The sequence below is a fragment of the Corvus moneduloides genome, chromosome 3 (assembly GCF_009650955.1).
Source record: "Corvus moneduloides isolate bCorMon1 chromosome 3, bCorMon1.pri, whole genome shotgun sequence".
Taxonomy (NCBI): Eukaryota; Metazoa; Chordata; class Aves; order Passeriformes; family Corvidae; genus Corvus; species Corvus moneduloides.
The window spans coordinates 15,465,399-15,609,577 of NC_045478.1; the positions used below are offsets into that span (position 1 = coordinate 15,465,399).

Sequence of the window (144,179 nt, forward strand, 5' to 3'; positions counted from 1 at the left end):
TATCCAGCCAGCTTGATGCTTTTTCTCGTAACTAGTGCTTGCCTGGACTTACTCGCTGCAGCTCCCCTTGCACAGTGCAGATCCTAATACCTCCCTTCAAAAGCACTTTCCAAGTTAGTTTTACACTGTTTACATAAAAAGGACAAGGAGTCCCTATTTTTTTCCCCAGCATGGGTAAATCCTTACATCAGCCTTGGGTGTGCACTTCCCCTTCAGGATGTTAAGAGATGCAAGAAGATGACTAATGTGAAATAAACTCAGGTTCCAGTTCGGGGCTGCAGGTCTTCTGGGTGCATAGCTGCGCTCTTTTCCCTTCCTGAGTACAGGTAACACTGTTTACCCTCAATTTCTTTCCCCTTGGTTATCCTTCCACGGTGCCAGCAGAGCAGAGAACTGAGCTGGCACCATGTCTTGTGGTGCGTTTGCAAGGGGTGGATGTTGTCCAGGGATGCCCCCAGCTGCATGCCCCCCTCTGGGCTGCTGCATCTCTTCCCCATGGCTGCAGCTCACCTGAAGCAGCCATCACCACTTCATCTCTGATCTCTTGGTATTATTTCCTCCAGGAGACCCAGCACATACCTTCACAAGACAAAAGGCACAAACAAGGAGGAGTTTCAGAACATCAGGAAATACTTCTCTGTGAGGGTGATCCAGAACTGGGATGCCCACAAAGACTGTGGTGTCTCTGTTTCTAGGGATATACAAAAACCCTCTGGACAGGGTGCTGGGCAGCAGGCTGGGGGTGGCTGCTTGAGCAAAGGAGGAGGACCATGTGCCAGACAGCCCTTCCAACTCCAACCATGCAGTGACCTGTGAAGAGCAGTCTGAGGCTGAACATTCACAGTTCGCAGTTCTGCTGGATGGGAAAGGCTCTGGACTGGGGAGAAACATTGCTTTTATCCCAAAACCTTCCCCACACACCCAGTAATTTCCAGCCTTATGGTCAAACTGAGCCCTTGCCACAGCTCCTTCTGCTCCACAAGCACCACCCCTCCTTTTCTCCTGAGCAATTGACCGAAGTAAGCTGAGCTATGAATAACCTGCCTGAATATCTTAACCTGATGGTTTGGACTTCCAGTCAGTGCCAAACACAGACTTGCCCAGCTGGCAGCTTATTTTGTTCCCCAGCTCAGGTCAAGTCCTTTTCCCTTTATCAGGGCATGAAATCCCAGTGCTGCTGCAGCAGCCAGGTCCCTGCTGGCCAGACTTCCACCTGCTATCCCTGCACTTTATGGCATTCACACGCTCTGTCACGCTGGATTACATCCACCCGAGCGCTGTCGTCAGGGAGCTCAAATATAAAAGCCTCAAGATGTACCTTTAGAGCAAAATAACAGCAGGGTAATGGGTAGATGTAATGCAGCGTGAAGAAAACCTTGAGGATCAGAGAGAGAGGGTTTTCAAAGAAGGGTGATGGGGCAAAATTCCACCAAGAAATTAAATATGGCATGATTTGATGGCGTTGAAGAGCATAATTAACCCCCAGCACTTAGGAATTGAAAGACGGACCTGAAGGAATAAAAAAAGCGAAGGAGAGTGATTTAGGGTGAAAATCATCATCTTCATTTTTCTTCCTCGTGAGGTATCTTTCAAATTTTCTTTTCAGTCCTGGAGGAGGGCTCAAAATTTTCTTTTGAAAAAAAACAATGGAAGTCAGAATGGAGTCTTAGGGGTGCTGCTGGCCATGAATGGGGCAGCACTGTGGTCCCTTGCCCTGCAGCATGTACAGAGAAGAGCAGGGACAAGCTGCGCCTCTAAGGAGATAAGGTGGATTTGGGCCTTTCTCTCATCAAAACCCTCACCCCTGTTGGGGCTGGGCAGCCCAAGGCATTGCAGCATCCCCATGGGCAGAGCTTAGCTGGCCCCCAAGGCTGGGCTGTGGGTCACCTGCAGGCAATGCTCTGGACGGGACTGCCATGAAGTGCCAGCTCACTTGGGAATGGCCACATAGCACAGCAGGGGGTGATTCAGGCAGCAATGGATGTTCTTTTAGATTGCCATCGCTGATTTTATAACTGTCTCCTTTTGTCTCCGGCATTACCCTGACCTGGGGCTTTGTAGGCAGCAAGTCTCGACCAGCCTCTTGCCTGCAGCCTGGGCTCTTTTTTAAGCACACAGAGCAGAGGCAAGTGGGAGAGCAAGGGGTGGTTTAGGGCCCTTTAGGATATCCACAAGGTGGGGGACCCAGCACTGCTGCTCCCCAAAAGCCCTTGGTCAGCACTGGCTGAAAGGCTCAAAGCATTTCAAGCGAGAAGCAGCAAAGACTGTGGGCACACGACCTGCAAAGCTGACCATTGTGTGATCCCTTTTCCTTTATTTACTTATTAATAGCTCACGTAACTATTTAAGAAAAAAAAACCAAACAAGCAAACCTTATCATGACAAGATTAGAAGCATCACCAAACCAAGCACTGGCAACAACCCCTATGCCACTGGCACAGCTGCTGAGCAGAGCCAGCACCAGTCCCTGCACTCCTGTGCCCTTATCCCAGACACCCCCTGAGCAGGGCTGAGCATTGCTCCCAGAGTGGTCCCTGCAGACAGCTGCTGCTCCAGCCATGTCTCTTCAAGCCAGGGACTGGGCTCCATGGCTGGAGCAGGCAGGTTGGTTCAATCTGAACTCCGGGGCAGTGGCCATAGGACAGCGCCCCACTCATCCCAAATCACCAAGCTCAGAAGCTGGAAGAGCAAATTCAACAGGTTGGCAGGGCCAGCGCTGCCAGCTGGGGCTGCACCCACCCAGCTCTCCTCACCTGCTGGGCACTGAGGAGTCAAGGGACTTGATTTCCCTGGTGCTGGGGAACCACAGGACTCCATTCACCTTTCCCCATGTCACTTCACCCTCTCCAAATTTCCCTCCAGTTTACACTGTTGTTTTCAGCCTGGTGGCAGCAGCCACACGCACAGCATGCTCCATCATCCCTCACTGCTATCAATCCCTGAGCCCAGGGCTGTCTCTCCTCCCCGTGACAAATCCCCAAGAGATCTAAACACTTTCCCACCATGTTCCCACTTGTCAGAGCTGCTGCCAGGCTCAGCCACATACCTTTCCTCTGCCTGGTGCGTGGTTCCCAAACTGCAGTGGTGGTGACTAACCTGCAGGCCAGCTCTAGGCTCAGGATGCCACCTGAGGTGACCAGCGCTGCAGCAGGGACACACAGATTCGGTGCTGTTGACACTGGTCACCAGCTGGTATTGGGACATGCATGTGCAGCCTGCCCACGCTGGAGATGTGACAAAATAAATCCTGCTTGAGCCAGAGGGCACACCAGCCATCCACAAGCTGCATGCAGAGGCATGTACGGATGGATGGGGCAGGGGAGCACTGCCCTGCAGGACGTGCCAAAACCCCTGCTACCACCCCAGCCACAGCAGCTACTGACACTAGCCAAGGGAGGAAAAAAGCCAAATATCCCTTCTGCAGTACTGTTAACTATGCAAAGCTACCCAGTGGTATGGCAGGTTAGTCCAAGGACAAGCAGTTAAACAAGTTCTGAGAACTCATATATTAGATCAGTTAATCTAGTTGAGGCATCATCTAAATATTGTCTAATATTTCATAATTTAATTGTAATAATAGATCCAGTGATCTAAAATACAAACCAACCAAATAGAGGAGCATGTAAGCTCCATGCTCTTGCAAACCCTGGTTAGACAAAAGTTCTGAAGAACTTTTTTCAAGAAGCTGGAGACTGATGCAGAATTCAGCTTTCCCATACAAAAAAAGGTCAGACCTTAAAAGCTTAACTAAATGTTTTCAATATTAGAACCTCAAGTCATGCCCCAGGAAGAAGCACGGAGCTCCATGTAAGGCTGCCTGCCTGGGGAGCTCAGAGCTGCACCTTTGGGGGTTCACCTTCACTTCCTTTAAACTCACTTGAATAGAAAAGGGCTGAGAGGTGTCAGGAGGAGGGACTGCTGGTGCAGACATACACAGACACACCAGGTGAAGGCTGAGGAAAATGGTATCACACTGCCAGGGAAGAGGGGGTAGCAGCTGTTTCTCAGACAGCCCTGCAGCAGATTCTGTCTCATGCTGAGGTTTGCTGATGGCCACACACCAACTGTATGGGGCAAAACTCTGCCCAGTCTTCCAGCAAGCACAAACTCAGGTGGAGATGGGACAGGGCATCCCCCAGCACTGGTGCACCACCCAGTCACAACACACTGCAGCATCTTCCTGCATCTGGGACAAACTCTGCCACCCTGCACAAGAACTACAAATAAGTAAGGAAATAAACTGAAGTTTTCCTGGCCTTTTCCTATCCCACAAATCTTCTGCCACCCACGCTGCTCCCCACCCAGCCCCCAGCATGTTGATGCAAGCCTGGAGGTTGGGAAAATGCCAGCACAGGAGCTGCTCCAGGACAGCAACTGCTGCAGGGGCTAGGAGCCAGTTACAGCAAAAGCTTGTTGAGACATTTTCTGACAGTGAAAAAGAGGAGGTGAACACCACTCCAGACACCATGGCATTAGGATTATCCTGGAGATGTTAGCATGAATTTTGTTTTCAGCTTAGGAAAGTCAATGCCTGCAGCTTCACTGGTGGTCCTGCTACACACCTGATCTTACCCACGGATGTTCTGCTCTCCTGCCAAAGGAAAGGGTCCTATGGAAGCAAATGCTGTACAGCTTCCCCATGCACTGAACTGAACGAGGTCAGCTGGAATAAAGCAGCTGAGAATAGGGTGGCCATTTCTTATGTGGGAATAACAACAGCAAGGCTGGCACAAGGATTGTTTTCTTTTGCAAGGAAAAACTAGGAAACAATCACCAGGGTTTTATAGATACCCTGTCAAAGGAAAATTGAAGGGGTAAGAGCAGATGCATTTGTTATATAAATGACTCATCATTAGAAATGAACATATAAAATTTAATAGCTTGGTTTAAAATACATTTTCAATTAAAAAACAGCAGGCAAAACAAAAAAAATCAGTTTGGTAAAACATACATGACATTGCTGCTACTGTTATAAGACCCGTGTCCCAGAATATCTTATAGTGGAAAACAATCGTCAGATTTAGTTCACATACTTCATTAAGCAGTAAAAAGAAATAACATTCATGTCAATCTTACCTCTATGGAGACTCTAAATCTACTTCCCTGACCCTAGACCAAGTTTCTGCAATAAAACCTCCATTTTCAATAAAAATGTGTAAATATATAGATATGTATTCAATATATCAGGTTTTTTTAAAAAAATTCCCTTGCCATAGTAAAATTATTCCCGTGACAGCTGAAGGGAAGCCCAGGCAGGAGGCTGGTGCTGGCTGGGTACGAGTCCTGTGGCTGCTGTGCTGGCAGTGGATTCCTGTATGGGGTGGCAGGCGTTGGCCAAGTCTCCCCAGCATCGTGCTGCACATCAGCCTCTCTCCTTTGGCCTCCAGCCCACGTGTTCTGGCCGCAAGCCCACAGTCAGAGATGCATCCATGTGGAGTTTGCTCGACTCCAGCCACAGAGCAAAGAGGGGAGCACGCAGTGCCCAGAGCATCGCCAACCCTCTCTTGGGGCTCATCAATGGACGAGAAGAAGAAAGGAGGAGGGAAGAGAATGGGTAATGGAATGAACCAGCTCAGGAGTGATCCAAATACAAATTCCAAAATACTGTATTTCATATAAACCATTAAAAAAGAAGGTGGGGAGGGACTTCAAGTGGTCACCTGGACTCACCACCAAGGGAGAATCAATTACACCTGTGACAGTCCAGAGATACCTTTGCCCAGCCTGGCTCTGAAGACCTTTGGTGCCAAACCACTGCCTCCATGGGCAACCTCCTCTTCTCACTAGAGAAAACTGCCTCGACACCCAGCCTGAACTTCTGCAATTCACAACCACTACTGCTTGTGCTTGCCATGAATAGGGATGACACTTCCATGGGTTGGGAGGCTGCTCCTCTCAACCACTGCATCTGAACATGACCCCTCACCAGCTAAACCATGCAGGCCATCCTCCTCAGAAGCCACAAGCTCTGGCTGAAGGACCACATGGTCTGACCTGTCTGAGACATCTGCAAGGACTCAGCTCTGCTGACAGGGCACCGTGCTCCAGTGGAGGCCTCAGCGATGCCAAGCAGAGCCAAGGCAGGGGGGTGTCTCCTATTTCTTGCAAGTCATGCTCCTGCTGATCAACTCAACATGGCATTTGCCTTCCTCTTCCAAACAACACCATGATGGAGCTGAACAATAGTAGGTTACGATTTGTTAACCATCAAGTAGAATCGTTAATTATTAAGTAAAATCATGTGCTACTTTTCCAGACTATTTCTCCAGTCTTTGCAGGTTGACCTTCATGTCCTAGGTGAGGTATGAGCAGCTTTGTAGTGTCTGAAAACATTATAAACCTCTTTCATTACCCAGATCCCTAACTAAAGCTCTGACACTGGACCTGGCACTCACGTTCATCTGCTCACTATGTAATGGAGGTTTTTGCCTTAGAGCCAAGTGCTGCCCTTTAAATGCTCCTCTCTCACTTGCTGTTAACCAAAGGGTGCCTTTCCTTCATAAGCACATGCACACAAGCAAACAGCACAGAGCAGTACTTTTTGGAGGTGTCTGGCACTCCCAGCTGGGGCTCAGGATGCCTGCTGTGCCCATTGGGTCTCTCCAGCTCAGCAGCTGGTCCATGGTATGCACAGACACCAAGAATGCATAATCTACTTGCAGGCCCTATGCGCTGCTAACACTTGGCCTGCTGAGCCATTTTGCCCCCTTCCTCTCTCAAAAGCCTTGTCTGTGCATTTCCAGTTGTTGACATTCTAGGCCTTGCAAGCTGGCTCCAGCCCATGGGTTCATCCAGCCTGAGCTGCTGGTGTGGGTAGCATCCAGCTGAGCCTTAAGTACACTGCTACAGAAAAAAACCACCCTCCAGGAGACCTTCTTCTTGACCCCCAAAAGCAAGACTTCAAGAGAACTGCATTGCTCAGCTCCTCTTGTGACCCAACTCTCAGACTTGGCCCAAATTACCTCCCAGGACAGCAGTACACAGCTGTTTCAGGACTTAGTGGCAGTTCATGAGAGAAACCAGGACTTCCATTGCCTGCCTGTGCATGAGGATTTAGGAGAGAGCCGGTATCTTTTTCCTTCCACATAGGAAGATCCATGTTTAACAAGCAGGTCTCTTGTGCCTTCTATGAATGTACAAACGTGTGCTCACCTTTGGTGTATGATAAGGGTTTGTCCATTTTTAAATATCTACGTTAAATACGTTTTCTCTGTATATGGCATCCTTTTAGATGGGCTTCATTGCATATATTCACGGTATATACAGAACACCATATTTTATATATATTATATATCGCTTATATGTACACATTTACAAACCTTCAAAAATATATTGCACTTATATACAATATAGCTTCATCTGATGAGAGTTCACACAGTTACTAAGGCGAGTTCTTCATAAGCAAGGCAGTTTTACATTCCCCCCAAACAACACGAGTGATTTCAACAGTCTGCCCTGGTCACAAGTAAACATTATAAAGACTTTTCTCCAACCTGCATGCAACTCCTACTAGTATCAATTAGTAGTTTTGCAGCTCTCCCTAGCAGAAAACAGTCCAGTAAAATGGTATTAGCTGATAACGGGCTCAAACATGGTTACTGAATAGATAAATAAGACATCACCAGGCTAAAAGGCCACCTTCCAGGAGATTTCCCCTCCCGTACCTACTAGTGGTTTATACACTAGTAAAAATATATACATGCTCTCCATTTAATTGCCAATCTTTGCTTGCCCTTTTCAAGTGCAAATAAGGTCATGAGCAAGAAGACAAACACAAATGCATTAAGCAAAACCACTGCTCTGCTCCCCAGAACAAGTCAAACACTTGGCTTTCTTCTGGAGGTGATTAGTGTTTTGCCCAACATACTGAACTATGGGAAAATGCTCACTTGAGACCTTTGTTTAAAATCCACAGAGGATCTGTGATCTTAGATCTCAGTCAGAGTGAGCTTGTAAGATCCTCCAACCTCTTCAATCTGCAGCTGGAAGGTATCTTCATTAGAATAGTGTTTCACAATGTTATCATCCATGTTGACCAGAATTCTGGAAAAACAAAATAGATCAGATATTTTACAGTTCTAAATGCCAAAGAGAGCAAAGGCATCCTCAAACCTAAGAAAGCCTGGACTGCCCAAGGGTAACATAAGATCCCTGCTCATCTCTCTCTGACTCTTTGTTTCCCATAGCAGATCTGGCCGTCCTTACCCAAATGTGCCATCAAGGCTGGCAGCCACACTTCTCAGAGTCTGAATGAAAGAGTTAAATCTGGCTCCTGGACCAGGGAGGGAGAGAGATCTTGGAACTGGCAGAATCCTTCTGAAGCTGCATGCACTTGGGGCTCTGATTGGGTTTGCTTGTCAGTTATGACCTATCAGCACAAAACCCTACAGAGCTCGCAGGGAAGAAAGTACCCATGCTTGGCCACTTCTTCCACTTGCCAGAAAGGTCACATACACACACACAAAAAGCTGTGCTTAGCAGTGGTTTAGATATCAAAAATTCTAAACTTTTGCAGCTGTTCTGGTGGGGTAATTCTGCTATGAAAGCACAACCCTGGAAGGGTGTAATTTTCTGGCAAGAAGGGCTTTGGAGAAGGGGCTAAGACCAAAGTGACTTACAGACAACCCAAGAAAATTATTGAGAAATTAAAAGATAAAACAAAATCAGACAATGTTCAGAAACTCAGTTATTTATGCTACAAAATAAAAAGATGGTGAAGTATGGCCTCTGGGAGAAACAGACACTTCACAACAAAGTTCTCTCCAATTTAGCCCACAGAAAGACAACCAGGGTCTAGTAATTGTAGCCAAATGCAGATATAGTGAGCCCAGTCAACCACTGGAACTAATTTAACATGGGTTGAAGAAGGTTCTTCATCACTGGGAGTCTTTTAACAAACTGAACTCATCTTCCTCTGACATGGTCAACTCTGGTTCAAATAACAATTAGCTCAGAGAGGTTCCATGACTTGTATTTACCCAGAAGTCAGACTACGTATTTCTATAGGACCCTTCCTATAGTCTTCCAGTTTTCAGCTGTGGATGATGTTGGAATGTGTGTACATTGTGTGCACACACACATAACTGCAAATGGCATTTGCACACCTGCAGTGCATGGAAGAATTATACAGCAGATCTGCCCACAGGTCTGAAAAAGGTGTTCATGTTCTTAGGCAGTTGTTGCACAGGTACATACTCACCCTTTTTTACATTTTTTGAAGATTTTTCCTATTTTATCAAAAGGAACATCATACTTGTCAGATATCTAGAACAAAAGAAAGCAATGATTGGTGAAGCAAGGAGACTGCTGTTATTGTCTTTCACTTCCTGTTTTACAGAAAAGAACAACAACAAAAAAAAAGCCTGCAAATGAAGACAACTGCTCTGCCTTATAAAGGCAACACTAAATCCCAAACTATAGTTTAAGTCTACAGATGAGAACTTCTTCTCTGCATTTAGCCAACTTCTGTGCAAAAAATCTAATAATGTTTAAAACCTGTCTACTTACTTCTCATACAGCAACCTCTTCCCCTACACTCAAAAGCCCATCCATTAAAAGCCACTCTACACCCTGACTCTCATTCTCTCATGCTTCTCTGTTCTCTTAGCATACTGAAAACCATTTTTAAATTCAGTGTCAGACAGATCAAGTGAAAACTAGTCATGAGAGTGGCTGAAAGAACAAAATACCAACAGAGAGAAGACCTCTGCTGCTAAAGGCATGAGGCGATCAGAAACATTCCCCTTCTCCAGAAGGTTGACATCAATGTGGAGCCCCAGACACTTACCATGGCACTTCAGTACAACCTCCAGAAAGTCAGGAGGTCAGTAAGCCTGGTTTACTTTGGCAAACTGCTCTATCCCACCGACAGCAAGTACCAAACCAATATACTGCTTTGACATGCAAATGTACAGGGAGGTTCCCCCAAGCTACAGCTCTTGGTTCCTTGCTTTTAGAAATCCAAGTGAAACAACAAAGGTGCAGCTTCACTTCAGGACCACCGGGTAAGGGAGGACTTCACAGCCTTCAATCCCTCTCTCCATTAGCCCTCACCCTCCAGCTGGCAAAGCCTCACAGCCAGGATAAGATAAAAATTCTGGTTTCAGAACTATCTCTAAAATCAACAGTTAGTGGCCAGACCTGCCTGTACACCCCCAAAGCCCCTGTTCCCTGAGCAGAGGCATTAGTCACAGAAAGAGACAGACAGAAACGTCAATTTTGAGCTCATGCCAAACATTACACCATTCCTTGGACTTAAGCTCTGTACTTCCCTTGCTCTGCGCAGCAGCAGGGATAGTGGAAGGCTATTTTGGAAGTCAAGCACCAGAGAACAATTTCACACGTGTGCACAGATATATAAAAGCCTTCAGCAACACACAGAAGCTGGGACTTGGAGCCCTGCATTACTGGCTTGTGAAAGGGCAGTGGAGGCCCCCAAACATGGCTTTGAAACAAACCCAAGCCACTGGACACATTCTGAAAATCACTCCATCTTCTAACTAAAGTACCCTCTCTGACAAGAGGAACATCCAATCATCAAGTTTGACACACCTGAATTTTCAGGAAGGCTTCTTACACTCAGACCCCACAGAAGTGAGGTAAGGTACTTAAAAGAGAAGCTTCCTGAATTCCCTTAATAATAAATTAAAGCATTATTTGCATTAATTTCCACGTTATTGAAAGGAAATCTTCCTTATTCTCCTTATCCAGAAGAGCAGAAATATGTGGACACAAGCTGTGACTGAAAGTCTGACTCCTGTGACTGGCCAGTGTGTAAGGACTGGGTAGCCAGGGTTTTTTCTCAAGGACTATAAACCAACCTTGTTACTTACCGCTTCCATTAGGCCTTTCAGAGATGGTGTCTTTAACATTAGTGCATCAAAGACTTCCTCTGATTCTTTTCGGACATAGAGCAACACTGGAAAGCAATTTGGAGAGGAATTAACTGTGCAATTGCTTCTCAGGAAAGATCTGTGTCCCACAGTGACTAAGCACATGGGTACATCCACTGAGAATCTTAGGAAGAAATATACATACATACATTCAATATCGACTTAAAACTGTAGCACAAACATGCACAACTAGGTTAGCTCAAAACTTACTCCTTCCACATAAAGCCACTGTATGCTCAAGCATCTTTCCTGTCAAAATACTTTCACATTTTATTTTCTCTATTATTAGAAAAAAAAAAAAAGGTTGTATTTGAAACAAAGAAAGGAGGAACAAAAACCACAAATCTTGGAGACTCTTGGGTTCCTCCTTATCTCACAGTCATTTGCCATGAGACTTCTCACAATCAAATGATTTGACAGATGCTATCACAGCAGGTGAAGCCATCCTGGCCACCTCCTCATTTTTAAATAATTTATTTGTACAGTTCTCTGCTCCTCCTACGCTGTCTCATCTTTCCTCCTACCCCTTGCTGTGTTCCAGTAATACTCATACCACCACAGCTGAAATACAATGCAGGCTTGGTCTCCTGCGAGGAGGGGAACCAAAGAGCAAGAACCCCAATTAGGTGAGCATCCCTAGCGTTCTCAAGCTAGCATAGACTCCCTGTATGTAACATCAGCCTCATTAAAAACTGCATTAAGGCTGAGGAATAAGCCAGGAGAGCAAGAAAGCTTGGACTTTAACAGCTTTGCTGTCTTTAATCCATCTTCTAATGACTAGGTATTGCAGCCTGGATTGTTTGCAAGGGTTCATCAGCCACAGCTTTGACACACCTGCAACATGGAACAATTACTGGCATTTCTAATTGAACAAGGTGAACTCAGGACAGCACAGCACCTTGATGCATTTCCCAATTTTCCTGCTAAAGGCAGGTTTAACAAGGGAGGACTGTAGATTTGAGAAAGGAAGACAGGACACATACTCTCAGTTACAGCACAGATGAGAGTCAGCCAAAGAAGAGAGAATCCCATGGGCCTTGTTTTATGGCATACAGCAACATGGAAAAACAAAAAGTCTGATTTCCTTCTATAAAATTCATCCTTCCTTACTAGTTTATCCAGACTGCAGAAGTGCAGCCCCACTGTGGTCAGACTTGCTAGACTTAGCATTTTCTGCTTCACAGGTTTAATACTTTGTTGTGGTCTTTCCACACACAACTGTCATCAAGCAGGCACACCACCTCCAACATCCCAAAGGGACCTCTGACCTCCATCCACAACACCACAGCAACATTAAATTGCAACGACTGAAACTCAGTTAAAAATTAGCAGAATATTCTCTTATCTTAGCTTTCAGAGGTGAACATACCATTTCCTGGCACCATGAAAGATGCAACAGTGTTATATCCAGAACCAGTTCTGGTGTTCATTGCTCCTGGAGGAGATTTCCAGAGCATTTTGTAGCAGACTACATGATGAATTCTCTCCCCCAGTCCATTAGGAATACTGGTAAGCTGCTCACCTCCTCTTGACTCTCTTTTCTTATAGGTTCAGAGCCAATTACTGTCTGAGTTGGCAGAAATCCCCAGAAATTCTCACAACGTACAAGATTTGCACAGCTGAACCACATCCTGATACATGAACTGTCATACTCAAAGCCAGAAAAATCAAGCTCAAGTATACATCAATATGAATTAAAAAATTCATTAATGCATTTCTCTATCATGATGGACAAATACTCCAAACATTCAGTTTCTGAAAGAAGAAAATACCTCTTTTTGGCTCTTCTATTCTGGACATCTTATTTGGAGTAGCAATAAAGTCCTCTTCACCAATATAAGCTCCTCTCTTCAGGTTGGAGCTGTCATTGACAGGGCAAAAAGTCAGCAGTGGTACAATTACAGGGACTTATCCCTCTGTCTGAGGGCAAGGTGTCAGGAGGTCGAAGGGCAGCTCTTACCTTTCACCCTCTAGTTCTTCTGAAGCAACAGGAAGGACCTTTAAAAACAAAGGGGAGATTTTGTGAATATTTCATCCAGAACTAGAATTCATTTTCTCTTATAATCTTTTGATGCTCAATCTTCCAAAAGCCAGTAAGCATCTTCTTTACCTTTTTTCATAAAAAATATTAAAGGATCTCAAATGAGAGACAGGAACAAAGAGGAGCTAACCATCTTTCTACCTGGACTGGTGTAGAGTCTTCTGACAAAACTCAGCACTAGGGCCTTTGTAGGAAAACATGCAGGACTGTCGGCCTTAGGGATACAAGTTTATTCTCCATCCCTGTCAGGAGCTCAGACAATGCTCTTAGAAAGTAGAGTTTAGATGCTGTGAGAGCATGGCAGAACTCTCAGCACAGGAAAGTTCAAGATTTTGAAACCTGGTTGCATGCTAATTTTTTCCCTTCCAGTTTCTTGTAAGCTGGAACTTTCCAGGAATGCTGAGGCAGGGCGCTCTGGCAGGGGATCACAGAGCTGACATGTGCCAGTTCCACAGGATAGATTTTCACCCTGCAGCAGGCATCTGGAGGAGCCTGTGCTGCACAACAGCACACCAGGATCCCAAGGGATGTTACAAGAGAAAACCAGCCTGCAGTTCATGCAATGGAAATGCTGTGGAAAAATTTTTTCAGGTTCACAGAAACTGGACTTGATAGGAAAACAATTTGATGATAAAACATCCCCAGTTAACTCCAGCCAATATACCTTGGAGCAACACCTCTTGCCCACATGAGACTCAGCCTGCATTTGATTACAGCACTGCTGCAGTCTGACATTCTGTATGTACATATGCACACACAGCATCCCAGGCCTTTTGCAAATATATGCCAGAGCCTCCTCATCCCCACACCCATGAGCTTTACTCACATGAGCCCCACGCTGCAGGTTTGCAAAGTGAACATCAGGAATGAAGAGTACAGGCTGAGTGTCTAGGTCCATGAAGGGCTTGAAGATGGTGATGTCAGTACGTTTGTGTGAGGGAAGCATGGGCACTTTGACATCAGAAACTGAGGAGACAAAGATCGGGATAGAGGATACTGAAGGCCCTGATGGGGCCCTACGTCATTTAAAAGGTACACACGCTACTGAACAAGGGTACTCTGCAGTGAGGGTTAAAGCAAAAAGCTCCTGTGGTAAAGGAGTTTGAACTTTGGTTGTCTACCTCTCAACTGAGGGCCTGGGCCCTGAGGAAACAGCTTGTTTCACAGAGTAGTCAAAGCTTTCTCCATCTCTCCAACTGAGCTGCTCAGTTTTGTTCAAATATTAATTAGGATGGACAACAATCTAGCACTCATCCCAACAGAGGAACCAAGGTCTTCCATCTACCAAGTAAGCCATCCAAACAGAGGGCAAACACTAGTCCCTGCCCCACCTTCTCCCTATCCATTCCCTCAAAAGCTTGCTGGTGTTCCTATATCAGGAAGGTAGAAAGAAGACAAAGGGAGAACTTGCGTGCTCCCAATTGGGAGCATCTATCTCAAAGAGACAGCACCACAGGAGCACTATACTACAGAGACAGTACAAATACTGGTTTGTGCAAGTCGTTGAAGTTACATTTTGATTCCACACTTTCAAGTTTCCCATTTTGGTTCCTCTCGTTGTTCATCCTGGTCACCTCAGGGTAACAGCCCCTAGTCCATTCCCCCTGGGATCAACACTATCTCCCACACAGCACTCTGGCTCCCACAAGGCACCAGCTGATGTGACACAACCCACCAAGAGGACAGATTTCATCCACAAAGACTCTCTGAGGAGAAAGTGAGGCAGGAGGTGCCTTAAACTGCACCTCAGATATAGTCATGTAGTCATGTCAAACTACCACAGCTGAAGACTTTATTTTACCAAGTGGAAACATATCCATCTGAGGTCAAACCAAGTGCAAACAAAACAAATGTTTTTCAAACAAAACCATTTCTCATGTCCTCAGCAGAAAATACACTATTATCTCCTTGCAAAACCGATTTTTTTGAAGATCGCTCAATTCCTGTAAAAATAACTTTGACCAAAGGCCACCAACTGTTTCTGCTGTTGAAGAGTTCATGTACGTGTGGCATTTGCAATCCTGGAGGTGAGCATAACTGCTTATGGCTTAAAAGAATCAAAAACTTCCCACATAAGAGCTAAAAAGCAAAGGATCGCACTTTCCAGGAAAATAGGGGGCTCATCAGGCTAAGCCCAAGCCTAGAAAATTAACATTGGAAAGCAGCTCTTGTAAAATCATCAAATCCTGGAAATGTGTACTGAAACTGTCTTCCCTTTCCAGCCATTATGCAAAGGGCTGCATACAGTAATCTTTTGGGAGCTGCTGGGGCTACTACGTTTGTGAAACACAAACAGTGTGCTAAACTGCCTCTCATGATGTATTTCAAAAAAAACCAAAACCCCAGCCCTTTCCACAACTGCCCTTGAGCAAACAGGTTCCCTTCAGCATTATCTTCTGAAGCTGCTCCAGCAGCCTGTACCTGCTGTGTCAGGAAAATCCTGCCCAGCGAGCTGAGAGGTGCATGCTGGCTCAACCAGTTGGGCTGGTAACAGCACATGGAGCAGAGCAAGTGAGAGCACGCGCCTGCCCCGTGCCAACGAAGAACAGGGAGATACAGCTTCCACTAAGCAGCTCTGCTGGTGAATAACCAGTCATCCAAAGACAGGATCTGTCATCTGCAGCAGCTAAAGGAAGATGCTCAGCAGGAAGAAACTCTTCATCCTTTACATACCACAGTGCTGAGGTCTCCACATGCTTCACATGTGCAGAAACTTTGAAATTACTTGCTAAGGACCACTTCGCTCTAGAAGAGTGAGCATAGGGCTGAGAGGCTAGAGGCTCAGCCCCAAGGCTGCCATGGCCTTGCTGAGGAGCTGTAAACACATTTTTAATGTAAGTTAAAGCCTAAGTTTAGGATAAAGCTGAAAATACCTGGAACAGATTGTTCTCACTGCCACCTGGATTGTGAGGGGCTCCAGCACTGCCCAAAATCCCACCCTCACCCCACCACTTCAACTACTACAACCCATACTTGATTGGATACACAGAAGGACCCTGTCTCGGACAGAAACAACTATACAGAATGAAGCCCTAAATGACCCAGTGTGTTGCAAAACACAGTGTCTGTTCCATAAGGAACTGCTTATAACAAGCACTAGTCCACACAGGATAAAAATTGACTTGAGAGTTCTACTGCACAAGCTATTTCTAGCCAAAATGAAATCCAGTATTAAAATACTGACGGAATAAGTTCTACTTACAGGCATTCAACTGAGAGCTGGGATCAGTGCACTTGCCTTTTCTTTTGCTTTGCTTTCGCTCTTCATCCCTGATCTTCCTCTCTGCTCCCTGTCAGACAAGAGAGGGAAAGGAATGGGGGAGTGAAGAAGAGAGGAGGGGGTGAGAGAGAAAGAGAGGTATTTTTATTTTTTTGAGGTTTTTTCAGCTGCAGAGGCAGGAACACCAATTCTTCCAGAGCTGTGTTTGCGGAGGTCAGTTCCACAGCACCCGAGCTGCAGGTTTGCCAGTGTGCCAACTCTGAGATCTGCTTACTTTTGAGTCCTATCATCTAATGAAATCCAACAACCATATCCAAGATGTAAACACTTGCTTTTCTTTCAAGTCAGATGCACATACGATGACAAAAGATACCCACATCTTACAATTGTGTAACAATTGTACAAAGCATTAGATAAAAATATAGTTGAAGTGTTTAAAACAATAAAGATTTGCAGGTTCCCCCAGTTTAGGAGTTCACTCAATTGTCATTAAAATCTACAGAAGTCACACCACACTTGGATCACCAAGCGCAAGATACCTCCTGCACATTTCACACAGAGCCTGCAGCAGTTGCACCAGCCTTCACTGAGCTCAAGCTGCAGATGTGTATTGCTTTAAAGCAGGGACTATTTCTTCTCTTTTTATCAGGGCCAGGCCATGGTGGAACCCACAGATCCCTAGCTGGGTTCACGCCTGCACTGTTCCTGGCCTTCCAAACCAAGCAGTAGAAGGTACAGTGCCATATTGCCATACTTTCTGCAAGATGCAGACAGCCATGATGGAGAGAGAGAAGGAAGGAAGAAGCTTTGGAATAGTGGTCATTCCTCCAGCTCTGCCCAGATCTCACATGTGACTGTGAGTTAAGTCAGGGATGTTACGTTTCCAGCTGCACGAAGCGATAAGCCCACAGGAGATCCCCAACACTCAATCCTGGTGCTACCACCAGATCACCAAAACTGGTATACACAAGTTCTACCTGTCTCCCAACACCCTCCTGCAAAGCAGGGCAAAAGGTAACAGTTATCTGGCCACACCAAGCCCTTATTTCTCATTCCCTCCCCTTCAAAGCTGCCAAAACACATCCACGTCCTTGTATGGTGCTGGAGGAAGACTCGATTAGCTATGGCAAATAAGGTGTTAAAACTCCTGTGGCATGGGGTGGGAATCCATGCCTAATGGTGCACATGAGAAGGGGAGCAGCCCTCCTTACTTCCCAGTAAATCAACACTCTATAGATGCCAGGCTGCCTATGTCTGCTGGTAGCACTGGGCTCATCTGCACAAGCAATAAAAAGGAAAACTAGCCAAGATATTTGATACACGTTAATATGTATCATCTTTTCTCCCACCCAATGAGAAGGAAAAAAGCAGCTTCAGGCAGCTGTGGTAAAAAAGAGAAAAAAATTACACACGAAGACACAGGCATTGCCAGGTTTGCTTGACCCCATAAAGCTGATATGGTGCGCTACAGTGAAGACATCCCACCTAAACCTCAGCACAGCTGGACGTGAACTCCTCTGTGTCATCCCTTACCAGAGCAGTCACAACATCTCAGCTTGACAACAGAAAGATCAGATTTGGCTCCAGATCTGATTTTTACCTTTCATGCGGAAGTAATAAAGTTGTGCTACTCAAACACTGTGCTACAGAACAACATCTGCTTCCTTCTGGAGAGCATGCTGATTCAGCAAGAGCACACATTTTGAGAAAACCTCTGCCTTCCCATTCCCTGCTTGAAAGTCAACTTGATACAGGCTACTGGGGCCCAGGTAAATACATGTCAAATCCCACATTAAAAAAAAAAAAAAAAGTAAGTTATGTCTTGATAACACGCTTTTCTGCCCTGCCAGCAGAGCTCAGGGAGCAGTGGTTTCAAACTGAAAGAGGGTAGTTTTATATTGGACATAAGGAGAACATTTTTTATGGTGAAGGTGGTGAGGTGCTGGAACAGGTTGACCAGAGAAGCTGTGTATACCCCATCCCTGGAAGTGTTCAAGGCCAGGTTGGATGGGGCCTTTGAGTAACCTGGTCTAGTGGAAGTTGTCCCCAGCCATGGCGGAGATCTAGACTAGACGACCTTTAAAGGTGCTTTGCAACCCAAACCATTCTGTAATCATGCAACTGAAGGAACAGTCTCCACGTTGCTGCCCATTCACATCAATGCTCCAGCAGCCTTGCACCCACTATTTCCTTCCAACAGCATCTCACTCATTTGTTCCTACCATCCCATGAAAGCCTTCCCACAGCACTGCCCATCGCTGCCAGAGTAAACAGCAGATCCCAGAGGGAAACACGAGCTGTAGTCTGTGAAACCCCGGATTTAATTTTCCTCATGTGGATGCACAGCTAAGGTACCATTCAGAGCAGAGGTCTTCCTCCTCTGGGACAGGTCAGCCCTATCCCTGCTCAGCCCAAATATTGCTGGGCCAAGCCTGAAGGAAGCTTGTGCCATAAAATTCTACAGGATGATACCATTATGCCCATACTGCTTTACTCAGGTCCTGAAATGACACAAGAGTAGATGAAAACCAAACATCCTGGGCACTGCAAGCACAGCCTTGACAAAGGAATAGAGGAGACATCTGTGTTAGGTGGCCACAATATCATAATTTTCTGTTGGTTTGGGGTTTTTTTCCAACAGACCTCCACACCATAGACTTGGCCCTCCATGAAGAAAATATGGGTAACAGAACTTCTACAGGTATGAATGATCACATGGGGACGAACACATTCTGGGCTGTAACAGGTGTGGATATCATAGTAACAATGGTCCTATAAACATTCTAAAGCAGCTGGCTGATTACACAAGATTCAATACATGGCAGAAAATACGTGCTTTTTCTGAAATGCCAATGCTCTTATAGGAGCCTGGAGCAACCAGCCAGCATTAGGGTCCGTAAGTACATGGGGTTGTGTATGGTATGATAGCATGCAGGGGCTACAGGCATGGCTTCTCTGAGAGGGTGTTTATTCCAAGAAGCAGGCTCCCTCATGCCCAACAGAGCCAATGCCAGTCAGCTCAAGATGGCCACTTGGCTACCCAATGGGGGTAGTGCCTCTGGGCTTATGTACTTAAAAAAGGGAAAAAATGTTCTGCAGCAACAGTCAGAAGTGAAGCGAGAATACGTGAAAGAAAAAGCTCTGCAGATATCAAGGTCAGTGCAGAAGGGGGAAGCCAGGCACTGGAGCAGAGATTCCCCTGCAGCCTGTGGTACAGCCCACGGCGACACAGCTGTGCCCCTGCAGCCCATGGAGGCACATGGTGCAGCAGAGATCCACCTGCAGCCTGTGGAAGGCCCCACACCAGAGCAGGTGGATACCCAAAGGAAGCTGTGATTCTGTGGGAAGTCTGTGCTGGAGCAGGGTTCTGGCAGGACTTGTGGCCCTGTGGGGCACCAACACTGGAGCAGCCTGTTCCTGAAGGACTGCACCCCACGGAAGGGACCCCCAACTGAAGCAGTTTGTGAAGAAACATAGCCTGTGGGAAGGATTCATGTTGAAGAAGTTTGTGGGAACTGTCTTCCATGGGAGGGACCCCATGCTGAAGCCTGGAAAGGGTGTGAGGAGCCCTCCCCCTGAGGAGAAAGGAGCATCAGAGATGTGTAGTGAACTGACCACAGCCCCCATTCCCCATCTCCCTCTTCCCTTGCAGCAGTGCAGGGGGATAATTAGGGAGTGAAGTTGAACCTGGAAAGAAGAGAAGGGTGAAAGGAAAGTACTTTGAGATTCAGTTTTATTTTTTATTATCCTGTTCTGATTTTGCTTTACATTTCTCCTTCCTTTCTTCCCTCCTCTTTTAATTCAGGTACAATTTGCAAAGTATCTGGAAGAATAAAGCAGGAGAGTAAGTCAAAATCCCAAATGGAAATAAAAAATGCACTGGCATTACTGTATTACTAGATTTGCTGAAATTTCTGCCATAGCTTGAAGGAAGCCATTGGAGTCTATGTGCTGACTACACATCTGCCTTTTTATTAACCAACTTGTCTTACTAGCAGTGGCACAAGCCTGTCAGTCATTTTAGTATTGTGTCAGTAATTGACTGGACAATTTAGGAGTAAAAGATTCCCCTCTACCCTGCAGCAAGTCTGTGCTCTCTGTATTGCAGAGAATACAGGTTGATAGCACACAAGACTCCCAGATTACTTTGGTGAAAAAACTTCAGATGATACACTTGCCTCAATCTCATCTTGAAGCAGGAAAAAGAATAGAGAAAAAGAAGGAAAAATAAAGGCCTGAAGAAAGCTCATGAGACCCCAGCCTCTTAGGCTTACTGGCAAGTCTTAGCAAAGGCTCTCCAGAGCCATCTTAAAGTCCCTGTAAATTCTTTGCAGAAAGCATCTCAACAGCAGCAGCTACAGGCAGCTCTCCCAGGCATGCAGGAAGGCACAGGGACCTATTTAAAAGCCTATAGATGGACAACAGAATGTGGCAGGGTGAGTTAATGGAATGCTACAGCAGGGGCACAGTGCAGAGGGCACCATGTATTTTGGGGGTAAGCAGAGACAGAACAATGGTGCACAAGAATCCTTGTGTTGGTGTCCTGGGGAACACCAGGCAAGACTACACAGTGTGTGACCGGGGCAAAGCCAGCACAGGACTGGAGAGGGGGGTTACAGGCCTGCCTCAGCCCTGCGGCTGCACAGACAGGCATTTGAGGTATCACCTGTAAGAGTCCGCCCTATGAAGATGGAGTCAGGATTCAAAGAATGAGAGGTCCAAATCAAGCAGGGTATCAGCAAATAGGAAGTCAACATGGTTCACAAAAATCAAAAGGACTGGGGAAGTCCAGGAAGCATTTATCATAGCCTACAACAATCTTGGTCTCTCTGGAAATAACATTACACATTACTTGCCCTGGACTTTCAAAAGACTGCTCAGACAGGAACAGGTTATGAAGACTGGGAAATTTCCTTTCTTTGCAAACTCAGTTAAACTTTTACAGCTGCTTTCAGCGCAGCTTCTGCTGTTTCTTTCACAGCTTCTGTTGAACAGTGGCTTTGGGAAAGGCATTAATTCTGTGTGCTAAATGCATTAGGCAGAGCAGTCAAATTACAGCACCCATCCAGCTTGTAAATAGGCTTTTTCTTTGCTGCTGTATCTCACAGCAGTACATCTTTTGTTCACAAGGTCTGCAAATTACTAGTTCGGGGTTTTTTTATAACAAATGCAGCATGAACACATGAAGAAATTTAAAAGGAACAACACAACAGAGCTTGGGCAAAAAGACAAGCCTGCACTTGCTCCAGTCAATGGCAATGATTTCTCCTGCTGAAGGCTCTTCCCACTGTCAGTCTGCCACTGACTGACCTTTCTCTAAAGTCAATGCTTAGGAACACTTAGCACTCCAGCATTTTGAGAGCAGCAAATCTATTTGAGGTCATCATTACATCTATGAGCCAAATAGAAGGGGTTGAAATTTTTTCCTTGCAAAGGCTAAACACAGGACTTTCCAGTGAGCCAAAATAGCAAGTGACACAATTTGGGAAAAAAACCCAAAATAACCTGCTAAGCCATGGAGCAGACTTTCCAAAACAGTCACTGGCACATTGACCCAACCTTACCTTGTCGCAGAAGACTTTAATTTGGCAGTAGGCTCTGTGGACAGGTTTGTTACTCCTGTTATTGTAGCTGTAAGTGTCAATCTGAAGATTCAGGGGCAGGCCTTTAACTCCCTTCTGAGAGGAAAAATCTGTGCTGAGGCAGTTCACAGAAATGAAAACCTGCAGAAGAGGAAAGCAGCAGCTGTCAGTAGTGACACACAGAATCCTGGCTGACCACTGAGCAAGTGATACTCAGGGAGTGCTAAGGCCCAAATGCTGGCCCTTGCCACTACAAGCAGCACCTTGTTTCTTCTGAGACATCAGGTAAAATCCCCAGGAAGCAATATAACATTTTTACGTCTTTATATAAGCCATTAGAGGGGACAAAGCCACTTTGTCCAAAATAGATTTCAACAAACTCTCCAAACTTTAGTAAGACTCCACCCATTTTTCCACCCAAGAACTCTCAAATGTCGCCATCAAACTCTTAGCAAAAATACACTCAATCCTCACTGCTCAGTGTTTATTATCATCTTGGTAAGAACACGACCATGTTTCCAAAAATTCATGTTACTTCGGGCATGTTAAAACAAATCTTTCCATGAATTTTACATGAGCACAGCTTATGCTTGAAACTACTTGGTTGAGGGTTTTTTGGTTGTTTTTTTCTTAAGGTTATTAAAAGCTTCTAAAAAATTATTAGGCAACATGTAATCTTTAAACACAGAAATAGCACCATTATTCCAGTGAAGGTTTCTGGGCTTTACACTAAGTTGAACACTACTGTGAATATTCCTTAGGAAGACCTGCAATATCCTGTTAACATTCAGATGGTAGGAGCAAGAGAAACATTTCTATTATTCTTATAAAAAATTAATTACAGGGAAAATTAATTGCATTTCTGAACATATCTAATTTCATTTCCATAACTGCCTGAAAAAACAACAAAAAAACTCTCTCAAAACCACAAATTACAGACAACCAGAGAACAAGTCCAATGCTGCTTAACAGAAAGAAGAACTGTCCTTAAGTGGATATGAGCAGATAGACCAGAGTACTTTGTATCTAGATAATGGGCTTGCAGTGTGCTAGGCTTTTCTACAGACACATTACTGGCACATCTCAGAAGCTGTAAGAATTAATTACAAGGAATTTACGAGCCACCAAGACCTGCAACAGCTCCTCTCCTCTCTGCCTGAAGAATAAAGGCTGGGAACTCACTGCTTAAAAAAAAAAAAATCAAAGCCTTGGGAGCCAGAAGCACCTTCGCAGCGATTTTGCAGGAGGACCGTCCCAGGACCCGATCGCTCACTTACTGCGGTGCTTCCACCAGCACCACTCGAGTCTCAGCTGTGAGCTGGTGCCACCTCCCGGAGCTGCAGGGGCTCACACAGACTAAAGAAAGGTTACAGGCTTTGGCTTTGCTAAGTGCTCGAGGTCCTCTTCACACAGGTTCTGCAGCATCCTTCACCAGTTTTAACAACGATGGGAAATGGAAATGTAAAACCCTGATCTGGTGATAGTTTATAACCACTGTTTGTTCCCAGCCATGCATAACACAGCTGTATAAAAACTCGGGGCAGGGAGGAAGAATAGTGCAGGTGAGGGACTCCTGTTGTAATGACTTGTCTGAATATTGAAGGTTCACATGCAGCTTCCTGCAGCCTCTGTGCCCCGGGAGGGCAGCGCAGTAGCTCGGCGTGCACACACCATCCCAGAGATTCCAATGTCCCCAGCAAGTCCTGCTGTGCCAAGGGACACGGAACGTGTGAAACACCACCCAACCCAGGCCAGCACAGCACATCAGCAGAGCCCCAGCCCCCGACCTGCGCTGCTGCCTCTGCGGGGCCTCAAGCCAGGAAGACACGCAGGACGCAAGGTGTGCTGGTGCTCAATGTCTGCTCACCCTCCAGCCTGTGTCCCAGCATCCCAAACCTGTGTTGTTCCACAACAACTTCTTCTGAAAGCATTAAATACATGTCAAATCACAGTCAGGAAAATTATTTTAAAATAAGCTGTTCGCAGTCTTCCCCAGACTAACCCAAAGGATGGCTTTGAATGCTTTTATCCACCCCGCTTCCCTTTTTGCTTGCTACCTTTGGCTTTACAAGGGCATTTTGCCTGCAGCGCTGGCACACCCCGGGGGAAAGCTTCAAGGAGTTTGAAGAGCTGCTCTCACCAGTTTGGGAGCTTGGTAATCAGATGTATGCACAGCCTGAATAATTGCATTCCCTGAGCAGGGGTTTTGTTTTTTAAAAGACCCTCAACTCTGCTGTTTGCATATTTTTACAGTTTAAATTTTAATTTGAAATATACCTACACTGAATATTCACACAACTCATTTCTGTATGAAAAAATGACTGCATTCCTTAAGAAAAATATGCCCAAGCAGCCACCTCAGCAGGTCCACCGCCACCTCGAAATTTCTGTGAAATCCCTCAAATGAGTTTCACACCACTGGACACCAGAAGATTCAATGTGCAGCATCAGTCACCAGTTCTCTAGCACTTGGTGTCACTTCTCTTCTGAGACTTCAGGTCAATGTTTTCAGTTTTTATGGCTTATCAGCCACACAAAGCCCACTGGGCTGAAGGTAGAAGAGCTGGTCTCAGCACAACAGACATGTTACTACAGCAGAGCTGCACAGGTATCCCATGGGAATTTAGCATTGCCTGTCAGATGACAAAGATTATCCCCCTACTTTAGAGTCTCCTCATTTGATTAGCTTTGGCTTTAAGCAGCTGACTTCATTCTCATGCCATTTAAATCTTCAGGACTCTAGGCAGGAGATGACAACTAAAACCTAATCACATCTCTGAAGCAACAGAGAGCCAGCCTGTCTTCTCCTGCTTGCACTAAACCATTTCAGTTCAAAAAGAGATCTACTTCTCCCTACCCATCCTGTAACTCCTCTTTTTGAGCAACTTCAGGTTGCCTCAAGTTTCACAAACCAGAATCTAACAAACAGCTTTTCCAGTTTGGGCTAAAACAGTTTCAGCCAGGTTCTTTATGTACAGGAATATCTGACTTACATTAGAAATTAAATGTAAGGCCAAGTGACTGCGTCAGCTACATCCCCACCCCAGAATTGCCAGAAGAAAGAAAAACGAACCACAGAAGTTGCTCTGCGTCTTTAGCCTGCTGAGCAAGATTCCTTTTCATGTGTCCAACCTATTTTTCTAAGGGCAGTTCCGCATTCTCAGCTATATTAAGATTTGTTGTTACTTTAAAAAAAAACATTTTCATCTCACCTCCCAAGATTCAACATAAAGACAGCACTTAAAAATAGAGCACTGTCAAGCCTGGGCACTTACAAACGTGAGCCAAGCCCTCAAAAGTTACGGAGATTTTCTTTAAAACTGAGATTTCTAAAGGGATTAGAAACCTGTTCTCAAGTTATTTTGCTTGCTTGGCAGTTGAGCCTTTAGTCTATATTTGACTACATACGTCCAGGCTATTTGACTACATATGTATCTAGGCTATCATATATCTAGGCTTTTCTCTCCAACCAAAGACAGGCTTTATTTTCCTTTTTTTTTTCCTGTTGATTTTTTCCATGCTTTTTCTAACTCTTGTTAACAAAAGCTGAGATACGCATCGAGGCAAATGGCTCCACAATAGTGGCATCTCAGACAAAATCAAACTGCATGAAAACTGTGAGCTGCTACAAACTGCTAACCCCCACACTTGGCATTCGCCCCAGCACTCTAGAGCCTCCTTTCCCCAACACCATGCTGGGTTTCTTACAGCCTTCTGGGGCAGCCCAGCTGCACACAACAAAAGACTGAAGGTAGAAGGATTAAAGCACCTCCTCTGGGATCCTGCTGGAAAGTTAGCGTGGGAAGAAGTCAGACCTCATGACTTCTCAGTCTGCTTTAACCATCCAAGCCCTCATGCCCCTCCTCACCTAAGGTGGGAGGAACACATCGTGCCTACATTCAAATCCACGAGAAACAATCTTCCATTTTAATAACACAGAAAAAAAAAATTAATCCGACAGCTCTGCCATGTGCCCTCAAGGAAGGGCAGCAGAAACAGCCAAGTTCTTTCCACACAGCACCTTTTTCTAACAAGATCTGCCTTTCAAACAAACCAGGAAAAACAGACATAATTAAAGGGCAATCAAAGTGCTGCAGGAACCTCTCTGTCAGCAAGATGAAAGATGCCTTTTTTAAATGAAGGCTTGCATACCCAGATCTCTTCTCCGCAGTTTATCTTGGACGCTGTACTCTTTTGTCACACAAAAGCACTGGCAATTCTGATGAGTCCAAAGGCTACATATGCAGCAGCTTTAGATGAAATGTCACCTTGTGCAGGCTCATCTGCCCTAGTGCAAAGCCCAGTTGGAAAGGAGCAGTGTAGGTACTCACCCATGGCACCCAGGGCTGCCACAAGAAACAGGGAGCAACTCATGTTAGCCCACCATGAACTCCGACCAGTCACAGCAAACACAGGCATGGGTAACACTACCGGGCTACCTTGTACATCCTTCTGGATAAGGCCCTACACAGGCAGACGTGGACTTTTCCAGGCTGATCACCTTGCTTCATATTTATTTCATTTCAAGAGAAGGCAGGTAAATGGTATTATCTCCTCCTATTTATGCTCCTTTATATTTCTGTGCCCAAAGGATTAAGACCTTACTCAACAATCCAAGTCCATTGGATATTTCATTCTATATTGAGAATTCAGATAAAAACTTCAGCTCTTTTCTCACACTAGGAGGCAAAAGCCTCTCATTTTAACCACAGAATAGTTCGGGTTGGAAAGGACCTTGAAGATCATCTATTTAAACACCTCCAGAGATGAGGCATCCACAGCTTCCCTGGGCAGCCTGTTACACTGCCTCAGCACCCTCACAGTGAAGAATTCCCTCCTAATACCTAATCGAAATCTGTCAGTTTGAAGCCATTCACCCTTCTTCTATATCATTATAAGCCCTTGAAAATGTCCCACTGCAGCTTTTTTTTAGGGCTCCTTTAGGTACTGGAAGGTGTTCTAAGGTCTCTCCAGAGCCCTCTCTTCTCCAGGCTGTACAACCCCAACTCTTCAGCCTGTCTTCACAGGAGAAGTTCCAGGCTGTGTTATATTCAGTCTATGTTATACTCAACAAATTGTCAGGATGTTTTTGATGTTGGATTACTGCGTTTGTACAGAATACAGAGTTTGGAGCCTACAACACAACAACCAGACACAGGTTAAACTGCAATGAGCTTCTTTCCAGGGAATGCAGCTGGATACTACTTTTCTTGACCTTCGCTAAATAGTTCCAATGTTATGCCCAACATACAGTAGGCAAAGGGATTCTAGTGGGTCTAGAGACCATTTTCCTGACACAAAGGCAGTATCTTCCCCTCCTGTAATGAAAAATTAACCAGAAGCTCAAAGCTGGCAATTTCAATGCTGATAGCTGAAATCATATGGTTTCTTTAAAGGCTTGGACAAATACAAACATCAAAGAGAAACATAAAAATGAGTCTTTTCTAACAATTTGTCCCCATGTCTCTCATCTATGCTGCAAGCTGGCTGGATGCAAAACATCTCCAGTCCAAAAGCATTATGAAGTACACCAGCAGAGTTCCAAGCCGTTTCGAGAGGCAGAGCTGTCAGCCTGGGCACTACCTTGTGCCAATGTAGCTATGTGGCTTCCAGGATCGGCTCTGGGCGAGAGCCAGGCAGCTTGGAGTGCAGGCAGGGCAAGCACAGGTCTGCCTGCACACATCCACGAAGGCATGTCCTAAGAAAGCAGTGCTGGGAAGACTCTTCTGTGTTTAAAAGAAAAAAAAACCCAAACCCACACTTTGGTAAGATCACCTGAGAGGTGGCTAATCTTACTGCTCTCACATTCGTTTCTTCACCTCCCACATGCACCACAGGTTTTGCATCAGCAGAAGGTGAGCCAGGAAAGAGATAAAAAAATTGGGCAATTCATGCACCTGTGGGCTCTCTCAGCCGCCTCCTGCCTTTGGGGTCGGATACGCCAAAAAAGGCTTGTCTGGCAGATGGGTGATAGGGCTGCATCCGCTCCAGCTCCACTCAGGCAGACGCAGCACCATCCTGCTAGCAGCCCAGGGGAATTAGTTTGCATTCAAACCTACCAATCCCAATTTGGGTGACTGACACAGAAGCCATCATGGGTCCCACACCACGTCAAGGAATGACAAGTGGGAAACACGATCCACCTCCAGATAAAGAACATCCTCCTAGCAAGTTTACTGCATCAACAAAACAAAAAGGGATGGTAATGAAAGGAAAATACATATTCTTTCTCACAAAGAGCAATGCTGATTGTTATTCCAACCTGTTCTGAGGCAAGGAGATATAGCAATGTCTCTGCTCGCAACATGTGGGAAACCTGGGGATAATGGTTCCCAGTTGTACTGATGCTTCCTCCCACCCCACACTTTGATAAGATAAAGCTGCTGGGCCAGGTTTTGTTAGATAGGTTGGAAAGAAAGTAAAAACAACAGTTTAGCAAGAACAGTGACAATACGTTGAAAAAAACCCCAAACAAACAAACCCCACCAAAAAAACCCCAATACACCCCCTGACATCAACAAGAACATCACAAGTCTCCAAAAACAATGACAAAACACGAAACCTGACAAAACAACACAGAGAATTAAGTCTGCAAAGGCATAAAAATGGCTGAAAAGAAAGAGCTGCCATCAGGTAAAAAAGGAATAGAGAAAAGGGAAAAGGAAAAAAAAAACAAACCCTCCTACTTTTCTCTGTAGAAGAGCTATGTCAAGAGATTTTTCTTTCAGCTTTAGGAAACACCCTGTGAGCTCGTACGAGACCAGACAATGGCAGAGGCTTGGGACACCAAGTTCAGAAAAAATACTGAGTTGAAAACTTGCTTCTAGTGGGTAATGCTTAAAATCAAGGGCAGCAGATGCTTGTTTTTCAGAAAACCCAGGACAGAGTAGGGAGAGGTCAGTGTTAAGAGGCAGGGTAAGCAGTACTTGCTATGACTTTCCTATGTCACTGCTCCAAAGGCTGTGTGTACTTGTGCCTCAAAGTATTTGTGGTCTGCAGCCTTGGCTTCATACCAATCTCTTTCCTTCAAGTATGTTTGACTCATCACATTTCATAGTTTCATTTCCAACTAGCCAAACCTGTACCTACTCAATGCTGCTGAAGGTGGCAACACCTTCTTTAATGAGGCATATGACTGCTGCTTCATTACAATGGCATCCATATAAATGTATGCAATATTCATCAATCAAAAAAGTTGAAATTCTTCCTGCAGTGAACACCAAGGGAGGATTATGCTAGAATAAACTCTTAAAATAAATCAGTAGTGTACCGCCCAGCCTCACTTCAAGCGGTAGCAAGAGATCCACCCTCTCCAAAAACTGAACTCCTCTAAAGAAAATAATCCAGCCAACATGTGGGAGGATCTGCCGAGACGACCACCCTCATTGCGTAAGGTTCTATTTTGACAGGCTATCCCAAATTAAATGCAAATTACCATAATATAGGACCATTCCACTCTTCCTGGACAAAAAGTAAAAGCAATAAAAAAAGCACTGTTTAATTGCTCCATCATTCAGGGCATCACTTAAGAGATACCACATCATCTTCCCTTTGGTGAAAAGGCAGCAAAAAGCTCTGTCACGATAGTCTCTAGCTCAAAATGCCTGTTACATTCACCATGTATTCCTTTTTAGTAGAAAGGGTCTTTTCACACAGAGTATCTGGCTTACAATACTTTTTTTTTTTTGGAGGAAAGGAAAGAGTAGGAGGACAATAGAACCCTTAATGTGCAGTGACATCATTTTTGGCTACAGTCCCATTACCCAGCCTAAAGCAAGCCAGACCAAAGACCTCCATAGGGGCCCTTCTCTGGGAGCTGCTGGAAGCAATGCAACTTTTCAGAAGGGACCCATTGGGAAGCACAGATCCTTGCCCTGTTAGAGCTACAGAAATGGGCAGGGAGGCTCTTGCAGTCACTGTGCAGACAACAACTCGCCCTTTTCAAACAAGAGGCCCCAATACTCCTGCTCCACAGGGCAAGAGCTCAGACAGGATTTGAGCAAAGCAGGATCCAGGCAAAGCCAGTTAACCCTGGGGAAACCAATCTGTCCACATTGTTCAAGTGCCACTGACCTAGAGCAGGCCATGTCCCCAGGCCAGACTTATGGGACAGAATTTGCTTCACAGACTAACGGGTAACACAGCAGAGATAACAGAACAACAGCCAACATTATGAAGAGCAGTATGAAATGTGCATTTAACCACACACATAGCGGCAATTTTCATTAAAAGGCCCCTAATGGGTACCAACCAAGAAAAGGAGAGCCTGGCATGTTGTACAGACCTGGGAAGAGATGGCTCCCAGCCTCAAAAACTCATGACCTGAACCTACAAACACTTCTCCTGACTGAGATATGGAGGACAAAGACACAAAAAGGGCTGCAAGGATTCCTATTCCCTACTTCTAACATTCCCACACCTCAAAGACAGCCAAGCCTGCTCAGTCAACAAGAAGAAGCAGACAACTCCAGAGAAAGCTGCATCCCACCTCTAGACACCCTGTCCCTAATGAAGTCATAGACACAGAAGATGACGAGCTTGTGTTCAGACATCTAAAAGCTTCTTTGCAGGGGAAGAGCCCCACCTCGACTGTCTGCCCAACACGGCAGACATCCAGCATGGGGTGGGAAACTGTTTGAAGTCTCCACAAGCCTCAGGCTAACTCCAGCATTACCTGTTGCATGAAAGTGAGTATCAGCTACACATCTTGTCAGACTCATTGGATCATGCTTCCACTCAAGCAGGATGCTGACTGAATAGCTACACTGGCTTTCTTAAATATCCCATTCAACAACTCACCAGTTCATCAACTAATTTTCCAGTTCACCCTCTTTCCTTTTCTTCTCACAAAGCATGATTGTCTCCTCATTCAATTATTCCCCTCCCCTGCTCTGTCAGGTGATGGGATCAGACCTCACCTCTAATACAGACACCTGAAAACCCACCTGAATCACTGCTTCCCTACTCTGCAGTGTCTCCTGACAATCTTTTTAACCCTGACCTCACTCTCCTTCAAATCTCAACAGCATCGCTTCAGGGCAGCTTGCCTCTTTCGAAGCCTGGCCCTCCTCCCCACCCTCAGCTCCCTTCACTGTCTCAGAGCAAGAAGGCTTTGAATCCTGGGCCCTTTTCCAGCTTGAACACACACTTGCAAAGATCAGAGAATACTTAAACCAGCCTCTGCTATGAAGCAGCTGCTTCCAGCAGCTCCTGTGATGTCCCAAAACAACAGAAGAGGGCAGAGGGGAGCTGCCAGAGAGGAGCACATTTGCTCTGAAATCCGTGGACACAGTCTGGTCCCAGAGTGGGAAGTGTCTGTCATGCATGAAATACTCCTGGTTTCTACACCCAAGGGCTCATGAGCAGCACACCAACGCAGGCAGCTGTGGGACAACTGCAGCCGTGCAGAGCCAGGCTTGTTCGATGTGTCCAGTGACCAGAGCCCTGGCCTTGCTCTTGGCTCTCCCAGCACAGTGCAACTGGGAAATGGGAAATACTTGTTACTGAGGCCATCTCAAACATCCATTGTGGATTCCACAAATCCACAGCTGCAAAATCCACACAATTTTTCTTGCAACAGTAGGAGCACATGACTTGTATTGTATGAAAAGAACATTTCTTCACCAGAAAGGTGCAGTTTACTAAACCACCCTAGTGGCCCAAGGGCACTGGCAAAGTGCTCTCAGGCAGGTGACACCCTCCTGAACAGACAAAGTGGCAGAGGTGCAATATTCCTGTATATCCCCCCAAGAAAGCAAGCACCTGGTCCCAGAGCTGCTAGGGGCAACTCCTTGGGATAATATGCTATTTCTGCCTTCAATCTGACACACACCCTGCGTGCCCAAATGAGTACCTACATCAGAAATCCCAGACACAGAGCCTCATCACCTCCCATTTGACATGGCTGCACATGATAAATCATTTCCACAGCAAACTGGAAGCAAAAGCAAGAGGGAGAAACAGCAAGCCCAGAAGAATCACCTGGCTCTGATCCAGGTAACTCCAGGGCTCAGGAAGCAAATTTCTAATAATCAAGGCTTGCTAGCTGGTTAAACATACTGTCCGTGCAGCACTTCTGCTGTTATTAGATATTAAACACTGTATTTATTACTGTGAAGGAATTTCTGTAACATCAGAAACTCAGCTCTATCTATGCCCTGCTCTCTTCATATACTTTAAGACTGCTATCAGGGGGTGGGGGACAGGGAGGGAAGAAAAAAGAGAGAGCAAGAGCATACAAGGTAAATGAACCATGCAATAAAAATTGTTGAAATTGGCTCAGACATCTCCTGATAAGATCACAGAAGTTGAGAAAGAACTGCTGAATTTCTACTGGTGAGAAATTCAGTCATTGACAAAACACATCTACTCAGGGAAAAATTGAAGTTAAACAGACAAACACACAGAGCACTTGCTAAAAATGCCATTTTTTAAAGTACTGAAGTTGAGAGTATTTTTGTCTTAATATGATTCTGATCCCAGGAGTCAAGACTTGCACATTTGGTATCAATAGTCCACTCTGAAAGTTCCTACAAACCAGGACTCACAGTATATGAATCTCACACACTAAGATTGTGAATCTGGAAGCAAATTTGCCTCTGTAGCTACAAAACCAGTCTTTCTTACACCTCCCCACATCACTTCGTCCCATCAAGTTCAGCCCCGTGATGAATTGTCACCATGAGGGTCCTTAGATCTTTTCAAGATGCTACTGGCAATTTCTGAATTTCTGGCAACAGACTGAAACTACTCATTCAGGGATCTGTAGAGTAACTCAGCAACAGCCACCTGGTAGGAAGGGACGGCTTTCCTTGGGGCAGCCACAAAGTTCTCAGCACCAGGTGTGAGCCCTGCTCCTGGGTTAGTGGCCCATCCCTGCTGCTGCAGAGTGGCTCAGCCAGCAGAGAGGCAGCTGCAGAAAGTGCTTCCAGCTCCTTGAGGACTTGCATTGTTCTGTCTGCATGATCCACTCTGTGTGCAAATCCTAAGTCTTTGCATACCTCGTGGACACCAACTTCCTGGGTTTGTCAAATGTTTGACTCACTATGGCAGCAGGATAATACTTACTAACTCCTTCTGACAGCTCTTCTGAAGCATCATCTGTTTGTTCACATAGTGAAGTGCTTCATGTTTTAGAAATCAAGCCAGCTTTTTAGCATCCTCCAGCAGGTAAGGCCCTCCCTGCCAGCCCTCTCAACCTGACTGAAGTCAATCTGGTGAAAAAGGAATCCTGGCACCCAACATCAGCCTCACAAGTAGTCCCCCACACGCTGCAAAGCAGCACTTTCAGCAGCAGCATACACACAACTCCTCACTGCTGTCTACCAAGCATCCCAAACGTCTCCCACAGAGCTGAACTCTTAACAGCAGTCCCCATACAACATTTTCTCCACAGCCCTTGTACAGGACAGAGCACAGTTTGTGGTGACAGCAAGCTCCGTGCAGTGACACCAGCCCTTGCTCCTCCTGCAAAGCATGGCATGCACAGCTCCAAAGAAGGACCTGTGTTCTTTGTTGAGAGTTCCCATGTCCCCCCAAGCCAAGCTCTCCCCAGACATGGCACTCTGCAGCCATCAGTACTTTTCCCCATGATGCTGGTCACTACTGGTACTGCTTGCTGATACCAGTTACTAGTACTAGCAAGGGCACAGGCAGTCTCCAAAAACAGAAGGACACCATTCCCAATTTTTACAGAAAACCCAGGCAGTAATGAAACTCTCCAAAGAAAACTCCTTCACTTTGACTCCAGCAACAAACCAGTGAGAAATGCCTTTAGAACTGAGTTGGTTCCATGCTCTGACCTGCTTTCTGTGAACCTAGAAGATGCCCAAGCCTTTTCCAGAAGCCAGAGTGGCTCAATCTGCTGCAGTTAGCTACTAGCTAGCGAAGCTCCCTGTACTTACACACCTACCAAAGCGCCCACAGTTCTGCGCAAAGATCAACACAGAGTTCACCAGGAGGCTGCTCTAGTTTGAAATAGGTCACTGGGTGTTGGGATCTGCGGTTTAAGCAACACACGCTTTGGGAGCTCAGAGGCAGCAGCTGTTCCCTCTTCGGTGGAAGACAAGCCCATTGCAAGAGCCTCAACTCCCCAGCAGCTGCCCCCTGCCTCCCGCAGGGATCCTCAGGGAGGCTGCGCAGTGCCAAGCCCAGCTCTGCTCCATCACACCTCCCGCGCCACTCCATCTGCTCGGGAAACGCTCAGTGCTTCCTTCTGCCAGTACTTGTCTCTCAGGCAGGCGCTTCTGCCAAGAACCCTAAAGCAGTTGCAAAGCTCTCCCAGTTGCACATGCAAACCCTCTTAAGAAATAGCCAGAAGGTTTTGCCTAATGTAAGAGTGTAAACAAACTTGTTACATGCTAATCACCAGGTAGGCCACACACCCTTCCCTTCCCCCAGCCCCTGAATCGGCTGAAAGGACAGGAAATATAATCGTGGTCACATACCTTCGCTTCCTCGTTGATGTCCCAGGTGAAGGATATGGCGTTGTATGCAATCTCCTCAATGTTACTGATGGTGTTGAAGCTCTCCTTGTAGTCAGCTGTTAGAAAGAAGGATTCATGAGGGAGACAAAGAGGAGATATCACCTGAGTCCTTAATCACATGAAGCAGCCAGAAACTGTAACTCTTCAGCAGCCCCTTGAGGGCAAGAAAAGCTGAACTGTACTTAGGAATGGATCATTAAAGAGGCTAGAAATGGTTCTCACACACAAAAAAAATCCTCAACAAACAGGACAAAGGAGCAAAATGGGACTTGCAAAAATTTTAAACTAGAAACTTCAGCAAAAAAGCCAGACATCCTAAATATCAGGTGTTCTATGCCTTAACCTGCTATGTAGGGGAAACTCTACCCTGCATGGCAAGGACATAAGCTCTCAATAAACCTCCTTCAATAACAAACAAAGATTTGCATGCGCGTCTGCTTTAAGTGCCAGGTGATTAATCCCTGCTTTGATTCACAGAAGGAAGGGACGAGGAGTACAACCCAGCCTTCAGCCAGAGAGGGCTGGAACCCAGCCAGCCTCAGCCTTGTCTGGAGGCAAGTGGAAATTTGCAGTGTTTTCTTTTTTTCACATGTACCAAAGACCAGTTGTGAGCAAAGCTGTGGGAAGGTGGATCATTAGTCTTGAGGTATTTCTATGAGGATCTTGTCCTTTGAAGAAACACAATATTTAGGACAGCCACTGGGACTACAAGCTGTGATTTAGCTACAAGCACCAGGATATTAAAAAAAACCCTGTTGTTTGGAGGGGGCTGTTGATCTCCCAATACAAAACCCTAAACCCCACCAATCAAAATCCTCCCAAAAATCAGCTTCTTTAAGGTGTCCTAAAAACTATAGCATTAGCTCCAAGCAATCACAAACTGTCTCTGGGCTTTCAGCAAAGCTGTGAATAACAGAGAGTGATCCAGAAGTTCCTTAAAATAACAAAGCTTTAGGAGGAAACCAAAGCTTGCCAAGGAATTAGGTCTGAAGTTTGACATCAGCAATGAGAGTGTTCTTTACCTATATCAATGCATCTTTGTTTGGCTGTGTGCTGTCTTGAGTGCCAGTATTTCCAGTGCCTGAGCTGATCTTCCCTTGTTTTGTCTTCAGCAAACACAACCATAATGACACTCTGAAAGGAGAGAGGAAAAGACTAAGAAAAAAAACAAAACAAAACAAAACCAACAAAAAGGTGAAAGAGAAAAAGAGAAAAGGCCAGAGAGTACATTTGTTTTGGAGCTTTAGGCTTTTCTACTTGAGGCACTACAGTATACCAGCACACCGCTGCCAAACAGGAAGGCAGACAACAGCACTTTCTGGATCATAAACAGAGATGAGCAGAACTCCTAACTAGAATTCAAGGATCTCATTCCAGGTGTTGCATCATCTTTACACAAGTGCTGACACCACTTCTTAACAGTCTGAGCCAGGATGGGTTGGTCTGGCAGTAGGTGGACAGCAAAGGAACGAACACTGACGTAAGAGCGCGGGTAAGCTGGCCTTTGTGCTGATGCTCTGGTCTAGATTACTGCACTTCGGGAGAGTTTAAGGTTACCATTGTACACACCCTCCTCCCAAGAAACCACAAGTGCTGCCACTCACTCGGACTTTACTGATGGGGTGATGGATTCCTTCACTGCTGCTGACTTCCTTCAGCGTGATTGGGTAAAATTGACCTTTATTCAGGTAAGTCATTGTGCTGTCCCCAGGCTTCTGTCGGAGGGACTTGGAGGCTTCCAGAGTGTATTCAAAGTTATTCCTATAGAGTGAAAAGGGTAGTGATTGCTAAGGCATTTTCCTGGAAAGCTGATTAAATGTTCCACATTTAATTTGGAGAAATTCCAAAGTCGTTAGTTGACTCATTAAGCCATCAACAGGCAAGGAAGTTGGAAAACAGGATGAGCCCCTTTTTCAACCATTTCCTTCATGAATGAACATTTAAGAGAAGTTCTTGGCAAGCTAAATCCTAAAATACATCAGCAGGCAACACTGGAAGGTCCCTGTTCAGGCTGAGAGCAGCAACCTGCTCTCAGGGAACAGAAAAGTATCTTTAGAGATTTAATTAAATTCACAAGCTAATAAGCTACTCAGTGGCCATCACCCTCTTGGTCAACTGCAACTATCAAACAATGAATTCACTCCCCTCCTCTGGAGTACAGATGAGTTTTATTTCTCCTATTTCTGCTGTAGATTTCCAGCAGATTGAGAGCAAGACAAGCAGATGAGGGAGGGGGCACAGCTGGAAGCAAACTCCCAGACCACTCACAGACAGCACTGCACATTCCCATGGGACACGGATTTGGTGCAAGGACAGTAACTGAAGCTGGGTGGTATTTCCAACCCCGCAGGTAGTTTTCCTTAAAGTATTTGTTTTCTTTAAAGATACAGTTTTCAACTGTGAAATTCAAATGAGAAGACATAATTGTATGTTTGAGATCCAGAGCCTCCCCTTCTCCAAAATTCAACTGTGACTCAGTGCAAAATGGTGTGAGTTGTACTGCTTGCTCATGGCCAACTTAAAGAGAGTAGGAGGATATGGGCAAATGGGGGCCTTAAAGCATTACCCAGAAATGCTGTCAAAAACATAATCTTCTGAATTCATGTTGGCCATTCGGAGATTGAGTTCAGTAGGAAAGAAAACCTGGGGTAGACAAAACAACAATTAACACTGCAGCAACAAGGAAAGTCAGTATTAAATAGATACTTCTTACCACGGAACTTCTGTCAGGCAAATTGTTCACCAGATAACAACTGATTTTTGATTTGAACAAACAGGACACTTGAACAGTGTTTTAATCCAAAACTTTTGGGTATCAACTATGCACAATATCTTGTAAACCTTCCAAGTCAGCTTAAGGCAAAATTTTAATGCTTTCCCAAATCTCAAAGGGCATAGCTACACAGCTCCTTGAGGTTTGGCTTAAAAATCAAAACGTGGTTAGGCTATTTTCAGTTGGTATCGTAAAACAAAATCCACATATTTTCTCACTCAAGGGCCCTACATAATCCAACTGTTCTCCACTGAAACACCACACCTAGAAACTGGCAGTAAGGAAGCTTACAGACAGTCACCTCAGTTTGGTACCTGCAAAGGCACCACAGAGTGCTGAACTCTTGCAAAACCCGGCTCTGTGGATCAAGAGAACTATTTCCACACTCTGCAAGCCAAAGCCTCTGTCACTAGTAAGATTAGTCATTTGCTTTTGATAATGATTTCATGTTGTGAAGGTTTTATTTACCAAGTTTTAATTATGCACCTTTCTGAGAAAGTCTTCTGTTTCTAAGCCACTGAACAGATTTCTGGCTCATGTAACAAGAACAGTTAAAGATGGAACCGGATCTCTCCATCCAGATCAAGACACACACACACACACACACACACACACACAGAGCAACTGCCTCTCTTGGTACCTCTTGCACACCCTCCTTGAAAGTCTCCGAGAAGGTGGAGTCTGGCGTTCGCCTCTGGGAGTTTTGGGGCTGGGTGTTGGAACTGAACTGGTCGGGATTGAGGTTCCTGTCGAAGACCACCACCCGCTCGGGGGGCTCGGGGTGGTACACAGTTGGCGGGATGCCCACGGCAAAGCCATGGGGCTGTGTCTCCGTTTTGATGGAATGGGTGGGCATCGTGGCAATTGAAACGGTGACCGTTGTGTCAGGGGTTGTGAGGTGGCCTCGCTTGTCCATGCCCATCTGGGGGGTGTGTGGAAGGACAATATTGAAAGGCACATTTTTCAGAACCTGGACTCTGTTTTCTCCGGCAGAAATGAGTGACTGTTCCGTCACATTTGGGATGCTGTTCCTTAAAGGGGCAAAAAGAAGCCATGCATAAATCACACATTTTATTTTACCATTAAACAAGAGTTAGAAAAACTTTTCAGCCTTTTGGACAAGGACAACTGACACCAACTCTCCTCCTTGTGCAGAATAGCTCAATCCTAACCTGAAAAGCTGAGAAACTCATTTAAAAAACTCCCAAAACTCCTCACCCACTGCTAACCATGCCACCTTGGAGATGAATTACCCTGGAGCAAGGGGTGAGGGTTCGCAGCCCAGATCCTCACTGCTTGGAAAACAGCAGTCCAAAACTAAGCACTTCCCACCACACATTGGCACACTCAGGCTCCACAAAGTTGCTCTTTGGCAGAGGGAGAAGGACTGACAGCAAGGTTGCTGCTCCTCTGCCCTAGGACTGTGCACCACCCGGGAAGCACTAATAAGGAAATTACACCCCTCTTTTCATTCACAACCCTCCAAGAAAATACACACCACGACTCCTGGGAGTGGTTTGCATAACTTGCCGCTCTCCACTCCACCACACTAATTTCTGCCAGGACAACACTGAGATCTGTGGCTGAGCTGACCTCAATAGCTAGTAGCCACTAAGTCAGCCTGCCCTCCCTTTCTCCCTCCCCACTAAGTGGTCCTGCCCTCTCCTTTGCACCAATTCTGATGCTCCCCTGTCTCCTTGGTGAGCAAGTTCAGCTTGCTTGGCTGGCAGAAAACTAGCCACCTTTTCTTTCCCTGTTTGGTGATGGGTCAGTGTGAGACCCAATCTGGTTCAAGAGGAGCAGCGGGAATACACGGCTGGGAAGCAGCCTGCTCTTCTCAACAACAAGTCATTCAATCAGCTCAGCCAGATGACAAACCTCACCTCAGGTCCTTAAAGCACTCTAGTCTGTCCAAAGGAAGAGGATGGTAGGAGTGGAAGCCTGACTTGAGTGAACCTCACATTTGCAACATTCACTTAATCAGTATCATCTGCTTGCGAGGCACAAGAGAGGGAAGGCAGGAAGGGGAAGAAAGATAGAAGTTCCAAAGGATACAAAGAAAGTCCCCAAACAATACAAAACCCAATCACAAACACTTTGAAGTCCTCCCCAACCGGCCCATGCATGAAACAGCAATGCTGCTGGTACCTGAAAACAAAAATCAGCAGAGAGCAACTGAAGCAACTGCATGAAAAATGAAAAGGGTCACCAGTGACCTCTGCAGCCTGGAGAAGGGGTGCCTGTGCTACCAGGCCATGCCTAATGTTAGAGAGCAGCTTTTGCTAGGCTGGCTGTATGACATTAGCACACTAAAAGTAGACGGACAGCAAAGAGCAGCAGTTTGAGCCTCAACTCTCCACACTATGGTCCAATCTCCATCCTGTTCCTGGGGCAACGCAGGAATCTGAGGCATAGAGTAAAAGCTAACAATTTCTCTCTTCCAGCACATCACCACAGTGCAGCAAGTTACTTTCTTTCAGCAGCTTTGATAGTCTAGGAGGGAAAGGAGGAAACAGAGAAGCAATAATGAAAAAGAATACCTTTTGCTATGGTCTTGGTCAGCATGTTCTACCTCCGGTTTAGCTGTTGAAGATCTCCTCTCCCTTGGAACCTGGGAAATTTAAAACATACTATAATTCAATTCTTCCTCCTATACAAAAAAAATAGCTTCTTAAAATCTGGTCAAATTAAGGAAGCATTGCTTTTGATGCCAGTCATTATTTGCATTACAGCTTAACCCATGTTCACATGGCTTTGGGATGCCAGGCTGACCCCAGGAGATGCCTTGTGGATCCCCATGGAGCCAACTCAGCCACCTGTGCTAGCCCTGGGCTCCTGCTAGCAACAGGTGGCGAGAAAACCAGTGCAGAAAACGATCCATCCCTGGCTGGAGCACCAGTACTGGGGTGAGCAGGACCAAGAGGAGATTTCCCAAGGTTTGCTGGCAGCGCAGGTTCTCTCCTCTGCAGGCTGGCAGAGTTCAGCTTGCTGGATGAACTCAAAGCTTGAGAAAGGATGCTGCTCCACAGCCACTTCCCCAAGTACACGTGCTCTCTAGGCCATTACCTCTAAGACCACTTGAGGCTCTCCTTCCTCCTCAGTAACCAGGGGATTTGGGGAGGCCCAGATCCAATCAGCACATTGAGAGACTACAGCTCATATTTGTGCGTGGCCACATGCAACACACTGGCCCAGACCATACTAAACCTTTTACCAATAGAATGTAACCAGCACTCTGGATTTAAGACAGCTCAGTATTGTTCCTTGTACTTTATGCCACAGACAGGATTTGCCCTGAAAACACAGCATCGATCCAACGAGTCACCTTGCCCACACAAATGCCATTTTCCTGGCTGTACTGCAAGGCCAAGGCACACAGGAGAAGGTGAACTCTGGGAGCTATAGTGGCTCAGCTTCTTGCATGGAGCACATAATCAACACCCCAGCAACCCAAATCACTCTCGCAGTTGCTGGCACAAGCCTGTGGTGCTCAGGTCCCCTCAGCCACGCAGCAAGGCCACACAAGCTCTCCTGCCAACCCACATGTGGGGCTCAGGACTTTTGTAACCCTCATCACACCTCCTGAATGAGCAAAGCAAACACCTTCTGGTGTATGTATGGAGGAGTGAACTCCTACCACTTTCCTGCATCAAAACCTGTTCAGATCCTGCCTCCATTTGCCAGCCTGGATCCAAGGTAGGGAACTGCCACTTCAGCACGAACATGAAGGGTGAGGGCACCCCTGCACAAACAGAGTTCTTCTCTACAGCCCCAACTGAAAACTATGTCCTTGTTCTTACACATAACCTGGAATCCCCAGAAACACTGGAATTGTTAGACTTCCCACAGTAACCAGCAAAATCTGGAGAACCTCTACTTGGAGACTGCTGGGAGGCCAACACTGACTAGTCACTGAAAAACAAGGGTTTTCCAAGCTGCATTTGGTCAACACTCCCAAACAAATTTTTATCAGTTTTGTTTCTTATAAGGCCTTATTAACCACAGTTGAGCAAGCCCAGTAGTCAAATGGAAGGAAACAAAAGCTGTTTGGTTTTACCATTTTGGCTTTTTTTATAGGAAGGCGATCTCATCAGCTGCCTTTAATATGCAGAGGGGGTGTATTAGAAATGCCTTGACATCATTGCTCTATAACATTACTCCATAACAGCCCTCAATAAATCTTTCAACTTCCAGTCATTTTGCTTTACACAAGTGTGCAGCATACCTGTTCTTCCACCGATTTTTTCCGTACACCCACTGATACTCAAACATAAGAGGAAACCTTGAATTAGGCATTAATGTACAGCAAATCCCTTCTGCTTTGCCAAGCATGAAGGATCAACATCAACGTTCTTTTTGTAATCTACAGGTTTAGAAATCAAAATTGATTTTGTGGATTAAAATTGTTCTGGTGAAAGTATGTTGTTGTTTCCTTTTTTTTCCCAAAAGCATAGCAAGCACAAGAACAAAGCAAGTTTTCTCACAAAACTAGCTGAATAACATCCACATCAGTGAGTCTGTGGCATTTTGTCGTGTGTGTGGAGTGTTAATCTCCATACTAAGCATTACAAGAACATTTTGATGTGTAAGACCTGTTCAACTCTTAAAAGGGCAGACAAGGATTTTGTCTGCACCATGCAATCTCTCCTCGTGCTTGAAGAACATAACTGAGGTTGTCAACTGCACTCACTACTGTTAAAAGACACAAGCCAAAGTGCCAGGCAGGAGAGCCAAGTCAGCCTCCTGGCCTTCCTGCATGCTCAGCAAAGCAAAAACAGGCATCTCCACCCGGTGAGCCAGGCCACCATAACACAGGCATCTCAGCACAAGCAGGACCCCTCCCTGCCTGGAAATGCCTGCTGGTCTCCACTGACCTGGCTGGAGATAACTACCCTGGCTTATACTTTTGGTATTTGGGAAACAAAGCTCAGCAAAATGCACCCCATGCACCCCAGAATGTTCTCTGACTGCTCAGTTCAGCTGTGAGGATCTAGGAAGGCACATGTCTCTGAACAGACCATGAACGCTGGGGAAGAAAATCACTGCTGTCAAAGGATTAACAGATTACAGCAGTTGAAACTCACTGAGGGTTAGAGGGATACAGACAGCAACTCTTTCAGGTGGACACTTCTGTCCCACATACCAACAAAAACCTGTAATTATACCTTAATATTAGCTGAGACTGAAGTAACACAACAAAGCCCCAGCAAAAGCCAATGGTCCACCAGAATAGGGATCATGTGAGCAAAAGAAGAGGAGTTTCTTTCTCCATGTAGATTCATATTCAGACAGGGATGTGGTCCTAAAGCGTCATTCTTTATGACTATGTCTATAACATACTGCCTCTTGCAAAAACTGGGGTCAACAGAAAAAGTGCTACTCAAGTTGCAAAGTAGAAAAGTGATACTTAACTTTTACATCAAGATCTAGGGGATCTTATTTTACTGAGCTAAAAATAAATTTTCAGAAAGAGAGATATAGGGTTTTTTCCATTTAAAACCCACATAGCTTAAAGTCCTTGTGATCTGTTCACAGCTTCTGTAAAATCCTCTAGCAAATGACACCTTTTCAACAGGTGGAACATGAGCTCTGCTGGCTGCCAGAGCAAACCCACGCCAATCTACCTTGTAATAATCATAGAGCAGTCCGAGGGCAGCTGCACTGTCTTCATCCCCATTGATGCTCATCATAGCTTTGGTAGCTGCTGTGAGGGGATTTTCAAGAAAAGTTTTCCAGGCCTCATCTTCATTGGTGTAAGGACGTCTCTGAGAGTAGAGAGAGTCATTCTGAAGAACCAACACGGGTCTTTTACTTGAATCATAAAAAAAGAAGAAATAAAAAAAAGCCACCTGTTAGAATACATGAGAAACATTCCTAAAGTTTTTCAAAATTAGCTGCCCGGGTTTCATGGGGTTCATATTCTGATTCAGTGTACTGCAAGGATTAGTCAACACAGAAAGCCCAGAAACTTAGTTCTGATCTCACTCATGCTCAGTGTAAGTCAGGATTAATTTGACCAAACTCAGACGGATTACACCAGCCTATACAAAAAGGCAAAGCCATGTAAGAGCACAACCGACCTGCTCATGCTCTGAGTCCAACCCAAAAAGAGTTACACACTTACTAGCCAAACCACCTAGGAAGCCTCCAGCACATCCTAGGAAATAATGCCAAGCTACAACATGATCCAGTTCCTATGTGGAACTAGAAAATGTGCATTAATGAAACATCTCTTTTCTCCCGTGCTTTCAAGTGTCTTCACTCTCAGAATACACCTAAAAACACCACCTAGAAGCTACTGATAGTTACAGATGACATAGGGAAATTGGTAAAGGGGAATTCAAATCAATTTGGCACTGTTTTTTTCTGACAAGGGAAAAAAACCACTTACTGCCTAGTTACTTTTGAAATAATCCACCACACTAGTTTGAAACACACTCAGATGAGCGAAGAAAAAGGAAAAATCTGAGTTATTCCCTTTATGTTATAGTATACATAAAAAATTATATTTACCCTGAACATTTGGAGATTGCTGGGAACAAACAAACTCCAAAATGACTTGGACATTCTGTCCACAGACAAAAGCAAGACATGTAGAAAATGTTGTCCTGCCAGACTAGACAACTTAATATTTTTTTGGTTCTATTGGTAAAACATATGCTTCATTTTTTAAGTCAGCTCAAGCTAATGCTTAAATCTGACTTTTAAACCAGTTCAGTTTTATTTCCAGGGAAGTTTAACATTAGTTTACTGCAGATGGGCTGGGGGAGAAGGGGAGGCCTTTTTATTTCCCTTAATAATCCCAAACTTGACATTTTTAGTGAATTTGCAATTGTTTAAAATAAAAAAGTAACTATTTAAAACTGATAACCCCACAAAAAGCAGTTGCCCACCACCTTCACACCCTTTTCCTAGTAGGGAATTACTCTTTTCATCTATTTACCCAGATACATTCAGAGACTGAAATAAACCACAAATACAAAAAGTTGTGAAATAGAAAGTTGTGAAATACTTTAATCACTATAATCAGCTTAGCAGTATCCTACATTTATCACCACCTTCTACCAAAAAGATTGCAAAGCAAATTACGCATTTGATGCTTTATCAATTACACAAGTCACCCCACTGAGCTGCCATCGGACAGCTCTGCTGAGCTGAAGGCACTGAAAGCAAGTGGGAGTTTCCAGGACTTGTAAGAGCACTTCGTGGCTATAAATCAGTATTATGTAGCTGGAAGAAGAGCAAACAAAAACGACAAGAGACAAGTTCTTGCACCAAGCCCTCTCCTTAGGTCTTTATACGTATTTGTGTACACACTGACACAGATGCCCAAACGCAGATACCTCTGGTATTGAGGACAACTACTTTCTAATCAAAGTGAAGGGACCCACAGAAGACAAAGCAGAATTTTCTTTAGGAACATGGTACAAGCTCTTGTTCTTATACAATGTGATAAAAGAAACCTCAAATATCCATAGCAAATGGGAAAATCCTCCAGTTAAACTCAGTCATTAAAAAAAATGCAACTGAAGTAACCTGGGTGCAATTCCCTCGATCCATCTCTGCCAAGCTGAAGGGCTAAGTCAGCCTTGCTGGAACTCACAAGACCACTAAGCTGATTCCCTCCACCAACACAATACTCACAAGGGAAGAGAAAATCATCAGAGAACCAAAAATACTGAGAACAAAAGCAGCAACTAACCAAAAGCCTAGCAAATGCAAAACCTACCTATTTTTGTGTTATTTCTTTGTCTTTGAAACACCCAAATTCAATGCATATTGCCCTACAGGTAACCCACCCACCTAAAACAGCACAGAAAAAGTTATCTGCAAAATTATCAAGAAAAGTGCAGTGTTTGGCAGGAACTCACTCCTTTCGGAGAACTACAGCTTCTTTCAGGAAAATGAGACTATATTAATAAGAGAAGGCTAACATATGTTTTTTCCTGCGTTTTAGAAGATAACTGGAATGCTGATCTGCTCATAGAGTAGTAGACATCCAGCAGAGGCAGAAAATAAGTTTCATACAGCAGTTCTAACAATTTCCCAATTTTACTTTCTTCGTGACCACAGTGGAAGCAGAGGAATACTACAAAAAGCAGAAACTCTATCTTTGCCTGCGAGGCTTCCTCAGCCTAAGACGTTCTGTGCTCAGACCACAGAATCTATTCCTCTGTAATTCGCTGATCCAGCACCAGCCGTCCTGTCCCTCACCCTGCAATTTACCTGGCGACGTTCAGAGCTGCCCAGCCGTGCTGTGCCTGCTCCTGCACAGAGCACACCTCTAATGCTGAGGCAGCACGGAGGATTTCTGTCACTGGCATCTCCGTGCCAGAAAAGCAAAGTGCATGTACCCAAATTGCTACGGCCTCATCCACTAAGTGTCATTGGAAATAAACACGCCTATGAAAAATCCTAAACATAGGCATGAGTTGGTGAGCTGCTGCATTGGAGTCCTCTTCCTAGAAAGTGGCACATTGAAACAAGAACTCGGGTTTAAAATCCTACGCATTCCCTAGAAAATGAGTGCATTTGAGTCACCGATCATTCAAAATACAGAAATTTTATAATCGGTTCTTGAAATTAAATCACTTCAGAGTTACCGCCTTTTCTGACACTTAAGTGTCCTCGGCCGCCGTCAGCCGTGACAAGTGACACAGTGACAAGAGCAGCAACAGAGCCGAGTCCTCAAACACAGCCTGGCATCCACTTGAAGGCGAAGTCTCGTATTCAACACCACGAAGATACAAAATACATACGAGTTCAGTTTAACTCTTTCAGCACGCAGTTTCGGCTACTCCGGGGTCACCGCAGCCGAGCTCGCCGGCAGCCGCCCTTACCTGCCGAAATCCACCTTGCCGGAGGGATGCGCCTCGTAGAAATCCATGGGGGCCGCTGCGGCCGCCGGGCAGCGGCGCGGGGGCTCAGCCCGGCTCCCTCGGCCCGGCAGCTCCTCCCGACGGCGCGGCCGCCGCCGCTGCCGCCCGCATTTAAGGCGCGGCCCGGTGGGGCGGGGGGCGGCCCCACGCCTCGCTGCGGGTGTCGGGTTTCAAAGCCGGCCCAGCCCCGGCGCTCGCCCCGCGGGGCGGGGTGGCCACCGGGGTCGCCCCGCTGCGCCGCCGGGCCCCCCCGCCGGGGCTCAGCCCTCGTTCCCCCCGCCATTCCGCACCGCCCCGCCGAAGCCTCCTGGTACTCCTCCGAGAGAGGAGCGATGGGGGCGGACCGCACGAGAGCGGCTTCCCCGGCCCGGCCCCCGGGCGGCGAGCCCCTCTCGCCACAGCCCCCCGGCGGGGCGGCAGCACCGGTCGGACCGGACGCGGTAGTTCTTCCCCCGCCCGGCTCACTCACTTGTCGTAGTCCTGTGTCATGTCTGGCGGAGGCAGCGGGCGGCAGGACTGGCCGGGCGGGTCGGGAGGAGCAGCGCAGCGCACCCGCCGCTCCGACGGGTTTTGTCGGCTCCTCTCGCCCGCTCAGGTGCTCCCGCAGCCGCAGGTGGACGCGCGCCGCGCCGCGCCTCCCATTGGCTGCCGCGAGCCGAGGGGCGGGGCCGCCGCCCCGCCATTGGTCGGGCGGGCTCGGGGGCGGGGCCGGCGCCGTGAGGGCTCCGCGGGCCGGGCGGCGGCGGGACAGAGCCCCCGGGCGAGCGAGGGAACGGCCCGGGAGCTGCTGTGCGCGGGGAGCGCACTGGAACCCTCTTCGCGCTACAAATGGCATTCCCTTCTCCCTCTCTGCCATCCCATATGACTTTATTTCTTTTTCATGTACTACACTCACTTTTAGGAAAATCTAAACTCACCACAATCACATGAATTGTCTTTATTATAGTTTTCAGCTGCGCCGCGGAAGGTTTAGGTTGGGCATTAGAAGGAATTCCTTCGCAGAAAGAGCGATTAGACATTGAAATGGGATACCCAGTCACGCAGTGGACTCCTTGTCCTGGCGGTTTTTAGGAAAAGGCGGGATGTGGCACTCAGTGCTCTGGTCTAGTTGACACGGTGTTCGGTCATAGGTTAGACTCGATGATCTCAGAGGTCTTTTCCAACCTAATTGGTTCTGTGAATTTGCACAAGCACTGCACCAGCTGCTGAAGAGCAGCAGATCCATGTGTCATTCAGTGCCTCGTAGACGAACCCAGGTTTGGAGAGCAGGGGACATTTACAATGCAGTTAGTGCTGAAACTGCATCAAAATGCTCCAGGGTAACAGCAGCAGCAACATCACAAACACATCAGATTTATCCAAAGTGGCATGCATGAAGTTAAATCAGAAAGATCTTCAGTTTCTCCTTGAGAAATAAGGGTGGGAGGTTGCTTGTCTAAGTAACAAGTTGAATCAAACCCATATAGCAACAGTGCTATCTATCATATGTCAAGATCTGTCAGATAGCTACTGTAATTTAAAAGTATGCTCACTAATAAGAGGTCTCTCCTTCTAGGTCAAAATCTCTTCCCTATTTGTACAGGATATACTCCAATGCAAAATTATAGAAGGACAATTCAACCAGCCAACCGAAGGAAATATGAAACTGAAGAAGACAAACTTTAACTAAGGGTCTAATCCTGGAAGTTGCTTAATATCCTCTGACTGGATTACAATTAGTGTTCTAGAAACAAAATGCTCTGTTTGGATCTGCAAACATTACCATTAGGATGGCAAAAGATAAATACCAATACTGAAGTAGGATCTTGCTCTACAAACTGAAATTAACTGATGTAAATTGTTCTTTATGACATGCAGTAAAAAATATTCTGTATGTCGAACCCATCTTTAAATTCTAATTCAAGATTACATAGAAGAAATTTCTTATCTGATCTCACATATGAAAAAAATACTGTCATCTGATTAAGATATTGGAAAGTTACATTTTTCCAAACAAGTATAACTTGCTTTGTTTCCGATACAAATTACAAAACCAGCTCAAAATCACAAGTACTGGGAAGGACTTCTAACTTCCTGGGGTGTCATTCCCTCCTCATGCTCCCTGCTTCTCTTCATAGAATCCTGGGATGTGCAGATGCGATCGCTGCTTTTCGGCACAGGTGCACACTTTTCATTAACAATAAAATATAATACTGCCCTGTAGCCATAGGTGACCCAGATGCGAGATGTGCTGGAGGAGTTAAGTCACATGTTTATATTGAACCCAATTGCTAAAATCTTGGTGTTGTGCCACGCTTGGTATTTCCACTTAATTTGAGTTTACCATTATTTCATTCCAAATAACTCAAAGCTGTTTGTCTCTGCAAAGGGGATGCCTTTTCTTAACAGCCTGATACACTGATGAAAACTTGGTTATCGCCATAGCAATCGCTTCCACATTCAGGGGACAATGATATAAACACCGGATTGTGACACCGCCGACTAATCTGCCGGTCACAATCTAGACTCTGCAACACCACCTGTAGGTGTATTTATGTGATGTCACTAACTGGGTTGCATCACCACCAAGTAAAATCAAGCAAGAAGCACAAAGGGATTTAACAGAGCTTTGGCTGGGGCATAAAGCCACGCCAGCCTGGTGGGGCAGTGCTCTGGCAGGACTTCCCTTGCCCTGTGCTGACTGGCCTTCCCTTCAACTTCTTCCCTCACTCAGCCCTTTCACCTCGAACTCACTGCTCTCCTCCACCTCTCATGCCCTTCCCTTAACCTTTCCCTCTGCCTCAGTCCTTCTTTCAGCATTCTCCTTCCCCTCTTCACGCATTTGTTTCCTTTCAAATGAATCCCACTCAAAACATGCAAGGAACCCCACCACACATATACACCATTGGCACCCATTGAGCAGAGCAATGTCCCGTCATGCTTGCCCCTCTTTCCAGTCTGTCTTTTAACATCACTGTCTAGGGAAACTGGGATTTATTCTGGACAAGAATTAGCTACTGTTATGACTTACCTAACAAATATGGGTTTAAAATCTCATACCTGATAATTATCAGCTACATGCTCTGGTCATTCACACTTGTGTAATAAACAAACAAGTTGCATCAGGTTTGTGGCAGTACTTTTGATTTCACAAAACACGACAGGGAGTCAAAACAAGATACTTTTTGCTTAATTGGAGCCCCTAAGATACAACACCTAGGCTGCAGAGTTGAATGTAAAGAGCAATGAAGCTCCTATGCTCTTCATTACACAGCAGACCAGGCGAGCTTTCCTTCTCTGCCAATAGGCCTGTGGTTGCTACGGATAGACCTGGAAAAGTGAGCCCAAAGCTGATCAGTGACCCCTGCAGAACAAGCCTGAAGGCATCAAAGAACTAAAAAAAGAAAAAAAAAAAAGAAAAGCCCAGAGTTTTCACAAACTCAGTGGAAACTGAGGTGAAAGAAGGCACAGTGGAAAGAAATAGACAAGTGACATTGGAAAAAGAAGCTGGAAATGCCTTCAAAGAAAGAGATGGAAAAAGCTGGGGGGAAAAGGTAAAGTAATAAATGAAAACACAACGTCCGAAATATAGAACAAAGAAACAGTTTGCTTTCCACTTCAGCCGTATCCCTATATGCAATATTGCAAACATTCTTTAAAGATTCCCCTTTTGATTCTTTATTTATCCCTAAAGATAATGCAGATACTGTTGAAAGGACACAAGACTATTCAGGGTCAAGAGATGCAGTTCCATCAGCCTGACTGAGGACACTCTGAATTTACTACAATATAAATTCACCAATTTTGCAGTAGCCTATATATCAAAAAAAAGCCTGAAACCTAAAATTTTATTGATGAAAAAATCTTTATCATGTCATCCAGTTTCACTGAGCATTTATCATCTCTGCTCAATTTTGTGCTTCCTCTGGGACTGACTGCTGTGTCCATAGGTCCTGCCACGCAGGCCCACACTGGTGTAATCAGAAAACAGCATGTGCAGGTCCTTTACTGCCCATGGTTCCCTGCTCAACCCACTCTGCTCCACAGCATGGAAGCCATGCAGCTGCTCGGTCGGGAGTTATGAATGCCCCGGGTCTCAGTTCAGGAAACAATGGTTTGCAACAATTTTGTATCAACACAGCAGGACGGAAGCACTCCAGGATCACAACATAGGCACTGAACATGCTTGGTGGCACTGTCACGAGGCAATGGCAGGGTCTGCAGCCAGTGAGCAAAGCCACTGCTGAGACAATGGGGTGGTCTACAAGCAGACACAGAATACTTCTACAACAGAGAGCAGCTGTATGAGATTACCGCAAGAAAGTGCTTGTATTTTCTTCTAAAACCACCTGATGTACTGCTGGAGGCAAAGTGTAGATGCCAAGGATGAGGGAGGCGTGTTCTGGCTCTGGAAATGCTGCAGTTGTACAAGGGCAGCAATCACTTCATGTGAGGACACCAGCTTCCTTCTCTGTTCTGGTAATCCTTACTCACTCTTGCTCACCATTTCAGCAGCATCCTAGCAAAAGGAGCAGTGAGAGATCTTTCACATATGCCTGTTTCCACGTCTTGGCATGCCCTTTATGCTCCCCCTCATCTAACCTGGCCATGAACAAAGAGCTTCACACATGAGGAGCAACAGGACCAGTAACTGTGGAGGAGATGCTGGAAAGCAAGCATCCTGCATTTAGCACAAGGACAAGTGCAGTGAGAGACACTGCTGTAACCAACCCACACACTAACATGCTCAGCCAGGAAAAATGTACAACCATATGTGCTGGGAAGCCCATTCCATTTTGGATCAAAGGAGAAGATTAATTACACAGAGTTATCCCGACTTTTCTCTGCCTGTGAAGAATAAAACTTACTCAAGCTGAGCTGACATGGGGAAAGGACAGTGAGCTAAGGGACAGATACTTTATTTGGGGATTTAACATTTTCAGACTTCACCTGTCCCAAAAGCCCCGTGGATCCTGGCTCTTTTGCTCCCAGCACTGCAAGAACATCCTCTTGACAACTTACTACAATATCCTGAATTAATGTTTTATTCAGAACAAGCAGAAGTCTTATTTGTCCAAAACGGGAGAAAAATCATTTGAGGAAGGGATTTTTGAGATTTCAAGAAGTTATGAGAAAGTAAGATACTCACTGCCTTGCCTACAATACTCCATGAAGCTTTCCTAAATCTTCTACACCCAATTGTTTCAGCGGTTGTGCTAAAAATGGGTTAAAAAAGATGTAATTGTAGTGAAGCCCATGCAATACACTATGGCAAATAAATTAGATTAGCATTTGTTACAGGCATTGGGCTTTGCTGATTCTCATTGTCTGGTTAAATCACGTTCACGGCCTTAACTCTATGTAAGTCAAACACCTCTCCTTCATGTCTGGACAACAGTAAAACTTTTGAAAAGAAAAATGTGTTTGACTGAGACTAAGTTGATACTCAGAACACAGACACACTGAGGTAGTGAAAAACTAGTAAAGGTGAAATACCAATTCTGCTGAACGCTGTGCCTTTCAAAAGAAAATGAGACATCTGTCGTATTTCTCCACCAAAACAACAGAAAGGCTGCATTTAGGAGAATTCATAAAGCAAGGTTACTTTTGCCCATTTAAACACACTTTTATCCTAACACATAGACTAGGAAAAAGACTAAATTCACTTTAGAAGGCAAAAGGTCTTAGAATAACTGATTCGCTATTGTCTAAGTTAATAATTAATTAAGTTTTCTCAGTATATACTGTTTTAAAAGTTTATTCTTAAAACCCCCACTTGCCTTTATCTATATACTTAAGAACTGTCATTCAAATTTTAGAGTAAGAAACTAAACAAGGAGAGCCTCTTTTACTCGAAATTTCCACAGGAGTAAGTAAAAAAAAGTCGCTGAGCTTTACCTGGACGCTTTCAGCAAATAGTTACATAAAGGAGCTGTAATTTCCAAGCCGAGAGAGGAGGTGATTGGAAGTGCTGGGCTGCGCAGACACCCTGCCCTTCAGCTACGCCGGCAGCTGTCTGTTCCGCGGCGCGCCTCCGCCTCCGGGCTGTACTAACTGCATTCGGAGCAGCTGTCCCAGCAGAGCTCAACTACAACTTCACTGCAGATAAAGCACTCCTGCGGCTCGTCAGCTTCTTAAACACCATTACTCCAACACAAGTGGCGATTGATTAAACTGGATAGAACTAACATAAAGCATTTTTGGGGCACACCCTTTATTTTAAATCTGACTCTTAGCCTGTGTGTCCAGAAGGCACATGGCTCTTGATGATTAACTGCAAGCTTTATACCAGTTTATTAAAGTACAGCCTTAATTTAGTCTAACATCTAAGTGAGCTTTCTTACGTTTGTAACAATGTAACAATGAACACAGTATTTTTAATTTATGAAGCTCAGATTTTACTACTACAGTAGTTTTAAAAGAAAGCTGTACCTATAATTAAGTGCGTAAGTCTTTCAAATAAAGGCTTCTGAATTAAATTAATCCTTTATGTATACCAAGGTGTCTTTTAAATAGTTAATTCAAAACTCTGACAGATATTGCAGTAAAAAGAATGAGACGCTTTCAGTCGTTTGAGCCAGTGGTGTTGAAAAGAGTGACAATGTCTATTACATTTCTGTGGATTTTTAACTGATACAAATACTCATCTAGAAAAGTACAAAGAATAATTTTATCAAATACTTACAAATATTAGTAATTCATTCAGGTGAGGTCAAACATAGTAGGTAATGGCTAATTTTAAAACACAAACACTAGACACAAGAGATTTAAACTGGTATGTTCCAAGTCCATTAATGTAAACATCAGCTCAGACACACCTCACCAGAAGTCTGAGGTATCTAGCACAGCGTGGCAATAGATTTAGACATACTAAACTGTGCCCACTTACAAAATCTCTTAACACATACACCAAGTAATAATGCAGTCTACTCTTTCCTCTTCCCACATCAAGCACAGTTTAGCTCTGTATGGCTAAAACTATACCTTCTCATCTGTTTGATAGTCACATTATAGGACCACTGCTCTAAATCCCTGTGCTACAATAACTAATTAAAATACCTGAAAAAGTAAAAACTTTCACCCCGTGTCTTTTGTGTCACCCAAAATCAGGACACTGACCAAAATCAGACCTCCTGCCTCTACTGAGCCAGCAAAGCCTCCTGGTTTGCCAGTATTGCCATGTAACTATTAAAACTCACCTTTAATAGTCCTGCCTGCCCTACCTGTATTTGAAATACCCCTTTATCACTTGCTCCAGACAGGCAGGGCAGTGCATCACCTCTACTATCATTTACCTGTTCCCAATTTTTAAACAATTTCATGGATTGAACTGCAATGGATTTTAAACCCTTTATAATCTACTTGCTGAACTGATTACCCTCCCAGATTACATCTCACCAAAGCCCTTGCTCAGGGAGGAAGTCATTACTCTTTGTCAAGTCTGCAGGCACCATTTTTCTTAGTTATAATAATGCTTAGAATAGCTGTTGGTTTTAGTTTTGATCAAACAGATTTGGCAAGTTCTGTACTCGGTACTGATGGTTGGAAATGATGAATTTCTTTCAGCTGAAAGCAGCACTATTTATCTGGATATCTACACAGCATCTCAGTTCAACATATGTATGTATATGTTATGGTGTCTTTCATGTAGTGGCAGCACCCTACCACACTTCATTTACATGTTGTCTGGGACAGTATATAAACATGGTGCATAAATAAGATTGAGCATGAGAAACTCATGCAACGGCCAGGGCACCAACTGCTGAAGATGCTGGGTTATAAAGTGGTCAGAAGAAATTCAAGGCTTTAACAGCAGCCTTGCAAAAGAAGAACAACAGGAGGACCTGGCAGTTACTGCTGCACAAGAAATAGGATCAGATTTTGCACGAGGTACAAAAGTATGCAAGTAAGTTCCTGAAGTGGAACGTGGACCTGAAAGGTGTCAACCTGAATGAGAGGTCTAGGCATAACAAGAGACTGGGAAACATACAGGATGCAAGGAAATGTAGAAAACAGTGCCGGAATTCTTCCAGAACAACTGGAATGTCTGTTTAGAAATAATAAAGAAAAACTCACTGCAATGTAAACATCAACCAACTGCTTCTTTTATTTAACGTCGTATTTAAAAATAAACATTATTTTCTCAAAATATATTTACTGTCATACAATGGTAGGTAAAAAAAAATAGGCATTTTAATTGCAAAATCTCACAATGTAATTAGATGCTAATGTCATGTCCAGTACACTCAAAGTATGTACAATTATGCTCTAAAAAAAAGGTAATTTCACAGCTTCCTGTTGGCTCTGATGCAAATTAATGAAATAAATGGTGATTAACAGTTTCCTTGGTAGTTTCCTTTCCCAGTATCAGTGACCTAAATTATAGATAAAATGACACTGAAACTGTAGTACAGTAGTAGATCTCAGCACTACTATCTTAATAAAAAATGTTCATGAGACAAAAGAATCAGTATAAGTTTACATGTAATACCATGGTTTGGGATCCAACCCATGGGTTTAATACTGGGGTTTTTAGGCCTTTTTTACTTCCTTAGGACTGTGTTGTATTTTAGTTTTTTATAGAGTTTTTTATTAAAAAGTTTATGTTCTATCATACACACCTCATCATGGATATAAGAGGGCTGAATCCTCAGAAGAAAGGCGAATAACCCTAGTACAAAATGGTAACTCTGGGGAAACTCCACTTCTCTGTAATGAGCCAGATGACCACACAATCTGAAAAGAAATGGGGAGAAAATAAAAGCCCTAAATTACAAGTGCATTTAGTATTTAGCTGGCATTTATATTTTTAACTGTAGTCAAACTACATTTTTCCAACAGCATAAATCATGATTCTAGTTTACAGTGTTGATTCTGTGAAGTGATCCACTCCTGCAAAACCCTGAAGTAGAGGACTGGACCAAGACATCTTCAGAGCTGGTGCAAACGCACTAAGAAGGAAAAGCCACTATAGCTTCTTGCACTATGAACCAGGATCTTACTCAAACAGGCAAAGAATACGTTCTTTGCCTTTCAGGACTAAATGGAATCACTGTTTGTTCTTCCAGCTTTTAGCAAATGTCGCAATGTATTAAAATGACTACCTCATCCTATTTTTAAAATTTCTAAGACTATCCAATTCAGACACCTCAGGCTCTTTACTCCATTCTTCTCTCTCCATAGGGTTCCCCTCTCATCTTCCTGACTCTATGTCATGGGATAACAACCCATTCATTTATTGTCCATTGCCTTTGTGTGCTAAATACAAATTACATGTCTAGAGACAAGAGAGAAAAGCTAAGTTAAGTCAATGGAGTAACACAGGAAACATTGGGGCAAACACTGACAAGGTCAACAGAAAGTAATTAGTGCTGTAGCAGCCTTCTGCTTAATTATTTTGTAGCTTTCATGGTGAAAATGTTAATGAAAATGATGAGGTGATTTTATTGATGAAGTATATAATGAAAATAGCAGACTACACTTGCTGGTAACAAGTGTCAGACCAAACAAAAGATGACACAGAGGACGAGCTGCAGAGATAGCTGTGTAAACATTAAGTTCAGCAAGTTAGGTTGGAAAAATACCCTGTTCTGGATAAGCCTCAAATTCGGTTTAAAATACTATAAAGTTTCAATTTTTAAATAAAAACACTCTACATTGATATGAGGGTTCAGGTGCTATTCACCTATAAATCCTATACTTCTAACTTACTAGGTATTGCCTTGGGATGTGGAGAAGCAGTTTAAAATGTTCCCTGTATCTGATTCAGAGCAGCTCTCTTAAATATTCACCAGAACAACGACTGGGATCTGTCTGTCCCAATTTATGGGTGAGTGTGCTAATTACTAGACTATAAAGTCATTTGCTCACTCCCTCTGGCCCAGCAAACATTTACATTTTACCTCAAACTGGAGGAACAGCCAGACCCATCCTGAGTGCCAGGCAAGCTGCACTTCAGGGAGCACAGTCTGCTCAAAGCCTCCCGAAGTCTGGCACATTGGAATCTGGAACTAGGTCTCTCATGCCATACATCCCATCCTCTGCTCTACCTCACATCCCCCAAAAGCATTACAAAATTTTTCACACACCTCATCACGTATAGAATCCTACAGTCCTTTAGGCTGGAAAAGACATTTACAAACACTGAATACAACTCCTGTCATATACATACTTCCACAGCAAATCAGTTTAGAATCCAGTTTAAAACAGTTTTACAATAAAATGCAAAAGCATTTCACCAACCATTTGACTTATCTCAGCTCTGCTGACATTGTAATCACACTTTAGTCCCAGGATTAAAGCATTTCAGCAGTCCAGTTAGACCACGCTGATTTTTAGAGAAAGAATTTGTAAGATTGTTTTTAGTTCTATTCTACATACACAGACGATAAATCCTCATATCTGCGGGAGTAGATGTTGTTTTCCAATGTTAAGTAAGTGCCAGTTGTATAATTAATTACTTGCATTGCAAATGATATAATGGGAAATTTAACTGGTAAGAATTTAAATTCAAATCTTGTTTCATGAAGACTATGACAGTTCGCCATTAACATTTTAATACATTACATATGAAAATGTAGGCTTAAAAACAGCTTTGCATGGAAGATTATTCGCACAAACATACACCAAAATATCCACTCATTCAATGTGCACATAAGATTTACGCAAATCTGTGGTAAAAGGATTATTACCTTTACTCCCTTAAAAAAAAGAAAAAAAAAAGGTTCTTATTCATACAAAAGAATGAATCCAAAGAACCAAAGCTCTTGTAATGTAACACTGTGCTTACATTATTCCAACCCATTTCTGTCACGGTGGGTATGTGAAAAATAATGTGAAAAGGAAAATAAAGATAAGCAAATAAATCCACAGAAAGACAGAAAAGACTGCATACTTGTAAAACCCAGTTATTTTCAAGGGGAATTTAATGTTTGAAAAATCAGGACAGTATTGGGGCTACTGATCTCTGAATGCCATTTCAAATTATATACCAGATGAAGACTTCACATGTTGTTCAACAGACAAATGAAATCTCAATTCACATGAATGTAACCCAACCTCCTTTCCAAAAAAATCACCTTCCAATTGCCCACATGAGAAATTCAAGAGAATCCAAGCCAGCTACAGAGTTGATCTTTTTCACTGATATTCACCAGTACATTCCTCTTCTGGATTAGGGTTTCCTAATACAACCAGTGGCAGAACCAAAGTCTGGCATATGATCCAGAAGCCATTGTGATTAAGGCCATCACAAAGTCAGTACAGTGATTTAGAAAATTAATTTTCTGTGCTTTTTTAGAGGCCAGGGAGGAGAGGCCAGGGACTGTTTTCCCATTCTCTGGAGTTGCATCACAACAAAAACAAAGCTTTTTTATAAAACACTATGAAGCGGAGTATTTGTATCTACTCTAGCCATGTTGATTTTGTTGTTGATTTTGTCTCATCTCCTCTTGTCTCATAAACTCACTTTGATCACTTTCCATGTTACAATTTGTCTACTCACAGTCTGAGCCTATCCATTCCTCACACGCCCCTTTCTATAAATGACTGTAACTGTATGTGAACACATAGCTGTGCCCACACACTGTATTTATCATTTGCAAAAATATATGTACGAGACTTTACTTTCAGGAGAACTTTCCAAAATGTATTTAGCAAAAATGTGAACACTTACTTCTCATTACATAGTTTAACTGTACACAGCCAATAGTCAGGGTTCATGGCTGTCAGTAAACCACATTTTTCTTGCAAAACTCCCTTCAGGCTATGCCCGTGAAAACAACTCCCATCTGTGTTTTCTTCAGACCAATTTAACTGAAAACTTGAAGGATTTGGCTTTTCAGCACGTCGCACTGAACCAGACAGCTTGCCAAACTGATTTTGTAAGTTCACAACCATTTCTGTGCAAAGAGAAACAAAACAAACATACGCAAAAGTATTAAGTATCAAAATCCTGAGGTTTAGAGGTGATTAAAACGAAGAAAATGGGGTATTTGTGCTTTTAAAATTTCTTTTGTTTTTTCTTTAAACATCTGTGTGAAAAACTGAGAAATCTTGGAACTCTCTGTGTTCTCTCTGCCACCCTCTTTACAGGTTTTAGTGAAACATTTTGAAACATAATTCAAAATTCCATGTCTTTCATACCTAGTGATATTAGTAGTGGGGCACTCTAAAACAATCCTGCCAGTAAAACCTGTAAAACCCATTTGATACTGCTGGGATTTTTATGCTGATAGAAAGCACATTCATACACACATGGATTCAAGGTTAAGCTTTTCACGGTGCAGATTTCAACTGGAAAAGAAAAAAACAACAAAAAATCCTCACTCCATGTTTGCCCACTGCTAGTGAATGAACAACAAACTTCCCTAAGTTACCGAGGCTGAGAAGGGAAAGAAGGTATCATGATAAACCAGCACACACTCTATTGACTGCCTATGCCTTGTTTCCATAGGATAAAATGCAGGTTAAAAAACACTGTTGGAGCTTTAACTTCCTTTTATGACCTCTATTTAAATAAACTCATTCATATATCGAAAAAAAAAAAAGCCAGAAAAAAAACCCCCTCCTAAAGTAATCCAAGGACTGCAAAGTCTCTTTCAAGAGGACACTAAAATCTGTGATGAAAACCAAAGGTTTAGGAAGGTTTCTGAAAATCTGCACCTAGCACATAAGCGTTCTAGAGCACTGTCTCTACTATGGTAGATTTGTTTTAAGAAAAATCCTGCCCAGTTACAATTATGTGGTATTCCTGCTCACAACACAATGATAAAGTTCTGTAATCTAAGTGGTCCTCTTCTAGCTACAAGAGAAGCAGAGCCAGAAGAGGAAACTCTTTTCCTATAAATGCAGGAATTAAAGGGCATCTGAGTAAATAATCAGCTTGAAATAAATAAATCTAAACATGGTTTTCCATGGGACATGACTTGACTGCAGGATCACCCCAACCAAATTTTGAAGAGTAAGTACTTAAAAAAACCCTCACCGCATTCCTGAAGGAGAAATCCAACATGCGTAATTCAAACCAAATAGGATTATACAACTTATTTAGAAGTCCCTGAACCAGTCACTTCCAGAAACTGAAAGAGCATATAAAAGGAAAAATACCACTTGCCACATTTAATATCCCTCTCCAAATACCTGTTGTTTTCTGGATAGTATAAAATGTAGAATGAAGAACTCCAGATCTAATTTGGCCAAATAAAATTCTGGTTTTCTTTATTTCTATGGACAAGTGGGGTTTTGTTCTTTTGTTTCTGTACTTTTATGTCAACATAAACCCCAGAAACTTCTCACAAGTACTTCCAGAGCTACTAAAATAGAGCTGTACCTGCATTCTGACTTGAGCTGGCTGCTCAAGTAAAGCCTTCCTTGCTTTCTGTAGTAGGCTGCAAGAAGGAGTGGGAGAGAAAAGGGACATGCAAGATCTACCAAAGGACATACTGGGATATTCATACCAAAGCATACGGAAAGTAAACAAGGAAACAGACAGGAAAGCTATGGAAGACCAACAACAACTCAAAAGGAACAGTGATATAAAGGCAGCTGGTAAATTAGACAAGATGAGGACAGAGCACTCATTCTGAAATGTGGTTCATTGTGGTTCATAGATTGTTAAGAAGACTGGTAAAGGCAGTTTCAGTTGTGAGTGTTTGAAAAATTCCAGCCACAGGTTGTAAAATCGTACTACATTAATTGTACCCAGAGATGAAAGAGAAGAGACAAAATATTTTAAGATGTAAATGTTATCAGCCAGGGCTGAAGACTTTCTATGATGGGAAAAGTTGGAGCAGATTTCTGTATTGCTGGGAAGAAGCAAAGTTTACTCACGTCTTCTCTTTAGCACTTTAGGTTTATTCTTGACTGAATAAAACAATGGCTTTTCACATCTCCACAGATACCTACCAGTAAGAGACATAAGAATTATTAACAAATAGAAAGCTGGAGCAAATGAATAAAAGAATAATAATTTATTACAAATACTGATAGAGTTTTAAATCAAAATCAAAATAATCTAATGGTTAGTGCTATTAAAAGCCACTGCCCCTCCAACATATCTACGGGATCTTTTTCTGAGTAGGCAAACCAAGGCACGTTAGCCTAGATCTACTGTAATCAGTTAATTGTTCAGCTGTATAAGCTATTCTTCACAGAAAGTGAGCATTTAATTAATAACCTGGATAAACATTATGAGTGTAAATAGAAAATTAAGACAGTGATTTAATCATTCTATTCACTCAAGCTTGGTGGATGGATATGTGGAGCAAATTTCTAACTTTTTTTTATTTCTGTAGGGATCAGGAGTTCACACAGAACTGTCTACCTTAAAAAAGAAGTACTTAAAAACCTCTTACTTGGCTCTTTCTTCATCCAATTTCTTTTGCTCCACATCCAAGGACTGTTTTACCACCTCATACCACTTCTTGAACTCAAAATATGGACCACCTGAATAAAATATGCACATTTTAGTTTGGGAAGAAATGAAAGAAATGACAGAAAAGGTGGTCTCCAAGCAGTTAGACCCTGCATCTTGCACCTGCATACAAACTACCCTGAATGCTATGTGCCTAAAGAATATACACTTGATCTAATAACTCTGTAAGAAAGAGAAATGCACAAATGGAATGAAAGAACAACACATGCCATGTGAAGTGCAAAGAAGCCCTGTATCTTAGGTTTCATAGATTTAGCACAATTCGAACCTTTTCCCTCTTTTCTGGAAAGGTAAGTCTAGAAACTACTTCCTCTCTACCAAATGAACTAGCTCTCCACTGTGTGAAGTGGCCTTCAACTGTTTGAAAGTTGAATTCAAGGGATTAATGAAACTATACATCAAGCTTAGATTTAAACAAATAAAACCTAAAGAAGCTCAGATATAAAATTTCACACAGTTTCATCAGCTCCCCACTGTCTATCAAACTAGCCACGACACCTTACAGGGTTGGAAAGATAAACTAGACAATGGTCTTCACTTTGTATCAGCCTCCCATGGTTTTGAGCACAGGAACTTCACTGATATGTGAACAAGTATTTACCAGCACATGCAAAAACATGAAGGCATAGGACATAGAGCAGCACCTTTATCACTGATCCTCCAAAGAGGCACAAGACTGAAGCAGACCAACTGGGTACAGTAAGGGTAAGAATTCCAAACAGAACTATGATGTAGATTTATATATTTAGAAAATAACCAACTCCTGTTCCTCGTGGGTGGAATATCTGCATTGTGAATTAACCAGACTTGCATTTCCCCATTGCCCCAGCTGCACTGCATGCGATGCTTGCGTCATGCTTAGCTTTGCCAGCCAGCTGTTTAAACTCTCCTGAAGGTGAATATACTGTTCTTACAATCAAACTTACATACCTTTTGTATTATCTGCATTTCTGCTATTTGCACTATCCTGCCTCAGAATGTCTAGATGCTAAAAACATAGATGGTCTCAAAAAGCAAGAGACACATGAAAGGAACAAAGACCCCTCAGTAGTCCTTGAGATTCAAAGGTCTGGATATAACTTCTTTTATCAGCTCCTCAAACCCAGAGATTTAAGTAAATACTCCTAAACTGCTGGGAGAGCAGTGTGGGAGGTGGTAGAAATTTGTGTTAAACTTCATATGAATTATTAAGCATCTGTCACACTCAAACCCATTGTCAGATACATGATGCTACACTGTAGTAGTGCTTTACCCGGCCAGTACTGCTGCTCTGACATTCATATAGCTGAGCAGAAAATACACAGCTCTGTGATACACACACACATACACACATACATATACACCTATATATATCTCAATCATGTTTTATTTGAACAAAACCTGTATTGTGGATGTGTGCAGTTCACAGAACACACAGAGTAGGTAACTACAACTATATATTGTATTGCTTCCAGTGTGACTTGAAGAAATGTAGGAGCTGAAATACTATTTTTAATTTAAAAAAAAAAAAAAAAGGACTAGAGAATGGATAGTTAAGTTGAAAATGGAGTCAACATAAATTGAATCTTTAAAACTCAGAATTAACCATTATCCATTTCAGCACTCTAACTTTGGGAAAATGCCAGAGGCAGTTTTGAACTCTGGCACTAATCAGTGCTCTAACAGAAATTCTCACATCAGCTCCTCTGCACAGCTGCTCACCATCACTCCAACATTCTATGCACAGGGACAACACAGCAGAGCATATGGATCATTTTCACCATCAGATTTTAAAGCAAAAAAGTGGGCAAAAAATGAGCTGTTAATTCCCAAGGACAATGAGACTGGTTAATAACGGAGAAACTCCATTAAGACATTAATGGCTTTGAGCCTCAGCTTGTAAAGCAGTTGCACAACTCCCCACTCTTGTCACTATCATGTACTTCAAGTTCTCAAGGGAAGTAAAAAGGAAAAAAAATCCACCTTAGTTTGTGTATCTACTTGAATGTGAAAATTACCAGTTTTAGTTAACAGTGATGACTGTCTCTAGTTACAGCAGTAATTGGGCTCACACATGACTAACACCATAATTTTATTATGGACCTAAATTTTAAACAAAGCAACAGAAGGGTCAAAATGACCCAAAACTGGATACAAGACCTAACAGATAAACCACTGTAACACATCTTGGATCTTATCTTTAACTGTGATTTGGATCGGGCCATGGAACATCTTCCTGAACATTTCTAATCTTTTATTTGGTCTTTCTGCCCTCAAAGAACCATGTTCACACCATTATCTTCTCTATCTTAATTGCTGCTAGCTTTTCCACACTCTCTCAGGATTATTTGGACTAAAACTAGATTACATCTGAAATATGTTACACACTAAGACATTTTATTTAACAAGACTAAACAAGTTTGGATTTTATCATGAATGTGGTTTGATGCCCCTAGTAAGTATCTGCTATTTATGATCAAAGTGTGCTCCTTCTTCACGGCATACCCATTTATCTCCACCTACCAAGCATAAAACTCTAAACCAGGGGGTAAACATGCACAAGCAGAAGCAGAGAGGCACCCAGCAAAATGTGTCCAAATTCCCCTATGCAGAACAGTAAGAATTATGCAGGTACACTGAGGCCATTTTACATGAACAGGATCTACTCTTTTCTCCAAATAAAATTTCCCCTAAAGAATGACAAAAACACATTCTAATGATCAATAAGAAAAGTCTTTCTAAGCCTGATTACAAAAATGTTTCATTTACAAAATCATAACACCGCTTCTACTAGAATATTTATGTACCTTCTGTGTTATTTTTATTTCTTTCTTCAGCAAACTCTGAAAGTAACCTGTAAAAAAATTGTTAAAATCAGGCTGTTTTGTAGATCCAAATACTGCACTTTTCACATGAAGTTCAAATACAACTGACAAAAGTGACACCCTAATTTTATTTCAAGTTTCAGATAAAACCCAACAAATTTTAAAAGTAAGTAATATTTCATGTCTAAAATACTTTCAGGTGTATGGTTAAAGCTAATGAACTTAATTGAAATTCCAATAGTATAAATTTAACTCTAAAGAAAGAACAATCCAAGATAAGCATTTGCAGTATTTGAAATTTGGGGGTTGCTACATATTTGTCTGTACACTTACCATTCATAGTGATCATCTAATAAAAACAGTAATTTGAGCACAACTACAATAATTGCTGCAGCAAGAACATCATATTTCACTTTTCTTGTTGACTTATTTCCAGGCATAAGAGTCAGGAAATCCACTTCTCCAATACCAATCTTTTTCACCACTCGGCAAGTCCAATTATGCAATTCATCTGATTAATATAAATAAAAATATAAAATGTTAAGACAAGCTTGAAATATTTTTACGGTGCAAATATGTTGGCCATTTGAGGAAAATGATGCTTAGGTCTTTTAGGACCATTTGACAGCCTTATCTTCCAGGCTGAGGAGTATTTTTGGATACTTTTAAAAATACAAGGCGACCTTCACTGTGCTTACATGGAAAACACTTGTGACTTATTATATATTCATATGGAGAATAAAAAAAATCACATATTTAATACTGCTTTGATGTTACTTGAATAATGTAGTGAGATCGTCGTGAATTCTTGTGGGAAAGCCTATTGCAAATCCACATAAATATATTTTCAAAAAAATCCCCAAAAGCAAAAAACTTGTCACAAACTTTTTTCCTGCGTGTTGACTAAACACCCATGGCAGGAATCAGCACTGCACAGAGGAGGAGCAGGGCTGGTTGTAAAGAAGCTGGTTGGGTAAGGAGAGCAGTTTGATCGTGGCAGGGCAGCACCTGCTGCTCCCCCAGCAAAAGCTGCCGAGGTCACACCTGGCTTTCCCTGCGCAGCCCAATCGCACCCGCCAGGGAGATCCAGATGCAGCTCCACAAGATATACAGCAGTCTATCTACACAGTCTCTTATTACTCTGCTTATTTTTCACAGATACAAATCCCCCAAATTCCTCACCTTTCCAGTTCAGCAAGAAATACAGGAGTTGATTACATCACCATCAGATTCCACAAAGGTTAGCAATGTATGACTAAGTACAACCTTAATCCAGCTGTACTTATACTCTTGCTGCTTACAAAGTGCTCAGTAGGAACTTGTTTTTAATCCTTTCTCACATAACAGTAAAAGTTAAAAAAAGTGGAAATGAAATTTTCTTATAAATACTAGCAAGATACTTTGTTTTATTCTAGATACATAAAATAGTCTCTGCATTGGTATTTAGTGTCCTTTAACACTGCCAATTCATTGCTCTTCTTTTAGGAGTTGTTAAGACAACAGCAGCAGTCCTTTTTCAATTTTTAAAAAAATGCTTATACATATTAAAATCTTAATTGCAGAGGAAAGGACAACATATTCTCTTCTGCAGTATTTTCAAAGAATACTTAGCTTTGCATTTCTCTGTAAAAGATCTGAAAATGACAAATTTGTAGCCTTTTTTTTTATTCAATTGATACTTCACAATCTGTAAAATAATGTAATCCTCTATGGGATCACAACACTGGCATAAAACTACAAAGTCAGAATTACTACTCTGGAATTTTAGCCCTAAACCTGCTGGTTATCTTCTATTCATTCAATTGTGAATGAACAGAAAAACCAAACACTTTTATTCACCATAACTAATTGCAAAATAAGACAGTAACTCCCTCCCCTACTATGAACTGTTGGAATGTTTTGAGAAAAAAAAATTTACAGGCCATCTGTCTGTGTAATTCATCTTCAGTGACAGTGGTATTTTACAGAAAGTACGGTAACCCAACAGACAGTTCACATACTAGGACATATTGGTCTTTCTTTGACAAGTCAATATTCAAGACTTAATTTTAGGATAGACAAAAAGAGTCAATACTTATGCAATATATGATTTCAGAACTAAATAATAAATCAAGTGAGACGGCAGCCGATCTATCACACGCCATCAATTAATATTAAAATAAATGGTAATATACAATATTATGTAACACACAAAAGGTATTCTTTGTTAAAGAATATACAGTCACATATGAAAATTCCAGAGCTAAGCAATCGGGTCCCAAATTCATGAATCATTTAGCTAAAGTTAACATATCACATCAATTCAACAGGTGCCTCTTAGTTCACATGGATACTGAAAGATTTAAAATGAAGTATCCACTCCACAGCCTTAGAGAGCCAACATCAGAGCGCCCCTGCATATCTGGGCCCATAATACATACTCTAAATGTTTGATGAAGGTGCTTTCTATAGAAAGAATATCTTTCAGTTCAAGCTTAAATGGGAATAAATTAGAAGGAAAAGAGCAGGCACTTTTGAAGTAGTAATTTAAGCCTTTTTGCTAGAGTTTAATAAACCACAGAAAAATTTTATCAGTTCGGGCTAGGGAAAATATTTACCAGGTAAATTGGCTTCCATCAAATACTTCATGCACAGCATGTCTGGATGAAGAAAGCAGCTGTCTGTTATATCTGGAAAACGAGGCAGGTCTAAAAACGCTGCAAGCTCATGCATTTTGTTGAATACTTCTTCATATACAGGCCACGACTGAAAGACAAGGTTAGAGGGGGTTATATATTTGCTCTATTACTCTATTTGTTAATTATTTAAAATTAGTTATTGACACTAAATTCTGAATTGTTTAATTACAGGATTATTTATACAGATTCTTTTAGCACTCTATGACTAAACACATATGCAAGAACGGAGCCAGATTGCAGTACTGCAAAGAGAAACGTGCACTAGTTTTAAATTCCATTAAATATATAAGGAACAAATAGAAAATTGCTTCAGATCTCCCACCACCTCTCCTCTGAAATGCTCATTATGTGTCCAAATGCTCCAAAACGGAGAGCTTTTGGAAAAAACCCATACAGATGCAACTGCAGGTGAACTGTCTAAAGAGCTAAGAGGTCAGAGAAGCACAGAAGGTGGAGGCTGGAAGGGACTACTTAGACCATTGGGTCCAAGCCCCTGCTTGGGTCTGCTTGAGCAGGCTGCCCAGGACCACCTGTCAGATACTGAACATCTCCATGGATGGCAGCTTCCAAGGTTTGTGGGAAATCTGCTCAAGTGTTTCACCAACCCCTAAGTACAAAGGAAAAAAGATTTTGTTTTCCCTTACGCTTAAATGGAATTTCTTGTATTTCAATTTGTGCCCATTTCTTCTCATCCAGTCACTGGATACCACCAAGGAGGATCTGGTTTTCCTCCTTTGCACCCTTGTGCAGGTACCACATCACACCCACCTTGAGTATCCTCCAGCTCCAGGATGAACAGTCACAGCTCTCTCTGCCTCCCCTCATTTGTCAGGCTCCACTCCATCATCTCCATAGCCCTTTACTGAACTCACTCCACTTGTTCACATCTCCCTGTACTGGCTAGCCCAGAACAGCACCCAGCACTCCTGATGTGTATCACCACTGCCTAACAGAGAGGAAGGATCCCCTGCCTCCCTTGAGGACCTGTGCAGTCACCACAACTGCTCAAAAATTGACAGTGACCTTGCAGTGGCACCAGCTGGCTGCCTCAACACTTGTGCAGCATCTCATCACAGCCCATGAACCTTCATACGTCCACTTTGTTCACATTTTCTCTAACCTGCTTCTCAAAAACTGAAGCAAAAAACCCAATCATCACTTTAGTCTTCTCCTTGGTCTTTGTGACCATATTCCCATTCAGCACCAGGCCCACATTCTCTAGAACCCTTCCACAGAATCTTTCTGGTAATTTAGTTTAAAAAAAAAAATCAATTGCATATTTGCATATTTATTAGTGACTATAAATCTGAAATTCTCTTTTTGAAACCACTGACTGCATGAAGAAAGTTCTCCCAATTTGTACTGAGGTTTGCTGCTGTAGGAGAATATAACTTACGGAACAACTTTGACATGTTTATTCATAATGAACTCAGCAGGACCTGAAGTTTGTGTAAGTATGGATGTAAGGTTTGACCCTCATTTCACAATACCTGAACTGTTTCATTCAACATTCCTAATTCTCTATAGTTTAAATGATTACTTGAACTTACCTCTAAAAGCAACAATTTCAGTTGACCAGGCAACTTTACCATTCTAAATGTATAAAAAGCAATGATTTTCCTGCTTCAGCCATTAGTTCTAATTCAGCAGAGCACTTTATCATGTCTTCATATTTCATAAAAGTCAATTTGTACATATGGAACCTTCCTTTAAAGGAAACTTAGCAGGGCTTTACACCTCATGCACAGCTTCAAAACTTTCCCTAACAAGAGTGAATTCAGGCTTCCGGCCTTTTTTTGGTTCAGATTATAAACAGAGTAACCGTGTTTACAAGAAGACACAATGTGACCTAATGTGGTTTTATTCAATCATTTGCTTTCATCTATTTTAATATAAGCTCTGTAGCCAATGCCCAATTTTTGTTTTGCGTGATTACCAACATTACATTTGCTTTTTTTAAATGATCTCCCCTCAGACTGCAGTTCAGACTTGCATGAAGACATGCTCAGGCAAATGAATAATTCTGCTGTCACCTACTATTACACATGTAACTTTTTGTAACAGTTAGGAAGTTGTATCATGTTCATTATAGTTTCTAAACAGAGTAAAAATTGGCTAAGACTGCTCCAGGACTATCTTGAGAAACAAGAAAAACACACATTACCAGAGTTCTGCAGAAGACCAGGCTCACAGTATTTTCCATCCCTTTTAAAAAGCAACACTAAATTGAATACCAAATCAATCTTGGAACAAACCTGAATCATATGTAACTTCACTTAAGTGTACTGGGAGAAAAGTTGAAGTCACAGGTAATTCAAATAAGAACATTACATGAATACTATTCATAATCAGATAGCAAGGAAATATGCTTTCCTCTAATGAAAAGCAGCTGAATTAGTATTTTCTTAATAATAGATCACATATGAAAATTAATTAAGACACTGGGAATTCAGTCATATGAAGCATTCCCATTCTCAAACATTAAACTATCACTAATGGAGCTATCCAAAGTCTAATTTGACACCGAGCTACTTTAAGGAATATAGATCTTAATTGCAGGACTCCAACAGACACCTTTATCACCTTTTACCTGAGCTTTTCTCCCTGTACCAGGGCAAGAAGACAGCTTTCCTAACCTAGGTATTAGCGAGTCAAACCATCCTCCCTCTGCCCAACACCTACTTTTGTTTCCAAGCTTTTGTTTGCAATTTACAGAAGGCAATTTGGTTCTTTTTCAAAATGGCTAGAGAATGCTCTGCTTTGCAATGACAACTAATGCTTTCCTTTTTGTGAAGGCAAACAAGTGGTATAAAAACTACAAATAAAAATTAAGACTGAGAGCTACCACTTGGGTTATTTTAAAACCAGTGTTAACAGACAAAACTGTTATTTGTTGATGTGTGTTCATAAGAGATCTAAACACACTTGGAATGTGCATCCTAATAGAAGATAAAGATCAACCAAATCAACTGCTACTTCCCAGGGTTTAAATCCTAAGCTCAAAAACATTCCCTGTAGTAGTCTCATTGCTACAATGCAGTGCTGTGCCATGAGGATGAGGCTGAACTGAACCCCACTTCCAGCAGCACAGCCACCTCTGGAACTGGAAACTGCAAGCATAGCTGCATCCAGCACAAGGTCACACCTGCCTGGGACACAGGACAGGGCTGAAGGCTGAAAGGTCAGGGCTTAGGACACTGTAGGGTTTCTTCAGTAAGCAAGCACTGGCTGTTTTCACCAGTCACTGTATACCCTCTTCATACTCTGTTTAACTCTGAAAGAGCTGTGAGTTCATTCAGCAAATCCTTTATTCTGCAACGTTTCAAACATACTGGGAGGGTTAAAAGAGAAAGAACTCCTGAACTCCACACAACCAACACAGCAAATGTTGAGACAATATTAAGAAAAAGAAAGATGCAACAAACAAGCAGACTCAAAATTAATAAAAGTTATCACCTTCTACCTAGCTACGTATCACTGCCAAAAAAAAAAAAAAAAAAAAAAAAAAAAAGAATCTGATAAAACAAGTTGCACTGGAAGTCAACCAGCAAATCCACTAGGAAAGCAAGACCCAGAGCCAGGGCCTCCCTCCTTCAGTTAAAAAAACTCTGCCTCCAGCAACCCATGATTAAACCCCAAGGGAGGAGTACTTGGACAATAGAGGACAGTGTTAGATCATATGCCACACGACAAGTATAACTTTCACTTATCCAATCATAAATTAAAAAATTCAAGATGTATTTCTGCGCTAAATATTAGGACAACTCCCCTGTCCATCAGCACACGAAGTTACTGAGCTCTCACCTTGTTTTGGGAACCTGGGAAACAATAAAAACCACATATAAAACTGAAGTTACAAACCCTTAAGGGCACCTAGTAATTCCGGGAAGACTGACAGAAAACCCTTTTAAACTATGACACCTGCTAGCCTTTTCAGGTGTTTTGCAAGCTGGGATTCCTTCAAGACTGATCAACAATGCTGACAGAATCTGTAACTTGTCTAGATGGGGTACAGAGGTTGCCAAGACCTTTCTTTAGCTTTGTCTTCAAAACATTTGTATCTTATTCCCACATGTGACAAATAAGGTCACTACAGCTCTTCTCCAGAAAGCAGTATAGATTAGTACTACCTGAGAGTACTTTCCCCTGCCCCCTGAGCACAAAATACACACTGTTGAGTCAGTGAAGAAGTGTCTATAACAAGATTTTCATAATGATAAATATTCATTAAACTATTTAAATTAGTTGTCTTTATCTTTCAAAGTTACATGGCATTTTTCACCTGTATTAGAAAACAACAAACTGGTTTTCAGGAGCAGAGGAGCCAAACTATTAGCATGATAATCAGATCACAGTAACAGGTAATTGTTTTGAGTAAGCCAAGATTGCAACTTCTCCTACTTGTTTGGACAATATCAGAATGTTGCTGATCAACAAGTAGAAAACAGTATGCACTGGCTGGCTTTCTAGAACCATTTGCAGGCTCCATAGTTTCTTGTTTTAAATGTGGTCTGACTGACTCTTCTTGGATGACTGCATAGGCCATTTCCTTCTCCCATATCAGGACAATATCCCATTACTTACATATTCACAATTCGGCTTATGTTATAATGATAATGTTCTATTATTTCTGAAAATAAGTAACTATACAGTTATTCTAAATTCTTCATTTCATATTTTTCCCTTCCATCCTTCTTTCCTGTTCAGCACTTTTTTTCGCAGCACAATTCCCTTCCTCATCATCCTTCTACCTGTGCATTTCCATCCTGGGACCCTTTTTTTCCCCATGCCTGCACATCCTCTAAAGTTCTACCTTCCCTGTGCTGCTCATATTCCACAATGGACCTTTTTCCCCAGGGATTTGTTTAATGACCATTTAATACTGAAACCTAGTAAGGTCTGACTCATTTTTTCATTATCAGCTTTTTGTAAGTCTCAGGGAATCTTTTAACGTCTAGAGTTGGATATGCTGGCAATAATCCAAAACTCAGCAAGGCTTCATCATTCTTAAGATGACAAATTCAACTTAGACAGAGTTTGAAAAACAGTGTACTAAACTTACCAGGAAATGGATTAAGAAAGCCATTTAACTTGTAGGCTTGGAAAACAATGTGTTATGAGGGTTTAAGAAGTGGTTTTTGCAACATAATCCAGAATTTTGGTTCAAACCTTGTGTAAAGCAGGGCATGCCCACAAAATAGAAGATATTTATTGTAAAAATAGCAAACCAAATAGCTGCCCTAATGTGTGTAAACATCTTTGAAAACTGCCTGGATTGAAACACACATTCCCAGGAACCCAAGCTGGCTTTACATCTACATAAGGTAAAATAAGGTACCAACAATGAGCAGAGCAGTCAAGTTCTCAATGGCACTTGGCTCACCTTATTTTGCTTCTGCTGCTCAACTGGTTCAGATATATCTGGTCATCTGCAGCATGAGCCTGATGTGGGATGACACCAGCCACAGTGCATGCAGGTTGTATAAAAGAATTGACAGAAGTGACAGTAACTGTATTAACTGTGAAATTTACCCCCAAATTAGTATTTAAAACTGAATGAAATGACCTTGCGGACCAACCATTACATACTAGATCATTAATGTAGTCACTAATCATTTTTTTCATGTTTTTTGTGTATTCTTACAGTACTACTAATCTCACTACCTCCCATATAAACACACACCAACAAATATTGCCGATTTCTTTTCAAACAACATTGGTTTTCCCCCCTTGCCTGACCTCTATCTACCTCTCAGGCACCACCACCATCACACCTGGAGCAGCCACAAACTAATGTAATAGCCATCAAACACAAATTAAATGTACTTTAACACTATGTATTATGATGAATACAAACTTTTAAAAAATAGGAAACACTGAAACTTTTTTTGCCATCTAACCTAGCTGGAAAAAAACTAATGCAGTCAACTTTGTTACATGGTAGTAACAAAGTTGTAGTCTTTCCAGGAAAGCCTTCTTTGCCAGAGTTTAAGGTATACAGAAAAGACATAAGCAATATTTAAAGAGACTCTTTAAAGGTCCCTTCCAACCCAAACACAAACCATTTTGTGATTCTATGACATTGTCAGCACTGTCACCACTGGTGTATAGAAACACCCAGGCTTGTGATTTGCTGGTGAGTGTGAAAGTGTATGGGGGAGAACCCCTGCACCCTTCTCCTGCCTCCCTTCCTAGGTCACCATCAGAAACAGGAGAAGGAACAGACCCCATGAGCCTTGCATCTGACTCAGTGCACTCATTTTAACATGGACTAAATGAGTGGATAGATTTCTCCAAAGCCTGATATCCATGAATCACATACAGATGCTGACGTAACAGCAAGAGGGTGTGCCTGGAATTATTAAAAGGGAACCAAATGACAAGAAGAAGACAGGTGAAACTGCTGTAACTCCATTTAGATAACTGCAAAGAAATATGCATCTCGTGAAACTTCTTCCATTAGAAAAGACAAAGAGATCCAGCACACAAGTAAAGCTGCTCCTTTACAAGCCTGCCATCAAGCAGAAAGAAGAAGTAAAACGAAATCTATTTGTCCACCTGGAAGACAGGCAGACAGGTTGCCCAAGTTATCTGTCTGGTAACAAATGGGCAGAAGAGATGAAAAAAGAAGTCAGGATACCATTTGAAAATCACAGAAGTCACATTGGCAGGCTCTCTCTTCCTCTCTTCTTTTAATAACTGTTTCAGCTGCAACAGCTACTACATCTTAAAATCCCGAATTACTTGGGATCACTGTTTTAAGAGGAAGTGAGAAGGGTATTTGTATAGCAAAAAGATTAATTTTAGAAAATGGCTCAATAAACAAAGTTTATACACTTTGAGAGAAAAAAAATAGGTGCTAGGATATGAGACTGCATTAAACTGATACACGCAATTTTTACTGAAGAATTCAAGATGGCATGAGGATGAGCCAGCAACCCACACACAAAAAAAGCCAACTGAACATCCAATACAACTGTAATCCTTTACTAGGAAATAAAATTTTTGGCTGCTGAACAGACTTTTTAATAGGTTACTTTCAGAGGAAGACATATTTTTCATTACATGATTCCTGGTTAAAGTGGTGTTTGAATAAATGAGTTTCAATATTATTAAACCACAAGAGACACGTGCTCAAGCATTAGCTTGTTCATGCTCATAAGCTAAGTCTGTCAAATACCACTTTTCTAAAACAATGTACTCTTTCTAAAAATACAGAGAGCATTCCAACAAGGAGCTGAACTGTCATAACATATTGAAATTTAAGAGTTTGGGAACAAATTTTATTGAATTTCATAAATATTTTGGTAGGTTTGTTTTCTTCCTTCATTAAGTAATGCTTAAAGACAGGTATGGACAAGCTAGAGTTTCTGTTACACAACAGCAAGCTCTCATGATAAACTTGATTACAATAACCCTTTCAGCAGTGAACTTCCTCCTCAGCTTTTTTTCTTTCAAATAAAAGCCTCACCCTTGCTTCTTTTCATTCTGCACTACTTTCTATCCTGAAAAAGTACTGCATGCACCTGCTAAAATGCACAAAAAATACAGAGTTAGGCAGAGAGAAAATAAACCCATCAATAGATAGACACCCACCCCCAAAAAATTAAGATTACAAGGTATCTCAAAACACCAGCAGACCAAAGCAGGAATCCCTGCTTGTTTGGGAGAGTAAAAGCAGCATAGCTGATTAGCAGAATTTGCATAGATAAAATTTTATCTCTCTTAAAAGATTTTTTTAAAATAAACAAGAATGACCAGCTTCTGTCTTTCTTTGAATTCTTTACAGAGTTACCACTGAAAAAAGAAATAAAAAAATCATATGGCAATCAAAGTTATTAAAATTTTAGTCAGGAAAAGAGGCTCTTACACATAAGACCTGGAATATTTTGAGAAGAAGACTTCAGCAAACAGAGGAACATGACTAGAAGCCAGACTGATGGATACACTTTCCAGAGAAGCAGAAAGCTGTTGTTATTCCAGTCCAAACTCTCCAGAAGAAAACAGCAAACATTTTGACCTGCGTTTATGAGTTCACTAACAGATTTAGTCAGGAATTACTCTGTTTGAATCAGATCCAAACTAAAATATATATGTGCAATCCACCAAAACCTAAAGTGTTAGACAATCCATATGTCAGCAGTTTCCTAAGAGCTGTGTGATGACTTGAAGACATGGGCTTTAGACAGTAGCAGATTATTAAGGGATACAAAATCCTTTTGAAAAGCCACTGAGGAAAAAAGAATTAAATACAGGCACCATTTTACAGCATTTAGAAAATCTTCAGGTTTCTTCACGACTGTGGCACAAACCCACCCCAGTCCCTCAGGCAGGTCTTTGTCCCAGTCTTCCACCTCGGGAAAAGAGCAGCACAACACCACCCCCGAGAGCCAGGCCTGGCAGGAGCAGCCATTGCGTGACCAGGGGGAATGACCAGCATCAAAGGAGGAGAAAGAACCAAATATTCTGCAACTGAGTTGGTTTCACGTGGCTTGTACTAACGCAGGCCTAAACTCCATATTAAACGAGGAAAAGATATAGAGCAGCTCACTACTTCCTGCATGCTGAGCTAAGACGCTATCTTGGTTTAGAAACAATATGAGATGAAACTGTAATGACTACACCCTAGTGCACTTACAGAGTCTCAGCTAAAAGCATGTTCTCTTCAGTAATTCCTCAATTTCATATGATCAACAGTAAAACCTTAATCACTATGCAAAGAAATGAAGAGAGTATTAACTTAATCTGTTCACAAATCCAAGACCTGTACCCGCTTTTATGGCCAAAAGAGGACTGCACAGAAGTGAAGACTGTTTAGAAATATGAAGGGTAAAGTACAAAACCCCTCAAGCTGCCATCCCTGTCAGCCCAGGATGGCTCCCCCATGACCTAGAATTTATTTACTCTTACATGGCTTTTCATGTTTCTCTTCTTGCCACATTTCTAGGCCAGGCTTCTTGCAAGTGCTCCTGCTTCCTCCTGGCATCAGGATCATCACTACTACTCAACAGTAAGGAATTTTACATTGTGAGTTCTTAAACAAGCAATTCCTTTATAGTTCCTCCATCAAAACAAACCAAAAGGTCACCAGAAAAATACAAGCATGAAAAATCTTTTTTTCAAATAGCAAAGATTCTGCTTAAGAAAAATGTGTAATATTTATTGCTTAGAATTCTTTGGTGTAGGCTAGACATACCCCTTTTATGCAATGATTTTGTATACTTTTACCATTTAATCATTCCCCAAGTTGAATAAGGAACATCCTGAGATCTCTAAATCTGAAACTTTACTGGACACCTAACTTAAAAGCCTGAACTATGACTTTAAAAGAGTTGTTCTAAGATAACTAGTTAATGAAAAATGAAGTTTTACAATCTTTAAAAAAGTCTCCCCAGAATACAAAGTGCACAACCTGAAAGCCTAACTGAAACCCCAGAATATAAAAAAAAAAGTGGTTGTACCACATGAAACCAAAAAATCTATTTAGCCTTGCACCCAGAAGCGAGCAACCAAAATGTGCAGGGAGGAATTTATGAACTGAACAAGCCATGACACTACCAAACATCTGTCCAGCTTCACACCATTTGTGGCTGACGCAGCAGTGAGACCTCTCTATTCTTTTTTTTCCAGATCCCTATTCCTTCATGGCATCTGTACAGTCAGCATCTGCCATTTTAACATCCAGAGCATCCTCTAAGGCAAGGAGTTTCACCAGTTACCCACAAAACATATGTGGCAACATCTTCTGCTGTTTGATTCTGAACCTGCAAACTGGCAACCTTTGCTGACACCTTCCTTGTATTGGAAGAGACATTGAACAACTGCCTCCTGAACATGTCCTACAAACTATCACCACATCCTCCTCTTAGTCACCTCTTCTTTAGGTAGAAAGATAAGTAGATAATATTAATTATTTCTTGTAGGAAAATTGCCCTGTTTGATAATCCTTGTTGTGACTCTCTATACCTCTCATTTCTTCCGCAACTTTGACAAAGAAAGGGTAAGAAAAGCAAAACACCCAATCAAAATTCCATATAGTATTTAAGATACAGGTACATGACAGATTTATACATTAACATAAATTTTTTTTCATCTCCATTATTTTATCAGATGTCAGGAATTATTAGAAAATAATTCTAATGTAGCTGGGCTAAAATAACTGCACGTTCAAAAACTGCATCACAATGGGATTACAGAAACCTGTATAATTAAGATCACACAGATATTTAAACTAAGGCTGGTACATGAACATAGCAGTATTGATAACACCAGATTTCAGAGAACACTACAAATCAATTTTTCTTTACTTAATACTATTTTTTCCATATAGAATAAAGATATTCATGTCAGCTGTTGGACAAGAAGAAAATCTGAGAAATTTCAAGCAGTATTTCTCCATCTGTATTCTCATAACTATGAAGCTCCAAAATTATATATCTCGGTAGAGGCAAAAAGGGGAATGTTTGACTTATTCCCAACTGCTCACACAGGATTCAGAATTTTATTAAGGAAAAAGAAAAGAGAAGGAAAGTGAAAAAAACCAAGACTGAATAGAATGATGAAGACTATGGAACTTGCAGGTATACTTTTGTTTACACTGGGATTTTTTTTTCTAAATTATCCTTCTTCTTTATAAATTCCTTCTGCAAGTGTAAGAAATCTTTGCATGTACCCATGATATGCATTTTACTTTTTCCTACAAAGTTTACTCATCAAAAATGGTCAGCAGACCATTTTATTTTAAAAAGCATCTTCAGACTAGAAAATTATTTAACATATTATTAGCATAGCATGGTTGTCATCTACCAAATCAGCAACACTAAAACAGCCACTAAACAATATAAATCATTTCCACAGTAACAATTTCAGTACAATGACCTCACACAATATTCAGAATACAACAGTATACTGAGATTTTCACTCGTCCTTAGAGAGTGGGACATGAAACACAAAGCCTTAGCACAGTGATTCATTCCACCTGTCCCTCCTAGAAGAGTACTATAATTAGGAGACTAAATCCACACCCACAACTAAAGAAACACCAGCATTTAAGAAATAATGTCCAGTTTATGAACTTCTATTCACATACTCAAACTCTGTAATGAAGCAAATTCTAATCCTTCTGCTTTTAAGCTGATGAAATTACAGAACCATAAATAACATCTTTGATATAAAACAATCACAGAGAATGAACTACCATTTGCTGTATGAAAGCACTCAGCCACATTGCATCCAATTTAGGGTACCAATCAAGGAATTACACCAGAAAACCCAAGGGAGACATTGGCCTGAAAAGCAAGACAAATACTTGTATTTTTAGCAATGCTAAAAACAGTCATCATGAGATTTCCAAGGATCTTCAGTGGTCATTATTACAGTTTCATATGAACTTATGCCTTGAGCTATGAGCATAACACTCTACAGACATTCCTAAGTAACACCATCCCCATAGACACTCTGCTTTTCCCTAAGCACGTCATAGTTCAAGGACAGAACTCACTCTTCCCTGTGGTACAATGAAGTTCACCAGTGATCTGCTGTATTATGAGGAGATATTCTTTCAGTACTGAAAAGAATGATGAAAAAGTCATTAGACTCTGTTACCAGCGCAAGGTGGGAAGAATTACCAGCATGAGTGAAAACAGCTCACGACCTTTGCAAGCTTGCGCAGACCTGCGTAAGAGCTGAATGTAGGCAAGAAGAGAGAAGCATCAATACTCTAGAGTAACAGTCCCCCTGCTAATCTCTATCTATCCTTCCTTGCCATCTACATTCACGTGATCTAATGAAAATACTCTCAGTAAGTGAGTAGCTAATTTTCAAAGCTTCCCAGGCAAGATCCTAAGTTTATACACTTCAAACACAGTAAAATATCTGTGATATGCTCCTGACTGCAAGAAACAAAACAAAAGCAGCTCAAAGTATCTAAACCAAAATGCAAACAAGTGTTTCCAATGTGAATAAGCCAAGCAATACACTTAGATACAGGAGTGATAGTTTCCTTGAGTTATTAGGTACTGTAAATTCAAAGAATTTGTTTTCAGTAAACCCATAATACTGATGCTACTCCTGGTCAGAACATAGATAAATTATTCAACCAATCCTAGCAGTGTATTTTATACAAATCCCCTCACACTTTGTAACAAGCCGGTAGAGATTATTAGAAATTACTGGGGATTGAATACCAAATTACTTCTAAAATTAAGACATTATGCTCAAAAGCTAAGGACTACCACCAATTCCTAGTTTTGGCTGCATACGGCAGGCAACTGTCACAGCACTGAGCAATTGTCTTTCCTTAATCCATGAGAAACCCTCCATTCTTATGTTTTCCTCCAGGCTACCTGACAGTTCTTCTGCCCCCAACATTCACAGGGAAATCAAAATCAGGAGGCGTCTTAAATTACTTAAACTTTTCAGCTGAATTTACAAAACAAAATGGCTTTTACTATGCTTGAACAAAGCTGAACTGATTCACATACATTTTTGTGGCACATCCCCATGTAATTCAAAGCAGTTTTACTGAGCTACTGAGTTGTTGGACGGTCACAAGGCACAAAGTGTTTACATGGTGCAAGTATTAACAACCATATTCTGATTGTAATATTGCCTGTAATAAAGAGAATGAGAAAAAGGATATAAATAAAGGTTCCGTATCTTTACCTCATCTGCAGTAGTAAAACTGAAACATTTAACCATATTGTAACATAAGTGATTAACATTACGTGTCATTTTGAATATGGAAGACAACTCCCACACTGTGTAGCACTGCACAAGGATACACGTCCAAAATTTAAACCTCATTCCCAAGTAGACCTCTCCAAATATAGGCCTGGTAGGTCACTACACTCCCAGACAGGTCCATCATATTCCTCTTTCTATCGTGGGATAATTGGGAAAAGGGAAAACCACCAAAAAAAGATGCCCCTTTTGAAGCAGGGAGGCATTTGACTGCATAGTGCTCAGAGACAATTTCTTAGATGAAAAAAGACAAGAAACTATAGATATTCTGCAATGAAACACAATGTAAAGGTGGCTAAGCTGTAAGCAGAAGGAAAACATAAAAAACCCAAACAACCCCAAAATCTTGAATTTCAATGCCACAGGTAAATAGGTAAGTCTTCCTATCATGAAATAGGAAGAAAAGCAAGACTGTGCTATAACTGGAAAAAGAATATGAATCCATTGCACTGAAATTATATGTAAGGAAGAGAAAAATTGTGCCTGCAAAAAAGTAAACCACTATCTGATAAAGTGGAATATTTAACGAAGGAGAGGCCCAGATAATTTACACACAAGAAGCTTCAAGGAAATAACTGAGGAGTTCTCTGAAACACAAATGTTGTTTTTTGAATAATCTTAAGAAATTCTAAACATCAAAGGACTCTCCACTTTAATATGCAGCATTTAAAAAAAAAGTAAAATGGGAGATTCAGGAACTGTAGAATGATTAGCTTGGCATAGATCCAGAACAAATTAATACTGTGGCAATGGGAAAAACAGAAGCTAAGAATATCCCATCAGTCAAACAATCTCTGTAAGGTCAGGACAGGGGAGAGTGGACTGAAGCTCCAGCTCCCACAAGAAGCTGATCTGAAGAACCTTTTTCCTTCTTGACGGGAAAGCTAAAGGGGAACCAAACCAAAATTGCCACCAAGTCTCACTGGAAGAACGTAATTCATGATTTCCTCAAAACTCAAGAGCTGCTCTGCAGGAAAGCGAAGCATGCAGAACAAAGGCGCAAAACAGAAGCATGCTTGATTTGACAGCAGTGGAGCAGCCTGGCAAATTCATCTCAGAAATCAGATCTCTCAAATCCTCAGCAGAAGTGAGATTTGACTGAAGCTGACACAGAAACATGGGTGACAGAAGGATTAGTGCCAGAGAAATATGTATACAAAAGTGCTGCCAAGAATAAAACCAAGCAACATTAAAAAAAACTGAAGAGAAGAACAAAAAGAAAACACGAACTACAGAATACTGTAAAAGAAGAAACCAAAGAGTTGGAAGGTTTCCAGGCAGAATAGAGAAGAATGATCATCTCAATTTTTCAAGGAAACCTTTCACTCCTAAATAAAAGAGAAATAAATTTACTAGTCCAAGCTAGGGAGGGTGTGTGTGTGAATGCGTAAGTGCAAGGTATGTACTCCTCCAACACAAATAAATAAAGCCAAAGCATCATACAGAATAAAATGCTCCATGCTCAAGTGGCACATTCTCAAAAGAGCTGAAGATTTTCAGTCTACTCTATAAATACATTACAGCATTTACTTCAACACCTATCACAGGTTACCCTTAGGGAAAGGAAAGCCTCGGATGAATTATAGAGCAGCAAACATTTGTTTTCAAACTCTTCAATCTTCCATCAAAGCCAACATCAGTTCATAACGAAGCACTAACTAAAAGTTCTTATTTAACTGAACACAACTGAACTGACCAGAGCTACTGGCCTAATCCAACACAAAGAAACATAATTGTAATGTAGAATGATAAGCCATTAAACCTGAAAGAAACAAGGTATCAGCAAGAAGATAAGAACAAGAAGCTTTTCTGTCATGTGGGATAAAGGGGAGAAAATCATGACATGCGATTTAGAGTTTCATGATTCCTCTCTCTTGTCCACAACCATGATTTACGACAAGCAGAGTATATTTTTGCCACTTTACCAGGATGCATTCAAGAATTTTCCACAGGCAAAGGTATGGAAGAATGTTAACACCATTCTCAGCTGGAAATTTAAAAAGCATTTCTGTATCATGGAAAATTCTGAGGAGTAACACTAGGAGTCATTTAAAAATCAAGACACCTAGGGATGGAAATAGGTGAATATATAGAGCAGAATTCAAACTAAACAGTGCTTCTGTTAATCTAAGTTGGAGACTGGATGTGTAAAAAGAAACAAACAAAAAAAGTTATACTAAGACAATCAAAAAGTAGCATAGATGGTAATTTTATTGTGAATTGGCAAGGTCAAATCTGTTGAAGTTAAGTACATTCCCTGTTACAGGCAGCAATACACTGGATTAGAAAAAACAAACAAAAACCACAGAAAAAGAGAGGATGGAATAAAATTACAAAACAAAAAAGGAAGTACTTTTAAGATACAGATTCCTAGGCAGCAGGGTGTATCAACAACACTGTCGACACTGAAACATTTGGTGGCCTTGTAAAACAAGCGGATTTAGAATTGTGCAGCTACTTCCACCTAAGAGGAAGGGATGGAGAAGGGGAATGGGGAATGGGGAAAGGCTTACAGAGAAGCAATTCCATGACCATACCCCAGGGCAGAAGAAGTAGTAGCAAGGATAATTCAGTAAATACCCATTTCTTTTGTCTCCAGGGGCAAGATGGTAGACAGGTCTGAAGAGAATTCAACTAACCCACCAAGCTCAACTTTCTCCAGGCCCACCCCCAATCCCTGGGGGAAAAAAAAAAGATTCTTAACTCATTTCTTCCTGAAGTTTTATTTTAAATTTGGAGAAGAGATTGAGAGAAGGGAACTTCTCTGAGGTCACATATTGTGCTCCTTGCCAAGTCCAGATACTTGTGATCGAGAGATCACAATTTCCAAAGCTCTTTAGCACAACAGGATCTGACAGATGCTTATGAGACTACACCTATCCTGTTGCACATAGCACATACCCCAAAGTGACGTGGTTGTTATCTTCAGTACTTTAGTAAATCATGTTGCCCAACATCCATGAGAGTGACCTGCTTACCTATATATATACATACATTTAAATTTGTATGTGTGTGAAGAATCTGAGAATCAAAACCAAAAATTACTTTTGGACATTAAAAAAAAAAAATCCACTTACAATGCATTAAAGGCAAAATACACAAAAAAATAGTGTGTTTTATAAAAAGTAGTGAAAGCTAAAGGTAAATTTGAGACAGCAAAAAAAAAAGCACAGCCAACTTTTAAGCACAAACAAAATAATACTTATAAAATAATTGGGTATACAGTCCCAAGTCAAGAATGCATGGAAAGACAGACCTATGGCAAAGACAAGTTGTTGACAGTTCAAGACAAAAGGGATGCTTTAATCAATTTTGGATAAGGATAAAGATAAATCCCCAAACGCAAATAGAGGATGCATACCTTAAAGACTTATGCCTACGTCACACAGAAATGAAAGAGGGAATTTGTGTGCAGGTGGAGGACAGATAATACCAATAAAATAATACAAGCTGAAAGCAAATTATCCACTAAATGTTATACATACGACTACTAATTTACAAATACATTTTAAGTCCTACACTAATGGCCTTTAAAAAAAATAGATATCCTAAAATCCTAGATATCCTATGTGCATTAAAAAGGGAACAAAGGTGACTTCCACCTAAAAGAGAAGATGACTGCACTTATCAAAGACGTTTTGGCTACTGGAACAAGCCTTAGGATGAGTAGAGATTTACTGCAGTTAAACAATTTGCAAATAACAAGAAAAAAACCCTTGACCTCCTGCACAGAACAAAACGAAATACTTAAATATCTTATTCTTTCTTCATACACACAAAAATATTTTAATCAAATGGAATAAGAATACCTGTTTTAGAAAAAGGAAATTTTGCTTTAACACCCTTGTACTGGGAAGTTAGAACTTCTGAATAAAGCAGGAACATCTTCCTGCTGCTGCTGTTTGCCCTGTTAACACTCTAATTGTACATTTAGGTAAAAACCTATTTTCCAAAGGCTAACTTCTAACATACACAAGATTTTAATAGAGGAAAGGATAACTAAGATGACTAATCAATTAAAAGCTTAGAAAACTGACTTGGAGCAACGGAAAGATAAATATATATGGAAGATAAACAGCTCATTTTTCACAAACATCTTCTATAAAGTACTTTTTTCCTTCATAAAACACTTTTGAGTAGTACTGATCTCCAGCTAGGCCCTGACACCTGTCTAAAAGTTATACGTCATGATAAAGATGATACAGGGAGCTGGAGGCTCCTTTCCTCTTTATTTATGAGCCAGTCATGCCCAAAGCTCCCAGACCTCTGGACAGAAGTGTTCAGATACAACCACCTTTGTGGAAGGTATTTCAAATAAAATTCAGTTTGAGCAGAATGAAGAATTACGCCCTTCTTGTCAGCTGTTCCATTACCAAAATATGAAGGGCCTATCTGCCACTTATACTGAAAATGTGAAATAGAATACAAGGCATACTTGAGGTCAGAAGGGACCTCTGGAGATTATACATACACTCCAACACGTCTGCTGAAAGCAGGATCAACTACAGCAAGCTGCTCAGGACTGTGTGCCATCAGGTTTTGTGCACCTCTGAAGATATGGACTCCACAGTGGTCCAGGGTCGCCTGTTCCAGCACTCAGTCACCCTTACACAGTGAAGAAGTTTTATACTTAAATGGAATTTTCTGTATTTCAGTTGTCTCCTGTTCTTCCACTGCACATCACCAAGAAGAAAGCCCGACTCCATTGTAACTCCTCCCTGACAAGATATTTATACACATTACTGAAATCCCCCCCAGCCTTCCCTTCTCAGTGATAAAACCCCCAGCTCTCTCAGCCTCTCCTTGTACCGCAGATACTGCAATCACACCTCTAATTGCTAAGTAGTATGCAACACAAGGAAAAATTGTCAGTGATACAGACTCCATTCCTAAATTACACAGCACAGAAGTTCATCACAGCTGGGAAGCCTCAAACTAGTCACATTCCTTGCATATGGAATAGCACTACTAAATGACAAGTCATAAAAAAACCCCTTTGTGCATGTGTACATACACATGCCACTACACAGAAAGTAAATGTGACTCACCTTGTAATAATGTTGCATTTACTTTCTAACACCTGTAATAACTTCAACCTTGTACAAATTCAGCATATTTTGGGTATGTGGGAAATTACTACTAAAAAGTCTTTAAGCCACTGAGAATATTTATGTACAAGATGAGCCTCATCAAGTTAGGCTTCATCTGCATTTAACTGACAAAATGGTATTTAGTATGATTTCAAATCCTTCAAGTTACTATAACATAATTACTTCTTGATTCAAATTTGGGATGCACAGGACACAACTAAATGCACTAAAAATCTGTTCAAAATAAAAAAGGAGACATATGGAATATTTTGGAACATGTTTGCAGCTTATATTCACCAGACTTGAAGCACAACAAATAATGGCATTAGAGCAACTTACACCCTGGTCATAACAGCCATAATATCATAAAGGTTTTTAAGATAATCTTCTACAAAATATTCTATACAGAGCACAAAGCAAAAAGCAATGTAGGCTGTAGTTTCAGAATGTAGTATTATACAATCTCATTTCTTGCTCCAGGACAACAACTTCATCTCTTGAATTTCTCAAAACTCAGATGTCAAAACTAGACACAGGAAGACATTGGTAATCACAGTGCTGCAGCAAGAAACATGAGATGTAGGAAAGAGCTAGTAAGGATTTTGCAATTATCAGCCTCATGATGTAGTAAAAGAACATTAAAACTTAATAAACCTGAGGATGCCTTACTAAAGTAACACTGAAGGTAAAAGAAGGAGCAGATATTTCTGGAAAGAGGAAACCACAATACTGGAGTGGCTGGAAAATAAATGGTACAGTAAGCTTACAGAACTGTACCTATATATCTCAATGAAAACACAGTTAAGAGATTACTTGATTAGTGTGCATATCTACTTATGCTTTGGAAGTGAGGGGTACAGCCCTATCCCAAAAGGGAACAGTAGGATCCCCCAAAGGCAACTGTCATCACCTCTCTGTAAACCAGTTCTCCCACTCTGAGGAATGGTACAAGCTTTACAGCTGCAATTCATAAAACAAAAACTCATCCAGGAGATGGAGGCAAAGAAGGACAAAGACTTAAAACCAAGTTTATACTCATATTTCAACCTAACGTATCTTTTCTGTTAAGGAAATATCTAAGACAAAGAAATCAAGAGGTTTTATATTAAATTTATCTCCTGATTTTTAGAGGTTGAGGCCGTAATTCTCATTTATCCAGACAGGAAAGCAGTAGTATAAAACCAAAAATAATATAAATGCTAAAACTTCTGAAGACACAGCTCCTGAACAACTCATGACCTGCTGAATATAAGCAACGTATTGGAGAATGGTAATGTTACTTGCAACATCATCAGTGAGGGCTTGGCAGAATTGCTGCTTTCTGCTCTTAAAAGCTAAGATTTTATTTGCACACTTCAAAATTCCATAATAAATTTTTATCTGCAACAGAAATGTCATTGGGCAATTGTTACCACAATGCATAAGAATCTTAAAAATAAGGGAAATTTAAATTTCACTCAAGACTGTCCATTACTATTCAGTTCCTAGAAGAGCTGTAGCCCCTTATGCAGATTTTAGGTTTGATATATTTCAACCAGTACAGCAAGAAACAGAACAAGAGATAACATCTAAAGCATATCTTATGAAAAGAATATGGAATTAAAAACAAATTCAAGAGACATTTCAAATAAGTGCCAAAAGGGATAATATATTGCCCTTAGACTTGAAGCCAAATCCTGTTTCTGAGTGCTTCAAGAGCAGTTCTGAATGCCCTTTTCTCCACAAGTACTTATTGATTTCATTCTAACTTAGGTAATCAGCTTAATAAGACTGGTTAAAGATTAAAGCACTCCAAGTCACAGAGTGCACGAGTTTCTGCCAGGCTCCAATGCTGTGCAACTTGAACCCTACTACATAACAACAGATTTAATCAACTCATTAGTACAGTGACCAAAATAATTAAAATACCACTAAACAACTAAGTTGGATTTTTTAACTTTTCTTTTTAGAAAAAAATTACCTCTACACAAAAGATCCTAAGATCTAGTCCACATAAGTTCATCTTCTCCGGAAAATGCTGAAAAACATTCAAATATGGAATGTGTCCTTCAACAACAAACCTGCATTAAAAAAATGAAGACCAAATCAAAATAATATATAGGATGACAAATTCATACGTTTATTATAAAATTAATGTACAAATCAACTTCTGATTTGAAATAACATCAGTATTATGCTGCCTAAGCAATTCAGCCTGAAGTTACACACCCTGAAATGCTCCACAGAACAAAAACCAGTTCAATCATTTAACAAGCTTTTAAGTTCAAGCTCAGATGTGACTGACAAATGATAACGTTATGGCAGTAAGCATACAATCAACAAGTTTACATGGAGTTTGTTCTGCACATTCTTCAATTACTGCATTTTTGGAACTGCTTTAAGCCTCCTTTGAATGGCATGGAATTTTTCTTTTTGTTTCAAAATTCTAAAGCTTTAAGTAAATTTTACTTTTAAAATACACACTTTCTGCTGGAGGAGCTTGAATCAGATAACGTGACAGGGAAGAAAATCACAGAATGATGAGCAGATACACAGAACTGAAACCCCATTGATTACATTTCTATGATGATACTTTTCAAAAAAGTATTACTGAGGTATGAATAGAAATTGTTTTGTATACTAATAAATAAAAATAGTTTAATTTTTATTTGCACACAAATAATGCATCTTTGTTGTTAAAAACTGATTTTGGTAAGTGGTTGACAGTATTATTTGATATTTTTCTTGAATATATATATATACATACACACAAACACACAGATAATATATATAAAAGATGAAACTTAACAGATACCAATAAAAAACCACCACCACCCCAAACCCCTGTTCTTATCCAGCATCTTAACAGACACCCACAAAAGGACAAGCAAGCACTGAACAAGCACAGGCCTTCACAAGGCAACACACTCATACCACACTAAGGCACACTGGTAGTCTCCCATAGACCTAAGACAGAAATGCCTTCCTGTCTCCTCTCCTCCAAACCAATCTTGTTAAAAGAGTACATTAAACCTGAGTAAGTTAACATTACAAACAGAAAAGACTCTGTTAGTTAAATAATACTAGGACTGAAAACAATTTTCTCCCTGCTGATAGTGTTATCCGCACAGGACCTCTCTGATCTTGCTACACAGATTAGCCTTGGTCCACAAACATTACATGTCCCTTCTGAGCCTACAGCAATTCACAAGCTCACCTGCTATCTCCCAGTTCCATGCCCTCATCACTATTTGTTCCATGTTATGTAGCGTGTATCTATTGAAGTTGACTAAAATTCTATTTAAAAGCAGAGTTTACAATTATAGTCTACTTTTTTTAAAGCAGTCTTATCTGAATTTTCAGTTTAATTGAAAAAAAATGAGTTAAATCCAGGATAAAAATAAAAAGTTCATTTCATGTTGAAAGCTCTGTCTCAGAATAATTTATAAGGATTTCTGAAAAATAACAGAAATATGAAAAATCATATTGCCCAATAGTTTTTGTTCCAAAGCTCTGCTTATTAGCCTCTTAAATGAAGAAGCAACAGGTGGTACACAATCCTTTCCAATCAAATTGTGGAATGATCATTTTGCTAATAAAATTTCAGTAGCTTTCCTCAGTCAGCAGAAACAGCATTTCCCCACCCCGAGTGGAGATGTACACTGGGCTCTCGTGAGGTTGCTCTCCAATCCCAGCCCCGGCGCTGGTCCTCGCCACCCCACCTGATCTGCTGAGCAGCCGGCACATCAGTTCCTTAGCTCGTTTTAGTCATTCACTAAACTGAGGAACATAAGCTTGAGGTATGGTTTCACAAAGTTGATTGAGCCAAACTAAAAGCTCAACATAACTAGCAGGACCTCCCTCCTTGTGATCCGGTCATGACCTGCTGTTGCTCATCTCTTCCCCAAATGTAACTCACAACAGCAGCAGAAAAACCACCTGTTACCCTATTGCCAGCATGGGTTTCTTTCATCATCTAACAAACTGTGAGGAGGCTCACAGATGGCTCTACAAGTGAAAGAGTTGGCAGAAGGAAAGGGCAGGAGAAGAGAAAAAAGGGAAGCAGGACCTTCCCCTTTCAGCAACACTGATGCATTACTGGCTCAGCTGATGATAAGCTTTGGCTGACACACGTTAAGGCACAATCACACCATTAGCTGTCAGATCTGAAGGCCTGGAACCAATATGCTAGGAGCAGCAAACCCCTGAGCCAGCACAGCAGCAGATGGAAGAGGACAATCAAGACCTTGTTTCGGGTGTGGTGTAGTGGTGATGCAGCCAAACCACCCTCACAGCTTGCTGCCTCAGAAATGGGAAATCCCACCCTCCCTTCAGTCCACTGCCGCACACTCCTCCCTGCTGACAAAAGCACTTGTGTGACTTCTCAGAGGATCAGATGGAAACTAGACTCTTCCAGGCTTTCACTCCAACCAGACGGACCTCCAGACTCAAATGACTGCAGGAACATTACTGCCAGCACAAGGCAGAAAGGCAAGCACATTAACCCGCACTAAAATGTCCAGTGAAACTTTCTTTTACAAAATTAATCTTCTATAGATCTACTTCTTTCAACTAATAAACCATAAACTGGATGAATGCTAGTACCATGGCAAGAGAAAAGAACAGGAATGTTTACGCAAGACCACAGCAACAAAAACTTTGAGAAGCTTAAACTGATGCTGGAACCACATCCTCACACTGCAAGAGACAAGAAGCGTCCACCAAGACATCTTTTTCTTAAAAAAAAAAAAAAAGTTTTTGCTAACTTGGCTGTACCAAGTCAAAGCACTGCAACTGTTTAAAAAATAGTATCTTTTCTAGCCTGAAATTATTGTCTCCAGAAAAAAAGAACGCTCTTTTCTCTCAGGTTAAAAGTTGTTTTTACACTCTAAAAATACAGCACAAATACCCTGTTATGAATACAATGTGCTTATGGTTCAAGTTTTAACACTTAATCCAAAAGTCCAGATTTGGAATAGCACTTCAGAACAGTTTCTTCTGTCTGCTGTTCCTCCAAACCTTTCATTTAACAGACAGATGGTCAAAACCCCTGTAAGACTATGTTCTATCACGGACGTGCTTGAAAACTTGACTGGCAGATACAGTACATAGTCCATGTTCTTTTAATTACAGCAGCAGCATACATTAATAAGGCCCAAGTATGAAAAAAATCCTAGGTCCTCAGCATGCTACAAGGATGTGATGCCCCTGTTAAAGCCACAAACTGATTATAAGTTTAGTCTTGCCAACACAAGTAAGTATAACCTCATTTGAACCGCATGATTTCTCAGAATCTCCAAAGTCTAGCTTCTTGAAATTGGGTTTTTCCAAAAACCAACTACTTTATTATTTAGATGAATAATATACATCATATGGAATATTGTAAGACTATTCACAATGGAAAAGGATTTAATGTGTTGCATAGACTTGAGTCGAACGCTGTTAAAAGTGTTATTTTTAAACCAAAACGTTCCTGTCAGAGGAGGTAATTGTAGTGTTTTTCTGCTAAGTGTGTCAAGTAGCAAAGAGGAGTATATTTTTGGTGTTGTAAATCCTTTAAAAGCTGGCAGATTGCCCAATCATAATGCCTAAGCATGTATCACAAGGGAGGAGTGGTAGTCAGCTGACTTCAGGGTACAGAGAAAACCAAACTGAGGAAAAAACAAGGCAGAACTTTAAACAGAACTCTAATTCAGCTGGTTTAAATAAAATGATTTGCCTACAAAGACTTAAAAGGTAATGCTGAATACTTAAGGCTTTCTCTGCATAGTTTTCATCTTCAGTCTGTCGTTATTTTGATCTGTGTATCTTAGTGCATGCAAAAATGTGAACATTGTCTGATTTCTTAAATATTCAGAAGTTAGAAAACAAGTATTTTATGGTAGTTCATGCAATTTAAAATTCTTTCTCCTTCTTCATCAAACTTGTTGGAAGGCAAAGACCTTAAGGGTAGGGAGGGAAGCATGATAACGTAATTACAGTCTTATATAACTACCGTATTATGGTAAAACTTAGCAATACAAATAACATTCTTTTAAACCTCACTTTCTGTACTTAATCCAGTTCGTATGTTCACTGTATTTAAAGTTATTGAACTATTATGATTTACACAGTCTTACACACATAAATTGTGTAAATTGTATCTAATTAAATTGTATCTTCTCATTCAAATCATCTTATTTAAATTTCCAATTACTAGTTTCAGATTATACCTTTCTGTGCTATATTTGCTACTTGATTTTTTACATCTTTTTTCAGCTTTTTTACTACTTTCACATTTTCTCTATACCCTTTCAAATAAGTGTGCTCATCTCTTAAGGATGTTAGTCCAAAGGATAGTCTCCAGGTTGCAAATAATTTTCCAGGATCTTTTCCGCAGTCTCCAACTTTTAAAGTGCCAAATACAATAACTTCCCATTCATATGCAAACAAAGCAATCTATCTTTCCTCTTGACACAGCTGTTGTTTGGTTGGGTTTTCTTCCAACCAAACCATTGTACTAAGACAAGAACATGTGAGGATGTCTTTGCCTGGTATGAGCCAACAGTGCTTCAAGAAACAGTTTCCAAGATACAATAACCAAAGAATATATATTTAATTAATAATTTTTCTCTCCAAACAGGATGGAGTAGCTAATAATTCTGTAGTGTGAACCAGTTGCTCTGTCCCAGAAATTTTAATTTACTACTTAGATTTTTGCCATATACAAACATTATCAGACAGGTTTTACATTATTATTTGCTAATCATTCACAAAAATACAGAGTACGTTATGGTAGTTCTGACTCGTACAGAATTTCCTAAGGAAGACCATAGCTATTAAAAATCTTGTTATTGAGCACTACTTTTGAGTTCTATTTCTTAATCTACTCAATAAATACTTCTGTATTGCAGAGTGCTAGTTTGAATTCTGAATATTATGGCATTTTACTGAAAATTTTACAAGCATCTTTTATGCAATAGCACATCCAGTTATGCAAATATGCAATGGCTTGCGCAATTCTGATCAATGAAAGCAACAGCCACCCGTAAAGTAAAATCAAAGGGTTACATTGTTTTGCATAGAAATTGATTATCTAGTAGTAACAACCCTACTTGAAGACATTACAAACCTCCCCTTTCTGAAAGTACTTGCAAAAAAAGCATCCTTGACTACCTACCCTTCTTGGAAAGCTTGTACAAAGCTGGAAAAGTGGAAGCTGGCACGCCAGGGGAGAACAGCCATGATGGAACATCAGGCTCTGGGGGAAAAGCCCCTTGCATTCATCATTCTTTCAGCAGTTCCATCAGTTATAAGCACCACAGGTGGGGGATGATGTACCCATTGCCTTGCCTTTTAACTCACAGGGTATATAGTTGAAAAATAAAAATGAAAGCACTGTATTTTTAATCAGTTTTTCCTTTACTTTGTCTGAGTTTTCAATTTGATTTGCCAATGTATTTACTTGAGTATTTCTACTCCTCAAATTTTGGCCAAGGAATGTTTTTTCACCATCTGTTTAGAAATACCCAATATTTCAACAGTTGTTTAAAAAAAGTAAAAGAATACAAAAGGTCTTCCAAGGAAAATCTAGGAATTCCTGAACTTATTTGAGCCTGATTTAAAACATTTATTGCCAACAAGAGGAGTTGATGAATTATTTTTCATTCCTGAAGTAAATAAGGAAAGTGTTCATGGCCTTGTTGCAGTGGAGAGAAGGGAACTGCATTGTCAGCAGTAGCCTGACAGTCTCCTTTTAGCATCAAACCCTATTATTAGAACAATTTATTTCTACTATACTAAAAGGTATTATTCTGAACTCCCATAATTATAGATACAAAGATATAAAGACCAAATGAACTTCCTGTATTAATTTCTGTGCCCAACTCCATTGCATGAAGTTACTTTGCTCCTTTTCAGATCACTGTATACTGCTGGTATTGTTTGTATGAGGACACTGATGTAAGTCCTGGAGAATGTTTACTCATTTAATTCTGACATGCTGACAACAGCAAATATCACGGAAGTGTGGCCATACACACCTCCAGAAAAACTTAAGAAATTTTGAAGGAGAAGAATAAAATGCTTCTTTAACTTCAAAACCTTCTTCCTTACAGGTCTCTGAAATTCATTGCAATCAACAGAGAATGCTCTCCAACAGTAGCTGCACAAATGGTTATGACAAAGGAAAGATAAAACAACTAAAGAGAACTTCCCACTATTACTGAGCAAATTAGTAAGAGGACAATAGTACAGATCTAATTTTTAAAAATTATTTATAAAAGCAACAATTCTTCACTAGAGACTATTCATACCTTAAGAGCTCAGACAATGTAATTGGTTCTCTCAACCAGAGTAATGCCATGTAACAAAATGAAAGGGTCATTGGCATCGTCATCCTCAGTTTCTCCTTTTGGTTCTTCATTAAATACAAGCTGCCATCTACTGATCCAGAGTACACAGAGGTGCTCTCTTGGGTTTATGTTAAAAACAGAAAAGAAAACAGCAATTTATATAATAGACACATGAACCATGGTGTACAAAAAACAAGATAAAGGAACATACAAGGAGCCTTTTTCAGCACCTGGTAACATTTTGAAATAATTACTTTGAGTTTTTTTCTTGTTTGTGTACTTTTCTACAAAACAGTTTAACCCTAATTTATTCATCTACCACAATATGTGATGAGAACCTGTTTCATATAGTGCTATTGCACTTGACCAGGACATTAGCTGCTATACATATAACTGACAGTACTTATGAGCTGAAAATACTGTTTTCCATTTGAGAGAGGAGGGAACTGTGAGGAAACAAGAGAAAATTTAATGTATTTAAATCAATGACTCATAGTTGGGGATTAAAACAGTTTTAAACTTCAACACAAGCAGGACTTTAATGAAAAAGTCATTTACTTTGCAGAAATTTTACTGATGTTAAAAGTTTGCCCTAATTCCATCTGGCCTATAATCTCTAACTGTGGAAACACAGATATTCTTTCAAAAAATGTATATAAATTCAAAGAAACAACTTTAGAATAAGAATGTAGGAAATGGTAAAGATGGTGGAAAAAAAACCCAAATAAATACACATCCAAATGTCCCTAGTTCTTTACCGAGATGAATCACTAAAAACAAAGAGAAAATTTAATTTAGTAGAGTAATTTATGGATTTGGAGCTTTTTCAGCAGTGAAACCTCAGAGTTCAGGAAAGAGGACCAAAAAAAGAAAATAAAAAGCCTGTAAGCCTCTCTTCCCTACATCATGACCCAGCCAGGATGAAGGAAAATGCATTTAAAGCACACCAGCACCGAATGTCAGCATTGACTCTGCAGAGACTTCTCTCACTGCATTTCCCCACAAACTGTTCACCTGTTTAGACAGGAATGGCGAGAGCTGGATCCACAGCTCCCCAGCTGGGAGCTGCAGGGCCACGGCAAACAGCCGGCTGAAAACAGTTTGAACCTTCCGAGAGCCTGGAGGCTCCGCGGGCAGGCGACAGCCACACCTGCGAGGTGGCAGGGTCAGCGGGACAGGTCCAGCACAGGGCCCGCAGGACGGGGACACTGCACACAGCGCTTCCAGGGCCGGGCTGCGATGCCACCTACCGGCCCCGGAGCCGGCGCTGCGGGCACGGCACAGCCCCGGCGCAGGGTCTCTGAAATTCACTGCCATCAACAGAGAACGCCCTCCAACAGCAGCACAGGCTCAGCCCGCCGGCCCGAGATCCTGCGCAGAGCGGGGCATCCCATCACGCACAGGTGCGCCAGGGAACACAGGGAACATCAGTTCAATCCCCAGAGTCAACTGTTTCACCTTTCACATGGATACTTGTGCTTAAAGGCAGCTTCGTGACTGAAGCTTCGTTGTTAATTTCACATTTAGCTCAATTTAAAATAATCCTCATTACATTTGTGGCCTTAATGATGGCACACAATTTCCTTTTATTTCTTCCAGCTTATGCAAGGCATGACAACACAGAGTTACATGCAGCTAATAATTTAAGAGTTTTATAGGCTTCTCTAGCAATATCTCAGTGCTATACTCACTGGAATTTGCTATTAACCCTACACAAAAATAACAAAAAAAAATATTTGCCGTCTGGACAAGCCTCTTAGAGAAAGAAGGGTGTTGAGGTTTACAGCCTGTAGCAGTAACAGCTCAGCAAAAATAACACAGAAAAAAAATTTATGAATCTTCACAAGAGTTTACAATAGACTAGAAGACACTATTACACATGTTAAATTTCAATAGACAAAACTATTTCTATTTGTCTGATTTCACCAAAATTTGCTTTTACTATCACTGAACTCTTAACTAATTTCAAGTGATTTTAGTGAAATTGATGACTACTGGAGGCTGAACTCAACCTCTGAAACAACCAACCAAGACAATAAATTATGGCCTACTTAGGACTACCTAGCTGTTCTAAAACTCTAAGGAACAGACCTATGAAAGGCACAAGTACCAAGGAAGAATGAGTTCCTCTAGACATCAAAAAGGAGAAGAAAATTCAAGGGAATACTTTCACTAGAAATACTTCACTCAATTCTTTCCTTTTTGTATTACATTTGTGTAACACCCAAGATCCTACATGCACGAACATACAGTGACTCTTTACCTGAAAATGTTGTCATTTTAATATTGTAAGGATGAAAGCTTCCAGCATAATATTCACAAAAATTTGCATCACCATTTTTATACCTTTTCCCCCCCCTCCCTAATTCTGTCTGGAGTTTTAAACATGCATTTATTTTTCTAAATTGCTGCTGATCAAATTTCTCATTCTATTACCACTTCCGGACCTTATAAAATAAAGGGAAAAGCTTGAAAAAACAAGATTGCATTCTTCTGAGGGTAGACAGGCAATATCACAGAACAATAGAAACATGACATAAGGAGGATAGTACGCAACAAGGGAGTAAGAAACGCTGAGACAGATAAAGAAGGAAAAATCAAGCAAAGAATAAAGCAAGAAAGAAAACCATCATAAGTTTAAAACACAAGCAAAAGCTTTCAAATGTGCCTTGAAATGCATTTCCGGTATCAGGTATTGCAGCATTGTCTGGCATTACACTTGCCCAGCAGAACCTAACACTCCAATTTTCTATACATTTAATTGAAAACTTCAGCATTCTGTAAATATTTTCCAGCTGCTGTTGTGAGCAGAAAAGAGAAACTGACGGAATGCTAAAATACGATTTTTCATAGAAGAGGTCATTGGGAAAGCAGTAAAAAGACTGTGAAGACAAAAGATACAGAAGTACCAAAGTAATGTAAAGAAAAAAATTTAAAAGCTCAATATATCTATGGGATTAAAAAAAAATACACTGCCCTAAAGAACAAACTCATGTTTTTTAACACCAAAGTCACGACAGCCAGCTCTGTTATTGGTTAAATAAGTGCTTATTCTTCAAAGCTGCTGTGCTTGTGAACATATAGCTTTGCAGATGTAACAGCCATTTTTTCCCACTCCAAACAGGAGGCATGGAGCAAACTTGCTATAAATCAGAACTTCCTCCTGCATTTCCCATTGTATTTCCAGGTCCTGTTCAACTTTCATCTCCTTGGGTGGGGGTTGGGGGAGGAAGTCTTCTATTTCTGGTAGAATATAAAGTAGTAGTGTCAAACAAGACTGAAAACTTTATACCTTCCAATAGTTCCTCCAATTCACTGTACACAAATACACTTTATATTTATTTCTATTTAAAAACTACAGAAAAACTGGTTTTCAGATAGTTCAGTTCACCGTTCCTACCTGAGACCTTGGTCACTGATGAGGCAAAGCTGCAGTCGGTCTGCAGATCCCCCTCACTTTCAGACAGAGACAGCAAGTGCAGAAGGCTGGGTCTCTCTGGATCACTGTCCACATCAGTACTGCTCTCACATACCTGGGTTTTGTAAATAAATGCTTGTATTAGCTATTCTTAGTTACTGTTTTGATTGTAACAAACAACATAAAGCACGACAGATGCAGAATTTACAGTAAAAGTTAAAACCCAAACTGTTCACATTTTTACTCTATGAATCACCAAAAAGTGAAAAAGAAAGAAAGAAGTAGTATTTTTAAAGGATTTCTCAAGATTAAAAAACGTTTATTGACTACATTCTAATCTGCTACAATGACCAGAAAGTTGGCAATACACAGAATCAAAGCTTGATCAAATGAGTAACTTCAAGAGAGCAGGCGGGAAAAGGATGGTAGCTGATTTTTACACTGTGATTTCTATTTACTGATTATCTATGTCAAGACAAAGCAATATTTTCAAATAAGCAGTTTCAAATACTCACAGAAATATTCATCTCTTGAAATAGGTAAAAAAACCCAAAACCCAATAAAATGGACATGTGCAAGCCTATTTATGTGACTTCCTTAATACTGAAGTGACATTACCAGCGAGAAAGGTAGCCTAAACAAAGATTTCTGTCCTTGCTTTAAAAAAGATACCAAACATCTCGTGGGATTTGAGCTTTCACTTACTGACAATGCTTTCACAGTTTCCCCAGCTGGTCTCTTGCAATATGCCTGTTTGCTCTTCTGAAGGTAACACCTCCAAAAATTGCACAGAATTTCATCCTGATAAACACAAATGGATGGCAATTAGTACAATGTTTACAAGATCATTGATTTCTAACTCAGGAATCTGAATAATATTCCATCTCTAATTTTATTAACTGTGATTTATAAAATATGTTTTAAAATTACCAGATAAACAAATTTTGATTTCATATGCTCAACGTTTCTAAATGGGGAGTTGCATGATTCACTTTAAAAATTAAAATCTTTTAAAATACCTCCTTCTGTAAAACACACACAGGGAGTGTACAACTCACACTGCCATCTACATACCTTCATTTGTGGACATACTCCTAAAGCTTCTAAAGCTTCTGCTTGTTTCTTGAGTACCAGCTGAAAGCCTTCACAAATATACCACTCACAGCCTCCATCTAAGGGAAAAAAAGGGGGACTAAGTTTGTTTGTACTGTTTGGGGGTTCTTTAACCTTATCCACACTTATCTCCATATCTCTAATAATTTCAGATCCTAGTGCATAAACCAGCTACAGAATACTCTATTAACTTCCATTTATTCACAGCCTTAAACAAGAAGAAAAGTTACTTAACAAGAACTTCATGCATTTCCTAAGAAAAATATAATTCATTATAATGTCTAGTGTGGCATTTGCAATTGAGTGGAGCATTGTTAAATTACTAGTTTAAAAATAACTGAGAACCTGCCATTAAAAATATGAAATATGAACATTTCTTTCCCACCCCTGACACAGAAAGCTGGAACATTACAGTGGTGAGTCAGGCAAAAAACAACCAATACCACCATCATGTGCTTCACCGTTCTCTCACACAGAACCACACACATTTAAATAAAAGACTATCCCAAGCTCCTAGCAAATCCTAGCACAACATACATTTCGCAGGGAGTGGGCCTGCTCCAAACTATTCACTATTTCTTCAGGCTGCATTACATTTACTTTTCGCCCTTAGCTCTCTAAAGTTACTACTAACCTTTTCTACAGGCTTTTGGCTTTATAAAGTTTCTCTGCATTTCTCAACTCCCTTTTCATTCCTTCCACACATGTTCTTCACTATTTTTGTTCCGAAACACACCTTGCATCTCACCATCTTAGAAGCTATCTGCCCAAAGCTTCTGCCCTGCTTTCATGATGCCGGCCTTAACTGCTAACCAGTGAACTAACAGACACAGCTTACGCCTATAAATTCATGGAATACAGTGTAACATGACTGCACTCACAGAAGGGACTGTGTGAAGATAGGATTTCTTTCTTAAGAAGCCTGGACATTGGCTAATGACCTTCCCAACAGGAGAAATTAAAAGCATGGTACACGGCCCAGACTTTAGAAGCAATACAAGATAAGGAAAACTGGAGGGGTCCTTCTCACACCTCCCTTCACTTCCACACAATTGTTTTTTTCAAAGGAATGTAGCAATCCACTGCCTCTGCAGCAGAGCAAAAGCACATCAGTACATCAGAGACAAAGATAACCCCTTGCTTTATTCGGCATATTAATGCAGTTTTGCTTTCTGAAAGTGGCCACAATAGTAAGAGATGCATCCAGCCATCACAGAATACACACACAGCTCTTGAAGCAACTTTACCACTACATCCTTATGGCATAGATCCTCATACATAATGACCACTATTATTCTGAATATTCATGAAATTAGAAGTAAAAAAGTGACTCTGGATGAAAGATGCAGTATTGGTTCAGCTATTGGAACTGCATGAAACCTCTTCTGTGCAGTTTATGACAAGTTTGCAGGGCCAAGTGCCTGTAACACAAGCCAGACTGACACTAAGAGCTGGACCACCATCACATCTCACTTGCAAACAACTTCTCTGGTTTTGTGATAGCCATGACAGGGAAAGAACAAAGGATCACCACATCTGAATGCATGCCACCAGTAGCTTCAGTGAATATTTGTTTCCACAAATCGAAGTAGTAGTAAGTAACTCATAGTTCTACTTAATCAAAAAAAACCCACCACTGGGCTCACAGAGGTCACCTGTGGCTTAGGAGGTCACGAAATGTGATCTCTTAAGGTTGTGACAGCATCAGGGAGGTGCATTTTGTTCCCACTCCTGCAGTCTTTCCTAGCTATTCACTTTTGGTCTCCATCAAAGACATAACAGCCTAGGCGAACCCTGGCTGAGCAGCCACTCTTTTGCAAAACACAGATAGAAACTCATACATACCATTTTTTTCCTGCTTTCTCAAACTTTTGGAGATTGTTTGGACTCTTGAATTAGTAATAAAATCAGTGTTTACAACTTCTCTAGTTCTCTGCAAAACAGGAATATATCTTAGCAAGAAAAAGAACCAGACCTAACTTGCACAGATTGCCCTACCATAAAACATAATGGAGGAACTTACTCAAATTTCCTAAACTAAAGGGAGATGGGACATTCTGAACTTTTCACTCAGAAATTTCAAAAACAGATAATTACAATCATGGACATACAGGTGACGTGCATCAGGGTTTGCCTACACTGGGACTGCACAAAACATGGCAACACCCAGGCAATGCTTTTAAGGCATCTAGAGAGCACACTAACACCACAGCTACAGCAACACACCAGGCTAAGATGGCTCATTCTACATTTTGTAATTTCAAGGAACATTAGTTTTAAACAGTGTCAAGTAAAGCATGAAAAACGAAGAATAAAAATATTGCACTCAGTGCCAAGGAGAAAAGTCTGTAATTTTCTTAATACAAAGTCAAGAAGCAATCGGAAGAAACCTTTTCCAAGGCAGTAACTCATTTTTTTACCTCAGTAACGTTGTGGCAAGATCTACAATAAAATCTGCCTCCATCAGTGAGACCCCAGTTCACTTCTGAACACTGGGCACAGCGCTCATTAAAATCTCTCTGAAAGGAAGAAACAACAGTAGACTTTCACAATTTTTCAGGTAAAACAAATGGCATTATTACTAGGCTGCTACACAGCTTCTGAGATTATTTACAGAGGAGAGTATTTACACTCTTTGTGTTAGCCCTGGTTGGTAATAAGTGATCATGGCATTTGCCATCGGCCACAGGAAACTCCAAACACGTATTTGTAGCTGGCAAGCGTTAGAACAAGGGGAATAGTGATCCACGCCTCACACGCACGTGGCGTGGCTTTTAAAAAAGCCACCCATCAGAAATGAAAGAGGAGACAAAAACTGGAGCGGGAGGCGAAAGGAAAAATAAATGTCTAGAACTGCAAAAAAAACACAAGCGGTGGGAGAAAGCCCGCACGAGACGGTGCTTCCCGGAGAAACCGGAGTGGAAAAGAGAAGAGGCAAACCGACAAATTAAAACAAAGCGGTTTCCAGAAACGCCCACGTGCGTGCTGAGGACGGGCAGCTCCGCCGGGCCCGGCTGGGGGGCGGCCGGCGACACATCCCCGGCCTAGACCGAGCACCGGCCAACGCCGAGGGGCCGAGCAGGGCCCCGCCCGCCGCCGCCGGGCCCCGATGTGGGAGGGCAGGGCGGGACCAGGCCGGGGCACGCAGCGCCCGCCGGCGCCTCCCCCTCTCCGCCGGCGCCTCCCCCTCTCCCCCGCCGCCCGCAGCCGCCCCCGCCCGGCGGGGAAGCGCCGCCCGCGCTCCGGCGCCTGCCCCGGCGCAGCGAACCCCACGCCCCACCGTGTCCTCCTCGTCCATGGCGGCCGCGCCCGGGGCCGCACCACGGCAACCGCGGCGGGCGGCACCGCGGCCCGCCTGGAAACCGCGGCCCCGGCGATTGCGTTCCGGGCCTCCGCGGGGCCCCGGGGCTACAGCGTGGCAGCGAGGGGACAGGGGCGTTTCAAGGGGTTATTGGGTGCTTCACTGAGGGGACATAGACACAGGTGTTAGACATTAGATAGGAGGAAGAAGTTTTTTACTGTGAGGGTGGTGAGACACTGCAGCAGGTTGTTCAGGGAGGTTGTAGATGCCACATCCTTGGGAAGCGTTCAAGGCCAGGCTGGATGGGGCCCTGGGCAGCCTGGTCTAGTGGGAGGTGTCTCTGCCCATGGCAGGGTGAACTGGGGCTCGGTGATCTTTAAGGTCCCTTCCAACCCCTTAATATTCTATAATTCTATAACTTCTGTGTTTCACCCATGGAGGGGACATGGCAGCTTAAAGGGAATGTGGGATGTCCCAGGGACTGGAGGATACATTTCATCACAGAATCACAGAATCTGTTGGGTTGGAAAAGACCTCTTGAGATCGTGGAGTCCTCCACCATGTCAACCAGACCATGGCACTCAGTGCCACATCCAGTCTTTCCTTAATCACCTCCAGAGATGGTGACTCTGCCACTTCCCTGGGCAGCCCATTCCAATGCCTAATCACCACTTCTGTTAATAAATTCTTCCTGATGTCCAACCTAAATCTCGCCTGGCACATTTTAGGACTATAACTACATGTGCAGCTTAACACTAAGATTATGTGTGCCCTGTGAGCCTCAGCCCATTGCCATCCCCTGCACAGACTCCTGCATCCTCATCCTCACATCACCTTGGTGGCCCCAGCTGGTGACCACCAAGGCTGTGCCAAGGCTGTGGGAAGGGAGCTGCTGCTGCCTGTACAGAAGGAGGCCACAAGAACTCATTTAACTATGTAAAAGCACTTGGAGAACCTTGAATGAGGGGAAACTACGATCTGAAATCCACTTTCAATTAAAAAACAACACCCAGATCTTGATGTAGGTCTCTAATTTCTTGCATGCTAATAGTAATGTTTAAAGATGTCTAAACACCAAGATCTGTTATTGCAGTGAATTTGCCCACAAAATTGGAGAACAGGTTTAGGCCCTTTAAAAAAAAAAAAAAAAAAGTCCACTAAGTGAAAGCATGGGAAAAAATTAAAGCTAAAATATACATAGAAAGAGGTGAGGCTGCCTTGACAGCTGTGGTTACATTGATGTTGGAGGATATGTACAGAGCTAGAGGGGAACTGTTTATGTTCAAGAAAAAAGTTATTACTCATACCAACTGTGATCTTTTTTCAGTGTGGGCTGAACATTTGTAACACCCATTAAAGAGAATTACACATGTAATTCCTGCCATGTTAAAAAGGTGATTGTCAACCTCACAGAAATGTAGCTAATACTTTGATGAAACAGATCCTACTTGTGATTTTAATTTCCATATTTTTTGTTTGTGGAAATAATGTTCTGGGAAAGCAAGGCCATTTTGTGTGACACAGAGGGTTTGATCTTTTTCTAATGTATTTCCAAGATTAAATACTACCTTGAAAAAAAATCAGGACATCTCTACCTGTGATAAGAGAGGAAGAGGTGTGTTCCAGCATAGAAGATAAGGCAATGCTCCTGCTGAGAGCAGTGGTCATGTGTGACTCAATGTTGTGAGCAGGCAGTGGGCCTGCTCAGTAGATTTAACTAAACTGAAGAATTTATTTAAATTAAGTGTGGACTGACTGCTTTGATGAAGCAGGACCTCGGCGTTAGGTCTTCTGTTTTCTAATTACAGCTCGTCAATAAAATACTAAAGAAGTGTAATCACAGGACTGCCATTTTGTCAAAACCTGAACACATCATATTCAATGGCAGTAGTTGAAGATAAGCAAGAAAAGAAGAAAGGAATGGGGGACTGCACAGGAAACTGCATTGGTGTAATTGTGGCCATACTCCAGTAAAGTTTTTGAACAGGAAAGCCCTTACTCTCTGCTGCTGGACAGCCCACACTGCTTTTCTGAGCTGTGTTTTCCATGCAGGTGAAATAGACGTGAAAAGGTACCAACTTTTGTAAAGAAACTCGTACAAAGACTGATGCTGATATTGCCATTTTCTTATTAGTGTCTCCTGGCTCTCTATAAATGCAAAGCTTCTATTGGTATTTCTGAAGTCCATCAACTAATTAGTGCAGACTACTAATCTGGTAGAAAAAAATCAAAGTATAATAGGGTTAGCAAGCCTTATATCTATTTCTTAAATATTTTTTTGAAATGACATGTATAAAACCGGTTTTTCAGCATATAAAATTATGTGTAACCTTTGTCCCTAATTACAAGTTACCCAAGCATACTGATAGGGGTATGATAATTTCAAAGCCAGGAGACAGACTGTCTTCCTGCTTCAGCTTACTTTTCTAATTAAGATCATTATGCATAGTAGTCAGATTGATTCAAGGCTTAGATAAATAATATGTCCTGTTGTTTCCATTGATTTGAATTTTTTATGAACTGAGTTCCATTGCTGATATCACATTTCTGCCTCTTGACTGCAGACTTTCTGCATGTGAAAACGTAAAAAATACATATCGGACTGAAAGACATGTCTCTTGGCTTATCCTTTGGGTTATTGCTCATGAGATTGTGCTGGCTCCAGGATACAAACTTCTGCAGCAGAGATTCTCCCCAGAGTCTTTACCCATTGTCAGACACCTACTACAAAGAGCAAAACAGCAACCTCAGCTGCTCCAAAGATTGTGCACATGAACACTGGGCAGATCTACCAGATTCAAGTTTATAGAAAAGACACATAGTTATTAGCACCCAAGATTTCATCTTTGCACCATCTCTCCATGGAAAATGCATGTTTAAAGGCGGACAGAAAGCAAAAGAGAAATTAGGAGAACAAGGAGCAGATGGCTTCACTCGAAGTGATCTTTTGACACCACATTATAAAAAGGGTCGGGGGGAGAAGCTGGGCCAGCAGAGGTACAGTGGAGGCAAAGGTGCAGCAAGTTGTGCAAGGACAAAGGTGGGAACAGCAGCAAGGCGTAGGGGTTACAGCAAGCTCGGCAGGGAAGGATAACCAGGGAGGGGCTGAGCTTGGCAGAGCTTTGAAGGAAGCGACAAGAAGAACAAATTTAACGTTACAGCTCAGACACACCCAGCATTGCCTTGTGATAGTGTTTGTTATATGCTTCAGCTCTCAAATTTTATAAGTGAAATAAATTTCTGTCCCTGTTGGGGAAAACCTGAAAGTATGACCTCAAACATACAAATCAACAGAGAGCAAATCATCTTTTTTCCCAAAGTTTACTCAGGTTTTCTTAACATTTTCCTAGGATGTAAACAACAGGAATTTTTAGGTTTTGGCTACCAAAAGCAGCAATACTGTACCCAGGAGGGAAGGCAGACTGATACAGTCTTACACACTAAGTTTGGGGGTCACACTATCAGCCTTTGCTTTGCACATGTGCTGCAGCCCAGCCCATCTCACACAGTTACACTGCAGTGCCACAGTCCCGCCCCAGTTTCACCTGCGGCTCTGCGTGCCACAGAGAGCTGGTAATCAGCTGCATGGTCAGCCAGCCAGGGGGTTCGGAGACACAGACCTCAGGGCAGGACCTCGCATTCAGATGAGGTGCTCTAGGAGGTAAAACTCTTTGGGAAGCCATATGCTAGCACATGGCCAGCCATAAAGTGATTTGGGAGGTCTGCCTGGGGATGCTGAAGGTCTGGCTCAAGTCAAGTAAATACCTCATTGTGTGTCCCAGCCTTCAAAGGCAAGATCTCTTTCCTGAGGAGCACCACACTGCCATCCTGCTGTCCATACTATCAGAGATTGCACCTTTCAGTGCCTAGTGACTATGTTAACCTGATCCTACAGAGGTGTGGAGTAGGGGAAGGACACTTCTAGAAGAAAAGCCACAAAGGAACAGAGCAGGCAGTGAGCATTTGAATGTCCCATTTCACACAGGCATGTATAATGCCTTTATTTTCTTGTTTTTCAGATTTATTGAGCAATTGACATGAAACCTTCCTTCAAATTGTAATACTGGAATAGTGTAAGAGTTTGTCTATTTCTCAGCTTTACTGAAGGAAAAATATGCCACGTGCTAAAGGGGATCTTGGGTTCAACTGTAGCACTGTGCATCCATAGAGCTGTGATGATTGTTCTCAAGATCATTCTCGGATATGTTTAATCCACAAAAGCAGTGGTATTTTTAAAGGAATCGAGAGCCACCTTGTGGAGCTGGGATTCACAAAGGGGTTCCAAATAATACTGTTGGGAACAGCTACTCACTGCTAGAAATTCAGATCCAGTGTGATCCTGGAGACTGTCAGTCTGGGAAACATGCACCATGCACGTGTCTGTGCGTATTCACTGCACAGCCCATCACACAGCTCCTCTGCTGACTGAGACTGGGTAGCAAAGAAATGTATTTGTGGGCAGTGGCAGGCAGGAATGTAAAACTGTCAGAAAAATGCAGAAAGCAGCAGAATCAGGGAAGCAAAGCAACGTACTCATTATGACCTACACATAGGTGTGTGTGGGGTGTTGCTCACAGGGCATTTTTTACCATATAATTAATTAAGTCCTCAAAAATGCTGATAAGTTTTGGGATCATTATGTGTAGATTTCTGTCACGGGCTTATTTTCTTGTGCAGTCACTTATTAACATAGAGAATTAGGACTGCCAGAGCTCAAATACTCCATAACCAGAGAAATAGCAAAAATGGGATCACTCATGTGAGACTTGTTTCTTTACACAAGTAAAGAGTAGTCTTTGCTTCTCAGTCTCTGAGATTGCAGCAGGGACTATGAAATGTTTCATTTACCATTTCTCTCCCATCATTTCTCATGATGGACTCTAAGCTGCTTGTCAGTACCAATATGTGGATACCAGCACACGATTGCCAAAGAAAAAGGCATTTGCTTTTTTTCAAATCTTCTTGGTCTTTTCCAAGACTTTTATGCAGCAGTGACTTTATCCTCAGCACATTAGATGATACCTTAAAAATATATTTTATATAAGGACAAATTTTAAGAAGTCTCTCTAAGTAGTAGACCTTAAATATCTGAAGAAACTCAAAACAATACAAAACAAAAAACCAAAAACAAATAGGACTGTGATGCTCAAGTCATTCTCCAGGCGCTAGAGCAGCCAGTGCTGAGGTAAATGTTTGGTAGTCCACTGATAATCAGTCTGGTTATTGAATCATGATACAGCTGAGTCCAGTGCAGTCCTGTGTGCTTTTACCCACCTTCTGCTGAGTGAATTTTAAGTTCCAGAAATTTTTAGAATTAGTTACACACTAGCAGAGCTCAAAGTTAAATTAAATTTCAGAATAGATACCATTTTCAAAATCTGTGTTAGCCAAACAGTCACTAATATCCCAAAGCATGGTATAAAGCAAGTAGAATGTGAAAACAGCCTGAGAAGTCATTCTTTTTAGACCAAGTCTTAACAGACAAACCCAGCATATCCTTTATGCTTAAGAGAGTTCAGTTTTCCTCTTTGTTCAAATGGGTTTTTTTGTAAAGAGGAGATATCGATGGGTATCATTAATGGTTGCTTCAGACTGGATTAATTTTTTCCCCAGTAATTTAAATGTAACCACATACAAGATGACATGTGGTAGTAGGAGAAAATTCATAAAGAGACACCACAAGGCTATGGCAAGGAGTCAACAACTTCTGGTTTCAAAAATATGGAAATCTCAAAAAAACTCTGCACCTTTTCCTGTTGTACTTCATTCCATCATGCTTCCAAGAGGCCATAGTACGTGGATGCATAGAGCACTGGGAGCAGGTTTTCAATGTTTGTTCCAAAAAGCCCATGATAGATGATTCCACATTATAATAAGTAGAGGTGAAGGAGAGTCAAACCTAGAAGAAATAGAAATAAGTATAATGCAATCCCCTATTTTCAGAATGTTCCCAAGCTTTGGTCTCAAGTCTGCACTTTTCAAGTTGTTTCTGTCAAGAAGGGAACGCAGCAGCATTCAGGAGAATCCAGAAGAACCAGTAGGATCACCCCAGCCAGGGTGCTGTATTCTTCAAAACCAACATGCATGTTCGATGTTACAAAGGAAGTTTGATAAATGCTGTTCTCAATTAGACATGGTCCTGGCAAAGTTAATTTTCTGTGAAGAAAATTAAACCAAGAATAGTATTTAATATACCCTTAAAATAAAGAATAGACTATTGTTTCTCAATTTCTATTCCCCATCCACAATACCCATCTTTTATGATAGTTTTTGTTGTAAATACATATGCAGGATCATGGAGTTTAAGAGCAGAGTTTAGAAAGATAAATTTTCTGTTTTAACTACAATATTTTTAAAAATTGCAATCAAATTTATAGGACCCCCTGCAATTCATGAACTATTTTTTAAAGGGTAGGCTATAAAACATAGTAGTGGGTGCTATTAATAAAAATGAAAATATAGTAAAGTTGAAGCATAGCTCTGCTTTGATTTACAATCTCATTTTCCCAATGGCTTTTACCCTCTATTTCTCACCATCTGTTTTCCTGTCCCTTTCTTTCTGAAGAAAGAAAAGGTCACCATCCCTATACAAAACTTGATTAAGCCTCTAAGTTACAGCATGCTATGGGACCTAGAACATATTATGCCTCAGCAAGGCTCAGTGCTGCTTTGAGCTCACCTGTGCATTGGGGTATTTGTGGTGGTGGCGTTACTAGATAGACCTTAATGACAAAGGGACAGAGCTGTGACAGGTTTTTTTGTCTCACCAGTATATAATATATTTAAAAGAACTTATTTCTGTAGATACACAGAAAGGTCACAGAGGAAAGCTTTGCTTCTGCAATGATGAATCATAAAATCATTACAGAAGCACAAAATGGTTTGGGTTGGAAAAGACCTTAAAGGTCATCTAGTTCCAACACCCCCTGCCATGGGCAGGGACACCTTTCACTAGGTCAGGTTGCTCACAGCCCCATCCAACCTGGCCTTGAACACTTCTAGGGATAGGGCATCTACAGCTTCTCTGGGCAACCTGTTCCAGGTCTCAACATCCTCACAAGAAAGAATTTCTTCCTAATTTCTAATCTAAACCTATTTCTGCACATCTTTGTTTTAGTTATTCATTATATAATGGGGACATCAAAAGTGCAGAAAGTCAGGATGCACCTGAGACTCTGTGAGGACCTGTTAGAGTACAGTAAATTGTGTTTCAGCCCTGATTTATCAGTACAGTTCCAGCAAATTTTTAGCTTAACAGAGTGCATTTCACAGTGACAAAGGGATCATGCATTATAATTAGGAGAAAAGTGCTGAAGCCAAATTTTAAGAGCTTTTGTGCAATGAGGATGAGAAGAAGAAAACTAGGGATGAGTCATGCTATTTTCAGCTTTATATGTTTCATCTTAAAACTTAATAGTTTTTAAACAGTGTAGTTTCTACTTGAGGACAGTAATTTAATTATGATTGAAAGTTGTCCATCTGGTGGCCTTTTAATGACATTAAAAGGACTGATTGTGTTCCTACACTGGTTGTTTCTCTGTTTTTAATTGTAAAGCTGTTTGGCTCTTCATTAAAATATAAGCTTCAAGATCCCACCCAAGACTTGTTAAAAGACAGTGGAAATTTTCTCACCCATTTCAGTGGATTTTCGATCATGTCTCTTGGACACTGACCTGGGCTAGGTGTATGAATGCATACTGCAGCAATTATCACAGAAGATTGTATTTCGCCTTAGCTCACCCTTGGGAAACAGAAGTATCAGTCACCACTTGCAGATGGATCTGTAGATCTGCACACCATGAGTTGTCTTAGTTAGATCAACGCATAATCCTGGAGCACGTTATTCTGGAGCGATAGCTTACTATTGCATCAGGGATTTCGCTCCCTGCCATGTCTTTGCTATTTGTTTATTTATTTATCTATTTCTTTATACCTGCTTTTCTGTTCCTGGCAGATGAAGAACTTTTAAGTAGTAATTTCCTTACAGCCTCCCCTTCTTGGTTCAATCTGCACACAGAAAACATTTTACTTTGGCTATAAAGCTTTGAAAAAATAGTAATTCTCTTTCCCTATCCCTGCTGCCTACCTAGAGCACCTCTTTAAATGAGCTCTACTCAGAAGATACTTTGAAAACAGGAAGGTGGGATGCAAATCCCCAATATATGGAGTGCTCTGGGAATCCCACCCTTGCCCAGAGGAAAATCCAGTACATTCCTGTGTAATAAAGTCACCTTTGCTTAGTGGTCTGCTCACAGTCTGAAGGTAGCATGTGAAATCATGTGGCCTCATGGAGTAGGGATTTGGGTCTTGATTTTACTCAGGGACTTTTTTTTTTATGGTAGCTAAATAGATGACTGCTTTCTTATATGAATATAATGTGTGGTAAAAAGGCCACGTGCTCAAATTACTGGTGCCTTCACAATTTTTTTTCCATTTCTACTTTTTAGCCATGCACATAAGGCCCTACGCACTAATTCAAGAGTATACACAAGATAGGGAAGGGATAATTTACTGATTTTAAAATTCTAATGTACTCTAAGTATCCTTCACAATCATCAGAAAGGAAGAAAAAGGAGACCTCAAAGTCAGACCAGGAATCTTATTTCCATCTATCCGTGTCCATAAGACAAGGGCAAACAAACCTAAACAACTGCATAAACAACATCCACCCATCCCCAGAATTGCTCACACCATTTAGGCAATTTAGAGCAGTAAACACAGATAAGCAATCTGCATAGAAGCAGCTTTAGGTGACCACAAATGGATACCACTGTTTAATTCAACCCTCTCTCACCTAAACAAGTTTGTTTTCTCAGCGGTGTTTATTTGTACAAGGGAGCGCTGGGGAAAAAAATCCCGTCCTCCTCCAGATTATCTGCTGCAATGTTGTGAAAATTCAGTATTTCCCCAGCATGAGAATATTCCTCCTACAGACACAATCTGTATTTTGTGGTCTCGCCAACATTTGTTAGCTGGTTGTTTTTTTTCCCTGTAGCTCATAGCATTTAGCTGGGACTAGAGCTGATCTCTGAAATGGGAGAAGTCCTACGAGGCTCAGTCTGGAAGGGAAACCCCATCTGATCAGCATTTCTGTCTTGAGAGGCAGGAAAATGGGGAAAGGAGAGAGAAGGCAGAAGCATATACGTAAAGGTTTGAAAAAATAAATTGGGGGATGGTGATAGGGAAATGTTTTTCCCCTTTTCATAAATTTTCTTCTGCTGGACAATGGAAATAGTGAGAAAAAAGGTAAGAAAATCCTTTGTGTGAAATATTTTTTTGAAATCCACAATGAAATAGTTGTCTGGCTAAAAGTTGTAAACATGTCGAGTTGTCAAAATATTTTTCCCTGGTTCATACACATGTCAATCTTTTTCACTTTCCTGTGAAAACATAGAGTATTAGGCAATGGCTTATCCTGTGTGATGCTGCTGGCCTGGATACTGGAGGCTGCACTTGCTGTAGGTCCTACTGAGCCATAGCTTGGTTAACCTTCCAGGTATAATAGTGGGAAGAGCCCATCTGTTTTGGATTGCCTTCATCAGTCTTCCTTCTTGTCTTTCTGTGCAAACACAGACCTGGGAGGGTGGAATAAGGGAGCCTGTGTTCTTTTCCCCCTCTTTGGAGTTTCGTGGTCTCCCTGAGCAGGCCGAGGAGCATGCCTGGGGCTGGATGGGTGTGCAGAGCAGGGCACAGGAAATGGAACGGGAATGGAAAAGGGAAACAGACATAGGATGAGAAATTCTCTATCAGCAACTACATTCCAAATGTGGGGCTATTGCAGTTGTCCCCTATCTACACCCAAGGACAAGAAGGTCTTGGAAACACCAAGAGACAGATCAAAATCCACATCATCTTCTCCAAAGGAATTTGAGATAGTTGCCTGATACTTAGGGCCTGGCACATGAGCTTTGAAATTTCAAGCTGACGGTCTTTGAGATAGCTCAAACTTTGCCAAGGTAGTGAGAAATTGTCTATATTTTATTCTCTACTGCACCTCAGTGCAACCTTTTGCCTGGCAAACAAAAGATCTGCATATGCAAGGTGAATACATTAAATTGGTGCAGAAATAACATCTGAAGTGAAAATCTGCCCACTTTCCACCCTTATTCATTCTCAAACCCATGAGAAAAAACAACACATGGTTTACTAGTTTGCTTTGTTATTTTTAAACTTGCAGGAAGGTCCTTTCAACAAAATTGTATAGTAAAGTATGTTAAAATAATCCAGTCACAAAGCAAGTCTGAAATAACTTTGAAGCATGGGCTGACAATGACAGAAAGTATTCATATGTGACCCTTAGCTTCAAAAGAGTTAAGAATGCACTGGCAAAGGCACAGAGATTATCTCCACCCACACAGGAGAACATACATGGCAAGGTAGCTCTGTAGTACACAGGGAAACAAAACAGTCTAGCCCAGAATTATCCTTGAGAAGGAAAAAGTGCACTCTGCTGGGTCAGAGACCTGCACTCATGTCTGAACTCTCCATCCTTATATCTCCATCACTCCTGGGATAGGGTGTAACTATCAAGAGAAAGAACAGCTAAAATTTATACATATTCTGGCTATGAAAAAAACCAAGGTGGAAAATATGATCCGGGTCTTTACAGCACTCCCTGATGTCAATGGTCTGGGCGTCCCACACGGTGCTGACCAGCTGCTGCAGAGCACTCCCCAGTGTCTGCAGAGATGCTGCTGGACTGTGCTGGGCTGGCAGAGCCACGACATTGCTCGTCCCTGAGTTTGCCAGGCACTTTCACACAAGTGCTGCCATGCACTCCTGGCTCCAAAGGCTTCATCATTAAGGAAGGTAAAGTAATACATGAGGAGATTGAGGAGAAAATTAGCTATTTATATCTCTCAATATTTAATATGTAGCTGCAATTGTCACAGCTCTCCACTCAAACATCACGTTCTGGGAATGTCTTGTATTAAGAAGCAGGCCTTGATGATGGGTTTACACACAAATTGAACATTCTCTGGGCCTAGCTCAGAATAGTATCATGAAGAACATTCCCACTAGAACCAGAAAAGAGAGTATGTTTCTAAGTCTTTTTCTGAGGCAGAGAGATGTAGGAAAATTCATGTTTGCTACTTCTTTTTGAAACTCTCTATTTATGAATCACAATTTGATTGTCACTGAACCTCAGGGTATGTCACGTTTTTTCTGTCTGGGATGCTTATCATCAGGAGAGCGTGAGGTTCATTGGAGATGTGGTCGCTGTGGTCAGTTCACAGCGATTGGGCAGGAAGCTGTTGTTTACAAAACGTATATGACAAACTGGGTCCTCTTTTCCATTCACATTCCTTGCCCTCCTCAGAAGTGTTCACTCCTTTTGTTTCCTAGACAGTCTTATCAGTAGCCTTTTAACCCCAAACACACAAAGTGAAGCACCTGAAGGAGGCAATATCTTAACTCTGAGGATTTTCACTATTGGACCCTTTGGGAACAGCTGACAACCGTTTGCAAAGTTTCCCTGTTACTCTTTTACCTAATCTCAGGTATTGCTGAATGGAAAAGCCATTGGTGGCTGAGAAGCAGTGGCAACAGCCACCAGTATCCCAGTGCTGGGGAAGACCTGGTGGGTGCTTAATGCAGCTGGTGTGGGGTCAGTAGCTCTGACCAAGGAAGCTGTGACCGGTCTGGAGAGATGGTCCCATGGAGGATCGCCTTCCCGAGGCCCGGTGTCTTCCCTCAGCTGCTGGCAGGAGGGCCTGTGCAGAAGCTGTCAGCTCTTTAGTGATTATCAGCTCGTGATTTCAGCTCAGCTCTGCAGGGCAGCCTCCAGGCCAGAGCAGGGAGAGAGACGAGAGGCCCGTACAGCTGTTCCACACGAGGCAGCTTTATCGGTCCGTACTCCGGCGAAGGGGAGGCCAAGGACAGGCTCTCTCTGCCCTCGCAGGGGCAGGGGGCTGGCTTTATAGGGATACAGGGGGTGGGTGTGAGAGGGTAAAGGCCAATGGGCTACAAAGGATCTGCACAGGGCCTCCCAGAGGATTCTGGGTCTGTCTTCTTCTCGCCGTAACTGAAAAGTGGTTGCCTTTCCAGGGAGTCCGGCTGGGAGGTTAAGCACTCTCCTTATCTCAGCAGATGTCCCTCCAGGGCAGGGGCTAGGCATACCCCACAGGTGCTCTGGCATGGAGGCTGCTGAGGCAGGAAATCATCTGTCCAGCTCTGTTGAGGTATCAGGTGTATTTAGGATCTCTCATGATTAACAGCATTAAGTTGTGTCAGGAGAGGCTTAGGTCAGATATTAGGAAAAGGTTCTTCACCTAGAGGGTGGTTGGGCACTGAAACAGGCTCCCCAAGGAAGTGGTCACAACACCAAGCCTGATGGAGTTCAAGAACTGTTTGGACAATGCTCTTGGGCACATGGTGTGACTCTTGGGTTTGTCCTTTGCAGGACCAGGAGATGGAGTTCAATGACCCTGGGGGGTCCCTTCCAACTCAGGACATTCTATTATTCTATGATATAGCTCTATCCAAATTCACTTGTCCTTGGCCTTCTGCAGTGTAGGTTCTTGGTACTGCCAATAGCACCCACACTCAGGAAGTACACTCCAGTCCTCTAATTTCAGCTTATTAGGAACATCTATAATAAAGTCAAGCTCCTAATTTCAATCATTTGGATCATATTTGGGTTACACACCTGAAGTGAGCAGTGTGATAAACAAACATGCCTTGCTCCCAAAGTGATAGAAGCCACTGAAACACTATACCCATACTTCCATAATTGCATGCGTTCATGAGTATACTGTAGGGCCTATGACAGTTCAAAAAATACTACAGTTGGCAGTTCCCTGTCTAAAAAAGTGGAAAAGATTTTCATATCAGTTCCCATTTCCTTTTCTAAGCACCCTTAGTGCTGGCTAGGTAAGAGCAAGGTTCTGTGGAGGTTTGCTACAGCACAGGGTATTGCTGATGCAGCTTCCCTTGTTGCTGTAGCTGCTGTCAAACCTGTCCTGAGGAAACCCTGTTCCCCTTTCCCATCCCCTACACTGGTAGGTTTTTTCTCATATTACAGTTTCTAAAGCATCAGTATGGATACACACGGTACACTTTTAAAGCACTTTTCAGTGTTTCTCAAGAAAAAACAGGTAGGAAGCTCTCTATGCTGTGACAGAAGCTTGGTTTGGCTGCTGCATTGCAGCGAGGCTGGTATCATTATGTTGCCTTGTTTGACACAGATTGACTGCCAGTAAAGTCGATACTTCTACACATTTACATGCTTGGTTGCCAAGTTAGAAACAATAAATATGCTGAAACAAATACAAACAGTGCAAAGGAGTTTTCAAGCTTTCAAATGTAGCCCTGGTTTGCAGAAGTTGTGCAGTTGTGCCCAGCCCTGGAGCAAAGCTGCAAGGCTGGCTGGTGGCCATTAGAGCTCTAAATACATCCAGTGTTTTCTGTATTCTTAATAAATAACAGCTATGAGAGGTCTGGTGATGACACTCTTGAAGCAAAAAGAGAACTTGCCTTATAAAAAATAAGAAAAATAAAAAAGAACTAATTTAGAGAATGAAAAGCAGTGAGGAAGTGTCTGTATGTGGGCACCTACTTCTGGTTTCACTCGTACAAGCAATATAAGATGCATAAATTATTCTCTCCATGCTGGGAAAAAAGGCACAGCCCCAGGACTAGTAGCAATGGTGGAACCTTTGACTTCAGCATTTTCGCACTGTGGAGGAACACACATTCTGCTGAAATACTGATAGAGTGACTAAGCCATGTGCATGCAACAGCTCCTACATTTACTGCTGGCTGGAGCTGTGTCATCTCACGTGGATCCAGTCTGCAGACAAGCAGCTTTGTATTATGGTGAGACAATGAATTAGGCAGAAAATCGTGCTGTCTCATTAAGGTAAGATTCCAGCATTCAGCAGGGGAATATAGGGAGGTGGGCAGAAACAGCATTTGGAGAAGATGTGCAAGATTTAAATCAGGAGGAGAACTTCATTTCTTCCCTTCACAGCTTCCTTTGGTTGGTTCAGGTAGTAAGGATGGCAGGCAAACCAGACTGCTTGAAACAGGGTCCAGTTCCTTTCCAGGTCTTTCCAAAGTCCTTTCCAGCATCTTAGCCAATGGGAATGGTGAAGACAATGTCCTTCTGTCTGCAAGAGAGCCACCTCCTCAGAGAGATCCCAGAAAATTGTAGGGGCTATAACATGGGGGTATTCTCAAAGTGAACCTCTTCTGGAGATGGAAGCAGCACCTGGCAAGAGAGATGCAGGTTGAGGTCTCCCAGCACACTCTTCAATATAAAATAACACCATGTTACTTCCAAGCAATGCAAATAAAGATGCTTACGGCATATTGGTTTTGAAAATATACTTTTTCCACCTCAAATTGTGCACCTAATAGATCACAAAGTACTAATGTGTTCTTCAAAGCCTTTTCATAATAATTCTGCTTTTTAATCTGAGGCAGTTAAACCATAAAATTCTTGCATTTCCAATAAATGTATGATCTGGATGCCTCCCAGTAAAAAAATCACAGAATCACATTAATAACATATATTTCATTATACAGGTTAATTTATCCTTGAGCAGACCATTAAATATATATTGGTTTTAAATTACATCATTCATACCCAGTGACATTCTACTACTGATAAACCACATACAGCAGAAACAGCTGCATAAATATTTATTAATTGAGCCCCTAAGCAAATGGTTACAATAATAAATTATTTGCCATGTTTCCAAATAATAAAACTGGACTGAATTCCTAACTGATGCAGTACCACTGACTTCAGAATACCCTGTTTATCTCATTGTACTTAGATAATTTGTTACTTGCACTTGACCAAACGTTTTAAAATTGTCTTGAGGTGTATGTGCAGCTTTACATCCCCATTCTGGAAAATCTTGTATCTTGCCCTTAACAAAGACCTTTCTGTAGCAATAAGGGTTTCAAATTATGTGTTTCTAAGGGTTCACTTGTTTCAGCTTTCTGGTATATAAATAGCTCAGGGGCCTACTGGGGTGCAGGTAGCTATCCCAATCATTGATGAATGAAGTATCAATGAAAATGTAATCCTCTACTGTCATTTTGAGTTTTTTCTTTAGTTGAATTCCAATATTGCTGTCATGCCACTGTCCCATTAAACACATCATTGATTTATCTGGATTGTACTACAGTGACTGACAGTAGATAATTGGTCACACATTTTAAATACTGTGGGCATGTATCTCCTGTTTCAATGCTGGACTTTAAACAGCCACTTCTTTAATATATTTGGCTTCTCAGTGTTTTTATCAGTCCGAGATTACCATTTCTTATTATTACATTGATTTGCTCTGTGAGTTTGGAAGTGTTAGGATTTTTGATGGTTTCCAGTTTACACATAGTTTTCTTGAGGTAAACATCAAGGAGGGACCATGATCATTCTCCTAGGGAAAAAACCTTTGCCAAACTAGGTAGGTTTGGAAGACTCCTTTCTAGGCAGAGCTCAGAGAGAGAAATAAATATTTCTTTTAAATCTGTCCAGGACTACATACTGTTACTGTTTGAGCAGATTTAATAATCCCATTATCCATCTGGGAGCTTGGTGTGATTGAGCTGCCAGTACAGGTGTGCCCAGCACCCTGGCAGCCAGCCCTGGGGGTTCCCGGGTCCCTGGGGGAGGTTTCCCTGCTCCCATCTCCTGTATATATTCAGCCTCCTCTGACAGCTGAATCCAGACATGGTAAACCCCATGGAGCAGGCAACTCCGCTGGCCGTGGGTCAGATAGGGAGCTATGGGCTACACAGCTTCCACATTTATTTTGTATTTCTTTATTTACTGCTTGTAAAGCTGCAGCAGAGAAGCCCAGGCATAAAACTCTGTTCCATAAGCACTGATCTGGATTAACCCCCTGTCAAGCCCTAAAATCTGGCTTGCAGAGGCTGCTGCTTTCTATGTCTTCCACGTATTTTTTTATTTCCAGTCAACTTTCCCTGAACCCAGGAGGAGCAGAATTGCCTTAAACGTGGGGTGTGATTGACTGCAGGAGCTGCCTCAGTGACTGTGCTTTCTTTCTCAATAATGGCATTCTCTAGGCTTCTTCTGGAATTTGTGTAGTTTATCTATTGATTGAATGAATTGCTGCCTTTTCCAGCTATTTGTCATCTCTCACTACCGTTTGGAATACAGAAATACATTTTAGCGTGGGGGTTCATTTTATTTTTATTTTTGGCAGCTTGGTGAGGCTTTTATTCCAGTAGTAACATGGAGCTGTGTTTGATGTGTTACAGCTACCTCTTCAGCTTTAAGACTGGGGTCTGAAGATGTTTTTGGCTCAGTGTATAGTATTACCACATATGGAAAACATGAATGGTCACAAAAGCTTCTCGATTTAAAAGGTGGGATTTATTCTCTTTTTACTAAAGCTCTGTAATTTCCTGAGTGTCAGATATTTGCTGCGATGACCTGTGCTTTGCTTCTTATTGCAGTGAAGAAAGCCTTAGCTGGGGATTGAAGCTGTTAGGTCAATACAAGGGTTTTTGTGGGGGGAATTGTCAGAGCAGGTTGAATAGTGCACCATAAAGGTGAAGACTCATTTATAGCTGTGGAAAATAGTTCCTTTTCTTTGCTCCAAAGCTATATGCTTAGAACAACTAAAATTTTCCGTGTCTTTACACACAATGCAAGCCTGATGAGTGTTCTGTCGTTAACATTATTTTGGACAAGCTGTAAGTATAGAAATAATTTTCATTCTAATTTTGTCATTAGCACATTGGCTCAGTACAATGGACAGGACTACATTTTCCTACAAGGGTAATTCACAAACTCAGTGGATTCTATCTCATTTTTGACTGTGAATCTTCTTAATTTCTTGCCAAGAATTTCAGTGCTTACCTAAGAAAACTCATGCCAGGATTCAACAGCCCATGTAATCTGCAAGATCCTATCAAAAGTCATTAAACCTGCTGCTATTAGAGCAAGTTAGTAGACATATATGCCCAAACCTATTCCTGCCTCACTTTTGCTGCATATCCAATATGATCTCACAGCTGGGGAGTGGAAGTGACAAGGAAGGGGCTCCATTTTTAACTATCCCACCTGACAGGATCCACCTGAAATGGCATCTCCTGAGACATGAAGGGGCTCTGCCCTGGGGAATACAAAAAAGGAAAGGGTCCTTGATTTTTTTCAACATCATCAGGTCAAAAGAGATTTTTCAGAGGTCTAAGAGAGACCTCACATTAACTGCTGCAATGCTGTTGGAGATGATGCACGTGAAAAAGAAAGAGCTCTTCCAAAAGTTCATTTAAAAACCTTTAAAGGTAAAATATTAGGTAACCTAAGTATATACAAATGGTCTCCTTGTTAACACTGTTCTTGCAATATATAATATATTAGGTCTAGCTGATGTGAAAAGGGAAGGCCTGCATGGGGTCTAAGTAAACCACTGAAGATGTGAGGATTTTAGTTGTTTGAAAATCAAACCTTTCTAAAAAAATCATGCAATCTTTTAATCTGTCATCTTTTATAGTGCACTAAATTATCTACTAATATTCAGATTTTTCACAAAATCCTTTATGAAAAGTAAATATATATGTAAGCAAGACATATATATACACACACTAAAAAAATGCTTCAGTTTAGCAGAGAGCCATACCCTAGAAATTGTTTTTGCCTCTGTCTATATATGCATCAAGGTTAAGAGTTGCCATGCAAGGTGGCTGTTAAAGAAGCATGACTATAAAAAACTCCTTGAGTCTATAGAGGACAATATGTTTAGTGTACAAAAATAAATACTCATGTAAAATTGATTGGGAAAAAATTAAATAGGATAATTATAGTTATAAATCCACTGGAACAGTGGGATATGAACAGCATGGTTTGATTAGACGATTTGCAAGTTGATTAGTGATCCTTATCTTTTCTTCAGCATTTAATTGCCCCTGTTGGTCTTAGTTGGCCTGATGAGAGATCGCAAGGCAGAATTTAGCACCTAATCACGAGGGCAGGTGCTCCGAGAGCAACCGTATCACCGCAGTGGAAATCCAAACTCCCCTCAACGAAATCTTTAGGAGGGATTTTCACTGTGCCAGGGGAATTTGGTCCAGGATGACTTTATTCCCAAGTGTCTGTGGTATACGCCAAACAGTTTTTCCATCTTAGTCTAGAGCTTTGGCTGACTTGCAGTCCCAAATGATTGCTTTCCACTGAAGAGTCCTGGGGATTTCCTCCTCACCCATAAACCTACTCCCGGAAACTAATTTTTTTGTTTTACAGTAGTGCCCAGACCTTTCCTCTTGTAGTTTCAGAATCTTTGCTGATGGCAGAGGAGGGTGATGTAGCCCAGCTTTTCCTGCAACCCAAACTGACCTCCCAACACCCAGTGGGCCCCCATTGCATGGAGATAAGGAAGGCAGCACCTCCAGTTTGTATCCTCTTTGCCTTGTTTTTTTCTAGGAAAAGAGGATACAAAATAAACTGAGAGCATTTGTGCCTTGTGTCGACCCACCTCCTTGGACTTAGCTAAGTCCAGCGCCTTCATCTTTGCAACGCAGCCATCAACAGGGGTCACCAACTGTGTAGAAATATGCCCCCAAACCTTGGTGATGTAGCTCCAGGTGTTTGCTGAGCGTTTGGCTGCTGTTGATGGCACGAATCCGTGCAGTCACACTTACCCAGGGAGCATTACTGTAGGAGAGCCCCCACCCAGAACAGCAGTTTGCTGGGGCTGAGCTCACCACCACTACCTCTGGTTTCAAAAGGCAGACAGCAGAAGTGTTTCAAAGACAGGGTTGAGGCACTTGATCCTTTCAAAAATAATTGACACTTTAGGTGTCTGACTTTTACAGCCTTGCCTACTTCCCATGAAGTTTTCTTGCTTCAAGAAAACGTCAACACCACCACACAGGATGAAATACTGCATGAAGCAGGGCTTTCATGCCAAATATTTCTCTGAGACATTCATCTAACCTAACTTTAGACATTCAAACTTTGTATTCTAAGTTTAAGGTAAGTTCCATACACAGGTCATTCATCTCGTTTTATAATAGGAAGTCGCAGTGTCTCATTTCTTTTCAAGGAAATCTAAGGTTGCAAACACCAAGTTTACATATTTTCTTCACCATAGTTACCTGGCTTAAAGGCACCAGTGGTCAGCTAATCCACTAAAGTTTCTTGCCTACCAACAGATTAATTCCAAGCTTACAGCAAAACCACAAAATTTTTTTTAGTGCATGGCTCTGTCCTTGAAAGTCCATCATTTACTTATTCTTGTAATCCTGAAAGTCCTTCAGGTTTTTCTGATCTGTATTTTGATTCTTCTGTCTTTGTCAGTGACAATTGTCATAGCATTGTCATGTTTTTTGTTGAGCTCACTAATAAAAAAAGGTTGATTCAGAGAGTAATTTTTTAGTAGCACCCAAAATAGTTGTCTTCTACCCCAGTGGTTTATCTAACTCCTATTTCCATATTAGCCAATTCTTCACCTGCCTTTGATATGTTCCTTATTTAGTTGTTTCTAAGGCAACATTGTATGAAATACTTTACTTAAGATGAGAAAAACACTGGGGATTTTCTCTGCTAAGAATTGATTAAGCTTATCAGAGAGAGAGCAGGTTAGAGACCTACCTTGGATTAAGCTGTGCTAAACAATACTCCTTTGTCTATCTCTGCCAACTGTTGAAATCAAACTAACATTGGTGTTTAGCTAGATCAGAATTTTCATGCTTTCTAAAATATAGAAGATACTCTTGTTTTCCTCCCAACATCTGTTCCTGAGATAACATATCAATTTACTAGTTTGGGCAGGTTCCTGTGTTGGTTCTTTCAGGGTTTTGGATAGAGATGGAACTGCTGTCTTTGTCTGAAAATATTAAGCCCTTAGATTATTTTCTGCTCCAGATGCTCTCTCATTCACCTGAGTCACATTATCTTGGTGTGTCACTTTGCTGACTAAAAACTGAAGCAAAGTTTTCATTTCGTTTTTGGCCCATACTTAGATTATCTTTTACCCCAAACTCCAATCTTTACTGTGGAACAGCTTCAAATTCCTCTATTTGCTCTCTGTTTGTTTTTATGACCAAAGAACATTTTACAACGTGTTTTTAATTTCCTTTGCAAGGTGTAACACAGCCCAGCTTTTGACAGATCTCACTTTCTCCCCACACTTTCTGACCTATAAGATACAATTTTCCATGTTAGTCAGCCCCTTCTTTTTTCCATTTCTGTGGACTCTTTGCCTGTTCCTCATATCCCTTTCTAGTTGGATTGTCACCAGTTGGGTCTGGAGTTCTTCATGAGTTTTTTCTCCTTCCCGAAATGCAGAAGCAATTATGTATCTTTGACATCAAGAATCTCCTTTACAGCCAAGTCTCAAAGTTCCTTCACTCCTCTGAGACTAAAAAAAGCCAAGCACAAGAAGGCAGAAAACCACAGGGTTTTTTTATCCTTCCATTCAGTTTAATCAGAAAACTTTGTGATCTGCTTGATCAGGGCTATTTTCTACTGCCACCTCTTCAATAACATTGTCGCTGTGTTTGAATTAGCACTACCTCCTGAAAGCTCAATAAATATGTTCTTAAAAGTGTCTGCCAGTGGTCCAGAATCAGGAAGAATGGAACTCTGTCATCACCTGTAGCCTGAGTTTTATTATTGATATCATTCTGCTCTGATCTATCTCCAGGAGCAGGAGGTCTCTCACAGGTTCTGTTGATTGTCTAATACTATTCCACCATCCCATAACCACAGTCACATTTTATCTAGAGGGTTTAGTGGATCTATGCTACTGCTGTAGTAAAGTGAAGATTTATAGTGCTTTTCAAGAAGGCAATGGACCTTGATTAATTTTATTGTATCATGCTTTTCCTTCTCTACTCATTACCACATCAGTAATGCACAGTGCTTTTCTGTCACCCCTACCTCCCTACCTGAGTTTTGCCTTGCTCTCAGTGGTGTACTCCAGCCAGAAGGAACTTCCCACTGTGCTGTAAATGCCTGGTTTCAGGTCCTGCACCCAAAGATTTGGCTCCTGTGCCTCACTGCATGGCCTCATTGTGCAGTGTCCAAGCAATCAGCTCTTGCACCCCGACCTCTCTCAGTTTCCTTGCAAGTGAAGTTATTCCACTGCCTTTTGCTTACCTGGCCACCCATCTTGTGAATATAACCTTGTGTTTTTTCTTGCTTTGCAGATTTCTATCTCAGCTATGTTGGTTTTTTCCTTCTTCTTCACTTATTCCATTTTGTGCTTCCTACCCATTAACCTGGGTGAGATAACTTGAGTCTGTTCCAGCCTTAACCTTGGCACTTTGATTCTCCATGTACAAAGGCAGTTCAGCCACTGAAGACAATTTTCCTCCTGTGAAAGCTTTCCAGTAATTGAATGTGCCAAAACCATCCTTTCCAGCTCTGTCCTTGAGCTATTTGTTGGTTTTGTAAGCTTGACAAGCTTTCACCTTTTCTTGCTAGGAACTCTGAGACTTAAACTGCAGATCACTTAAGCCTTCACCTCTTTGGCAGACAAAAGAAGTAACTTCACAAAAAACATCACCAGATTATTTCCCCTCCCAGTCTTCTCTTGTGGCATAAAGAGATCTAAAAATGCACGTACACGGAATTTCCACCAGAGCTACAAATTAAAACAAGATTCAAAGAAACGGCGAAAATTAAAACCAATCTCTGTCATTCTTAAAAACTTATTTTTCTGTATTGGTGAAGCTTTGTACATGCAATCCTTCATAGCTGTTTTGTATTACTGATAACTTCCCATTTGACACACACATAAAGCTGTTCCCTTGTATAGATGTTAACATGACATATACTCTTAAAGCATTTAAGAGTATAATAATGCTTCATTAAATATATATTTGGAAATGAGGAGGTTGTTCTAAATGAGAATATATTGACAAATATTTAAGATAGAATCAATACAGTCAGTCTTTCTAAGTTTCATATTAAGCAATAAAAAATATTAAATGAACAGTCTGTAGTACAGTTTCTTACACGGGCTTTCCAAGAGTCAGCACTTAGTGTCTTCTTTGATACACATACATTAATTTAATATGTATGCTTTGCCTAAGAACATGAATAAGTCATTCCTTTTAATGTTTGCATTTGCATGTTTAATTTAAGTATGGGAATCAGTGGAAATGCACTTAAATGCTTATGCTAGTTTATTCACTTTGTTTTGAAAATTATTGCGTGCAGCATGGGTGAGAAAGAAGTAATCTAAGTAGAAGCAGAGTTGATGGGAAAGTAGGTTATAATTTACTTACATGTTGTCTGTATAGTGGACATGTGGTCAAATCTGCAGGGAAATCAGTATTTTCAAATGCATTAAGATGGGATTTAAAAAGAACGCCAACATGATCAGAACCAATTTCTGTAAAAATATAAGTTAATTGATAAATTTCCAAAGTTATATATTTCCTGGCCCTACCTTGCTGTAAGGACTATCCTGCCTGCTTCCACCCAAGTTCCCAGAAATTACACCATTTGTAGAGGCAGAACTGAGGGTTTCATGAGCATCTATGTGCTTTTTGACTTTCAAGTACAAGATCATGATTATTTTTCCATAATTCTTCTGGAAGTGCCCACTCCACGAGAACTTCAGGATTTCTTTAAAAACTAATTGAAGAAGCCACAGAATTTTAATAGAAATTTCTGTAGAACATTTCTGGGGTTGATATTTCTGAACAAGGCTGTTATAACAGATTCTATTAGGAGAAGGGAATTACTTCCAATTAAATTATAAAACGTAATCAGAAACCATAAGGAGGAACTATCTTTTTTTACAATACGAGGGAAGGTTTGTGGATGGGCAGATGATGGGAAAAGGAAGGGAGGGGGTGCCATTAGTTCTGTGACAGTACCCCAGGGATATTTTAATGCATTTCCTACAAGGAATCAAGCTCCCCCTGAGCACTCCCTGCCTAGCTCCTCTGCTTCTCATGCCCCCAAAATTTCTGGCTAAAATGGGACCTTTAGCAGCTACCATCACCTTCAGTTTGCAGGAAGTCAACTTCTTGCCCCAGAATAAAAAACTATCAGTGAACTCTTGTGTTTGGATTTTCAGTGGATTTCTCTTTTGTGGACCCTGGATGGGGGCCGCAGGATCCAGCCTGAAAAATTCTTGCTGGGTCCAAGAAGGATCCTACAGAATTTGGCTACTTTGTTCATTGCTTTTAGCTACTCTGCAAATAAATGCAGCCAGAGATCTGACATTCTCAGGCCTGCACCTCAGCATGCCTTTTCTACAGCAGCCAGAGAACTCACCAAAGGTAACTTCTTGCCTGAGCCAAAGAGGTGATGGACAACAGGGAAGAGACAAAGTTAGGGAAGGCTAGAAGGTGTCACAATTATCAGTTTTAGCCTGTGTACTTCCAGAAGATTTTACACATTTGTTTCACATCTGTTTGACAGTTAACATGGTCTCACATTTTGTAGACCTCCCTGAAGAGTGAATATTGAGCGGAGATATAAATGCTACGCGGGAAAAGGCTTTCTTTGGATCTTCTGTCTGTCTTGTTTAATCAAGGAGTTCAGTGACATAAAGCTAGTTGTGTATCACCAGACTTGTGGGTCTTCACATTTTATTAAGTCTTTCCTCTTTTTTTGAAACAAAACAGTCCAAAAACCTTATATTTTCCCTATTACCTTTAAAAACATAGCACAATTTCCTTATGAATTTGGGAAAACCAGTAAAGGTTTGGGGTTTTTTTGTTCTTCTGGACATATGATCCCAATTATTGAAAAGCAATGGATGATTTACTGCATAACATTGAACTTTCTCCTCTTTTTGAAGTGAATGCTCCAGCCGTTGCACTAGTTAAATTTAATTTGCTGAAAAGACAATTGCAGAATTCCAGCTTACCTGCTGCAGAAGAACTCAATCTCAGTCTTGTCTTCCTTTTTCCCCCCACATATAAACATACAAAAATAAGATATATCAACTGGAGACCAAACAGTAAAATAATGAATCACAATTTCCTGGTGTACTTTCCATAAAGTACAAAATTCCTGGAACATAAATCAATCTAAAGTGAGAAGCTGAAGTTCATGTTTTACAGCACTGTAACGCATCATTGTAAACTTAAGAGTGTGTCACTGGTATGAGGGAATAAGTGGGCACCACACACAAACAAGTTCCTGCCAGTTGAGGAGGAACTACTTTCACATATGGCAGAACTGCTCTGCCCCTCCTGCTGGTACCTCCCAGGGTTCTGATTATCTGCAGTCCAGCTGCAGGTCACCCCAAAGTGCCAAGAAATTATGTGGAGCAGCTCCCTGCCTGCTGTGGAGGGAGTGTTTTGCCTCTTGGACCGGCAAATCTTCTCAAGTCTGTATGTGCTTCAGCAGCTACACAACACAACCAAATATCAAGTGTTTCACACTCCACCTCAGGACTTGGTTACTGCTCAAAACTCCACTCGTGTTATACAGTGAGAAATCGGTCACTGGTGAGTAGGGACTCTGCTCTTGTCACTTGCCTGTAAATGCATCCAGGTACCTACAGTCCCTCCTGGACTGCTTTACCTTCTGGCAGTATGCAAAGAGCTATTTCTCACCTTCAATTCTACACGCTTTGACATGCAAAAGCCAACCGGAGCATTGGCTCTTAGAAGCTCGGGTGAGAGCATTTCGCATGTTTTTCACCAGCTAAAATTGTGAAAGGAGATTCCTGCCCTTGCGTGGACGGCGTTTTAACATGGCGCGAATGCTCCCTCTGGAGGTGCTCATCTCTCCAGCCTGCACAGAAACAGCCCGGGGCATGCACACTCTGCTGCAGGCTGAAGCCAACAGAAATTCCCAGGAATTCTCTAAACGGGGACGATGATCAGGAAAGGAGGGGAAAGGCTGGGGTTTTTAAACCTGCTGGCCACTTTTGGTCACTAAAAAGTACAATGACTGAGACGTCAACGGTATACAATCCCTGCTTGTACTTCTTTGGCATGGGAGGACTCACAGGAGACATTGGAGGTGGTCACAACAGAGGGGGTTGCTGAGATTAGAGACCCAAAGCTGCATGAAGTGGGGTTTCACCTGCTTTCAAAGATGCTGACAACCCGTGTGAACTTCAGCCCAGTCACGCACAGGGGTATCATTCCATCTGCCCAGCAGCCTCCATGCTGGATACAGCACATTGCAGCACATCCCTCCTCATATTGACATGAGTTTACTCATCTTGCTACAGGCACACAGAAAAACTCAGTCCCGGGTGTAGGGAATGTGAGCCCTGTTGATTTTTGCACCACTGGAAGGGAAAAGCTTGGCGGAAAAATGAAGCCAGATTTGGCACAAAGTTAATACGGGACGGAAAGACCATACGCTCATTGGGCATGTCTGTGTCTGTATTTGTGTGGCCAGACACTTCATAACCAAGAAAGTATATGTCATGCTGAGCAGATTTGAAAGAGAAGCTTATCCTAACAAACCCAGCATTTAAAGATGGAGAGAAATAAATAAGATGAAAGTGTGTTTCTACCCGCTACAGCTCTGTTGTGGTTTACAAAATTAGCCTAAAGCACTTTCCAGAATAATTTTCAACGCTCCTGAACAGTTGCAAATCATTTGTTTTGTTTGGTTTGGGATTGTTTGGAGTTTTTAATTTAGAGGGCGAAAAAAGCATCTTTTCTCTTCTGGATGTTCTGAAATAAAAAAACAAGAGCTACAATATATCTGTCTGCTTAGTAGTGTAGGGTACTGTGGACTACAGGCCTCCCTCTTCCTAAATGCTGCCTCTTCTTTCACTGGGGGGTGGTGGAGACCAAAGAGCCCTGCTGGTTATCCTGACACCGTTCAGGTCATTCAGAGATGTTGTGGCAGCATCTAGTGCAATAGGAAGTGAAATCATGGCTATTGGCAATGTAAATTCTCTACTGGTAGAGAAGAAAGATAAAACCTGTGTAAAACTGCCTTTGGTTGCTGTAAGTCACTGCGGTGGTTGTGATTACACAGGAAAAATGGTAAATTAGTTTTTGTTACTCTTATCACAAGTTTACTGAATGAGAGCCTTGGTGGATCAATGCCGTGTTTGTCCCTACTGGGTCCCTCGTGGACCTCTTAGGCGGCGCTCTCCCAGCACCTCCGCGTGCACACAATCTCACCTTCGCAGGTGGTCACACACAGTCTGTGCACGAACGGAGACAAAGAGGCGAGAGGGGTTCTCTGCATGCAAACCTGAGGTGTTTAATGGCAACACCCCGAAGAAAACAGAGGCAAGAAAGAACCACAACTGAAAGCCCGTGCCCATTTTATCCCGAGAACTCCCAAAGGTGGGCAGAGCATCCAAAACCAATAGTCAGAGGGCTAGGGGGCAGAGGAGAGGTTGAGTGACATAACAGGCCAATGGGAAAAGGAATGGGAGGGGGGAGAGGGCCAGTGCCCAGCAGAATCTGGACAAAGGGAGAACTTTCTGGCACAGTGTTGTAAGGAGAGATCACTTTTAGGGTAACTTGGGGGGTGTAAAGTGGACTTAGCCACCACAACGTAAGTTTGTATGCTTTCTGATTATTTGGACTGGCCTTTCCCTAACCTGTGCTCATTTTAGCCATGTGTATAGCCATCAGCCATCAGTCTGTCACCCACAGTGCCTCAGTAGTTCTCAGTCTGACAGAGACAGAAGCACAGAGCCCATAATTAAACCTGGACACCATTACATCTGTAAAAGGATTCATCGTAAGTATCCTGGTGACCACATTGGTCCTCTTCAACCATTATCAGCAAGTGTATCTGGTCATGTATGTTACATATGTATGTTTAATTGGTTATTATTATAATGAATATTATTATATTTATGTTATATATTCTATATTTGTTCCTTTGGAGGAATTGAAAATGTCTGTGTTAAAGATGTATCAAAGCAGGCAGCTGTGCCAGAAACAAACAGCAACCTCAAAATCTCTGCAAATGGATCCAAGGAAGTCAGAGGACCTCCAGTATACAGCTCATCCCCTCACACAGCTGCTCTGCCACCACCCTACACAAAGTAGCCTCAGACAGCCACTGACCAAGGGAGCAACGTGAGGAACCTCTGGGTCAGAGATTCCTTTGAAGCTGAAAACTCAGGGCCTTTTTCTCACATCCGCACAATTCATGTTTGTCCCACAAGTGGAAGGGAAATGCATCGGCCTCTTTTGGGACGGGCGATTTGGACAGGGGGACGCTAAGGCTGGTTTTAGCCTGGGTTTTATTACTGACATGGAGACGTCTGGGTGCTCAGTGCTGGCTTCCAGGCAGACCAGCCTAATCCAGGCTGTCCCCATGATTGCTCCACATCAGCCGCTACCCCTGTGCTTGGGGTTCACAGCAGCTGCTCTTAATTTTTTGCTACTCCCAGCAGAAGGATATTTGTCAGGAGATAAGGTGGTCTTTTTATAGTCAGACCTGGAGTTTCCATGGTGAAATTAGCCAACAGGAGTTTCCTTTGCAAAGCAGAGCATATCCTTTACTGGCAAAAACATGTTACTCCCTTGGTTGTGAGGAAGTGTCATTGTCCGAAATCTATTCTGGTGTTTAGGGGCTCTGTGTCCTCAAAGAAATATTTTTAACCTGAAAGGAATATTTATACTGTCCAGTGAGAGCAGTTCACTGGGTTATTCTTAGTTCTGCTTCTGTGTCTGCTTTATCTGTGCATCATTTTTTCCATATTGATCTTTTTTACAAATGTTTAACAGAAAATGAAAGCAAAGGTAATAGATTAAAGTAATTCTGGGAATTAATCCACTGACAGGGCCAAAGTAGCTCTGTGGATTAATTTGATTTGCCACAGTCGGTGTGTATCCTAACCAACAGGAGTGATTTTGATACAATATTTTCTAAAAATTTTTGAAGCCTTTGAAGATGCCCAGAGCCAGCACATGGGCTGGATCAGCTCTTAGTGCCAGGCATTAGCAGAAAACCACCTCTCGTCCTTCTGATATTCAGTGTGCTCGGCTAGAAAATGAAAAATCATTTTATTTTAAACTAGGCACCTTGAAGCAGGAATTAATAAAGAGCTGATTATGAAACCATATGCAAAAGTTCTGGTGTTGGCACAGAGTTCCATTCATGGGCTAACCCTGACCTCACCCGTGGTGGATGAGAACCAGCTCCATTAAAACCCACAGGATTACAACACTATAGGCCTGGTGTGTGACCACAGTCACAACCGAAAAGAAGCAGGGGATTATATGTGTAATAAGTTAAAGAAATTTGGGGGAGTTTTTTCCCTCAGGCCTGGTTATCTTAATAAATTGGCATTTTGCTGATGCTGAGTGTCTAAGGTTGTGCTTTTTTCCCTGCCTGCTGAAGCCAACATGACTGAAATGCCCATATTTCAGTGTTTTGCAGAATGAGGGCCTTACAGTGCTTATCTGCTCCAGCATCCTTGTCTTTCTTTCCTTGATGCTCCCCCGAGGGAATGAAGTGACTGTGATGGATGTGTTTTACATTGCTAACAGTCAGTTAGAGCTACCTGCTACCCCCTGATGGAACAGCTCTGATTCTGCTGCAGAATAATGAGAATTAATGACTCATTCACTAATTACACTTTTGTTGTATAGTTTTGTGCTTATTTGCTGCAGGAGCTGAGCACCCTTGACTTTCTGATGGCAAGCCATGAAGCACCCTTGAAAATCAGGGTACTGGATGATGTATAAGCACAGGCTTGAAAACATGCTGGAGCTGTGACATGTGGATCTCATCTGCATTGCTGAGGTCACCAGGGCAGATCTGCCTTCTGCAAAGGGAGGGTTGCTTCAGGCAGTTCAGAAATGCCCCTCTAAATACATTCATGGTTGTGAAAAATGTCAGTGGAAAGCAGTTCTTTGAAGGATTTATTTAACATAAATATGAAGAGAAAATGTAGATAAAATCATTCCGATTGGAAAATTCCAAACATTCTGTTAAAAACATATCGATAATAAATCTTGTTCTTCTGAAATAAGCAATTCACCAAAACAAAAAGGCATGTGCTACAGAATATGATCTTGAATTTTCATATCTACATTAATGAAAAAATTTGGGCTAAAAAGCATCAAACACCAACTTCTCATAAACACAACAGATATATATATATCTGTAGAGGCATGGACAGAAAGAGAGGTGCTGCAGAACTCCCCCTGGCAAGCTTTGGAAATAGGCTCAAACTTTATCTAATATTGCAAAGTCATGCACCAAAGCCAAATCAGGTTGCTGGATTTTAAGTTTGGTTTGAACTCTGAGGCTTGATGTCCTGATTCCCATGTGCAGTATTAATGATGGTATTGAGCAGTGGGATGTGACTTTATGTCAGTGTGTGACTCTATCAGGATGTGACCTTAGGGTCACCTTGCTTCCAGGAGACAAAACTATAATTGATGGCAGGTCATTCCAAATAAATGCTATATAGAAACCTTAACAATGTTGTGTATTTTGCTTATTTTTTGTCGGTCTTACACATATTTGAGTGTCTGTGGCATGTAGGGGCATGAAGAGGAGAGGCATGGAGTCAGAGTGTGCCAGCAGCAGTGCTCCCAGCCCTCCTTTGCCCCTCGTGCTCTGTGGCCTGCAGTAACTCTCTGTTTCAGCTTCTTCAGGATAATTATGCTTAGCCCACAGGGGTGTGGAAGCAGATTAATTAGCTAAGGTTTGTAGAGACATTTGAAGATGTCAAGCACTGTAAATGATGCTTGTTACGGAGGTATATTATTGCACACTGTATGCACAGCAGGATTAGGAACTATTTGATATTGTGCAATTGGATAGGAAAAAGAAACCAGGAACATCCTCAGGGAGCCTGAGCAATGTGTATTTCTAAGCACAGTTCTTTCCCCATCTCATTGTTATATTCCATTTAAATACCTTTTGCAGGGCCCTAATGATTTGCTGTGAAGTTATCAGATATCCATATGCAAACTTCTAAGAAAATGTATAATTAGGAATTTAATATTTCCATTAGCTTTATGGCTTCACAACTACTGTGGCCACAGCTGCTAAAACAATAGTAACTTCCAGCCAAAATCTGTTAGTTTAAACTTTCAGCTGTATTAGTTTCTTAATCCAGCTCTCTGTGTGGCCATACAGGTGCTAATCTCTGGATGAAATAGAGATACACCCCAGAGGGGCTCAGGACTCAGTGCAGGGTTTTGAATTTCAGTATACTTATCCTCACAGCACCTTTGGGATACAAAAAAAGTGCAGTTATCATCAACCAAAGGGGTTTGCTCACAAAGTACCACCACTGTGGATAAAACTTGCAGAAAATGGGTTTGGTGGCTTCAGTCTGAGAGTCACCTGGCTCCTGCAGTAGTGATGGCAACATGCAATTTCCTTTCTCTCTGATTGGCATAATTTTGAAATCCATTTAACTCTCCCTCTCTTCCTTCTGGCTATTAAGCAAACTGAGCCTAAGCACTACAATCTCTCTCTGAATGCAGCAATTCTCTTCCCCTTCAATAATTTCGCCTTTCACTATTTTTCTAACACCATTTAGAGATTAAGCAGAACAGACCAAAAAGTGTTTCCAACCCAAAATGTGCATTGTTTTCCATGGAATCCCTCAGTCTTCTTTCACATGGTTTATGAAAGAGGTGAACTCATTGGTGATCATTGTGAAATATTGTTTTCAGTATTTGTGAATTATTACTTACGATTATGAATAATACTATAGTATTTTAAATATTTGTTAGCAATTTATTTAAGACTGTTATAAGCAGAGTAAATCCAAATTGTCTCAAGTTATTATAAATTTTGCATCTGATGTCATTCTAGCAGAGACAAAACTTGAAGATTTTCTATCCCCCACGTTGTGATGTCTTTGACCTTGGTTATACAGTGTCCAATCTGATACCAGCCCACTCTTACTGAGATCATCCCAAGACCTTCCACATTACTCCTCTCCCACTGCAGACCAAGGGCCATAGGGCCCGTGTCCTTCAGAGAGCTGTGGGGCATCTCTGCCATCACTCACGCTTTGCTGAGAACCATTCATTCAGTGGAATTGTTACATGCACCACCTGAATAAATTGCACTTTTTAATTAGTTGTGATTCCTCCTCTCTGATTCCTCTCCTTGGCTTGTGGAAGAACTCAGTTTGTGTTCTTCTGCTGCATCAAGAATACTTTTAGAACTTAAAAGCTAAGCTAGAGATGACCAATATAGCAGTACAGTGGCTGATTTTCCCTCTGGGCAGTTTCCCCTTGCCAGAAGAATGGCTCCAAATGGGGAAGATCTCACAGATAACACAGTTCCCCTGTGCCACCTTCTCATCCCTGGTATGTCTGACTGGAACACATTTCAACAAAACAGTAGGTTCAAGGCTGGATTTGGCTGGACATCCCTGCCCACACTGAGGATCTGCTAACCCATACAAACTGAAAAGCAGAAACCATTACCTCATTAGAAATGAGGCTGTGAAAGATCACACAATAATAAAGAGCGGGAAGATGTTGTTCTTGAATGAAGATGTTTTTCTCTGGCAAAACTTGGTGTGCTAATAAGCTTTTCCTATCCTTTCAGCCTTTTTTCCTTCTCCTTCTGTTTCTGCACCAGGTGGTGCCCAAACTTGAAAAGACTAGATGGTTCAGACAGGCTGCCTTCCCAGTGAAAAAAATATTCACAAGTGAAACCAGTTAGCAAAGTTGAAATACTCCAATTTGCTGGTGCACTGCAAGCCACAGGTGCCACATATGCAGATGCCCACAATCCCCAGCCTATAGCTCACTTTCTGTGAGAAGAAGCAAGTGCACAAGAGGACATTCATCCTCAAGACACAATTAAATTACAAACTAGTTCAGTGCGTCTGCAGTTTAACTCCCTGGGAGTCAGAGAAAAAGATATGTGAGTGTTGCTGAGTGTCATTTTTACTTATACCAACTACTCCCCTCTTCCTCCTTTATGGCTCTTGAGGTATTTTTGTGAAGATGAATCCTTTCTGTTTGTCTCTAGAGGAGTCAGGGTGCACAAATAAGTAAGTGACTATGATAAAGCACAGATATAATAAACTGCCTTGCAGCATGCTCCCTCTCTCCCTTCCTGGGCTGGATTCTTCTCTAGAAGAGTTTCAGGAGGTACACTGAAAGTGTATTTTGTTCTGACAGTGTCTGCTGGATGAGGAAACCTTAGGAGTACCCCCCTACACTTTTTCCCTATGGCAGGACCTGCACCATGGTGATTGTCTTGAATGGAGATGGAAAGTTCTTGTCAAATGTTTCACTGAAGTGAAAAAAATGTGTTCTTTCTGCTTCTTCCCCACCTTCCTCAAGTCAGTGACACTTAAAAGGGGAAAACAACATAATGAAGCACAAGCCAAGGGAAAGAAGAAGAGGTTTTAGATGGAAAAGAAGAGGTTTTAGTTGGAAAAGCATTTGAAGTGCTCTCATGTTCTCTCCTCTCCTTGCTCTTGCCCTGTTAGCTGAAAGCTTGACAACTTTTTTCTGACCTCAGCCTCTGAGCTGGACGTGTGGTGAGTTACCTGACAGTCAGTGGTGTGGCCAGTGCCTCTCAGTCACTGTGTTTCTTGAAGCTGCATAAAAGCAGCAATAGCATTTCCAATCCCCACAGAATGCTGAGTGCTCAAAAGTCATGGCTGGTAGAGGACTATGTGTAGCAAAGTGTGGAGGATAGTTTCAGCAGGAAGACAAACTATTTGAATGTGTGTAGGCCTAAACTAAGGTTTTAAGATAAGCTGATGAGATTGTTATGGTGATGAATTATTTAAAATTTACGTATAAACACTCTTGCATATAAACAATAACACTTCATGCATTCAAATATGTGACTTCTAGATTTAGATACTGTGTACTCTGTAGGTTTCTTTAAAATTTCCACTGAAAACAAAAATCAGGCTTCTAGTGTGCTACCCTTTCTTCAACACCCTCTGCTATTTGGATGAACATCCACCTACATTTCTAAGTTATCTAGAGAAATGTAACTAATCACCAGTTTTTCTGAGCAGGGAAGATTACAAAGTCACAACCCTTTAGAAATTACAAGATGTGCTGCAACGAGTTGAAACCTGCGGGAAAGCAATTAATAACCGGCAGATTTGATGAAGACAGCTTGTACCTGGTGAGGTGACGAGTGGCCACAGCTGGGTTATCTTGGAGGAAGGTCAACCCACAGGTCAAGGGAGGTGATTCTCCCCCTCTACTCCACTCTTGTAAGACCCCACCTGGCATACTGCATCCAGCTCTGGGGCCTCCAACATAAGAGGGACATTGACCTGTTGAAGCGAGTCCAGAGGAGGCCATAAGGATGCTCTGAGGGCCAGAGAATCTCTCCTATGAAGAAAGGCCAAAGAGCTGGGGTTGTCCAGCCTGGGGAAGAGAAGGCTCTGGAGTGATCTTCCAGTACCTAAAGGGAAGCTCCAGAAAACTGTAGAGGGACTGTTTACAAGGGCATGTAGTGATAGGATGAGGGGGAATGGCTTTAAACTGAAAGAGGGTAGATTTAGGTTAGATATTAGGAAGAAATTCTTTACTGTGAGGATGGTGAGGCACTGCAACAGGTTCCCCAGAGAAGTTGTGGGTGCCTCATCCCTGGAAGTGTTCAAGGCCAGACTGGGTGGGACTCTGAGCAACCTGGTCTTGTGGAAGGTGTCCCTGCCCATGGCAAGGGGATTGGAACTGGATGATCTTTAAGGTCCCTTCAAACCCAAACCATTCTGCAAGTCTAAGAACTCCTCAATGATGGCTGAAACAGAGCATACACCAGGCAACAGATATCCATCTCAGAGAGACCAGTGGCATTAAACCTTCCTCATGCCATGGCAGCTGTCCCCTTGTTAGACTATTGGGGAGGTTTGGACTGGACAGAAGGAAACCTCTTTTTCCAGGAGGGTAGCACAGAACTGGGACAGGCATCTATGAGGGGGAGTCTCTGACCATGGAGGTTTCTAGATCATCTAGGGAAGGTGATGGGTAACTTGCTTTACTGCTTTGGGCAGCATCATGGAGTAGACACACACACACACATATATACACACAAATGTACACACACACACACTGCAACTAACCCAGCTTTCTGTGAGACACTAATCCTGCAAAATCACAGAGTTTAGGGAGCATCTTTAGGAAATCCCACGTCAGTCCAAACAAGGTTTTCTTGAAGCAACTGCAGAAACTAAAGTTTGAGGCTCATAACCCCAAATCACCAGGTCAAATCACAGACAACCTTAGATGGCTTTTCAGCCAGCATATCTCACTCCAGAGGAGAAAACGTAAGCGGGGTCTTGCTCTAGAGACATCTCACAACCCTTCCTCGAGGAAGAAGAAATGGTCGTCAACATGGGAGACCATCTCTCCAGTGTCCCTTGGCTGTACATCCCCACTCAACCTTTGGTCACCCCTGCAACATCAGAATTTCCTAACCAAAGTAATTGTTTTGTAATTTTCAAAGCAGATGGCATTTCCCTTGGAACAGGATCTGATTTCTTTATATCAAGGATCAGATGGTCAAAGTCGTGCTTGGACAACCCTTACAGAACACAAGAGCCATACTCAGGGTTCATCCATGTGCAAATGTTTGACTATTTCTTTACTGAACAGACAAATGAAAGCAATGCTGAAAGGCTCTGTGAGAAGTCAAATATAAACTCTGAAAGGGTGTGAAATCAGTACCTACGTGTGGGAAGAGAAGCCATCATCTTAATTCACCTCTTAATCTTCTATAATATTTTGTTCCCTTTCTGTTTTCGCCCCCTCTTCCATTTCAGCAATGTTAAACATAATTTACACTCTGAATACTATTTGTCTGTCCTCACCTCATACAAAGTGAACTTCCCACTGAACTTTTCATACTAAGAAAACACTCTTGAGCCTAACATTGAAAGTTGCTGAACATCTTTCCAATGCTGCAAAGCCTCAGCTTTCATTTACTTCAAGATAAGTGGCTGACACACTGCTCATCGTAGGATGTTCTCCTGCTGAGTCTATGCAAAGAAGAGCTCAGGTAATTATTAAAATCTTAATTTTAGCTGTCAGTAATAATTTCACTTCTGCCTGTCAAAGAGGGTTGGACCCCATGCTGGAGCAGGGGAAGACTGAGGAGTCCTCCCCCTGAGAAATAAGGAGCAGCAGAGACAGGTGTGATGAACTAACTGTAGCCCCCATTCCCCATCCCCCTGCAGCACTGGGGGGAGGAGGGGAGGGAATTAGGGAGTAAAGTTGAAAGAAAGAAGGGAGGGGTGGAGGGGAAGGTTTTTTAGGATTTGGTTTTACTTCTTGTTACTCTACTCTGATTTGATTAATAATAAATTAAACAAATTTCCCCAAGCGGAGTCTCTTTTGCCCGTGGCAGTTGTTAGCAAGTGTTTTCTCCCTGCCCTTATCTCAAATCATGAGCCTTTTGTTCTCTTTTTGCCCCCCTGTCCAGCTGAGGAGGGCAGTGATAAAGCAGCTTTGGTGGGCAGCTGGCATCCATCTGGGATCAACCCACCACATGCAGTCTACACTTGGTCCTCAAAGCCTTTGTCTGTCCTTCCTGTGCGCCCTTTCATCTTTGTGCTCTTCTCCTTTCAAAATCTGTATAGCTGGCCATTAAGATCAAGAAGAGGTCTATGGATTTGATATTCAGGAGCAAGCAGCCCAACAGCCATTGCCTCTCGGGGATCCAGACCCTTCAGGAGCGATGGCCAAGGCAGTGTGGGGATGCACAGCTGGGATTCAGTATTGGGAACCCTCAGGAACACCAGTTACTGGGTACTTGTGCTGGCAGGCTACAGAGGTGCTGATAGGAAACAAAGAGGTCCCCTTGCCTTCTGGAAGAGAATGGCAGCAATTTGATGGCTGCCCCAAGTACGGAGATACAGAGAGGCATTTTTAAATAGTCTCATCTGTTTTAAAAAAATTAGATATGTCCCGGCCTTTTTCAACTGATTTATTTCATTTTGATCAGTCCTTCATCTTTGTTTTAAAGATAATGCCCCTAAATTTTCTCAAGCACAAAGCCTTGGCAATTACTTACTGCTACAAAGCCCCTGTTTCTGTAAGAAAATATTTTTATTACTTTAAAATCTGAATTACATTTCAACCTCACAGGTAGTTGTCTCTGCTGGTGTAGCTACATAGGTTTGTGTCTCTTTTTCAACTGAGATAATTTCACTAATACCTGTGGTCCCACATTACAGCACAGCCCAGAGGTGGTTGCATCGGTGGGGAAATACCTGTGCTGAGGGGGTAGTGGGCCAGGCAAGCAGTGACAACTCTGCACACCATCTTGGCCAATACCAAAATGTTTATGCAACCACATGGTTATTTCAGTAAGATAGATATATTCTATATATACTTACGACTGACTTGCACTGAAGCAAATACTAATATATATGTATGTACTACTTAGAGCTACATGACTGTGTTTGATAAAATAGAAGACATCGTGGTTTTTACTTCTATTAAAATACTAAATTCAAGCAGCAGAAGCACCAGTTATGGGGGGACTGTTTCTTCCTAACATCCCCCTGGTTGAGTCAACCTCCATGAACCGGTAAAGAATCCCATAAAACTCTGCACAAAGCAGTTTTCAGTTTCACAGAAATGTATCAGTCTAGAATTTTACAGTGCATAACCTACTCTCTTATTATTATTTACATTTTTATAGCACACGTGTACAGATAATATGCATTGAGGTATTCAGGGCAAGTAATGTGCTTTAAAATTGTAGTAAAAAACCTGCCACAAAATAGTCTGCAGATACTACCTAGGCATTCGGAGCTTAATTATATTCTTAGTCAATTCTGATTTACATTTAAATTACAAATTACATTTTGCTAACATTAATTTACAATGCTACTTAAAAAATACATATTCTATGGTACATGAATAATAATTCAAAGCAGCCAGATCTTGTTGGATTGCTATGATCTCTTGATAGCAGGGGGTGAATAATAATATTTCTAGAAAGTTTTCTCCATTTGAATATATAATTCCTCAATGTATATGCCTTATACATTTAAATTCAGCTGACCATCCATGGTGCAAACAGTTGCCAGAGGATTTGTAGAATGAGCTGCCTGCACATGCATTTTCTAGAAGACTTCAGTGTAGCTACATGGAAAAATGCTGTAAACCAGTATACACTTGTTACTGGGCCAGAACAAGGAGCTTTCTATCAATCACTTCACTCTGTGACCCTGTTAAATGTCAAGAACAGAGGAGGATGCATGGACATCAGCGTGTGGCTGGGAGGTTTTCAAGGAAGCGTCCGAAGTGAGCAGGAGAGTTCATCTGGGAGGATCTCTCCTCTTTTTCCCAGGGGGAGGCTTTTGCTGCCATGGAGCTGTCTCAAGTGTTTGCACTCTTCCACAAGTAGTTCATGGTCTCCTATTGACTACAAGCATGTGTTTATGGTGCTCATGGAGCACATTTTGCTCTGATGGGTAATAATTTCCATAAATCTCCAAGAAAATGAGTTTTTAAATAGCCTTTAATTAATCCCATTCCAGTCCAATGACAAGTATCTTCCTTTGGGTAAAACCCTGAAACTAGGTGTTTGCTTCTTATCGCGAATTCCTTTGGTGTAAGTATTTGCTACTACTGCTGTGCTACCCCCAGAAAAGGCCTACTCTGGATTTATATTCCATGTAGCCAGGGTTGATCTCATTATTTCACCTGCAGACCATGTCCTGTAGCTCACGACAATCAGAACGGCTTAAGTCAGTTAGAATGAGAGTTAAGCAGGTTTGTACAGCATTAAATTCTGTTTTAAACTGAAGTTTAAGAAAACGTCAGTCTTGAGTTTCAGAAACATTGAAGACACATTCTCAGTTAAAAAATCCATGCTCTCCTGTAAGGGAGAATGGAAAGGGGTTGTGAACACAAAATACAAAATAAAGCAAAAACATAGTCACTCTCACTCACAAACAGTGGTGACTAATAGCCATGACTGTTCATAAAGCTGAATTTATCTTTAATTTCCTCTTGAAAACTTTTTAGGAGCATGAGTAATATTATTTGACATTAATTTTCCAAGGAAGCTTCTTGTTGGGTTTGGGAAAGAAGTTGCCCTGTAAATGCTGTAACAAATTCACCTGGATTGTATCAGACTCAGGTCTGATTTGCTGTAGAAAGGACTCATTTGCAATAGCTACTTAAAAAGCTTTGAGGAAAATGGTCAAAACAGAGGGCCTAGCTACTTTAAAAATCCTTTTCCATCCCCGTGTACCTGAAGGAGAAAAACAAGTGTTAGCAGCTTTACAGAGATACATTATCTTCAACAACACATCTGGGAGGAATTTTGCTGAGAAAATGGCTCCAAAATGAAGTGAATGCGGCTGACATAATGGGAAAGGAGACAGATTTAGGATTTATCTTCATTCTCAAAGATTTTATTTCTTGTTATTCTTCAAGACAAGGACCTGCCAGGGAGGACACTCTGGCACATTGAAATCCATCTATTTTGCAGGGCAGCTCTGGGAGGGGGTAAACACACCATTTCAGTCTCACTATTGCACAGTTGGTAAATCCTTTTCAATAAGAATGGTGTTGAGCAGCAAAAGGGTATGATTCTGGGGGCAAAAAAAAGAGCTTAACTTTGCATATACAAGGAATGGGTCCAAAAATTTATGAAGTTTAAATTAGAAGGTTAAATCAAGAATCTATATAAATCTTCATTTTTCTATTAAACAACCGCTTTTCCAGTAAAATATTATCAACTTTCTCTGCAAAATACATTATATTGGTCAATATATGGAAGGATATGAATTATATTCTCATGAGCACAATAAACTTTGTAGATGTAGTTCTCAAAATATAATTACTTTTTAAAGCCATTTTCAGCTTCTTAAAGCCCTGCTACTAGTGGGCTAGTGTAGAAATATGATCAGCATCCCATGTTCCATTATGGTAGATAGTAATCCTTTAGCTTTGATCTTGCTGTTCGGGCCTGTGTGTTGGGAGCAGGACCTGAGGTTACTCATCTATCCCTAACGCAGTGGTGCTAATAGTGATGGAGTGCAGCACAATACCAATGTGAAGTTGGGGATGCTCTGGATTAGTGTTGGCACTGTCACTGCTGATGGATGCCAGTACTTCACAGCCTGGGAATGGGCAGCAAACAGCTCCCACACTCCTTTCCTGCATCCCTGAGGAGCATGGCGGCAGCTCAGGATCTGGTCTTCCTGCTCCACTTGGGTGCCTTCAGGTTGTCCTCCATCCTGTCCCACACTGGCAGGGAGCACCCCCAGCTCCATCCCTCACCCCAGCCCGATGGGAGTCCCAGCACCTATGGCCAGCCAGGCAGTGCCAGCGCAGAGGTGCCCTCCTTCCTCACTCCTGTCCATGTCTGTGCCTCTGCAAACTTCAAGAGCTGACACCTCAAGTGAGTGCCATGAGGATTAACCACTTTCACCTCCCTAACACCTGAAGCTGTCACAAGGGGCCATACAGATGTTGGTAAGAGGATCCATAAACATGAGTCTCCATACACAAGCAGTTCAGGTGTGTCCTCACAGGTCTGGACCTGGCAAAGTCCCTTATTTAGCCTCAACCTAGCCAGGAACAAAGACAAGGCAGGGTCTCTTCAGATTTTGACAGGTTGGGGGAAAATTAGAGCATCCTCTTGAATAGAGATGGTTCCACCATGTCTCCAAACATCAACTGTATTTGTGTTGTTCACCCAGCAAGACTCCTCCACTTTATGAGCTATGTCACTGTATTCACACTTTAATGCTTTCCACCATGGGAAGTTACTCTCTTTGGATAGAGGGGAAAACTCTAGGTTGAATAATCAATTGTGTGTTTTCCTGGCCTGGGACTGTATGGAAGAGGAGACAGACCATCCCACCAACTACCTCCCTGCTGGTATCTTCCTGTGGGCCTCTCCTGTTGGTGTGGGAGACCAAGAAGCAGTTCCTGGAGTCTTGATCAGATCATGTGCTGATCACCGCTGCAGTGGTGACTTCAGTGAGGGACGCACATTCATTCTGAAATGTCATTTTTATTCCTCCCACCAGTTGTGCTTTTATTTACTGTTTAATTTGTAGGCTTCTTCACTGCTCTCTCCACTGTCACCTGGATGCTGTGCCTCCAGACGTGTGCTGTTTCCAAACTGTGTGCTCATGGCTGTGGGGTTTAAGAACAAAAGAGAATTTGTAATGACCAAAATGCATCACATTTGATGCCGCCTCATTTGTTCACCTCCTGACTAGCCCGTGGCATGGCTGCTATCCTGCAGTCCTTTTTGTCTCTGTCCTATTCCCTTGGAGGTGCTTTTTTCTGAGCACGCACCTGTCTCCAAAGCAACTAACCACTTTTGCTGGGAGCGAGGCTGCTGTTCGCTGCCGCCTACACACGATACCTCCCATCATGGCTGTTCTCCATCGCCATAGAAACCATCCTCCCTCTGCGGTGCCATCCTGGCTGACCTGCTATTTGCTTTATCAATCTGTACCATCTATTCCCAGTGTGGATGCCTGTTTCTAGTAACAGAAACACCTTGTAGGTTATATCTCATGCCAGAACTGAGTTACTTCTCTTTTATCAGTGTGAAAGTGTGGACCGGTTAGGTTTGGTTTTGGTTTTGTCAATTCTAGCAAAAAGACAAGCAAGTTTTTATCTGTGGTGATCTGTTTACCCACTGATTTTCTGATCCCGTATTTCCCCCCCACTTTCCCCTGCCCCTAGCCCTGGCCACTCCCTCGGGCCCTCCCTATTGGTTCCTGTACCCCAACCCGCCCATGTACCGCCCCATAGCCCCTGAGAAAACCCCCCTGCACCCAGATCAGGAGGTCTCTCTACCTCTGGGGGTCGCCAGGATGAGATGTAACTATTAAAAGTCCTCTGAAACCCTCATGGGGAGACCCTTCTCGCCTCCTTTGCCATCACTGGGTTGTAGAGCTGATAGCTGCTGGAGCAAAACTGCGGAGCCATCCGAAATGGACTACGGGAGTGTGACAATGGTCTCACTGCCCTAAGCAGCTCCGCTGAGCTCTCAGGGAAAGCTGCCACTTGCTAAGCTAAACCTAGTACTACAACATTTATCTTTCAATCACTTGCCTGAAAAATATTTGTTTTACATTATGTTTTAACAGCTTAATCCCTCAGGAAGAGACAAGGAGCAGAGGTTGACAGCTGGAGGTTGTATTGCTTTTTCTTTCTACCTCTCTAATTTCCTTCAAAGCAAGTTAGTTCCTGGAACAGATTATTACTTTTAAAAACCACTCAAGGTTTCCAGAAGTCTAATGACCCACCCCATTAACCACTCCAGAGTGCACTTCCCACCAGCATTGCAAGTAGTGCGGGTTTGGTTTGCCTGCTGGAGTCCTGGAGGAGATCTGGCATGTGCCAGGACCCTTCCATTACCTCCAAACCCTGAGAGAACATCACATTTGGTCCAGACACTCCCTACATGGAAGGCAAGAGAGGATGTGAGCATTTCAAGGAGACTCACCTGGTTCCAAATTTTGGATGGTGAAAATGGAACTCCCTTTTTACCCTTGAGGGGCACCTACTTGGTATATAGCAACTTATGTGCAAAATATGGTGGCAGGAATTGCATGTCAGACATTGAAGTTGACTTTATGAAAGTTTGTCCCACCTCTGTCTTCTCTTTTTTTCTGCTATATTATTTGACAGACAGATGGGAAAATATAAGGAAAACAAGGAGCAGTATTGCTTACAGAGCCTTTTTAGTATGCACTGCTTTCTCTCTAGGAAAGTATCTTTGCACCCTGATCACATCACCTCTCAGGCTCTTTTTATCATAAACTAAACAGACTGCAGTGTTCATGAGTAAGGACTTTTTCCAAGCCTTCAAATAATTTTACTGGCTCGTCACCTCTTCTGAATATTCAGGATCAATTTCAGTCTTTCAGCCTGAGGGTCTCTGGGTTTAGATTTTTTTTCACATTCTGTCCCAGTTTGCTAATTCTCAGTCCAAATGTTCCCACTTTTTCCATGTCATCTCTGCGAGGAAGAGCTTCTTACGACAATGGGTGAAAATACAGGGCACTGCTTTCCTTTGGCATGACCGTGCTGATGTTCACATCTTCCCTGGTGTGAATCAATCCCCCAGGAGCTCTATTTGTTGAGTGCTCTCCAGCATGATTTGTGTTCACTTACTGCATCTCAACAGCCGCTGCTCCTTGAGGGAGGGATGCAAATCCTTGTCAGGAGGTTTCAGAAATCCTGTTCTGCCACTGCTGTGTTGGACAGTGTCCCACCCCATACGGAACAAAACTTTCTCATTTAAATACTGACACACATGAGTTTATTATCCATTTTCTGCAGGCATTTTTCTATCACACGGAAATGGTCACCGGAATGATGAACAAAAAGGCAGGGATTCCAGCCAAACCCATGTCTGCCTTTAGTTCCAATAGGTAGCCAGAGAAATGCTTGGAAGTATTCAACCAGCTCTGGTTTTTAATATTGTGTTTACATGTGTAATGGCCATGTGCACATAATAGCTGTCCCCTCCCTGCTCCACCCAGCACTTCCCAGTATTGCTCACTATAGCTTCGAGCAGATATGCCTTATGGCCATTCCCAAACTGGCAATGGCGTAATCCAGGGAAAGCACCTCAGCCATTACACATGCAAATGCACTATCAAGAACATTATTTTAATAGATTTTTCACAGATAGCTTCTCCTGTTTGTTCCACTCACCATCCCAGGGACCCATTCAGACTGGGATGCAGGGAAGGGGAGACACCAAGAGGGAGGCAGGGACACACAGCAGTTTTACTGCTGCCTGTGCTCCTCAAGACCATCACAACTTGGAGCTTCCCAGAAAAGAAAAACAAGCCAGTCACCTGACCACTTCTGGCAGGTGACTCTTCTGTGAGATAAAGCACCTGGAATCACAGCTGGACTGGCCCAAACCCAAGCACAAGGGCCCCGAGTGCTTTAGCCCACCCTTGGTCAAAACCTGCCTTGATTTCCAGCTGCTCAGAGCAGCAGTCAGCAGCAGTGGCCAGCTTGTACAGCCAGCTTCTCCTCCCAGCTATTTCCAGCTCTGCAGCATCTTTTCAGACCTGCTCCTGCAGCGATCTTGTTGATGCAGCTTTCAGCATGAACACAATATGAGCTCCCTTAGCAGCAGCAGAAAATTATCTGTGAGCACTGGTCAAAGCTGTGAGGACATGTGCAGTACAGAGCGTCCATGCAAAAGCACTGGAGCACGATGAAAAGGAGGATTTAGCATCATTGAGGACATCTGTAGCAACAACATTTTCCCACCCTGTACCTTTAAACTTTGCTGGGAACATTATTCATTAAGCTGTGGTCAGTGCAGGAAATCAGTTTTGGACATCTTAACAGAGGCAATCATTTACTGTGCTTGCTTCTTTATCAGTTCTCCTTGGATTCAAGCAAATAGAGCAGCCACTTGGCAGCAAGTGTAAAGTGCAGGGTCGCATCCCCCTGGAAAAAAATCAGGATCCACCTTTATTTTGGTTGCTGCCATCAGAGCCAGAGAAGCTGAGGGTGCAACAGTGGCACTGAGTTGGGCTGGAGGGGTCAGAAAGGCAGCAGGGTCACACACCTTGCGGTTTGGGCACATTGCTTTTCTGACATGTGTGTGACATGTACTTGCATGGCACTTGCACATCATAAACACCCCAATTAAATTATAAACTCATCCATTTTCAGTCGAAAAGAGGCACTTCCTTTACTGTAACCCATGCTGCTACCCATGTAGCAATAAACACACAGCATCCCAATGCTGCACTATTCTGTGGTAAAGTAAGCTATGAGGACTAAAATCAGTTTTAAGCCCTCAATGCATCATTCCTGTCCTTATGTATTATTAAACTGTGCTCTAATTCCCAATGCAGCAGGATGAAAATGAGTAGGAGTCGGTGACAACCTACAGCCAGCATTTGTGTTTATTTTACCCAGAAGAAGAAAAATGTCTTGGCCATTTTCCTGAATTAAAAATTGGGTTTGTGTTGCTTGCTGAGCTGGGATAATATGGTCAAAGGATGAAGCAGTGGAGTAGAAAACACCAAACTGTTAGCCCCATAGCCATAGGAGAGCTGCTCCTTTATTTTGTTGTGCAGTGCCTGGCTGTGAGGATCACTGGCCTGTGGGCATGACAGCAACGCAGATCTGCCTCAGCATCGCAGTGATGGGAAATGGCACAGGAGGAAGAAGAACAAGCAAACAGCTAAAGTGACCACACTCATTGTGTTTACCATGGCCAAGGCCTGCTGTCTTCCACCTGCTGGCCATGCATTTATAATGGGATTGCTCTGGGATGTGATTTCTTTAGGGAATGAATTCCAATTTCCATAACAAATTCAGCCCTTGAGAAGCACAATCTTACAGCACTCTGTGGCTAATAGCTGTCTCACTGACAAGCTATGCTGTTCACAGCCCTATTTTATCACTAAAGGGTTGATGGAGATGACAATCCTATTTTTACCTGTTCTGCCTTGCCCATGAAAAACTCTGTTTACCCCATACTCCTCTTTCCAAATGCTTCTTTACAGAAAGAAACATTGTGTGAGTGGGATCGTTCATGTAACCATTGCTACTGGAGAAGGACAGAAAGACTTCGCAGTCTTCCTGGAAGCAAATGGAAAGATGGTATGGCACCTAT

At 41.9% G+C, this 144,179-nt stretch overlaps 2 protein-coding genes across 11 annotated transcripts; both read right to left on the bottom strand.

The window, feature by feature from the left end:
• Positions 1–4,852: 4,852 nt before the first annotated feature.
• On the bottom strand, positions 4,853–46,448 carry GRHL1 (grainyhead like transcription factor 1). Of its 4 annotated transcripts, none has more exons than XM_032104296.1 (16): positions 46,342–46,448; positions 42,618–42,804; positions 39,534–39,604; positions 37,634–38,024; positions 36,787–36,863; positions 35,825–35,981; positions 35,243–35,354; positions 34,182–34,276; positions 21,718–21,876; positions 16,172–16,223; positions 13,760–13,899; positions 12,853–12,890; positions 12,665–12,753; positions 10,833–10,918; positions 9,200–9,264; positions 4,853–8,043 (listed from the first exon to the last, which is right to left on the bottom strand). In XM_032104296.1, the coding sequence occupies exons 1-16, from the start codon at positions 46,359–46,361 to the stop codon at positions 7,929–7,931; spliced, it is 1,854 nt and encodes a 617-aa protein (XP_031960187.1). In that variant the 5' UTR covers positions 46,362–46,448; the 3' UTR covers positions 4,853–7,928. The 4 variants fall into 4 exon arrangements, with proteins under 4 accessions (XP_031960187.1, XP_031960185.1, XP_031960186.1 ...); XM_032104294.1 differs by having other exon boundaries at positions 16,136–16,223; positions 46,342–46,447; XM_032104295.1 differs by lacking the exon at positions 46,342–46,448 and adding an exon at positions 45,834–45,967.
• Positions 46,449–46,764: 316 nt separating this feature from the next.
• TAF1B (TATA-box binding protein associated factor, RNA polymerase I subunit B) lies at positions 46,765–99,791 on the bottom strand. Of its 7 annotated transcripts, XR_004239268.1 has the most exons (17): positions 99,722–99,791; positions 98,862–98,960; positions 98,287–98,374; positions 96,403–96,500; positions 96,034–96,129; positions 95,311–95,443; positions 91,872–92,028; positions 85,559–85,658; positions 65,687–65,834; positions 63,423–63,600; positions 63,072–63,118; positions 60,206–60,296; positions 59,682–59,752; positions 57,526–57,751; positions 54,473–54,587; positions 51,001–51,067; positions 46,765–50,370 (listed from the first exon to the last, which is right to left on the bottom strand). XR_004239268.1 is itself a non-coding variant. In XM_032104300.1 (16 exons), the coding sequence occupies exons 1-16, from the start codon at positions 99,737–99,739 to the stop codon at positions 50,338–50,340; spliced, it is 1,698 nt and encodes a 565-aa protein (XP_031960191.1). In that variant the 5' UTR covers positions 99,740–99,791; the 3' UTR covers positions 46,766–50,337. The 7 variants fall into 7 exon arrangements, 4 of the variants coding, with proteins under 4 accessions (XP_031960191.1, XP_031960190.1, XP_031960189.1 ...); XM_032104300.1 differs by lacking the exon at positions 51,001–51,067 and having other exon boundaries at positions 46,766–50,370; XM_032104299.1 differs by lacking the exons at positions 46,765–50,370; positions 51,001–51,067 and adding an exon at positions 53,935–54,226.
• Positions 99,792–144,179: the final 44,388 nt, after the last annotated feature.

Coding starts and splice junctions, on each gene's coding strand:
- TAF1B (XM_032104298.1), bottom strand. Junction 63,601..65,686: donor GATGGAAGCCAATTTACCTG/GTAAATATTTTC, acceptor TATATTAATCAG/ATGAATTGCATAATTGGACT. Junction 57,752..59,681: donor TAAAGTGCTAAAGAGAAGAC/GTGAGTAAACTT, acceptor CTCTTTGCACAG/AAATGGTTGTGAACTTACAA.
- GRHL1 (XM_032104293.1), bottom strand. CDS start 45,880: ATGGATTTCTACGAGGCGCATCCCTCCGGCAAGGTGGATTTCGGCAG. Junction 39,605..42,617: donor TGCTCTATGATTATTACAAG/GTAGATTGGCGT, acceptor TAAATTTCCCAG/GTTCCAAGGGAGAGGAGATC. Junction 21,877..34,181: donor ACATCAACGAGGAAGCGAAG/GTATGTGACCAC, acceptor CCTCTTCTGCAG/GTTTTCATTTCTGTGAACTG.